At 48.7% G+C, this 141,599-nt stretch overlaps 3 protein-coding genes across 14 annotated transcripts; 2 read left to right on the forward strand and 1 right to left on the reverse strand.

Annotated features, from left to right (window-relative positions):
- On the reverse strand, positions 344-61,042 carry VDR (vitamin D (1,25- dihydroxyvitamin D3) receptor). Of its 3 annotated transcripts, NM_001097414.1 has the most exon segments (10): positions 1,777-2,986; positions 4,494-4,610; positions 4,765-4,916; positions 11,630-11,801; positions 14,620-14,740; positions 15,122-15,306; positions 23,372-23,502; positions 36,677-36,824; positions 39,674-39,757; positions 60,979-61,014. In NM_001097414.1, coding segments are annotated over 8 exon segments (1,284 nt in total). In that variant the 5' UTR covers positions 36,823-36,824; positions 39,674-39,757; positions 60,979-61,014; the 3' UTR covers positions 1,777-2,726.
- On the forward strand, positions 61,136-69,096 carry LOC102167685. Of its 2 annotated transcripts, XR_298483.3 has the most exons (3): positions 61,136-61,791; positions 63,490-63,598; positions 68,176-69,096. XR_298483.3 is itself a non-coding variant. In XM_021092607.1 (2 exons), exon 2 carries the CDS (start codon positions 63,664-63,666, stop codon positions 64,600-64,602), a length of 939 nt encoding a protein of 312 aa, XP_020948266.1. In that variant the 5' UTR covers positions 61,136-61,791; positions 63,490-63,663; the 3' UTR covers positions 64,603-65,462. The 2 variants fall into 2 exon arrangements, 1 of the variants encoding a protein (XP_020948266.1); XM_021092607.1 differs by lacking the exon at positions 68,176-69,096 and having other exon boundaries at positions 63,490-65,462.
- Positions 113,470-119,444, forward strand: TMEM106C (transmembrane protein 106C). 9 transcript variants are annotated; one of them, XM_003355634.4, is made up of 8 exons: positions 113,470-113,573; positions 114,120-114,334; positions 115,584-115,647; positions 116,141-116,300; positions 116,391-116,531; positions 116,983-117,032; positions 117,820-117,873; positions 118,748-119,444. In XM_003355634.4, the coding sequence occupies exons 2-8, from the start codon at positions 114,148-114,150 to the stop codon at positions 118,842-118,844; spliced, it is 753 nt and encodes a 250-aa protein (XP_003355682.2). In that variant the 5' UTR covers positions 113,470-113,573; positions 114,120-114,147; the 3' UTR covers positions 118,845-119,444. The 9 variants fall into 9 exon arrangements, with proteins under 9 accessions (XP_003355682.2, XP_005655773.2, XP_013843899.2 ...); XM_005655716.3 differs by having other exon boundaries at positions 113,473-113,569; XM_013988445.2 differs by having other exon boundaries at positions 113,514-113,573; positions 114,075-114,334.

Below are 141,599 nucleotides of genomic sequence, written 5' to 3' on the forward strand. Positions count from 1 at the left end.
ATCTGTGACCTACACCACAGCTCACGGCAAGGCCCGATCCTTAATCCACTAAGTGAGGTCAGGGGTCAAACCCGCATCCTCACGGATACTAGTCAGGTTCTTAACAGACTGAGCCACAATGGGAGCTCTCATTCTTTCATTTTAAAGCAAAAGAGGTGATAACATCTTTTCCCAATTTAGTCCCAGGAAACCTCACTTTTTCTCTTTTCTTTTCCTCTCAGCTCCTAGATTTTACTTAGGGACTGGACTGGACTGTTGTGTGCCCCAGAGCTGAGGCACTGGTGTTCAGTGTCCCGTGGGGTCCCCTGGGGAAGGCAGGGCCAGACGAGCTTTGGGAAGGCGGAGACGGTACAAAGACAAATGCACTTTATTGATGAGGCAACAGCATCATACAGGGCTGAGGCGGAGACCCCATCCAGCCAGGGCCACAGAGGGGCGGGGGTCCGATTCACATTGACACAGGCTGAGGTGTCCCTTCTCCTCCCCCTGATGGGTCAGTCAGTGGGGTGACAACCAAGGGAAGCAAGGCAGGGGTCTGGGATCTGGACTTGCTCTGTCGAAAGCCCAGGGCTTCCCCCAGGGAAAGGTCCTCCTCTAGGGAAGTGGGACATGGGGTCTGAGCTCAAGCGTGGTATAGCGAAACGAGCACTGAACCCTAAGTCCAAATTGGGGTGCAGCCCTGGGGCTGCTTCTAACTAGTTCCTTGAGCTTGGGTGAGTCACGCCCTCCTCTCAGCATCAGTTTTCTTTAACCAGGGGGTCGAACTGGGTTAGTGATTTTCCAGCTTTTTCTTCTGCTGACTAGCAGCCGGGCCAACAGGTTCGGCAGCTAAAATCAAATCCCACTTCTCCCTGCTTTGTAAACTAACAACAGCAATGATTAAGATATAGAATTTTCACCATGTTAAGTCCCTGGTCCCGTAAATCTCGCTTCACCTGTGGTCCCTACCACCGGCTAGATTAGCACGTGGTACCACAATGGAGCCTGATTCGGAAGACAACCCCCATCTAATCAGCATCAGACTGAGTCTTAGGACGGTGGCCGGCAGTAGGAACGTGGCTGCCAGATGGAGAAAGCACTGGCCAGGCGGGCCCTGGCGGCTGTCCCAGCGGTTGCAGTGGTAAGTCGTTGGCTCCTGGGGTCTGTAGTGAACAGCAGGTGCAGGGCCGGGGGCGGGGGGGGGGTGTCCTGCTGAGACAGAAACCTCCGTAGGAGCTGAAGAACCCTCTGTGATTCCTGGGAGAACCTTGTCTGCCCCCCTCCCACAGGCCTGCGGCTCACACCCCCGTGGAAGCCCAGAGGTCCCGGGGCCAGGAGTGCCCCCTCCTGAGTGCCTCTGGATGTGGGAAGGACCCACCTCTGACGTCACAGTGGTGCGATGGGAGCGGAAGGAACCAGCCCCACTCCCTCGGGCTGGACAGCAGACCAACCCGCTGTCTCTCACCCCCCCCTCCACCCCCACCCCGGGGGCCGGGGCACTGGCTCCTGCTTCTTGGGGGAACGGCGGTGTTGGAAGCAGGCAGTGGTGGGCAGGGAGGGCATGGCTTGGGCGCCGGGCCAGGTGGGAAAGACGAGGCCCTGCTGGTAGGCAGAGCGGCACTGCTTCCCCAGACTGTGGGGTGGGGTGGGGACAGTGGGCTGACCTCTGGGTCACCACCCTTGGCCATCCCAGGGTTAGGCCCCTTGGGTGCCCACGGCTGCTGTGTGAGGGGAGCCTGCAGCCGGTCTGGTCCTCTCTCAGGGAGCAGAGGTAAGGCACTGGCAGGGGAGGATGACAGAGTCCAGCGCTTCTCTGAAGCCTGGGTGCCCGTCAGTCTTGCCATGTGGGTTGTCAGAAGGAGAACTCCCGCCTTGGCTACCCCCTCAGATCCAGGCTGCAGAGCCACGGGCTCCACCACAGGACAGGTGAGGCCTCTGTCTACCACTCTTCCATGAGGCTGGATGTGCCTGCCTCCCCCAAATCCCCCCGCCTGGGCCCTGCTCTCTTCCCTCCTGGGCCTCTTGGCAGGTGGGTTCTGGGCCAGTGTCCCCAGCCGTGGGGAGGCAGCCTGTCTTACCACAGCTCCTTCCGGGGACAACGTTACCATAGGGATGAGAGGAAGGTGGGCACGGAGGGCTTAGGCATGTGCCCTTTGGGCAGCAGAGATGGATTTGTGACCTTCGTCACCCTGGTTTTGGTCATCCTTGGCAGTGAGTGTCCTGGACAGGCAGAGGGCCAAGGCCCCCTGGTGGCTCGCTGCCTGGGGACGGAACAGCGCAGACTGGCAGCAGGATGAGGTGGGGCTGTGGGTCAGTACGTGCCGTGGATGAGGCGGAAGAAGGAAGATCCCACCAGGCTCTGGACACGGGGGCCTGGAGTGGGGTGGAGGTACGGGTGTCTCTGTCCCTGAGGAAGGGGCTATTTCTCCTGCCTGCCTTTTCCCTCGGCATCACCAGCAGCCGCTTCTGGAGCAGCGGGGGCGTCCCCGGGTCCTCAGCCTCTGCCCTCTGCCCCCACTTGAGTTTCTCTGTCAAATAAACAGCAACTCCTCATAACGGAGGTCTCGTGGGAGTGGGAGCAGCCTGTGGCAGGAGAGAGGATGGGCCAGGCGGGGAGGGGAGGTGGCAGAGGAGGGGCTGAACTCCAGAGGGGGTGGGGAGGGCTGCTGGCCAGACGCCCACCCCAGGCCTGGGCGCAGGGCCCCAGAGAGGCAGCCCCGGCCGGGTGCCACCGCAGGCTGCCCTAGTCAGGAGATCTCGTTGCCAAACACCTCAAGCACAAGGGGTGTGAGCTTCATGCTGCACTCGGGCTGGAAGGAGAGGCAGCGGTACTGCTTGGAGTGCTCCTCGTTCAGGCTACGCAGGTCGGCCAGCTTCTGGATCATCTTGGCGTAGAGCAGGTGGCTGCCCGGGGGCGGGTGGCGGCAGCGGATGTAGGTCTGCAGCGTGTTGGACAGGCGGTCCTGGATGGCCTCGATCAGCGTGGGGTCCTGCACCCCGGGACGGTCTGTGGGCAGAGAGGGTGGGGTGGGGGTGGCACAGGAGATCTGAGCTGGGCCCCTCCCTGTTCGATCCACTCCCCTCATGCCTCAGCCCACATAGATGGACACCTAACCTCCGAATCCATCCATCACTCCTGATGGCTGCTGACCTGCGACACCAGAGTCCTCCCCAACATCTCAACCACTCTCTATTGCCTTTTTTTTTTTTTTTTTTAAATTTTTTTTGCTTTTTCAGGCCATGCCTGAAAGTTCCCAGGCTAGGGGTCAAATCAGAGCTGCAGCTGCTGGCCCGCACCACAGCCTCAGCAACACTGGTTCTACACCACAGCTCACGACAACGCTGGATCCTTAACCCACTGACCGAGGCCAAGGCTCACACCTGCATCCTCATGGACACTATGTCAGGTTCTTAACCCGCTGAGCCACAGTGGGAACTCCTAGGAACTGGCTGTACAATGGCGTGTGTTTGATGTCTCCTCCTACACTTGGTGGGAGAGGTCTGCGTCCTGTTTGCTGCTGAGTCTCTATGCCCAGCACAGTGCCTGGTACCTGACAGGAGCCCAGTAAATCACTGCCGAGGGAACAAATGAATGGATGAGTTGGGGAGGGCTCACTGGGCGGGAGGAGGGTGCCCAGGTCCTTCCCTCGGGCCCCAGCCCAGGAAAGCATCCCTGGATGGCAGCCACTAGTTTGTTCCCCAAACACAGTCCAGGGGGAGGCCTCACCAGTGTCTAGAGTCCCCGGGACCACAAGACCCTCCTCCTCAGCCTGTCTCCCTCTTTCCACCCCAAACAGGCAGAAGAGCTCAAGACTGACGGCATCCCGCCTCCAAAATCAGTCAGCTCAACTGTCCATCAGGCCAGATGTCCAGCCAGCAGAACATCTATTGGGCCCCAGGGTTTTGTGCCCTGACCTCAGGGGACCTCAAGGGTCAGGGAGGTCAGTCCAGTTCACACAGGCCTGTCTGTGGCCTGAGACACTCCATCTAGGAGTTCCCTTTGTGGTGCAGTGGAAATGAATCTGACGAGTAACCATGAGGTTGCGGGTTCGATCCCTGGTCTTGCTTAGGGGCTTAAGGATCCTGTGTTGCTGTGGCTGTGGTGTAGGCCGGCAGCTATAGCTCTGATTCGACCCCTAGCCTGGGAACCTCCATATGCTGAAGGTGTGGCCCTGAAAAGACAAAAGACACACACACACACACACATACACACACACACAGAAAAGAAAGAAAGAGAAAGAAAGAAAGAAAAAAAGAAACTCCATCTATCTGGCTCCTCAAAATCCCTCCCATGAACCAGCAATGGTTTCACTAGGGAAAGGCCAAGGCCAAGGGCAGTGAGGGAACCCTCAACATACACACACCACCCTGGCTGTGCAAACCCAGCAAAAGCCAGGTTTCCCTGTCGTTCTCTCCTTTTGCTCACTCCTCCCTCCAAACTTCCCGCTGGTCTTCAGTGGGGCTTCACCTGCACGCTCCCCACATCCCAGGTCCCACGTCCTCACTGCGAGTACCTGGGGAGACGATGCAGATGGCCATGAGCAGCACGTGCTCCTCCTCGTGCAGGTTCAGCTTCTTCAGCCCCACCTGGAACTTGATGAGGGGCTCGATCAGCTCCAGGCTGTGTCCGGCTGCGAGAGAGGATGGCCAGCTGCTGTGGGCACCCACAGGACGCCCCCCGCACCCCACATCCAGCCTGACATTGCTCCCTCGGATGTGCCTGGTGGGGCCCTGGACCCCAGGAGGGGTGGAGCTGGGGCAGGCGGAGGCAGAGCCCAGACGCACCTTTGGCCACGTCGCTGACTTGGTACTTGTAGTCCCGGCTGCCACAGGTCCAGGACATGTCGTCCATGGTGAAGGACTGGTTGGAGCGCAGCATGATGACCTCGATGGCACTTGACTTCAGCAGCACGATCTGGTCCTCAGCGGTGAGGTCCCTGCCAGGGAGGGGAGAGGTGGAGGTCAGGTTCCTTTACTGGGCAGCACCTTCTCTCTCTCTCTCTCCTTTTGGTTCTTTTTAGGGCTGCACCTGTGGCATATGGAAGTTCCCGGGCTAGGGGTCGGATGGGAGCTGCCGCTGCCAGCCCTCACCACTGCCACAGCAATGCCAGATCCTTAACCCACTGAGCGAGGCCAGGAATCGATCCTGCATCCTTATGGATTCTAGTCAGGTTCTTAACCCACTGAACCACAATGGGACGCCGAGACCTTCAAGTCATGTAAATTAGTGCAGTGTTTTGACAGGTATACACCTGCCAGGTGCCCAGCATGGGCCCAGCTCCTCCACTGAGGAGCTTGCAGCCTGGTTGGAAAGAAGAAGACTTGTTTCTTGAGGGAGAACAACTTGCGAACAACTCAAGACTGTGACCAAATGCCAGCTGGATCAGCTCAGCTACTCAGTGACTTTTTGGGGTGTCCCAGGTCTAAGCAGCCACAGCTCTTCTGGGGTTATGAAGAGAGAGCTTGAGGAAGCTCTCAGGGCCACGGCATGACTAAGGTGGTCTGCAAAACATGGTAGAGGAGTTCCCGTCGTGGCGCGGTGGTTAACGAATCCGACTAGGAACCATGAGGTTGTGGGTTCGATCCCTGCCCTTACTCAGTGGGCTAAGGATCTGGCGTTGCCGTGAGCTGTGGTGTAGGTTGCAGATGCGGCTCGGATCCCGCGTTGCTGTGGCTCTGGTGTAGGCCAGCGGCTACAGCTCCGATTCGACCCCTAGTCTGGGAACCTCCATGTGCTGTGGGAGCGGCCCAAAGAAATAGCAAAAAGACAAAAAACCACAAACAAACAAACAAAATAAACATGTTAGAGCCATCCCAGTGGCTCCCATGCTTTCTCTCCCTCTCTCTCCTGTCCTCTGGTCCTTCCCCCGAGTGACGCCCAGCATCTCTGGACCCCGTTCCCACTCCTCTGACTGCTCTGATTCAGAGCTCCCTCATGTCTTTCAGTTGCCTCTTACTAGAATCCTGGGGTCAAGTTTCTAGTGCACCTTTCTTACCGCTGCTACAGGAAAGTGTCACTCCTGTGCTCAGAAATCTGCACAGACTATCAAACGCCCCGGGCTCAAGCCCGTACTCCATAACTTGGTTCCAACCTGTCTTTCCAGACCCCCTTCCCATCGCAGGCTCCACCAACCCTCCCTTCTAAACTGTGGGACACTCCACATTCAGGTGATGCATTCTCACGCCACTGCCATGCCCTTGAACATGGGACGGCTCCCGCGTGGAGCACCTGTCTTCTTCTGCTCCACCTGGTCTTTCTGGTCCTGAATCTAGAAGGTCTCTCTTGGGTCCTCCACTCTCTGATTCTCTTCATCGAATGAGAGCCATTCCTTTATGACCTGCTGCACGTGGCTCGTACATTGCTGGTATTTTGCCCTTTCCCCTTCACCTCTGTCCTTTAGGTGCTTGTCTCTGAGCTACTTGAGGGTCAGCACCACCTCTTAATTACCTTAGTGTTGCCCTCACATTGAACGTTGAACCCTGAGCACTAGGAGAGTGTCAATAACTAGGTGTCGATGAGTCAAGAGGCTGATGACTAGTTCCATTATTCTGAGTCACGAGCTGGGCTTGTCTGAACCATGACAGGGAGAAAGCAGGGCCCACGGATTAAATCGCTTCCGGATTTTCCTCCCTTTCTGACTATATGTTTCCTCCTGGATATCCTGCGATGGGCTGTCAACTTCTGTGGCTGCACTTTGGAATATAAAAAAAGTGGGAAACGGAGTTAACAGATGTGGGCCCTGTATCAGCAAGTGATGGATGAGGAGGCGTGAAAAGGCTTGCCTGATTAGGATGGCCACCAAAGCGCAGTGAAGGAAAATCTCACAGTGCCAGCATTGGGAGGCCCCCCTTCAACGCTGTGTGGTCCAGTTCCTCCCTCAGCACTCCCAGCAGATGGTGCTCACACAGCCTGTGCAGGATCCCCCCAGGGCCAGGGATACAGCCACGCCGTGCTGTGGGTGAAGCGCCTCTTGGGCTTCTATTGAGCTCTAACCCACACGATGACACAGTCATCTTGCTCATAGTTCCATCCTCTCAAGGAACATAGAACTCCGACTTCTCCATCACTTATGGGACATTCCTCTCACCATTTAAAGAAAGACACTATTTCCTCTTGGCATCTTTCCTGGGATAAATAGCCCTGATGACGTCTTGCCATCCTTGCCACCTTTTTCTGGGCGCTCAGTCCACATTTTGTTTTTGTTTTTTTGGCCATGCCCGTGGCATGTGAAATTCCCAGGCCAGGGATCGAACCCATACCATAGCAGTGACCCAAGCTACTGCAGTGACAATGCTGGGTCCTTAACCCACTGCACCACAAGAGAACTCTTCAATCCACACTTGAAAAAGAAAAACTAACATCACCCTTCTTTGGGTTTTAATTCATTATACAGTAAAACATTCGATTATTAAATCTTTGCAGAAAATGAAAACAAATAAAAATTGCTCAAAACCATGATGAACATTCTGGTTTATTTTCTTCCTGTTTTTTATGCAAATCTCTCTCTCTCTCTTTTCCTTTTAGAGCTGCACAGGCAGCATAGGGAAGTTCCCAGGCTAGGGGGCGAATCAGAGCTACAGCTGCCAGCCTACACCGCAGCCACAGCAACGCCAGATCCGAGCCACACCTGCAACCAATACCACAGCTTGCGGCAGCTCTGGATCCTTAACCCCTGAGTGAGGCCAGGGATCGAACCCGCATCCTCTTTTTACTAGTTGGGTTGTTAATCCGCTGAACCCTAACGGGAACTCCGCAAATATCTCTTTCTTAACATGTAGGAGGTCACAGTGACCCTGTGTCTCACTTCCTACGTTAGTTCATGGTGGGTTGCATCACGTTATATCAACACACTCTATAAGTTATTTATCAATCTCCCAGTCACTTACTTTGGGGTATTTGGGCTGCTTTGAAGTTTTGCTATTATAAGTAATTCTGTGAGGAATATCTTTATACGTAACCTTTTGTTCAAGGGCCCCCTCAAAACGGATGGCCAGAAATGAACGAATATCCCATGCGTGTTTGGCCAGAGAGATTTCACTGGCTGCTGTGATCCAGACATACTCCTGCTATGAAAGCCAACCTAGAACAACCTCAAATTACTACCCATGGGCTGGAAATACAGGGAATTTCTACGAGCCAGCTCGAAGCCAGAACTGAGACTGGTGGTGGGTTGGGGGCAGAGGTGGAGCCAAAGGGGAATCCAGTCAGAGAAGTTTCCTGCTGTAATGGACACTGGCTCGGGCTCTGGGCCTCCTCCCTGGACCTCCTCATAGGTTTTCACCCCTGCCGCTGCTTCTGGGCACCTGCCACACGCTCTGGGAATGCGGGCTTGTCTCCCCTCCCCCATCCCAGGCAAGGCTTCCCCCCTCCCTCCATGGCCTGCATTCTGTCTGTGCCTCTAACAGGCGTCTCTCACTGCCCTAATCTTGTCACCACAGCCGCTCACAGGCCTCTCTCTTCCATCAGACGCTGACCCTCCGGAGGCCAGAGGCTGTCCGAGGCAGCTTTCTTCCCTCCCAGTTTATATAAGCAAGCTGATTGCTGGATCGATGAGCAAATAAATAGAGGAAAGGGCAGAGGCGGAGGGAAGCGCTATGACCCCAGGCCTTTGACAGAGGCAGGAGTCTCTGGGGATGGAAATGGCAGTGGGGTTGGAGGCCTTTAGCCCTCTGTGGTATCTCCTGCACCAGTCTGGGCAGTGAACACTGTGGTTCCATGCTCTGAGATCCACGACTGCTCCTGCACCACCTCCTCCCTGCATTTCTCTTGCGGGACTGAGGTGGGGAGGCTTGGGGGGCTGCCAGACTGAGAGGCCGAGGGGGAAGAGGTCGGAGGCAGGAGCAGGGCCAAGGCCACACCACAGGGCCGTTGACACCCAGCACAGCCCATCCAGTCCCACCCCACTTTGGTCCCATGCCCGCCCTGGAGCCTCATCCCACCCCGTACTCCCACCCCGCTCCCACTCTCCCACACAGAAGTCTCATCCTGCCCTCCCCACACCCTCCACCCCCGCCTCTAGGCAGCAAGATCAAAGCCACCAGGGACGCAACCACTGTTCTTTCACTTCTTGGAAACACAGAACCTCTAAGTGCAGAAACCGGCAGAACCAGAGAGCTGTTGGGCTGGCCCCGCCTGGGTCCTCCAAGGAGCCTGGGCTCTGGCCCCAGTCCTGGTACAGCATCAGCTCCACGAGGTCACAGAGCGTCTGCGTCAGTGTCCTCACCCCCCACCCCCGCCACTCCACCCCATCCCCAGAGCTCTTGCTAAGGCCTGCTCCACTTTTACTAGGAATCATTCCACTGTGGGACTTCTCAAGTCAGGCTGAAGCGAGAAAAGCCAATCCAGCTTGTTTAGATCGATTTAATTGATTTTGCCTCAAGAGCTGGCTGGCTCCAGCAGGTGCTCTTAGAGACCTCGTTTTGGCCATGACGGCACGGCTAGACCAGGGAACTCTGGTGAGTGAGGCCTGAAGGGAAGGAAAGAGATTTCAGCTCATCCTTGGGGAGAAGAAGAGAGGGGCAGATAGTGCTGCGGGTGCAAGGGTATGAGAATGGGGGCGAAGAGAAAAACTGGGGTTCCGTTTACTTAGCGGAGGGCGCTGCGCTGGGGTACTTTGGATCCCAGCCACCACTCAGAATCCCCGAACCGCAGCATCTGAGCTGGGCCTCAGGTGCCCTCTGGTCCAGCGCCCCACTAGACAAGGTGGGATGAACCCTGGGTGTAGAGCACTGCTTCTCCTTGAATCAGGATGGGAGCCGCCGGCTGTTGTGTATCCACCAGCACCTTGAAGTGTTTTTTTCTCTAGATGTTGACACAAAACGAGGCTTTGGAACACGAGCCGTCTGCAAACAGTAACGTGAAGAGTGGGGGAGGGACTTGGAACCTGTGCTAAACAGAATGTGTCATCAGCTCCAAGGAAAGGCTCTGGAGGGTAAATCCCAGGCCCAGTGCGATGCTGACCTCACAGATGACACCCGTTCTGCCTGCCAAAGTGGCCTTTGCTCCCTTTGCTGCAACCAAAACGTGCCACGCAGAATGAGCGGAGTCTCAACAATGCTGAACGTTTTTCTCTCCTTTACAATTTTTGCATTCATTCCAGGAAAGAGCACTGGCACATTCCTGGTGTTTGAATGCATGCGAGGCATAAAATAACACAGAGCAAGTTGTCTCAGGACAGAAACAAACTGAGAAGTACTGGGTTTAGCTCTGTGAATTACCATCGTCTAGCTGGCAATGCGGCAATTTAGACAGTGGCCGATGGCTTTCCCACACAGCAGAGAGTCCCCACATGATAAATGGTCCCTCATACTAGTTTTCATTCAGAGTGGGCCAATGTCAATCATTTTCCAGCTCCTAGTATTCTAGCACTGAATCTGAGCATCAGTCTTGAGGAAGCCTTCTGCCTCTTCTGCCACAACTGCGACTATTGCTACTACTGGAAATGATGAGACTATTGCTTGATATTAATTTATTTCTATTTCTCAACCACACTGTGTAAGTATTTTATGACAATGTTCTACATGAACTTTTAGAAAGAATGAAGCTATGAATATACATAAAGATACAACTGTCTACCAATATATCTGCTAAAAGTGGCAACTTTTAAGTATTTTTAAAAATATTTAGGAGTTCTCTTGTGGCACAGAGGGTTAAGGATCCAGCATTGTCACTGCAGCAGCTTGGGTCACTGCTCTGGTATACAGGTTCAATCCCTGGCCTGGGAATTTCCACATGGCATGGGGTGGCCACAAAAAAAAAAAAAAAAAAAAGAATATTTAACACTGCATGACTATTTAATATATTATATATGCCATTATTACCAAAACAGTAAAACATTTGAATGAATGAATGAAACTTGTATGACTGAATCTATAAGAGGGTCTTTTTTTTTTTTTGGCTTTCTAGGGCCACACCCACAGAGTATGGAGGTTCCCAGTTACAGCTGCCAGGCTAAGCCACAGCCACAGCAAAGCCAGAGCTGAGCTGCATCCAGCTCATGGCAACACTGGATCCTTAATCCACTGAGTGAGGCCAGGGATTGAACCTGCAACCTCGTGGTTCCTAGTCGGATTCGTTAACCTCTGCGCCATGACGGGAACTCCGTAAGAGAGGGTCTTGACTCAAGTAGAACTCCTTATACTTATCTACTTTGGCAAAAAGATCTCGGTATGATTAGGAAACAGCCTTGGATGAGGGATAAATTGGATGAAAGATGCCCAGGTTATATACGCCAGAAAGTTCGTCTCCCTCTAAATTACTTTACAAGTCTTCCTGCCCAACCCTGGCTAGGGATCAAATCCAAGCTAGGAATGGAATCCAAGCTGTAAGCTGCAACCTACACCATGGCTGTGGCAACACCAGATCCTTAACCCATTCATTGCACAGGGAGGGGATCGAACCTGTGCCTCAGCAGCAACCCAAGTCACTGCCGAGACAACACCAGATCCTTACCTTGCTATACCACAGTGGGAACTCCTGGACTGCACTGCTTAAATACAGATTCCTGGGCCTAACGAAGAGATTCTGATTTAGGTCTAGAGTAGGACCTGAGACTCTATTTTGGGAAGCAGTAGATTGGTAATTTCTGAGCCTTCTTCTGCCTCCATCTAGGATTCTGACTCTTCCCTGGATGTCCCAGAAGCTCCTTACCTGAACCCTGGGATCATCTTGGCAAAGCCGATGACCTTTTGGATACTGTAACTGACCAGGTCAGCCAGATGGGGCAGCATGGAGAGCTGGGACAGGTCCAGGGTCACAGAAGGGTCATCAGAGTCTTCTTCGCTCAGATCCAGGTGGGAGAAGCTGGCTGGCTCCATCGTGTCTGGGGAAGGATGAAGGACAAGAAAGAACTACTTGAGCCAGGCTCGCTCCTGCTGGGATCTGTGAGGACGTCCTGCACCCTGGCTGCAGAGCTGGCTGGGAATCCCTTCACGGTCGCTTCAGCCCAGTCTTCCCTCTAGGGTTCCTGTGTCTTTCTTCAGCAGAATGTGGTGGGAAAATCAAGGTCAGAGACCCTCTGAGATACAAGACTTCTGCAAGCTATGACTTTACCCAGTGTTCCTAATGACTTCAAATCAAAGATGGATTTGGACCAGCGTTCCCACTGTGGCTCAGTGGTAATGAACCCGACTAATAACCATGAGGACACAGGCTTGATCCCTGGCCTCACTCAGGGGGTTAAGGATCCGGCGTTGCCATGAGCTGTGGTGTAGGCGGCAGCCGCGGCTTAGGTCCAAGTTGCTGTGGCTGTGGTGTAGGCTGGCAGCTACAGTTCTGATTCGACCCCTAGCCTGGGAACTTCTGTATGCTGTGGGTGCGGCCCTAAAATAAAGCCAAAAAAAAAAAAAGAATTTGGACGAATACACTTGTGGAGAACAATGTTCAACCTCAGTAGTAACCAACGAACAGCCAAGTAGAGCATCTACTTTTCATCCTTAAACTAGAAACAAGTGCATTTATTTTTATTATTTTTTTATGGCCGCACCCAAAGCATATGGAAGTTCCCAGACTAGGGATTGAATCTGAGCCTCAGGTGCAGCCATGCTGGACCCTTTAACCCACTGTGCCAGTTCACACCTCTGCAAGCCGCTGCAGTTGGATTCATAACCCACTGTGCCACAGCAGGAACTCCACAAGTTCCTTTCAATGTTGATACCAGTATTTGTAAAGATGCAGGGAATCAGGCAATCCTTGTGCAGTGCTGGTGTACTAAAGGAGGCATAAATTTGTGTAAGTAATCTGGAAAGTTATTGGACCATGAGGGTCCAAAGCCTACAACTATGTACACACTATGACCAGTAATCCTACTTCCATGAATTCAGCACAAGGAAAAGTTCAGAGCAAGTGCAAATATTTAGCCACCAGCATGCTGTTCACTTAATAACAAGCTGGGAAAAAGAAAAATCCACGTATCCAAGGAGAGGAGATTTAGATATGTTATTGTACATTATACTGCAGAATACTAAGCAGTCTTTAAAAATTATACTCTAGGCGTGTAGTGGATGGCATGAAAATATGACATAATACACTATTAAGAGAAAAAAGCAAGTTGGCAGGCTAAGTATGGCATGATTCCATTTCTGAATATACATATGTATTAAAACTTGGGAAAAAGATATATCGTAGTGTCAGTAGTGATTATTTTGGGGTGGTGTGATGAAAGATTATATAATATATGTAATCTACATAATTTAGTTTCTATTTTCTGAATGTCTATAATGAACATGTATTACCTTCATATAATAATTAAAAAAATAAAAAATGTTAATTAGTTTGAATTTTTAAATAAACATATGCTACATTGAACATACCATGGCGGAGGGGGGAGCTCCTCAAATTAACCAATGAGAGGGAGTCAAAACTTCTAAATAAAACCATTAAAAGTTGAAGTACAGACCAATGTATCACATGCAGACTGGCCCTCATTGATTAAAATGAATATACCAGCAAGTAAAAGGAGCAGGAAGGTGGGTTGAGAAAATTAACACTGGGGAGAGGTTTCTACAAGGTGAGGGGCTCAGAGGATGAGTTACCCGTGTGGTGGTAGTGCAGGTGAGTGGACATGACAACCAGCTCCTCTGCCATCTCTGTCCACCTGGTGCATGGACCCTTCCCACCTACTCTGGATCCGGGCACAGACCCATAAATGAACCGAGAAGTACCCTGTCTGAGGGTTCTAGTTCCATAGAAGGGAGGGGGCTTTTCCATTCCTGCCCTCCCACAGGCCCCAAGCAAAGGGCAGTTGGGTTGGGTGAAGGATGAAGGCAAGGGCAGCTGGTAAGGCAGGAAGATAAAGAGGAAGGCAGAAAAGGACCATAAGAAAAAAGCAAAGATGAACTAGAAGGAATAGGTCATCCAGGGCCTTACTGGCCCCCCCGGGGATTGAGGGGAAGATGGGCTGCGGTGGGATCCACATCTCCTTCCATGCCAAGTTTCACTCTGCAAAGACACAGGGTCTGATGACTGTAGTTAACAATACAGTTTATTATATTTGAAGGTTGCTAAGGGAGTACATCTCTAAGTTATCACAGAGGAGAAAAAAAAAACAACTTTGTAGGAGTTCCCTGGTGGCTCAGTGGGTTAAGGATCTGGCGTTGTCGCTACTGTAGTATGGGTTCGATCCCTGGCTCAGGAACTTGCCCTTGGCTCATGCATGGCCGAAAAGGAAATAAAATAAAAATCTTTGTAACTATGTGAGATTAACTAAACTTACTGTGGCAATCATTTTGCAATGTATACTTCTATCAAATCATTATATCGTACACCTTAAACTTACACAATGTTATGTCAGTGACATCTCAAGAAAACTGGGGAAAACAAAACCAAACACCAAACAAAAGAAAAACCCCAAAGGCCCAGGCTCAAAATACCATTTAGAGGAACCAGGTCGCTCCCAGGGAAGGAGCCAGGGGCAGAAGGCTGGCTTAGAGGAAAGCAAATTGACTCTACAGGCAGACCCCCCACCACCACCACAGCTTGGCCTCTTCCTCAGTGTCCTCAGTGTGGACCCTCGTGTGCATTAAAAAGAGGTTGTTCTGAGGACGCCGCACAGCACAGAGTGCTGCCCATCCAGCCGCAGCCAAGGTCAGGGGTCTGGGGAAGCTCCGGGCTCTTGGGGAGGGGGCGGTAGCCCCACTTACCTGGAGAGGAGGTGTATTGATCTGAGCAGGAAGAGGACGAGCTTCCGGAGAAGCTGGGCGCATGCGCGGAGGAAGACCTGGAGGGGAGGGTCCCTTCCTCCTCATCCCCGCGAACCGGAGGCTGGAAGGGAGAGGTAGAGTGTCAGAAGCTCGTATTTGGAGGCCCCCTTCCTGCCTCAGCTCTGACCTCCGACAGGATTGGTTTCACGGAGGGTCTATGGGAGGGGTCCCCAGGCTAGGGGTCGAATTGGAGCTGTAGTCACTGGCCTATGCCACAGCCACAGCAACGTGGGATCTGAGCGGCGTCTGCGACCTACACCGCAGCTCCTGAACCCACGGAGCCTGGCCAGGGATTGAACCCACGTCCTCATGGGTACGAATCAGGTTCATCACCACTGAGCCACAACGGGAACTCCCCTTCCCAGGTTTTGTGCGGGGATCCCCCTGCCCTCTAGCCCACTTGCCAGCCCTGCTCATGCTCCCGGCCAGCGGGTGGACGTACCCGGAACTGGCCGAAGTCAGCATAGGTGGGGTCATAGGTCTTGTGGTGGGCGTCCAGCAGGATGGCGATGATGCGCTGCTGCTCCTCCGACAGCTTAGGCCGCAGACTGTCCTTCAAGGCCTCCTCCTCCTTCCGCTTGAGGATCATCTCCCGCTTGCGCTGCACCTCCTCGTCCGTCAGGATGACTGTGGGGCGGGGAGGGGCGAGTCAGGGGGGCCGGGCCTGCACCGCCTCTGTGGAACCTCCCTCAGGGCGCAAAGGCACGAGGTGTGAGGGGGACGCCAAGGCCACGAGACGGATGGACCATCAGTGTTGCACGTTGAAAGGCAGGCTCGGCAGAGAGGAGGAAACAGGATGTGGGAGGTGGGACGGTGGGGAGCCTGGGATCTCAAGGACAAGGTGTCTGACTCTGGACAAACTGAACTCTGCAGGTTTTTGTTTGCTTTTTTCTAAAGTGAGACATTTGGACCATATGATCTCTCTCTTTTTTGTTTTGGGCCACTCTGTGGCATATGAGGTTCCCAGGCCAAGGATAAGGTCTGAACTGCAGCTGTGACCTACACTGCAACTGCAGCAACATGAGATCTTTTTTTTTTTTGTCTTTTCGGTTTTATTTTAGGGCTGCACCAGCGGCATGTGGAGATTCCCAGGCCAGGGGTCCAATTGGAGCTGTTATCGCCGGCCTATGCCGGAGCCACAGCAACGCCAGATCCGAGCTGTGTCTGCGACCTACACTACAGCTCATGGCAACGCCGAATCCTGAATCCACTGAGCGAGGCCAGGGATCGAACCCGCAACCTCATGGCTCCTAGTCAGATTCCTTTCCACTGTGTCACAACGGGACCTCCAATCCTTTAACCCACTGTGCAGGGCTGAGGATCTAAGTTGCATCCTGCTGCCACCGAGACGCTGCTGATCCCGTTGAGCCACAGTGGGAACGATGGAAGTTTGGACCATATGATCTCTTCCAAGTCCTTTTTTTGTTCCCTCCTTCATAAAGTGGGTGTAGGTGGAGCACCAGACTGTTCTGGGATCTGAATGCAGGCCTAGCACAGAGCAGATCCTCTTCCTCCCCCCTCCTCCTTTTCCCTGACCCTGAGGGAGACAGGGGAGGTGGGAGGAGTCACTGTATACAGTCTTAGCACCAGAAACTCGGAGATGCCGAGAAGATCCCTCTGCACGGCCACCCCCACGTCCAAGTTTCCAGGCCTGGGAGCTACTGTGACCAATGTAGAAAGACTTTGCCTCTTTGGTTTCCTGCAAAACAACCCTTCTTCCAGCCCCTCTGGTCTTGAAATTTCTGCCCAAGGGAGTTTTCGATTCCTCTGGAAGTGCCTAAGGATAGCAGCTCACAGCTCTCATCTGGGAAGTTGTCTCCCCGGCTACTCAGTGTCTGCTGGTGGCGGGGTGCAGGGGATCCCGGCCTCACAGTCCAGGGGCTGCTGCTTGGAGGGTGGGGCTGGGAGCAGGGGTGCCTGGCACAGCAGCCCAGCACCCAGATCTCCTGGCTGGGGCTTGCCGAGCGCTGACGGTACGAGTGGGCACTGGGGCCCTCGGCCTGTAGCTGCTTGCTCTGTGCTGGTGTTGCCAGGGCATCTGCCCACAGAACTGAGACTTTCACAAGAGCAGGGAAAGGAACCAGAATCCCAGAGTGGGCGGGTTCCAGGCTTTGAGAAGGGCCCATTGGCCTAGGCCTCTAGGGTTGCGGGGGGTGGGGGTGGGGGAGAACAAGAGAAGTTGGGGGAGGGGGAGGGAGAGACTGTGGGGGGCAGGACTGGGCACAGCGGAAAAGGGAATTTTGCAGCAAAAGATGGCGTGTTCCCTCCATACCTAGAGGAAGGCTGCGAGGAGGCCACGCCCAGGTTCCGGACTCACTTGCCCAAAGAGCTGCCAGCCCTCCTCCCACAGAGGCTGTCTGCTGAGACCCCAAGAGCAAGTGGGGTGGGAGAGCGGGGAGCAGGGAGCATCCTGTTCCAGACAAGGTGCAAGGCCCCAGCGTGGGGAAGCCAAGATGAGGTGTCCGGTCTTTCCTGCTCATCGGAGGGGCCGGTGGAGGAGGTGATGAGGCTGGAGCTGGGAGGCTGGCTCGGTGGGCCCACAGGTGTGTTTCTCGGCCTGATGGGGCTCCCATAACCCCCTGTGATTCTATGATGTCACGCTCCTGCTCAGAAACTTTCTGGATCCTTCCTGCTTAGCAGGCCCAAACTAAAGGCAAGATCCTCCATGATTTCTCTTCTTTCTAACTTTGCAAGTTCGTTTCCTGGCGCTTCTGGACGCAGCTCTTGCTCTAGTCATGCTGGGATGCTTGCTGACTTGTGACTATAGTCCTCTCACTCTTTTTTTTTTTTAAATCTTTTTGCCTTTTCTAGGGCTGCTCCCACGGCATATGGAGGTTCTCAGGCTAGGGGTCTAACTGGAACTGTAGCCGCCAGCCTACGCCAGAGCCACAGCAATGTAGGATCCGAGCCACGTCTGTGACCTACATCACAGCTCACAGCAACGCCAGATCCTTAACCCACTGAGCAAGGGCAGGGATCGAACCTGCAACCTCATGGCTCCTAGTTGGATTAGTTAACCACTGTGCCACGCCGGGAACTCCGATCCTCTCACTCTTTCCACCGCATTCCCCGTTGTGCTGGATGCCTGTCCATCTGGGAAGACCCTTGCCCTGTAGCCATGCAAGTTCCATCTGTTCTCCAGCACCCAGCATTCAGCCTTCTTGTACCACTCACGGAAGCTTTCTTATTGCCCTGACCTGCAATGAACAGTTTTCCCCACACACACTGGCACCCAACTGTCTCCACTCCGCCACGTTTATGGTTAGCACACTTTCCAATAACTGCCTGTTTAGAGAGAGCCTGAGAAGTTCAAGTTCTCCTTCACCATAACTGCAGGTGACCTAAGGGCAGAGGCCACATCTACCAAGGCCTGTATCTCTCCAACCAAGCCAAGCCCTATGGGGTTTCCTGGCTGCCATGGTGCTTGCTCAATAGTCTGATGGACTGGACACCCTACACCTCCATATGGACTGTACCTACTACTAAGTGTTGTTTGTTGTCCTGAATCACGAGAAATGGTGAGATGTGCACCAATGCCTCACACCCCCTATGATGTCAGAATGGCACATGCCACATGTCACCAAGCACAGCTTCCTTTTTTTTTTTTTTTTTTTTTTTTTTGCCATACCCAAGGCATGCAGAAGTTCCTAGGCCAGGAATTGAACCTGTGCCATTGCAGTGACCTGAGCCACAGTGCTGACAATGCCACTACCCATCAGGCCAGCCTGGAACTCTGAGCACAGCTTACATTCTTAATTTAAATAATTCTGACTGAAGTATTTTCAAAACAGAATACTTTGCAACGGAACACCTGTAACGTCATATAACATTTTCTTGATGATTCACAGGCATCATTCTGAATAATTACTGGACTCTGCAGGAACCAGGTTATGACCTCAGAATTGTATAGGGATGTTTTCCTGCACTGTATGACTCAGCCTGCTGTATTTTGAGTTCTTGTGCTACTTTTCTTTCTTGCTTGCTTGCTTTTTTCTTTTTTCTTTTTTTTTGTCTTTTTGCCTTTTCTAGGGCTGCTCCCGCGGCATATGGAGGTTCCCAGGCTAGGGGTTGAATCGGAGCTGTAGCCACCGGCCTACACCAGAGCCACAGCAACACAGGATCTGAGCCACATCTGTGACCTACACCACAGCTCATAGCAACAGCAGAATCTTAACCCCCTGAGTGAGGCCAGGGATTGAACCCATGTGCTCATGGATACTAGTTCGGTTCATTAACCACTGAGCCACGACGGGAACGCCAATAGAGTTTTATGTAATAAAAATACTGTTAATAAATACACTGTAAATAAAAATAGAATTTTTCAGACTCACGGATATAGAGAACAGACATGTTATTGTCAAGGGGAAGGGGGAGGAAGAGGGATGGACTGGGAGTTTGGGGCTAGTAGATGCAAACTATTACATTTAGAATGGATAAACAATAAGTCCTGCTGTTCAGCACAGGGAACTATATCCAGTCTCCCGGGATAGGCTATGATGGAAAAGAATACAAAAAAGAATGTGTGTGTGTGTGTGTGTGTGTGTGTGTGTGTGTGTGTGTGTGTGTATGTATGTATGTATAATGGAGTCGCCTTGCTATACAGCAGAAATTGGCACAATTTTTTTTTGACCACACCCATAGCATGTGGAAGTTCCCAGGCCAGGGACTGAACCCATGCCACAGCAGAGACCCAAGATGCTATAGCGACAATGCAGGATTTTTAACCCGCTGTACCAAAAGGGAACTTCCCCTTGGAACAACATTGTAGATCAGCTATGCTTTCATAAAACTTTTTTAAAAATAGTTTTTATGTAGTGGGCATTATTCAAAGTGCTTCTTATATATTAATTAACATTATTTAGTCCTTGTAATAACCCCTAAGGCAGGTGCTATTATCCTCATTTTGCTGATGAGGGCACTGAGGCCCAGGGAGGCTGTATACCTTGCTCAAAGTCATACAGCAAACAAGTGATGGAGGTAGAATTTGGGCCTGAGCAGTCTGGTTCTGGAGTCCAAGTTCCTAACCACTGCCTCATACCCCTAACCACTGCCTCATACCGCCTGTGACTATAACTAGCTCCGAAGGCATAGTCGGACCATGGACCTCAGCGGTGGAATCCTGACACATGCATTCCAATTCATTTGTAGAGTGTGAAAAATTAAAGTAGCAAAGCTATCAGTGATTTACTTGAAAAGGATAAAGTTAAGAGACTGAGGTTAACCTTATGACAATGCTCATTTTCCATCACTGCTGTCAAAGAGCGACCACCATCCTGTGTGTGACACTAAAGGGAGGGATGCTGAGATCTGCTGGTTTCAAACGGAGGCTGCCAATCAACAGGTCTCTCTCCAGGTAACACTGTCTGGGGACTAAGTCGCAAGTCTCTCACATATGCGGAAGTCATTGGGATTTATGTAATGTCATTTGTTTAAAGGGGTTGTTAATTTAATAGGAGATTTAAAGAGTCATTTTCTCAATGAATCCTGCTAAAAAGACCATTACGGAGTTCCCATCATGGCGCAGTGGTTAACGAATCCGACTAGGAACCATGAGGTTGCGGGTTTGGTCCCTGCCCTTGCTCAGTGGGCTAAGGATCCGGCGTTGTCGTGAGCTGTGGTGTAGGTCGCAGATGCGGCTTGGATCCTGCGTTGCTGTGGCTCTGGCATAGGCCGGTGGCTGCAGCTCCGATTGGACCCCTAGCCTGGGAACCTCCATATGCCGTGGGAGCGGCCCAAAGAAATAGCAAAAAGACCAAAATAAATAAATAAATAAAATAATTTAAAAAAAAAAAAAAAAAGACCATTACTACTACATAGGAAGACATGTTTTGAAGTTAAAAGCCACGGAAGTAAAAAGCCCATTGATGGGCTTTCCAATGAATAAGGGCCATGAGCTGTGTACAATGACTTAGTGAAAGCCATGGGCCTGCACAGAGCTTCCCAACTCCTTGCTGGCCGCGTAAAGGGCCTTGCTCCGTTGGCTACAGCTCCGATTCAACCCCTAGCCTGGGAACCTCCATATGCCGTGGGAGCAGCCCTAGAAAAGGCAAAGACAAAAAAACAAACAAAAAAACCCAAATAGAATTACTTACATATGTAGGGATTGTTGTCTGACTTTAACAAGAAAGTGCTAGTGCCTGCCCGTGGTACAGTTAAGTGGTCCATAAACCCTGGCTCCCACTCTCATCCCCTCCCCTTCTTGTGCCTCCTCGAGGGAAGCCGCCTCCCTGCCCCGGCAGAAAGGAGCCTGGGTTTGCAGCTCCCTTCCAAGGCAGCCCTGGGCTGGCCTGTGGTTTTACTAATTTGACCCTCAGTTATCTCTAGGAGGCAAGGCCTTGGGGACAACAGCCAGCCCAGGTGATAAAGAAGCAGCTCTCCTAGAGATCTGGGCCGGGGCACTCCAGGCCTAGACATATTGATAGGCCTCCCAAGGCTTGGCTAACCCGAGGCAGGGAACGATAACTCCTCCTGGAGGACCTTCCCTTTGGGGCATGGAAAGAATGAGCCTAGGGTTGGCCCAACATTTCTATTTTCACTGGAGCTCCAGCAGCCCACCCCTAACTCCGCGCAGCTCCTTGTCCTAGCAGAATGAGAGTGGCGGACACAGGACTGCCCCGGGCTTAGAGCAGGACAGGGACACAGGGCTCTGGCGGAGGAACTGAGGCTGGGGTTGGGGTGGCTGAGGCACAAAGCTGATGGGGGGCTGGGGGTAGATTGCTGCTTCCATCCCCCCACGTGGTGTTCCTGGGGCAGACGCGCCCTGAAACACCCCAGGCCTGCTCCTCATGGTGGATGCAGGGCTCTCTGTGGGGACTAGCGAGGGTGGAGAAGGGGATGTGGCGTTTGATCCTAGACTCAACGTGCTTTCCGACTCCAATCATGGTATTTTTGCCTTTCTGGGTCTCAGATGATTTCTCTAAGTATTCTCCCTGTTCCAAGCTGATGGAACATCTTTCTCCTGAGACATAAGAGAGGCACCTCAGGGACTTCCACGAGGCTGGCCCTGTCTGGAACTCCTGTGGCAGAGCCTTACTGAATCCCCGTGGTGCAACTCTGGGCCATTCTCTATTGGCTGGAGCCTTGGAACCATGGCTTCCTGCCACGTGGAGGTTCTGTGTGTGTGTGGGGGGGGCAGGACAGGGGCAGGGACTGCATGTGCCTGGTCCTGTTTATATCCAGCTTAGCACCTCGCACAGAGCAGGGTGCACTCTGCCAACCCACGTGTGAGAAAACCCATGAGACACCCAGGCCTTGAGCCTCCACTGCTCCAGCATAAACAGGAGGCGGGTGGGGCAGAGGACAGGGCTAGGAGGGAGCAGCGTGCCCAGGCTTGCATGCTCACGCGGTGGTGAGGAGGAACGATGGCCTGAAAACTTCTTCTGGGGCTGCCAGTGTTGGCTGGGGAGCTGGGATCAGGAGCGAGGGGCTGTGGCCCCCCAGAAGGGAGCCCATCAAGGACTGAGGAGTCCTTATTAGGACTGCCACTCTGCCTCTGTTTCCCCAAAACACAGAATTGTTTTGCCATCAAGGAAGAAATTTTCCATCCCCTCAGCCGCGTCCTGTGGCTATTTCTCTGTTCCAGACACACCTTCCCTGTATCTGACTTCTCCCAGAGCTCCCCCCAGAAACAGCCCCACAAGCAGGAGGGCCTCTGGGATGACTGCATCTGACACTCCTCCTGAGCCTCCTCCCACTCAGTTTAACAGGGCACAGCCTCTATCTCAAGCCCAGGAAGGGGGCAATGGGCAGATCACAGAGAGGCTGAGCAAGGGGCAGGGTGGGAGCAGAGTGTGCAGAAGGCACCCAAGCCCAGGCCCACCCGGTGCCCTTGTTTCCGGCCCAGGGAGGGCCTGGCCAGTCCTTCCCAGGGTTTGCTGTATTCAATGGCTACTCTGGTACCAAGCAACTGGTACTAGCGCTCAGATGCAAAGTCCAGGGATTGTTTTTAACAGTGGATCAGAACATGTTAATCTGCCCTGTTGGTCCCCTCTTGCAACCCCAGAGCTGTACAGAAAGTCCTAGAAAATTGCCCCTCTTTCTCTACCAGGATCTAGAGGGTCCTCCTAGAGTCTAGTGCTCCCCCAGCAGGATCTTTCCACCTGGCCCTGAGCACCAGCCCTCAGGTCCGCTTACTGGGCCAGAATGGCTGGAAGGCTAGGTCAGGGTGGAATCTCAGAATATTTCTTCCCCCATCACCAGCTCCTCCCCACCCACAGCAGCCCTCTCTCCAAAGTCCAAAGGACCCTGGGGTCCTTGAGCCTCATCTTTTCCCTGAAGGTCCTAGGAAGAGGCTGCAGTAACAGCAGTGATGTTTTAGAGGAAGACTAACCCCGCAGGGGGCGCGCGGGGGCGGGGGGGGGAGGGCGGTTGGTACCTGTCCCTCCTCACAGGCCTCCCACTGGAGGCGCCCTTCCCAGGCCTCCAGGACACACACACACAGATCCTAGAAGGGCTTGCAGGACACCTTGGGGCGTTTGACCTTGGAATTCAAGCTGCCCTGCCTGAGGCTGCTGGTCCAACTCACCCCCGCAACTGGGGCCCCCAGTGCTGGCAGCTACAAAGGGTAAGCAGACCAGACCTTTCTGGCCAAACTTGCATAAACTGCAGCCCTCGCCTTCCCCTGGCCCCGCCCCTCACCTGGCCCCGCCCCTCACCTGGCCCCGCCCCTCCCCGGCCCCGCCCTGAAACTCACACTCCTTCATCATGCCGATGTCCACACAGCGCTTGAGCCGGCAGGCCTGGCAGTGGCGGCGGTTGTCCTTGGTGATGCGGCAGTCTCCATTGAAGGGACAGGTAAACAGCGCCTTGCGCTTCATGCTCCGTCTGCCAAGGAAGCACAGACCCTACGCTGGATCCTCCACCTCCTTCCTAGCCCCTCAGCCCTGCCTGAAGGAGAGCGGCCTCCTGCGCGGGCTGTGACAGGAAAGCTGCCCGCCATTCCCGGGCTCCTTGTCCTGCCCAGGGCCCCTCTCGGCGGCCGCCCCAGCCCAGCCCTCAGACTTGCTGTGTTTGCCAACGTGCTGTGCTCCTTCATTGGCTGCGCTGTTGCCATCATTGCTTTTACTTAACTTTACAGTATTCTACTTATCCCTCTCTCTCTTTCTCTCTCTCTCTCTCTCTTTTTTTTTCTCTCTTTTTACTGCTGCACCTGTGGCATATGGAAGTTCCTGGGCGAGGGAACTGGAGCTGCAGCTGCCAGCCTGCACCGCAGCTACGGCAACATGGGATCCGAGCAGCATCTGAGACCTATGCCGAAGCGTGGGCCACTGCATCCTCATGGACACTATGTCAGGTTTTTAACCCACTAAGAAAGGAACTCCCCTCTCTTTCTTTTTTATTGCACAGGAAATATATGAGTGGATTAGCCTAGCCAATTTTTCAAAATCTGTAGAGTAGCCCTCACTGCCTTTAGTGCCATCATGAGAGGCAAGAATGCTGGTCTCAGCTACAGGTCTTCTAGAGTCCAGATCTGTGCCTGGAGCATCCTTGGACCAGGGACAGACAGGTGCACAGTGCAAGGAGAAGAGATAAAGGGCCCAAACCATGGCTTTAGACATTCAGACAACCTGCCCAGAAAGAGAAGCAGCCAGGTGAACACGGGGAGACCTGAGGTCTGACCTTGACTTTCTGAAAGGCAGAGGAAGTAAGTGTTCTGTAAGAACAGAAAACTACCCCTGGGCTCTTAGCTAGGAAGCTGGCACCGTCCTGGTAACCTATGTAAACTGGTGTGTGTGTGTGTGTGCGTGTGTGTATGTGCGTGCTCACATGCATACATGCATGCAGGTGTGTGCAAGCCTGATGGCTCATCTTCCTAATTCTGGCCTTCTCCCCCTGCTGCTGGCCACAGCACATGGGACTTCTGTGAGGCTGCCTAAAGGACATCTCCCCAGAGGTTTCTCAGCACCCACATCCTGGAGGGTCCTCTTCCTCTCCCAAACCCCGGCAAGGGGAGAGAGGCCCCACTTTTTTGCCCCAGGACAGGTGACAGGATTTAGATGGGAAAAGACAGTGGCAGTATTGCTTTCTCTGTGAGCAGCAGCATCTTTTAGGGAGATGTGGAGACACTCAAACCTTAGACGCCAAGGCCCAGGCTCAGCCCTTTCCCTCTCCTGGAGATGAGCTACTGACAGTGTCTTCTCCAGATGTCATATACACGTTGGATTTTTGACAAAAAATGACTTCCTGTTCGCATTCACTAGAACTCGCATGGGGTTTAGGACAAACCCCAGTCACGTGTCAACATGGCCAGAGGGAATGAAAAACTGGACCCATGGCAGAGGGGAGGAGAGACCAGAAGAGCAGGCAGTTGCCGGCAGTCAGACTCTAGGACCCTTCAGGGACCCAGACATTAGTGTACCCCCTCATTTTGGGGACGGGACCTCTGAGGTGAAGAGACTTACTGTGAGGCTCCCAAGCTGGGACCTGAGGAGTGTGAAGCTCAGCTTTTAGCTTCCTGGGATAAACATACTGCTTCATCCCCAGACACCCGAGCTCAGTGAACCTGAGCCCCCAGGAAACAGCTCTAGGCAGCTGGCCCTTGAGCACAACTCCAGGCAAAAGACATCCCAGGGGTCTGGGAGTGGCCGCTGCTGCTTTTGGACCTCAGCCCAGGTACCTTCCTGTCACAACCCTCATTACCCAAGGGGCCACCCGCACCTCCTCAGGGAGGTAGAGGCGTGCCAGCTATTTGGGTGGCTTAGCCCCCAGTGCAGCCTGTCCAAGGCTGTGTCCTGCCCCTGCAGTGACTCCCCAGGGAGAGACTGTACCCCAGGCTCTTGCTCACGGCAACTGGGAGCCCCTCTCCTTGTACCTTCATCCATTTGCCGCAGCTGCCTGAGGGAACAGAAGAATATGGAATCGACTTGCTTACCCTGAAATGAGATACTGTCACCACCACAGGTCGCAGGGTATGAGACTGGCTCCACCCTTTACTCCTTTCTTGCTTTCCCACTTGGTGGTCCCTGACGCTTCACTGTTACCATAAATGCTCAGGCCCAGAGAGCCCATAATTCTCTAAACCTACTCAAGGGCCGGAAGTTTCTAATTAGAGCAGATTCTCACTTCCTTTTTTTTTTTTTTTAAATGGCCGGTCATGTTGCCCAGGGGCTGAGCTGTGGGGCTGTTCTGTCCTCCTGCCCACTGTCTTGTCTGGCCCAGGGGTCTCCCCTCCCATTCTTCAGGGCCATGGGCACCAAGAGGAACACACATCACGGCTCCTCCAGACACATGAGCCAAAGCCTCTCACCAGCCCTGCACTGGGGGCTGAGAACTTCCCAAGGCCCCAGGAGAGAGGGGGGCCCCAGCATCCTTTAGAGGCCTGACTCTTCTTCCTCAGGCTCTATGGGGCCAGCCTCTGACTCTCACGGGTGGGCACCCCCCAAGTGGAAATTTGCTTGGAGAGAGATTTTTGATACTTCATCTTTCTTTCTTTTTTATTTTATTTTATGTATTTATTTAGTCTTTTTAGGGCTGCACCCACAGCATATGGGAATTCTCAGGCTAGGGAGTAGAATCAGAGCTACAGCTGCTGGTCTACACCACCACCACAGCAACACCAGATCCAAGCCACATCTGCAACCTACATCACAGCTCATAGCAAGTCTGGATCCTTAACCCACTGAGTGAGGCCAGGGATTGAACCCGCGTTCTCATAGACACTAGTCGGGGTCGTTACCTCTTAGCTACAACGGAACTCCCTCGCCTTCTTTCTTTTATCTTTCTCATGTTATGCATATGAAGCCAACCCCAAGCTCCACACACAGGAGGGTTGAGGATGGCCGCTCAGCCCACCTTCGCCTGATGGCGGGGCTAGACTCCAAAGAGGCTGGGGAGGAGACACAAAGGACGCAGAGCTGGGTGAAAAGACACTTCTGGGGACCAGTGTCCTTGTTTAAGAGGATGAAGCCCAAGAGTACTGAGAAAGAGGAGGAAGAAGAGGACCAAGAAGGTGATAAGGAGGGAGAGATGGAGAGAAAGGAGGAGGTGGAGGGAAGAGGAGAAAAGGGAGGGGAAGCGAGAGAGGAGACGGAGATGGAAGGAAAGAGGGAAGAAAGGAGGAGGGAGGAAGGGAGAAAGATGGTAAAAAATCTATCGGCCGGTCACTCAGTGGGTTAAGGGTCTGGTGTTGCTGCACGCCCTGGCGTAGGTCGAAGAGGCGGCTCGAATCCTGCGTTGCTGTGGTTGTGGTGTAGGCTGGCAGGTGCAGCTCTGATTCAGTCCCTAGCCTGGGAACTTCCACATGGTACAGGTGCAGCCCTAAAAAGACAAAAAAAAAAAAAAAAAAAGAAAAAAGAAAAAAAGAAATTCTACCTGCCAGGCACCCGATCCCGCAGCAAGACTCAGACCTGGGGTAAGAATGCGCTTGAGTGTTTCACCCTTTGCCACACCGTGTCCTGCAGCCCACCAACCTTGCAGTGTGTCTGCACACTATTTGAGCAGAGCAGAGAGGAGCCTATAAACGTATGGAGCTCTGAAATTATTACTACGAAAACATTCAGGAACCAGCTCGTCCCTGGCTCCTCTATAGTCAGAAGCGCTGGGATAGTGGCTGGGATAGCAGAGGCTGCACATCACAAAGAACAAGCTCATACTCTGGATTGTGGGGTCAGCCCTTGCGGGCTGGAAAGCTCCCTTACCAACTCCCACACGCAGACCCAGGCCCCTCCTAGAGCCCAGACTCTGGAGCCAGTCTTTCAGGTGTGTCTGGCCCAGCACGCCTCTTGGCCAGCACACAGTTTCCCTGAGTTCGGAGGCCCAGTTCTTCGCCCTTCTCCTGCCTTCCTTTTTTTTTTTTTTTTCTCCTGGCCTACACCACAGCCACAGCAACATGGAAGCCAAGCCATGTCTGCAACCTACACCGCAGCTCATGGCAACACCAGATCCTTAACCCACTGAGTGAAGCCAGGAATTGAACCCACATCCTCATGGATACCAGTCAGGTTCTTAACCTGCTGAGCCACAACAGGAGCTTCCTCCTGCCTTCTAAGGGCATTTCCCACACATGCAGCTGTCATGTGGCCTCTGCCCACAAGGAGTCAGGGCAGCCAGGCTGGCCAGCCCTGGCTCTGTGCTTCGTCCTGAAGATCCACACCCTGCCCTGCCTTCTTCCCAACACTGATTGCCTGGGAGCTGGTTTGGTTTTGAGAAACAAGAGCCTCGGGTTTCCTTGGGAGCCCATTTCCTCAGCAGCACTCTGAGCCTGGACTCTGTCATCCTCTGCATGGTTGGCAATTATACCCCAGCTCAGGAAGGAGGGGGTCAGGGTGGTGCAACCAGGCTAAATATAGATGCAGTTTCTAGAAAGCCAGGGGTCAGGGAGGACATTGACTGATTCTTGTGCCAGAGACCAATTCATCAAAACAGGAGACAAGCAGCTTACAAAAGCATCAGGCGCCTGGGGCCAGGGTCTCAGGCCTGGGACAAGAGGGTCCTTTTTGGGGAGGTGACCCCAGCCAGCATAGACACACCTTGTAAAACCCAAGATTGAGGGCAAGTTCTAGCTTGGGGCTTTCTCCACTGCAGCTCTGATGTCCCAGAAATCCCAGAGCCTGGTTTGGATACAGGAGCCTGATGGAGCTCCTGCTACGAAAGGCTGGCGTGAGATCTATGGGGCACATTTGTGTGTAGTGACATCAAGGGGTCCTCAGCAGGTAGCTTAATAAAGGAAAACCAACTTTAAAGGAAGGTAGGTTGACACTGGTAAAGAGCCCAGGCCTCTGTTTTGGAGGCAGTTTGGCAATACAGGCATACGTTGAGATACAGTGGCTTTGGTTCCAGACTACTGCAATAAAGCCAATATCGTAATGAAGCGAGTCACACAAGCTTTTGGTTTCCCAGTGCACGTGAAAATTATGTTTACACTCTACTGTGATCTAGTAAGTGTGCAATAGCATTACATCTATAAAAACAATACACACCCCTTAATTAAAAAATACTTTATCGAGATTATCGCACTCAGTGAAGGAAGTCAAAGACAAATACCATATGCTATCACTCATATGTGGAATCTAATAAAAATGATAGAAAAGAACTTATTTCTAAAACAGAAGGAGTTCTTCTGGTGGAGCAGCAGGTTAAGAATTTGGTGTTATCACTGCAGAGACTGCCTGTTCCCCGTGGCTCAATGGGTTAAGCATCTGGCATTGTCACTGCTGTGGCGTGGGTTCAATCCCTGGCCCAGGAATTTCCGCATGCCATGGGAGCAGCCAAAATAAAAAAATAAAAACAATACAAAATTAAAAAAATAAAACAGAAACAAACTTACAGATTTTGAAATCAAACTTATAGCTACCAAAGGGGACACTGTGGTGGGGAGGGCTAAACTGAGGGGATGGGATTGACGTATACATACTACTACGCATAGAATAGATAACTGGCAACTCAATATTCTGTAATAACCTGTATGGGAAAAAGAATGGATATATAGCTGATTCGCTTTGCTGCACACCTGAAACTAATGCAACATTGTAGCTCAACTATACGCCAATAATCTTTTTTTCACACTCTCCAACCCAGATTTGTGTGTGTGTGTGTGTGTGTCTTTTTAGGGCCGCACCTAGCACCTACGGCATATGGAGGTTCCTAGGCTAGGAGTGGAATCAGAGCTGTAGTTGCCGGCCTACACCACAGCCACAGCAACTCGGGATCCAAGCCACATCTATTGCAGCTCACGGCAATGTCAGATCCTTAACTCACTGAGGGATGTCAGGGATTGAACCTGTGTCCTCATAGATACTAGTCGGGTTTGTTAACTGCTGAGCCATGATGGGAACTCCAGATATACTTATTTTTTTATTTAAAAAATTTAAAATTATAGTTGATTTACAATGTTATGTCAATTTCTGCTGTATGGCAAAGTGACCCAGGCACACACACACACACACACACACACACACACACACACACACGCACATTCACATTATTTTTCTCTCATTATCTTCCATCATGTTCCATCACAAGTGACTACATATAGTTTTGTTCCCTGTGCTGTATAGCAGGATCTCATTGCTTATCCACTCCAAATGCAATAGTTTGCATCTAAGCATCTACTAACTACCAAACTTAAAAAACATACTTTATCACTAAAAAATGCCAAATATCATCTGACAATGCAGGGTTGCCACAAACCTTCAATTTTTAAAACAAAACAAAACAAAACAAAAACACAGTATCTGCAAAGCACAGTAAAATATGGTATGCCTATATCTACCAATATAGAAAATGCACAGAGCCTTTAACACAGTAAGGTTTCCAGGAATTCGTCCTGTGGGTAGAACAGTCCATGGGCCCAAAGACACATGGACAAGGATGGTTATGACTGCACTGTCTAGGGAAGCAGAGGCCGAAACCTAGAGGCCCATCAAGAGGGGGCTAGCTCATTCCATCACAGGACATCCGGACAGACTGTGAAAAGAGCAGCGGGAAAATGCTGAAATAGAAAACCAGCTGGAAGGAACATTCTTCAGTAGGAAGAAGCAAGACACAGAATGGTGAGAATACTAGAGTCCCATTTGCAGGTGTGTTCAGGTGTGCACCTACACACACAGTTACACATCCACACTCTTTATAAAGAATCTGGAAGTGGACACAATGAGCTGGCAACAGTGACAGCTTCTGCGGAAGAGGATTGGGTTGAGAAGGAGACATTTTTCAATTCTATCCCCTTTGGAACAGTCTGCATCCTTTAAAAAAAAAAAACAACCCATCACAGGCATTACTTACCAAAGAAACAGAAAAGCCAAAAACCCACCAAACACCAGCCTTTATAACTGTTTAAAAATTTTAAATGAAACACAGATGTGGTTAGATTGACCTGTCTGGGTTTAAAGTCTAAGGCACAACCTCGGGCAAGTTGCTTAATCCCTCCATGCCTCAGTTTCCACATCTGTAAAATGGAAACAACCGTTCAGAGGGGATCATCTTAAGGATTAAACAGAGGAAGCAGGACCTGGTACAAATTAAGCATTAAAGGGGAGGGAAGGTGGCGGGCAGAGGCGGTAGAGGGAGTGCTGAAGGATGGCTGGAGGGAGCAGTACGTAACCACCCCACTGAGCATCTGAGACCTGGGAAGCAGACATCACATCTTAAGCTACCCCCTGTAGGGCTCTGTGGGCAGAGAGGCTTGAAATGTATTGTTGCCTCATATGTTGCTGCTCCTGATGTCCAGAGCCACAGCCCTTGTGCGAGTTACAGCGACGGATGTCCAGTTTCTGTGAGCACCAGCAAGGTCCCACGGAGCCCTTGGCTGATGTGCGTGAAGGTCTCTGGAGCCCCTGGACCAGCCCTCCCTTTCTCACACCTGATCCTTAACCCTTGTTCAGGGATCTTTTGTCAGAGACTCTTGCTGACACATCACATTCACGTTCCAGGTTCCAGGATAGAGGACAGGAAAGGATTACCTGTTCTCAGAAATGCAGGCACTACAAAGAGATGGTGACCACAGGTACCACTTACTGAGCGCCTTCTCTGCCAGCACCTTACATATTATCTCCAGTGCTCTCAACCACCTTTCTGGATAAGTACTACCCCTATTTTACAGGTGGTTTTTTGCTCAATGTCAAAACCTCTAAAAAGTGGGAAAGCTGGGATTAGAATCAAGATCTGTTTGATTCCAAAGCCTCAGGGCTTCTTAGGTAATACGGTCCTCATCATGAATCTACTGTTCCCCAACCCAAGCCAGAGCAGCATCAAAAGTATGCCCCCTACCCCTCACAGTCCACGGGCACGAAGCAGGGACTGTCTGAAGGACTCCTGTGGGACAGGAAGTTGCTTGGCAGGACCTCGAGAGGCAGGACCTGAGATGGGCAGGTTGGAAGTGTGGGGACACATACAGCCATCCTCTCCACTGGCCCATCACAGTCATCACAGTGAGAGGATTCCCAGGGCGCCCTGAGAAGGAATTCACACCAGTGAGCCCCAAGGAGAGGGCTGGGCTCCTAGAGAAATAAAGCGCTCATCAGAATAAACCCTTCCGTGTAACTGCCTTTCTTGACACCTCCAGAGGCGCTCCCTCTCCGAATATTCCGGCCTCCTCCACCCAAGCATCCAAACATCACTCTTGGCTGATCCATAAATGACCCCCCTCATGCTCTTCCGCTTGCATCCTTGAGTAGCTGCGGAGGGAGGCCAGCTGCCAAGCTGACCCGGACAAAGTCCTTGCCAGCAACACTGACTTCTTGGTGACTCATTCACTTGTGCCCACAGATGCCCTGAGTGGCCGCTCCTCCCCTCCTGTCTGTTTACTCAATTGCCTTTAAGCACTCGGACGCGCTGGGCATCTGCCCCATTTCTCTGCTTCCCTTCCCGTTGCAGCTCCTACAGGCATCATCTGGGCGAACTGCCCGAAAGCCAGAACATTCCTCGTGTTCCTGGCTCCTCACCCGCCTGCCCTCCACCAGACCCGTCAGTAACACGGTCCCTGAGACCCTTGGGGCTCGAAAACAAGAAAGCATTTCCCCACACTGTCTGTGTCAGCGTCGCGCTTGCTGCACACAGCGTCACGGCGTCCTGGGGAAAGAGGTATCAAGAGAAAGGAAGCAGACAAGATGCAGAAGCACACAGCCATCTGTTTCTCAACCTTTGCCTCCAGATCCACCTCTTAAACTTTACCACAGTTTTCATTCTCGTCGCCACAAGGGTCCCTCTGATTTTTTTCTCTGTTCTTTATACTTGTCCCCTTGTATCAGATCCTAGACAAAGCCATCCATGGCCAGAGATTTATCCACATCCACACATCATCACTTTATATGTATATACACACACACACACACTATATAGAAACCACATACAAAATATGTAGGTCTACTATACAATATGTATATTTTCATATATATATATATATTTCCCCTACAGCCCTTGCTTATGCTATAATTGTTAACATATTGCCAGGACATATAGCCATCTAAAAGCCTGCACATGCCAACCTTTTATTCACATTGGAAATATCATCTTTCTTTGAGGATGTCCATGTGGTCCAGAGGAGCAGGAAGCAGAAACAACATGAAATAGCCTGCAGGAGGAACTAGCCAGCTACAGTTTCTAATCCCTGACCATAGATCAATAGAACTGACCAACCCCCATAATCACACTTGGGTTTGATTATGAGTCTTGGACCTGCTGCAATGACCACAACTAGCTTCTAGAGCAGTTTAGCCTGACTATCTTAGAAGTCCATCAAACACTAAATGGTCAGATGGGATTACTGGTCCCCAGGGCTTAGGAAATAGCCAGTGACTCAACATGAAAGTGATGCTCTTTCCTTGAGCCCTGCTATGGCAGGGTTGAGGGAACTCCTTGAGGACAAGGATGTGGTTGCTCTTTGTGTTCCCAAGGATGCGATGCCCAACGTGGAGAAGTATCCCCCACTGACAGGGACTTCCTTCCTGGGATCAGGAGTTTACAGATATAAGTGACAATGAAATTCTTGAACAACTAGTTGAACTAGACTAAAGGGGAAGAATACCAAATAGAATTTCATCAATCCATCAGCATATAACTTTGTTTCATGCGTGTTTTCTGTTTAAAGACACCTCATTTAATACATTAACAATGAACTCACAGCCAACAGCACTGTAGCCCACATCTGAATCAAGCTTGTCTAACACATGTCTTTTTTCTGCAAGGCACATGGCAGCTTTCATGTGCTCAGGAACACTTGACAGCATTTCAGCACCATGCTTGGGTGTCACCTTAAACAGTGACATCACCATCAAAAAGTACCAAAATGCAAAGGCAGTGGCACTAAATAGACTGAGAAAAGGACATTTGTTTACAGTGTGAGAGCTGAAACAGAAGGCAGGATGTCTTGCTTGGCTTCAGCTGGGAAAGTGCGTGTGGAGAGACTTGAAATTTTCACCACCCTGCATGTGTTCACGAATGACCACAAAGATGCTATAAGTATTGATTTGGGGATTACAAGTCAATTTTAGCAGGTGGTCAAACTTGAAGAAATGGAATCCCAAACAATGAGGATCAGCTGTGTGTGTGTGTGTGTGTGTGTGTGTGTGTGTGTGCACGCACATGCACGTGCATGTGCATGTGTATTTATAAAACAAAATTCAAGCCAAAAAAAACAGAGATACTGGCTCTTCAGAGAGTGCAGCCTGGCTCAGTCATCAAGACAGAGACAGTAAAGATATAAAGTAGACTGAGGCCAGGGAACAGGATAAAAGCAGCTGCTGCTGGTCATGCCAGGCCTTGCAGGCAGGGGTGTGGCCGACAGCCCACAGGAGACTGACTCTAAGGGGTCTTGGAGAGAGGGGCTAAGGGTGGGTTCCAGTAGCATCACGTGCCCACATGCAACAAGCCACACTGCTGGTCCATGGTGATGTGGGTTTGCCAACGTGCCTGCCCTGTCCACGTTGCCATCTCTCACACTCGGCTCTGGGCATGAGGGAACCTGTCTTCCCTCCACTCAGATGCCTCCCATGGGCCTGTCCCAGGGATTCCCTGCCTGGTGGTGTGTCTGAGGGCAGCAAGCCCACGTGCACAGGGCTTGGAGCTACTCTAGTGAGGAACTGACTTCTCAAGTGTCATAATCCAACAAGTGGCTCCTTAAGAGTCCTACCTTCCAGAGCTGAAACTACCCCCGCCCCGGGGTGGAGGGGGGTAGCCTGGAAAGAGAGAGGATTTGGAGGTAGGGTCCATGAATTAACCAAATAGCCCCAAGAGGTGTCAGAGACCTTTGGGTTGCAGATGGATGAGATATGACCTTTGCTTTTTAAGTTAAAAAAAATTAAAAAAAATTTTTTTTTTTCCTTTTTAGGGCAGCACCCATAGCATATGGAAGTTTCTGGGCTAGCAGTTGAATTGGAGTTGCAGCTTCTAGCCTACGCCACAGCCACAGCAACGTGGGGTCACATCTGTGACCTACTCCGCACCTTGCAGCAACACTGGATCCTTTAATCCACTGAGCACGGGGCCAGGGATTCAACCCACATGCTCATGGATACTAGTTCGGTTCTTAACCCACTGAGCCACCACAGGAACTCCATCCAATATGACCTTTGTCTGAGTCTCCATGTTGCCAACTCCCAGCCTAGTGCTTGGATCACAGATTCTCACTAAAATCTGGTGAGGGGGGAGTTCCCTGGCAGCTCAGTGGGTTAAGGAACTGGTATGGTCACTGCTATGACTTGGGTCACTGCTATGGTGCATGTTCGATCCCTGGCCTGGGAACATCCACATGCCTTGGGTGCAGCCAAATAAATAAATGAATAAATAATAAAAGGGAGGGAGAACTTCAAGATGTAAAAAAAAAAAAAATATGGTGAGAGAGTGCGTGAGAGAAAAATAAAGAGAGGGGATGGCTGGAGAGACTTGTGTTTATTAGGGTAGGGTTCCACCAAGGCCATCAGTATTGACCCATCAGGCTCAAATATATATTGATTCATATTGTGTTCAAAGCACTTTTATATGAGTTATGTCTCAGATTAATTCTACACACTAGGGGGGGTCAGGTAAGAATACACATGTGATTAGTTGAAGTAACTGAAACATAGAGAAGTGAAGAGATTTGAGCAAAGACATATGACTAATGAATGGCATGGCCAATACCATAGCCCACACATTTCTGCCCAGTTTTATGATGGGGAGCAGGCCCTGATGCGAGCACCCAGATGCTTTCTCCATTTTCTCTCTGAAGACAGCTCCCCCATGCCCAGGCACTGGCAGGGAAGGGTCCAGGTGGCCCCCAGAGATCCAAGGCCCAGGCTGCAGAAGGCCCATCCCAAGGAAAGCACGGGCTTCAGGCCAGAGGAACGAGACACGTGGCAACAGGACCCGGAGCCAGTGATGCTGCCAGTCTGGTTCCCCGAGCTGGGGAGCGGCCTGCCGGGAAGCCGAGCGGGCAGCCTGTGCCAGGCCAAATGGGCAATTAGCACCCACAGAAACCCTGCGGCCCAGCGGTTGCTCAAGGCAATGAAACTCCAGGCCTGCCAGTTCCCGGGACAGAGGGCAGGTGAGTGGGGAGCCTGTGTGTATGAGGCCCAGACCCGGGGGTGGGGGATAGTCCCTGAGCTGGAGGGGGTAGCACGCAAGACCCGAGGCCTCTCATTCCCTCTGCCCTCAAAGCCAGTGGGCCCTTCAGTTCAGGGAAGCAGGCTGACCTCCGAGGCTCTGTCTGGACTGGAGTCGCTCTTTCCTCTCTTCAATGACTAAAGCCCTGCCCTTAACTTTACTCACCTCCAACCAGACTATTGTACAGAAGCGCTTTCTCAGCTGCCTTCTTCTAGGCTTTTCTCTCTCACCTTCCCTCCAATACCTGCCACGTGCTCATGTCTCGTGGTCCCAGTCGCCTCTTGCAACACATCCCTTTCCCATCCCCCTCCCTGGCTCTGGGTGGGAACAGCCTTTACGTAGGCTTTCCAGGACTTTCTTATACTCCTGGCACTGGTGATGCTGGGCTCATAGGAGAGGAGAACAGGTTGCTTGTACAGAAAACCGGCCCTGGCCAAACAGGGTGCCTGGGCTTTCCTGAACCCTCTGAGCCTGGCTTTCTAACCTGGGACAAGCAAGCCACAGGTGCAGATATGGGCACAGATCAGGTGTGGAGGTTCAACCAAGGGGGGATGTAGTTTCCCTGGTGGCAAGGAATGGTTTGCTTTGGATGGGGGTGGGAGGCAAGCTCTGAGGCCAAGTTCCTGGGCTGCCCTGAGGCCATGCCTGGCTCTTGAATTAGGATGCTGGGATCAGCAGCGGGTAGGAGGTTCACTCTGTTAGCCCAGCCACATGGATCAGTGCAGGGGGCTACTGGTCAAGGGGTAATGGAAAGGTGGGGACATACGTGTGACCCCAGGAAAGCAATTTCTGAGAGGGTCAGAGAACACGCAAGAGCTGGGCTGGGAAGTGGAGGAAGACAGCCTCCCTGAGACCCTGTCATCCCCAGGGGCTGAGAGCTGGCACGTCCCTGGGCCTGGTAAGGAAGGAGACTCAGAAACGCAGGGCTGCTTCCAGGGAAATCCTGTTCCTCTCTCTCCCCTTGCCCTTGGGGAGGACTCACCTGAAGAAGCCTTTGCAGCCTTCGCAGGTCATAGCATTGAAATGGAAGCCGGTGGCTCGGTCTCCGCACACCCCGCAGATCCGGGGCACATTCCGGTCAAAGTCGCCGGGGTCAGGTAAGGAAGTGCTGGCTGCCGTCGCCTCCATCCCTGCAAGGACAGGAGGCAGGGATGGATGGAGGCAGTGCCAGGACCGGCTGGCAGCCTTTGCACCCGCCCGGCCCTTTCCACCGGGAGCTCAGCAAAGCTGAGCGACTCCTCAGGGGCCAGGCCTGAGCAGGATTTCGTTGGCACCTTCCCTTTGTGGTTCTCTGCACCCCAGCTCACCCCTGTGACACTCTGGCCACGAGCTGAAGCAGGGCTCCCAGGCCCAAGTTGGAGCAGATCTGCAGAGGGTGCTGCGTTGAAGCCCACAGCATGGCCTGGAACCAGAGCCCCTGGGTGCACAGGCTGTCCTGCTGCCTGCGGGCTTCTCTGTACCCTGCTGTCGTCATCAGCAGAAGGCGTCTCCCTTCGCCAGTGTGAGGAAGGCTTACGTGAATGAACACATGCTCCCCGCTGGCCTCGGCTCCCCCTCAGCAGCGGACCTGTCATGGATCAGAGACTCTCTTTTCCAGGGCGCCCTCCGAGGGAGACGGGGCAGGGGCTCACCAACAGCCTCACACGCAGAGTAAAACCCTCAGCCCCTCTGCCCTTGAGGGGCAGGGGGAGGATGGATTACAAGCCCAAAGCAAACCCTGTCAAAGCAAACCCTGCAGTCCCAGCTCCTCGCAACCATGCAGCTCTGGACTGACAGGTCTTGTGCCCCCGTCCCCCAGGCCTGGTACCAAGGTCATCCAGGTCTTTTTTTTTCCCCCTCTTTCTCTTTTTCAAGACAAACTCGACACATTGTTCTGAACATCCTTCTGAGTGGTGTGAGTCATCTACAATGAACTAATTCTGTTGCCAGAGGTGGCTTTTTATAAACAGGCAGTGTCATCTAGAGATGGATTTCACACTTGAAGGGGGAAAAGGGCAAGAACAAAATACAATCGCTTTGGGAAATCCGCCTCGGGAAGCAGCTGAGAAGACTTAGGCAAATCGGGACCTTGGCTCCACCTGCTGCCTCGGATCCTTGACGTCCTGTCCGCTCACAGTTGCTTCTGGGGCTCCTCAGGCCTCCCTGATGTGCCTCCTAGTTTTATCGGAGTCCTCACGAGGGGACTCAGGTTTAAGCGGCCCCCTGGGCCCAGGACAAGAGGGTCTCTCTCAAGTCAGAAGAAAACGCAGGGGCGAGGGGACAGGCGCCTTCCCTCCTTCCACCCCAGGGCGTCGTGTCCTCCCACGGAGGTGAGAGAGGTAGCTTCCTTGGCCCTTGGGAGGCTCCCAGCTTCTTTTCAATGACTAGGCCCTCGATCTGAGCTGAGGTTTGGCATATCAAAGCCTAGTAGAGGAGTTCCTGTTGCAGCCCAGCAGGTTAAGAACCCGACTAGTATCTGTGAGGATGCAGGTTCCATCCCTGGCCCCACTCAGGGGGTTAAGGATCCAGGGTTGCTGTAAGCTGTGCTATAGGTCACAGATGTGGCTTAGATCCTGTGTCACTGTGGCTGTGGCACAGGCCAGCAGCTGCAGCTCCAGTTTGACCCGTATGGGAACTTCCATATGCTGCAAATGTGGCCCTAAAAAGGAAAAAAAAAAACAAAAACAAAAAACCAAAAGAAATAGCCTAGTAGAGTCTTATTTCGTTCCATCTTCATCTCACCCCAATGAGGCAAGTGCTAATATTATCATGACAAACAAGGCCCAGAGAAGCCCAAATGTTGAGGGGTCTCTAGCAACTCTGATTACAAAATGCGCAAAACAAATACTTAATTAAAAAAAAAATTCTACCAAGAGCTTCAAGCCAGACGAAGGAAGCGGGACAGATAAGGATAGATACTGACAGTCTGAAGGGGCAGAGGTATTATTATTATTATTAAGACACTATTTTGTGTTGTATTTGCTTTTGTATACATAAAATATTGTATAACTGTAAAACAATTAAAAATAAAAGAGAGAGTGAGTGTCCGTGGGCTTGTCAACATTGTCCCAATGGACCATCTCAAGTCCAGGCTGACTCCAGGTTTCTGGTGTGTCACACACATGCAAAAAGTGGGCGGGGATCCCAGAGGCCCAATACTGTTGTGGGGCAAGAAGAGAAACTGTCTAGGATGCTTGTGGTTTAACCCCAGGTCAGCTGAGATGTTGCAACTCCCAGTCATGGTGAGGTTGCTACAGAGTCTGTGTCATCCAGCGACCAAACATCCGGTGGATTTGGTGGAAAAAAGAGAAATGACATGTGGGGGTGGAGGGAAAGCAGTCAAATCAGTCCGACAAGGACTCAGCATCATCTGGGCACAGCGGAGACGTGATGATGCAAGAGAGTTGGAACAATTCGACACCACGGCACGGCAGCTGTGCCTTCCTGCAAGAGATGATGCCATGAGGGCTCCTGGTCTGGGGGCTGGGGACTCAGGCACTGGGTTAAGCTCGACAGAAGGCTGGACCCGGCAGCCACAGGCCCACAGTGAACAGGACAGTGTTCACTGCTTGGGGTTACCTGCTGCTCCCAAGAAGCCAGGGCCCAGGACCAGAGGCCAGGAGCGGAGAAGAGGCCCAGGCATCTATGGCCTGAGAGCTGGCAGAGCTAGGAGTGATGGGCAGAGCTTGCAGAGAGCAGGAGAGAGGAAGGAGATGGACTGAGCAGGAAACATACACTATGGGGGATGGCCCCCTGGGGCCTGGGTGTCTGCAAGCCCCTCCCTCCGAGTCCCCACCCCAACACGGGCCTGGTTCCAGGTCTCAACTGCAGGCTGCTCGGGACTCTGCTGACACAGGACTGGACCAACAGGCATTTGCCAAGTGCAAGGGATTATCTCTTCCTCCCCCTGCTTCTCGCCTTCCTAGCCACCCCCCCAACCTTGCCCTCGCCCCTGGAAACCAGAAAGCCAGCAGGTTGTGGCTGATGAGGAAACACCCACCTGAAGGAGCGGGGTTGGGCAGGGAGGTCGAGCCCAGGCGTGCCCTTGTGCGAGGGCTCCCAGACACTTCCAACCAAAAGGACTCTGAAAGGAAAAAAGGGAAACATTTTACAGCTCAGCGCCGAGCTCACCGCTGGTGCTCCAGACAGCCTCTTTCCAGGGATTTCAGTCCCCGGGTCAGGGACTGAACTCTTGACAGAAGCAATTTGTTGGGGGCGGACCTGTCATGTCATCACTGGTAGCACTCCGGGGGCAGAAGCCCCGGGGCAGCCAGGAATGGCCCTACTTGGAAGCCAGAGGCAGTCAGAGCAGCAGGGAAGGGTGACCAGAGGCAGCATCCAGCTGGCGAGCCAATGGAAGCGGTCTCCCTTCTGCAGAGGCCATTGGAGGAAGGAAGGGCTTCTTCTAAGGGAGCTGGGCTGCTCCCACGGCCCCCAGCCCCCTCGGAGAAGCAGAGGGTGGCCTGGCAGGCTGCTGAGGGTGGGAAGGAGACAGGAGTCCTGGGCGATCGCAGAGGTGCCTCGGGGGCTGGGAAGGGTGCAGGCTAGGATGGCGGCACAGGCCTGGCTCTTGGGATGGCTTCAAAGGCCGGTGTCTGCGATCTCCTGTCTGTGGAGACTAGGTGTAGGCGGAGCAGGTGCTGCAGGGGTTAAATACAGCAACCCACTGCTTTCAAACAGGATGTTTTCTGCCACATTTAGCTCTTTCCCAGACATGCTCAACACCCCCGGGAAGGCTGAAGGTGGGCTGACCCTGATGCCCAGACTTTGGGTCTTAGTGGCTTGATGGGTCATCAAGGTGGGGCTGGCAGAATGTCTCCCTTCCCACTTCCACCCACCTCCAGCCTTGCGTGTGCATGCGCACGCACACACACACACACACACACACACACACACACACACACACACACACACTTTTCCTTTGCACCAGTAGAAGGTGGCTGGGGAGATTAATAGATATGCAAGTGGCTGCCCCTGAACCCTGGCAAGTGGGGAAGGTTCAGACCCTCAGCTTTTGTTTCTCTGTCTCCTGGTGGCCCATCTAGCCAGGGAAGGGTGGGGGTGGGGACCAAGAGGTGTCCAAGACCTGGGCCTGGTGCTAGAACCGGCAGCCCACTGACCCATCTGCCTGCCCCCAAGGAACATCTGAGGAAAATGCCAGTGGCCCAGACTGAGATAACTGGGACTGGGCTGGCCCACTGCCAAGGACCATGGGCAGGGGAGGGGGACCGGCTGGGGACAGACATGCTGATACTCGCCCCCCAGCCAGACTCTCCTCTGCTCCCTCTGCTTGAACTGTCCAAGGTCCCCAGCCAAGCAGGCTCTCTGGATCCTACCCCATGGCCTTAGCAATTTCGCAGACTCTCAACTGGCTCCTCGAGAAGGCTGAGGAGAGGAACAAGTGGGCCCGGAAATGACCACTGTTTTCCTGCCCTCAACCCCTAAGACAGTCAGAAGTCAGAGCTGAGAGCCAGAAAGACCACCACCCCTGAGCTTAAAGAGGAGTGTAGGTATCTATTACGTGACAACCTGCTAAGCTCCCCACTGGGGCTGTGAGGTGTGAAGCACTCCCATTTTCCCGATGGAAAAACCAAACCTCACAGCACTGAGTGACTTGCCCAGAGTCCCGTTTCCAGGCCAGTGGTGGTAGCCAGGGGCCAAACAAGGACAGGCTGCCTGCGATGCCCGAGGGCTTTCCTTGCCTCCTGCCGACTCTTCCCTCTGGCTTCCATCACCAGCACGGACACTAGCGCTGGGCCCTGCGCCAAGGGCCTCCTGTGCATTCACTTGTTTAATCCCAAGGCAACCTCACAAGCAGGAGCTGTTACTGTCGCTATTTTAGGTGTAGGGAAACTGAGGCACAGAGAAGCCTGGATTGGAACCAAGGTGGCTGATCCCCAAGTCTCCTCTCTGCCGCCTTTCCTAAGAGAGATAGTCGAGTCATTCCCTGACCCTGAGGCCTGGGCGCCCCTCACTTCTGCTGAGTCAGGGCGGAACGGACTGGCCGTGATGGAAGAACGTCTCAGCGCTTTTTCTCCCGAGGCTCCCCAAATCATCCAGGACCCCGCTTCTGCCAGCCAGCCTCTCCGAGCCAGGAAAGCCCCATTCAGCAGATGGGCCTCTCCTCCCCACACAACTTTACGCCACCGCCGCCGCCGGAGAGTCCTTTCAGGGAAGACTACCCTAGATTAGGCGTACGGGTCCGAGTACATGGAAAGTGGGCCAAGGACACAGTGTCAAAAAAGAAGTGGAAAAAAAAAATCGTGAATGCTGCCTTTCTTTGCCACGTCATACACTCCCCCACCTCCAATTCACGTTCTGAGTATAAGCACATCCCACTGCTTTTCCTGGGGCTGTCCCCAGAGCCACCCCCCGCTGCCCCTGCTTTAGAAATACCCAACCCCCTAGACTGGAGCCTCTGAGAAGCACAGGAGGTGGAACTCAGCTCTGCCGAAAGCCCCTGGCTTCGTTCCTCCGGGGTCTGCATCCCACACCAAAACCCCTGCCCGCGCCTGACCCTAGACTGACCCGACCCTGCCTTAGCAAGAAATGAAGAGGCAACGTGTTTCCTTCCAGTCATCAAAAGCCACAACCACTGCCTCTCCCACACGTCTGCCCTTCGGCTCACACAACAGGCACCCCATCTTCCAGTGGCTTCTGCGGAATGCCCAGGGCGGTCTCGTGGGGTGTCCTGAGCAGAGCCCTGACAAGACAGGGATCTGAGTGCCGCTGGGCCCAGTTCAGCTCCACTGCATTCGCTGGGCCCCGTAAAGCTGTGACTCCCGTAGGACCAAGGGTGGACAGAGGTCTGACTTGTGAGGTCTCTTCCAGCTCTGAAAGTGTGCAACTCCAAGGCTGAAATTCCATCATGATGAGCCCTTAAGACTATTCAGGACGTGAGATTCCCTCACTGCACATTCTCCCCGACCCCCACAGTTACGGGGGAGCCCCTCACCCTCAGGGGTTAAGGAGCAGGAAGGGCAGGAGTGATGTGGCCCCTTTGGGTCCTGTGGAGACTGGGCGCCAAGGAGCGGGACCCCTCAGCAGGGTTGGGACTGGGGTCCCAAAAGGGCACACACACAAAAAAACCTTTCTTTTCTTTTCCTTTTTTTTTTTTCTTTTTAGGGCCACGCCCAAGGCATATGGAGGTTCCCAGGCTGGGATTGAGTTAGACAGGCCTACACCACAGCCACAGCAAAGCCAGATGCAAGTCGCATTTGCAACCTGCACCACCGCTCACGGCAACGCCAGATCCTTTAACCCACTGAGCTGGGCCAGGGACGGAACCCGTGTCCTCATGGATTCTAGTCAGGTTCGCTCCCACTGAGCCACAACAGGAACTCCAAAACGGGCTTTCTAACTGTGGACAATGACTCAAAGCTCCCCCTCCTTCTAGAAAGAAATGGAAAGCTAAGTGATTTCCCAGCAGAGGGGGAGAAAATTCCTCATCTTCCTAAAACTGGCGCAGGCGGAGTCAAGCACACGTGGGGCTCTCTCTGGAGCAGATGGTTCTGTGCGCACACCAGCCACGCTTGCCCGCGTGCTTATGCACGTGTGCGCTTTGCTTGCTGGTCTCGTTTCATCATCTTTGCAGCTCTGCCCACAGACGGCTAAACACTGTGTGACCTACCCGCCTTTTGACTTCTTGGCTCTTTCGTCTATAGTCTATATGACTTAGGCACAGCAGCGGTGTGGCCATTTGAGCTGATAGCCTATCTTCCTCCTCCGCCACCCCCAACGTACACTCACATTCCCATCTACAAGGTATACTCACACTGCCTTTTCAGAACAGTCTTGGTATTACCTCTCAGAAGAAACAGCGAGAACAGAGTGAAAAACAAAGGCAAGTGCAAGAAGAGGGCAAAGTTACTGTAGAGTTGAACTTGACCCAATGCTTTCTTCTGCCACCATCTCCCCGGTTCCTACACACACACACACACACACACACACACACACACACACTCTCTCTCTCTCTCTCTCTCTCTCTCTACTTATTTTTTTAGGGCTTCGTCCATGGCATATAGAAGTTCCCAGGCTAGGGGTTGAATCAGAGCTACAGCTGCCAGCCTATGCCACAGCCACAGCAATGCCAGATCCGAGCCACCTCTTTGACCTACACCATAGCTCACGGCAAAATGCCAGATCCTTAATCCACCGAGCAGGGTCAGGGATTGAACCCACGTCCTCATGGATACTAGTCAGGTTTGTTACCACTAAGCCACAAAGGGAATACCCCGACACACACACTTTAAGTACAGGTGAGAATGTTTGGAAATGATTTTCTGAAGACTGCAAGGTCCAAAGTAAACCCCAATGGATATCAGTCATCTCAGACTATCTCAAGATTGGAAGGGAACTTACCGCCCAGTCTAAGCAACTTAAATCCCTTCTGTAATGTTCCAGCCAGTTTTCCAGGCTGTGCTTAAATACCTTTTCTGTTGGAGAACAATTTCCCACAGCAATCCACATGCTGTGGATGGCTTTATGCTTAGAAAGTTCTTCATTATGCACAGATGAAAGAGCCCCTATATTTGTCAACCACAGGTCCTAGGCAAGTTCTTTGCAGCCACCTAAGATGAACCTCCTAGGCTATCCCCACAGGGTCTCTGGAGGAGGGGTCCGTGGGGCCACCACATGGCCACCACCATGCACATTAGAAAAAGAAGCCCATTCCTCATCTGCTGGAAATCTGTCATGGAAAAAAAATAGAAAAAAAAAACTTCAAAGATTTTATTTTTTTGCTTTTTAGGACTGCACCCACAGCATAATGCAGGTTCCCAGGCTAGGGGTCGAATCGGAGCTACAGCTGCTGGCCTACACCACAGCCACAGCAACCAAGGATTCAAGCTGCGCCTGCGACCTACACTGCAGCTCATGGCAACGCTGGATCCTTAACCCACTGAGCGAGGCCAGGAATCGAACCCACAACCTCATGGATACTAGTTGGATTCATTTGTGCTGTGCCACAATGGTAACTCCACAGAGATGCTTGATGTATGATGTGAGCAAGGTTTCAGGGGAGAAGCAGAGGGAGCTAGGCTGGCTACATTTAATGCTGATTTAGATTTTGTAAACTTCTCAGATATGATCGTGATTCCCACAAGGGCAGAGAGAGGGTGGTGAGCGTGGACAGCCTCTGCCTCCTTGGCTTCACCTGGAGAGAACGGTCTCCAGCCCAAGAAAAGGGGCCGGTGGAAGAGAGAATAGCTATGTAAGCCCTGCCAAGCCTGCCTGCTTTCGCCGCCTTGGCTCTGTTGTTTCCAGGGGAGGCTGGCCCCCAGCAATGCAGCTCTAAGAACACGCTGGAGGTGGACCAAACTATTTAACAACTGACTGAAGGATGAGAAATTCAGTGGCTGATGACCCAGCAGTCACAGGAAGAAGGTTACCCCTGAGGGTGTTTTTTGTTTGTTTGTTTTTTGTTTTTTGGCCACAGCGGCATCATGTGAAAGTTCCTACATGACGGGCCAGAGCTTGAACCAGCATCTTGGCAGCAAAAATGCCAAGTCCTTAACACATTGAGCCACCAGGGAACTCCCTGGAGGTGCCAAATTCATCCTTCGGGAATTATACCTCACCCCTGAAGACCTGATAAAGTGTCAAGGTCACTCCATAGAAGTCATGCTACTGACTCCCACTCTACTGGCCATTCATCAGGACTTTTTCTTGGCAGACTGTCCTGTCACTCATGGGAGCACTGGCAGCTTCAGAAGTGGAACCTGTGTGGCTCCAGGCAGCAGGGCCAAAGATACAAAGCTTACTTAGATATATTTCCACTTCTTATCAACAAGATAATTATTCCTGCAAGCTGCTTTTTTCCAGTGGAAACTCAGCCCTCAGCTTTGTCAACAAGATTTCTGGGTTGATTACTTCTCTCCAGGTAACAGGGCAGGCCGTGCCCTGTCACTGCTGGAAAGCGTGGGCAGCGACAGTGGCCGCTGAGGCACTGGGAACCAGCCGGTTTGTAAGCTGCAGCTCAATCTCTGGTTTTATGGCTGAAGAAATTGTGACCGCCAGAGGGGAAGTGAATGGTCGCAGGCCACGCAGGCAGGGAGGGTGCTTCTCCACCTCCACCCTGGCTGGGTCCTCAGACATCCCATCACCAGTATGAGCAGCTTCCTGGGGCACAGAGTGAGGCAGGGGCGAAACAGGCTACAGAGGAGGCCCAGATGCGGACCGAGGGAGACCAGCCAGCATTGGCGCCATCCTTATAAGCAATGCAGAAAAGCAGCAGTAGGTGAAGAGTACCCACTGGTTCCAACCTGACCAAGCCCAGCTCCTGGCTCTGGTTTCTGCAGCCTGAAGAAATGGATGAGGACTCAAAAGATAGTCAGGGAATATTTTAGAGGAAGCCGGATATACCTGGCTTGCCCTTCCCCTTCTCTGGGTGGCTGTCCTGGGATACTGGGGTCGGAGTTCGTCCCTGCGACAGGTGAAAGTTGACTGGACAAGGAGCCTCTTTGTCCAGTGACTTGGAAACCACAGAATAGAAACTGAGGTAGCTCACAGGGAGAGCCCCAAGAATGCAGGGAGAGCAGATCTAAGCCCTCCTTTGGGGTCACCTGAACCCCTGGATTGCCGATGCAGCTGATGGCGAAACGGGGATTTCCTTGATTTACTTAAAAAAAAAAAAAAATGGCTCCAGGATAACAGGAGAGAGCTGTGTCTTTCTCCTAAGCAATTCCCAAGCCCAGTTTCTAGTGCCCCATGGCCTCTGCCCAGTCTAAGCATCTTTTTATTTTATTTTATTTTATTTTATTTTTGTTTGTTTTTAGGGCTGCATCTGCGGCATGTGGAAGTTCCTGGGCTGGGGGTTGAATTGGAGCTGCAGGTGCCGGCCTAAGCCACAGCCATAGCAACACAGGATCCGAGCTGCATCAAGACCTACGCTATAGCTTGTGGCAACACTGGATCCTTAACCCGGTGAGAGAGGCCAGGGATTGAACCTGCATCCTCACAGACACCACGTCGGGTTCTTATCCCACTGAGCCACAAAAGGAACCCCACCAAGCATCTTTCTTACTGCCAGTTCCCCCCAGCCCAAGTTCGTGTAGGCCCAAGTTCACCCTTGCTCAGGCAGACAGTTTGGAGGTCCATCCCCCCTCATCCCAGTCCACTCTGGCCAGCCTTCTGGGATCAATGCCATCTCTGAATCACTCAGACGCTTCCTGCTCTGTGACAAAGGTCAGTAGCCAAGCCCCAGGTCCTGCCAGCCTGAGCGAGATAGTTGGGATCCTTGGCGTGTGATCCCCTGCTCACCTCCACCACTCTCTTGGCCAGCCACACACCTTTGGCTACCTGACTACTGCCCAGCTTCCTCTGAAGCCCGTCCCTATGTCCTCATCGATGAATGAGGACGTGAGAGTGTCTGGGCCACAGGGCTGTTGTGGGCACCAAGATCTCCGCATAGCACTCAGCACGGTACCTGGCGCTTGGTAGCTTTCTGGGTGCACTTGCATTATTAGAGCAGTTACTGTTGCTAGTACAATCATCAGAGCGTCCAAGGCCCAGAGGGGCACCATGGAGGGCAAGAAGTCCCCTCTCAATCCCAAAGCTCCACCCTGAACAAAAAGCCACATTTCTGCTGAACTGGGAGAAACTGACCACCCCACCCACTGATTGTGGCTTCCAAAAATCTGGCTGCTTGGCTGGGGAGAAATGGACTGTTCTAGTCTCTCTGCGACAAGCTGAGCGACACATCTGGACTTTTCCTCCCTGGTCCAGGGGGCCCGTTGCCCGTCCTTTTCCCTCTCACCCGGTGCTTCACTCTCCTACCTCCTCCGCCATTCAGGCCTTATCCTGCATCTGTTCTGCCCCTAGTGGGACCCTAGCTCAGCGGCCGGGGCACTTCCTTGCCCCACTCCCACCCACTCTGCAGGCAGCAGGAGGGAACATGCCGGGAATGGCTGGCAAAGGCCAGGGGGCTGGAGGCAGGAGGTGGCAGTGAGGGCTGCAACTGCCCTGGCAGCAGGGTGGCTCCGCCATGGCCCCAACCCAGACGCTGGACACTGGGCTGGCTCTGGCTCAGTGGGCCTGGACTCCCGGCTGCCCCCAGCTCTGGGCAACTCTGGAAAGGCTAAGAGGCAAAAGGGAAGGAGCGTGGTGGAGGCAGAGAAACTGCTTCCATATGGGCTGGAGGGAGAGAGAGGACACCAGGAAGAAATACACCATTTTAGCAGGAAGTAAATTCCATTTTTTTCCCCTCTACCGAGGACTTCTAATAAACCCATTGAGGCTTGAATCCCAGGAATTTGACTTATTTTTTCTTTTTGTCTTTTTAAGGCGGCACCCACGGCATATGGATGTTTCCAGGCTAGGGGTCGAATCTGAGCTACAGATGCTAGCCTACATCACAGCCACAGCAATGCCAGATCCTTAACCCCCTGAGTGAGGTCAGGGATCAAACCTGCATCCTCATGGATCCTAGGCAGGTTCTTCACCTGCAGAGCCATGATGGGAACTTCAAATCATTTTAAATGATTGCAACGGTATTTTGAAACGGAAGACGTTCAGACGCCATTCGGCTTCCCACTCCGTCCTGAATGGACCTGGAGCACTGGGAAGGAAGGAAAATTGGGCCTCCTTCCCAATGGCTCGTGGAGAAAGGGCCCCCAGGTCAGCGGGCCTCCTCTGCCTCAGTGGGGTGAGGCGGGGGATGCTTTACCCTGGGAAGGAGACCCTCAGTAATTGAGCTGGAAGGGAGAGGAGAGGAGAGAATTCTGCTAAATCCCAGCCCAGCGGAAGGAGAAAACACGTCTTATGAGAGAAAAGCGACGGGGGCAGATGGACATGGTGAACAGCTCAGCCACACATCACCAGTCAATCCTTATTTAACGCCCCAGCCTGTCCAGGTTGGCCAGATATGGTTGCCGGGCACTGGGAGAGCTGAGTTACCACACAGCCGACTGGTCCCCGGACCTGCCCCCCACCCGCCTGACGATGGTCACAAGCAACGTGCCCCACGGGGGACGTCCCCCTCATGGACACATAGGGAAGTCCCCCTGCATGTGTGGGCACATGCCAGCCCATACGCTGAGTCCTGATGGCCAGGCTCATTGCCTGCCCATGACGTGACACGAGCTCAGCCTTCCCGTTAGAGCCGCCACTGAAGTCAGCCCTCTAGTTTCAATGCTTCCAGCCAAACCCCTGGAGGATTCGTCCCCGGGGCCACAAAGTGGTAGGAAATAGTGGCCTTTGTCCTAACCCATGAACCCTCTCCAATCTAACCCCCCTTCCCCAACCCTATCCTTTGGCCATCTTCCTCTTCCTTGCTTTTCTTTGGTACCCGGGGGCAAAGATGGAACAGATGCGGGCACAGAGCAGCATTCATACTGTCTGGGTCCGGGGGGGGGGCGTCTCTTTCCCCCTCGACAGTTAGCTGTCCGCTGTTCCCCCACTTCCCTCAAGCTGCCCACCTGGGCCTCCCCATGTGGTGACACAATTTCCACTCCCTTCACTCAACACTCCCTCAGGCAGAGGCAAATATCTCTGGAGAATGAGATATATATATATATTTTTTGGCCAGACCCAGGACAGGTGGAAGTCCCCGGGCCAGGGATCGAACCCCACACCACAGCAGTGACCCAAGCCGCTGAGGTGACAGTGCCAGATCCTTTACTGGCTGCACCACCAGGTACTCCTGGAGAAGGAATTTAATGCACCAGCTCAGAGCCTGCACTCAGTGAAAGGAGCTGTGAAGGAACCCCCAGTCCAGCTGCCTGCACGGGCTCCACACGGTCAGCTGGAGTAGCTGCTCGTCAGGCGGCCCCGATGGGCAGCGTTCTAGGGAAGAAGGCCGGCGCTTGTGGCCATCACGGCCCCCAGAGGGAGAGGAGGCGCCCCTCCACCCACTGTCTCCTCTTTGCTCCTCCACCCTTCACTTTTCCCAGAACTCCCCCTGACCTGAAAAACAATTCTGCCGCCAGGCTGCTCAGTAGCCCAGGATTGAAGTTTAACAGACACAAAAATAATTCTCTTGAGTGAGCTATTTTCTGCCCAAGTTCAGGAAGAATAGCTCGGGGTGGCAGGTAGAGGGGGAAGACGCGGAGGGGAGGCTGGTCGAGGGCCACCCACGCCCACACTCCACTCCCCTGAGCAGGACTCTCAGGGAGGCGGAGACCTTAGCCAGGGGCTCCAGACTTATTGGCTGCCCCCCTGCCCCCTCTGCCCCCCTTCCCACCCCAGGTGAGGCATGAGAGCAGCAGGGAAGCAGGTTCGGGCTTGGGAGGTGGGCAGGGGCTCCCTGCACACCGGGATTCGCTCTTCCATAGCTACTGCTCTCTTACGGGATGGAAGGAAAAGAATTACACACGCTACTTTACCTGGCCTCCAAAAAGGGCCTTTTACCCATTTGCCTATCTCACGAGATGGCCGTGTCAGCTGAGATGACGTATTTCAAGAGTGTTATAAAAAAACTATCCTCCATAACCATGTTCGTTAGTAGTTTGCTATTCCTCGCCCAGGTGTTTGAGAGGTGGGAGGAGGCCCGCATTCGGGAATCAAGTGCAAGGCTGTGAGAAGATATTCCGAAGCATTAAACGGAGCTGGCGGCACAAGGTGGTCCCAGTTGGGACAGCCCACCAGGCGGAGAGAGTTTCCTATCCCACAGGATAAGCATCATTCACTGCCGCCAGAGCCCCGGCCCAAATCCCACTTCACTTTCGAGTCTAGAGAACTTGGCTTTGACCATGAGTTTCCTTTGGATTTTCTCAACACAGAACGTTCCTTCTAAAAGCTCTCGGAAAATATCTGGGAAGATAGAGGAGGGGAGGAAGGAAGGAGAAGAAAGAAAGAGGGAGAGAGAGAAGGAGGAAAGCGCAGGATTCGTTCATGGAATATCGTCAGACAGAAAGCTCTCGTTAGAATGCTCCAGAAAGAAACACCCCGCATCAGACAGTATCAGCACGCACGGGGAGAGGTACCCAAGGAGAGGGATCATTCGTGCCTTTAGTAAGGACTTCTATATAAACTAGGGCTGTCCTGCTCCCCCTCTCTGTGACAGTCATCTGTTAAAAGAAAGAAACTTCCAGAGGACACATGGAAGGCCTGCAGGCTAAACCTGACCGTGGATGAGTTCTGTCTCTCATCTGCCCCCATCGCTACCAGTGATTACACATTTTTAAACTCATCGTCAGTGTTTAAAAAACATAGAGAGAGGAGTTCCCACTGTGACTCAGTGGAAACAAATCTGATTAGTATCCATGAGGACGTGGTTTTGATCCCTGGCCTCAATTAATGGGTTAAGGATCTGGTGTCGCCGTGAGCCGGGGTGTAGGTCACAGACACGGCATGGATTTGGTGTGTCTGTGGCCGTGGTGCAGGCTGGAAGCGGTAGCTCCAATTTGACCCCTAGCCTGGGAACTTCCACATGCTGCAGGCATGGCCCTAAAAAAGAAAAAAAAAAAAAAAAACCTGGATAGGAGTTCCCAATGTGGTGCCATGAGATCAGCAGCATTCCTGGAGCACTGGGACGCAGGTTTGATCCCAGCCTGACACAGGTGAGGGATCCATAGGGTTGAGGGTCCAGAGCTGCCAAAGCTGTGGCAGCTGCAGCTGGGATCTGATCCTTGGCTCAGGGAGGCAAAAACAAAACAAAGCAAAAACCTGGATAATCTGGCCACACTGCACTGTAGTTCCAATGGCAATCCTGCTGGCCTGAGGCGGTGCTGCCCCTCCAGAGCAGGCTTGTGGCCTCCAGTCCATCTTGCCAGGGTTTGCACTGACTGTTAGCCACCTGGCCCTGGTCCCCGGAACCAGCCCCCTGCAGCAGCCGAGCTCTGCAGTGGGGAGATTGTTAGAGATAAAACTGGAGGCAGCCTGCCTGGCTGCAAACCCTGCCTTTCCTCCCTTCCAGCTGTATGACCAGAAACACTGACCTGAGCTCTCTGAGGTCCTGTTCCCTCACCTGTAAAAGGAGAAGAATAACAATACCTCCCTGATTCGTCAGTGCGGATTCAACGAGATAACGTGTGTAAAGTACTCAGCACAGGCACAGCAGCGGCTCAGAGAGTGTTGGCGTGTGTTATTATGCACAATCGGTTCCATAACGTCGAGGATTCATCTGAGTTGCTGCCTAGCTTTTTAAGGATGTGTTGTCCCCAAAGAGACTGTCCTTCAACAATCCTTTCCAGCTTAGGGGACCAGGTCTATCAACAAACGTATTTCCACCCAATAAACATCTATTGAGTATGTCTGTGATGAGTTAGGTATTGTGTGGGTGGTGACACCTCAGAGATGGGGCTCAGACTTGTTCTCAAGGATTCACAGCACAGGTGTCGGGGGGACAATTGAACAGCCCAACCCTGTCCCCTCCCAGCCTTGCCCAACCACCTGGGAGCAGGGCATTCATGAAGGAATCGGGGTGCATCTGATTCTTCTCCTATGCTCCAAACCCTCCCAGAGCCTTACTCAGAGATGATCAAGAGTGCATTACTTCATTTCACCTCCAATTTCTCAAGTTGCATCCTAGAGTTCTCCCACTGCACCCAGGTTAGCATAATTCCATTTCAACAAAGCCATTCAGCTCTTCGATGGCGTTCACTCAAATGGAATTTTACCCGAGGCAGCCCATCCCCCACTTCCTAACATCATGGCACCCAAGAAGTCGGTGCGCTTGCCAAATAGGCTGGGCAGAAGTAACTTCCCGCGTCTGGCAGAAGTCCGGAAATTCAGAGCCTTTTGGAACAAAGAACTCTGCCCTGAAGGTGTTTTCCAGTATCATCCTAGCCAGCCTGGAACTGTCCCATTCACCCTCCACAGGCACCACCTACTGCTCCTTCCACCCTCCTCCGACAGGAAAGGGGGTGGGGTGGAGACAGGGTGAAGGACGCTGGGGACACTATGCAGAAGGGGCAGCGGGCAGGTGAGGTCTCAGAGGACCTGAATTTAAGCTCTCAAGTTTTGGGAAAGAAACTTTGCCTCTTAACTTCTTTGAATTCAATCTCCTCTTTTGTAAAGTGGGAATAACAATCTTATTTAGGGTTATTGAGAGGCATATGGGAGAAGATGCAAGAAAAACATTTAACACAGGGCCTGGAATGTATGAAGTTATAGTCACCATTTGGTTTCCTATTACACGACCTGATTAGCAGCTATTACATGATATCTTAACCTCGAAAGGGTCAAAGGGTGGAGTTGAGAGAGACACTGAGGCAGAGTTGGGGGTGGCGGTGGCTGAAGGGTAGGTGGGGCCCTGCCACTGAGCCCAGCATGGGCCTGGTGACCAAGATGAGGCCCAGGGCAGAGGCGCATGCTGACAGGCACAGACTAGATGGGTAATTACAGGATTGTGGGCTGGGGTGGCCCATGCAGCTGGCCAGCCAGCCACATTCTTTTGTCCCGTGGGTGGCTGGGTGGGTGGGCAGCTGGCTGTTTATGTGGCTGCCAGGACACTGAGTATATCTAACACCTTTTACACCAGCACCCTCCTTCCCCCCTGGGGCAGAATGTTCAACCCTTGGAAGGGAAGGGACCCTTTGGGCCTTCTGCTCCTTTCCACATGGTACCTCCTCTGTTCTCTTCACCCCATCTTCCAGCGCCCCCCTGATCTCCAATCGGACAAGTCAGAGGGTCAAAGAACAAGGTCAGACTCTGAACAACTGTTTTATGGAGACTATTAACTTCAGTTCACCGCAGCTGGAGCCTTTACAAGATCACGAAGCCCTGGACAGGAGTTCCCCCTGGGGTGCAGTTGGTTAAGAATCCAACTGCAGCAGCTCGGATTGCTGTGGAGGCACAGGTTTGATCCCCAGCCTGATGCAGTGGGTTGAAGGATTCTGTGTTGCAACAGTTGCAGCTCAGATTTGATCCCTGGCCTGGGAACTTCCGTATACTGTCAGTTCAGCCATTAAAGAAAAAGAAGAGGCCCCAGACAGATGTAAATGCCATCCCAATCCCCATCCCTGGGTGTTTTGATTAGCTAGCATGCACATGATTCTGATACTTCCCATGTCCTGCTCCTAAAATCAATGCCCAGGGATATATACGTCCCTCCCAATCCACTTGGCAAAAATGCAATTCAGTAGGTGTTAACTGAGCACCTAATATGTGCTCAGCCCAGACATCAGCCTCTCGGTTGAACTGAACAGAAAGGCAAGTGCTGGGGAGGATGTGGAATCAGAGGATCCCTCACTCACTGTCAGCGGAAGCCCAGGGAGCAAGGGCTTCAACGGAGCCCGGGGACCCTGCTCAGGGCTCTCAGAGTCAGGCTGTGGCATTCACAGGGCCGTCTGTGTCCAACGCACCAGACAGGCACACACATAAGCTAGAAACCAAATCCTTAGGTTGAGGACAGTACAATTATTATAGCCTAAAGGACTTAAGCTCATCTCGTCTTATATGAAGTGTTTGAAAGAATGGGGGACAATGGGAACTTTTATCCGCTGCTTAAAGGAGTGTTTTTGGTACAATCACTATGTGTAATTTATGTGACCCAACAAGTCCATTCTGGGTATTCCTAGAGGAATCCCTGTACATGCGCCAGAGGACAAGACAACATTTTCCTAGCAGTATTAGCTTATCAAACAGCCCCAAACTGGAAACAGCCCCCAAGTGCATCAACAAGAGGAAAGATGTACGAACTGTAGCTTATTCGTACGGAATACGATGCTGCAGGGGCAACTACTCACCTACAGCCGTGCGCATCAATGTGGGCGGGTCTCAGAAATAGGAAAAACGTGCATCCTAGACATCACGCATGTATGTAAACACCACAAGACATGTAAAACTCAACAATATATTGTTTTGTAAAACATACAGAGATGACAACCTACAAAGAAAAGCAAGGAGATACTAACTAAAATTCATAATAGTAGACACAGTGTGGTGGAGAGCAAGGAAGGGGATGCAAAAGGGAAAAGGTAAGGGGGCTTTTTTTTTTTTTTCTTTTTCTTTTTTTTGGCTGCACCAGCGGCATGCAGAAGTTGACAGGCCGGGGATCAAGCTCGAACCATTGCAGCTACCCGAGCCACAGTAATAGAGCCTTAACCCACTGCTCCACCAGGGAACTCTCTTAAGGGTCTGTAAATGTTTCACTTTGAACTTAGGAGGTGGGTATAGGATATGCTATACTATCCTTTAATCTATACATAGGCCTATTGTATGCTCTTTGTATGATATGTTTCACAGTTTAAAGAAATCAACAAAAAGAATTGAAGTCTCTGAGTCCCAGAAAAGTGAAACAACTTTTCCAAGCTCATCAGCTAACACAGGACGGCAAGAGAAATCAACTTACTGAATCTGAGTTTAGCCACTTCTGGATTCTAAAAGGACCTCTCACCATGAGTTTCTGGTCTAGCAAATTTGAAAACAATTGCAAGAGTCTTTTCTTTTCACTCTTAAATTCCCAGTATCCTAAAGAGTGCCTGGCACACAGTAGGTCCTTAACACCTATCTGCTGAATGCTCTTCTGGGGCTTCCTTGCTGTCAGGTGCTTGGCTTGTATCATCTCTAACCCTCACACAAATCCGCCAGGGAGCTATTCTTATCCCAGTTTACAGATAAGGAAACTTGGATTCCAAGAGATTAAGAAACATGCCCAAGGTTGTGACCGTGGGACATAGCCAGAATCTGAATCTAAGCATGTCTAACTCAAACCTAGTGTTTCTCCCATTCCGCAAGGCTGCTAGCACAGCTTCTAACAGCACTGCCTAAAATTTCAATCACTCACCAAGAAATTCACCTGGGACCCCCAGCCAAGGGGCGGCTGAGGGTTTTCTCCTCCTTCAACCTATCTCCAGCCTCTGGCACCTAGAGTGGCTTGGACAGCCAGACCCAGCACCAGCACGCCGTGCAGCGCTGTGGTCATGGCTTTACAGCATGGGGCAGATCATGGCATCTCTTTAAAGCCTGGATTCCCATATACATGCTGGAGAGAACACTCAGCACTTACTCCAAGGAGAAGCTGGGAAGATTAAAGGAGACATGGGAAGTCATCAGCACAGTGCCTGGCAGAGGCTGGCAGAGGCTGGCAGGTGAGACCAGAGGCCACTTCTCCTTCCAGGTGAGTAGATTCGGCAGTGTCCCTCAAAGGATAGCCAGGAGGGGAAGAGGTAAACAAGGTGAGAAGAGCCCCCAGGTGGCCAACAGAACAATGGCCTCCCCCCCCCTCGGTGCACTTAGAAGGTTATCAATAAAGTGGCTTGTTTAAAAGTGAAAGATAGTTTCTTATTTGCCTTCCAGACCATCCAAGTCTTATTTGATCCCGGCCATCTTTCTGCACAGAGCTAGCTCTCTCCGGTCCTTGTCTGCTATGTTTACCCGAGTAAGGTCCCCACGGTGCTGGAGAGGCAACGAGGCTTAAGGGTGCTATCAGAGGGAGCCCCTTTCTGAGAGGCCACTGTCCCCAGAGTATGCTTTGGCCAAACCTTGCTCCCTCGTCAGCTTGTTCAAACTGGTTAATTAATCTAAGCCTGCCACTCAGGAACATTTCTGCAGGCTTACTCTGTGCAAGGCAGGCCCTGAATGCCTGTGACTGCAGAGGAGGGCAGAGGTGGCAGGCTGCCAGGAGGTTAATTCAGGTCCAGTGAGGGTCCTGATTCCCACTCACCAGCCGTGTCACCTTGGCTCATTGCTCAACCCCCGAGAGAGCCTGTTTCCCCTGGAAAAGGAGGACAGTGTGGGTTCCCATCCCACAGGCTGTGACAGGTCTGGGAGGCCAGGCACACGAGGTCCAGGGCCCACCATCTGTACCACTGAGCTCAGCGCTGTTCCTGAGTAGCTTTTCCTGGAGCTGAATCTCTGGTGCCAGCAGGTGGCACACATTGGACATGTCACCAGCAGAGCCTGGGGCCTCCTGGGTGCCCCGCAGTGCCTGGAATGTCACACCTTGCACAACACCTCAAAGCTTCAACCTGTCATCAGAAGGCCAGTGAGAGGCAGCAGCTTCCCAGGAACAGGCTGCTGGGTCCTGCCCGAACTCCACTTTCCCGCTGGCGCAGCTGCCCACGCCCTGCTCAGGACCAGGACTCTCCCCTGGGCAGAATGGGGACTTTGTGTGGCATCTGGTTCTGGGAACACTACTGGGTCTATTCCTTGGCACGGGACCTGCTTGGCAAGTTTGCCAAAGCATGACACACACTCAAGCTCCCCGAGCGTCTGCTGCTTCTGCCGCAGGCTCCTGCCATTTACCTACCAGCCTGTCACCTCTGCCCCTCCTGCCACCCCAAGGGGTCTTCTCCCCCCCACACACAAAAGTTACTTCAAAGGGCGGGACTTCCCAAGAGGGCTTCACCTGCCCTCATTCTCCATTTGCTGAAGCCGAGAATGACTTCCTTCCTGCCAGCGTAGATAGGAGTCATTACACAGTCATCAGGGAGACTCCACCCCCACACCCCGCACCCCAGCCGCTCTGATGCTAAACCCCCAGGGACTCTCCAGGGAACCCCCCCTGACCATCTGGACCACAAGGAGCGAGGATTCATATGGGAAGACAGTTTCTCTTCCACATGTCACTACGGCAGGATGCAGTTGCCGCCACCAACGCCTATAGCCTGAGTTGAGCAAGAAACAGTCTGTCCCCACCCTGGACCATTTCCCCAACAGCCACGAGTCAGACTCCAGTGTCCAGGGGAACCGGCTCCATCTCCGGCTATGCACCTTCTCTCAGCGGCTCTGACCGCCCTCCACGTTACCTGTCATTTCCCCGGAACCTGATTACAGGTGACCGTGCCCTTTACCCACATGAGCAAGGTTTGACTACCCTTCCCTTCTTGGCTGTTTACTCGCCTTAATGCTGAACTTTCTTGTTGGAGAGCGTGGCTCTCCAGGTCTGGGAAGCTGGATGGACAGAATGAAGAGGCTGCTTGCCGATTTGGGGGAAGACGGAAGAGGAAGCATGAGGCTGAATCTTGGCTCCAGTAGAAATCCCAGTGCCCCCAGGGCCACCTGAAGGGGAATTGGCAGGCCTTCCTGTCCCCATCTGAGGTACAGGTGGGGCAGAAAAACCAAAGGTGAGGCCAGTCACAAGTCCAGGGTGAAGGGAAGTCACGGGGAAGGGGAGGGAGTGAATGGTAGGCTGGTCCCAAGAGAGGGCGGTGCTGCCCTCAGGGAGAGACTGGGATTGGAAATAACACCACAGAGCAGGCTGGGGTGTTGCGACCACCCTCAGGATCAAGCTGCCCCCATCTCCCCCCATCATCAAACACCTCCCCATCTTTTCTTCATTAAACCTTCCTCCACCCATCCTCCCCTCATCACCGTGACCTCCACTGAGCTCGAGAATGTCTCGATGTTCCAGTTTGCCCTGAATAGTTTTGGTTGAGGTCTAGTGTTCCGAGATACCTTTTTTTGGTTTTTTTTTTTTTTGGTCTTTTTAGAGCTGCACCCATGACATATGGAAGTTCCCAGGTTAGGGGTTGAATCAGAGCTGCAGCTGCCAACCACAGCCACAGCCACAGCCATGCCAGATCTGAGCCATGTCTGTGACCACAGCTCATGGCAATGCTGGATCCTTAACCCATTGCATGAGGCCAGGGATCAAACCTGCGTCCTTGTGGATAGTAGTCAGGTTCATTACCACGGAGCCACGATGGGAACTCCCCGACATAACTATTAATCACACCCCTTTCACTCTTGAAAGCCTCTTAGTGTGGGCAATAAATCATATAGTCACTCTCTCTAGCACATCCAAGAGGGCACTGACACAAGAGAGGGTCCGTGGAGCATCAGAGAAAAGCGTAACTAGAAGCAAGACCTGAGTGGTTCAGAGCAACAGCTGGGCTGGCTTTCACCCAGCTGGATCCCCTGAGAATGGACAGTAGTGGAGGGAGCCGCTAGCTACGGCCCGGCCCTGGCTCAGACCATCTAGAGGGAGGAGGCCCTGTCTGGCTGGTGGGTCCCTGCTCCCTGTCATCCCTCGGAGGGTCTACTACCAGGCTAGAGCAGGCTTTTCAGCAAATCTTGTCATTTCCTCACTTCTCTTGACTTGCATCCAAGACAGACTTGGGCAGGGTTAAGCTGGAACCCTATAACTCATCCTGCCCAGCGACACACTGCATCGCCTGCCAGCTTGGACTTCCAGGGGCTCCTGACTCTGGCTCTTCGGTCACAGAACCCACCTGCTGGACATAAGCACTGGCAGGTTTCTAGCAAACTCTGGTTTTCCGGCAGGATGGCTGCTGCCTCCCCAGGGTGTAAGGTAAAGAAATGAGCAACGGCAAGTCCTCCTCCGGTCTTGGATAACCACTTGGTCTGGCCCACCAGACCCCAGGCTTTCCTCCAAATGTGGAAGACATCGGCTTTGGACCCTGGCTATTTGTTCTGGGAGTGGAAGGTTGGGGTGCAAGAGGTCCTCTTGGTGCTTCCTCTGGGACTCAGTCCCCAAAGGAGATCAATTCTGAGGTTGAATAAGGAAGGAAGACTGAGAAACCGTAAACACAAGGAACCAGGGCCCGTCAAACAGCATCAGGCCTTTCACAGTATTTATACAAGTCAAGTCTGATGGTCTTGACTGAAGAGCTGCGAGGGCTCAGGAAAGCTTCCTATTCTTTCCCTCCTGCCTCGTCCCACTCTCCTCTTTTCTTATCCTTTTTCACTTTCCTTCCCTTCTTATCCATTACCCTGGAAGGGGTCCAAGTCGTGGCTGATGAGGGGCCAAGCCAGAGCACAGATTGTGAATTCCCCAGCTTTTTTGTAGTTTGAGTCAGCCCCATAGCCGGTGGTGGATTCATCTCAAATGGGTCCACAGAGGCCACTGAGTAGGGGGGACGGGAGCTCTGAGGCCCCTACTTCTACTCAAGGATCTGAAGTACCCAAAACAAAAGCCAGAGAGAAATCCGCAGTCTTAAAAACCTCCGGGTCTGGCTGCATGCAACCCTGACACCATTCCAGAAGGATCCTCCAGCACAAGGACAGGGAAGAGATGAGAAAAGTTCCCCGACACTCTTGGTTTATAGAATGGAGGCTCTAGTGTCCAGATAAACCATTTCCACCTCAGCAAACCACCCCCACTTCCTGGCCTGACTTAAAACTTTTGCCAACACCATGGCTTCCCTCATCCCAGAATCTTTCCTGATTTCTTGTGCACACCCAGCTCCCTAACAGAGATGGGCGGCTCACAAGATCGCTAGGCAGAAAGGGAATGAGGGGCTAGAAACGTCTGCCATGCTGGGATGCACCTCCTGATCCTAGGAGAATAAGAGATGTGGATTTACCACAAAGCCACAATCCCTTCCCAGTCAACCCGTTCTGGAGTCATATTGCAGCCATCCCATAATCATCCCTGTGTTGGGTGTCCCCTTCAGAAATGGTAACCATCGGCCATGAGGAAGCCAGACTTCCAGCAGAGAGCTGGGGCAGAGCTGAACTCTGCCCAGGAGAGCTTTTGCAATGCTCAGAAAATGCCTGCCCAACTGCTTGCCTGGGCTCTGGCCCCTCTGGCTGCAACTGAGCCCAGACAGGAGGCTGACTCACTCACCGCACAGAGAAGGAGGAAGAGGAGGAGGAGAAGGAGGAGAAGGAGGAGGAGGAGATGCGGGAAGGGCCTGGGCTCAGAGACCCAGGGCTCTCCCAGCCCAGGCAGCCTGTGTCTCAGCCTCAGCGGTCCATGGGGGGAGAGCGCAGTGTCCACTGCTTCTCAGATACCATATGATGTTCGCTCCTAGACACTTCCCTGAAATCCTCCTCGCCTACCACACACAGATGTGGGGGCCGTCACTCCCCAAACAGAACTACTCCCTGAGCCCCCTCCTCAATTAGATGCTTGTATCTGATTTCCTCTGAACATCAATGGACAAGCTCCTCCGAAAAAAACAAGTCCAGTGCACTAGGGTCAACCAGGTCTAAAATAATTGGTTAAGAAAAAAAAAAAAAGTCAAGAAAAGAAGAGAAAAACCAACTCTCCTTAAAAGATCTGGCTCCACCATCGCAGAGGACCATACCTGGGTTCTACAAGATAACAAAGCTAACCACACTCCACCCCCAGAAGACCTCAGTACTGTTTGAGAGGCAATCTCTCCCTTTCTTATTCCTCCAGTCCATGCCAAGGCGCCCGACAGAAGAAGGAAACAAATGCTTCTTGTTGCCCAAGTGCTGAGCACTGTGCTGGAGGAGCATTTCTGCGATCGGCCGGCTGAGCACTGAGGGGGTCGCTGCTCCCCTCGCCAACCTGGCACGAACTTAGGCTCTTTCTCAGACCTCAGTGTCCCCTCGGTGCTCCAGCCTCAGGGCAAAATCTCGGTCGCCAAGTTTGCCCAGACTCCAGCGCTTGCACCTGGGCACTCAGGCCAGTACCCCCGACACCTCCACCTCCGGCCTATCCTGATCCTGGGGGACCCCCCGCCCCCCTTCCCGCCGCTCCCACGTCCGCACCTGGTCCGGCGGATGGGCACGCTGCTCCGCGCTCCCGGCGCCTAGGGCTCGGCGGCTGCCTTTTGACAAGCAGAGACAGCCCGGCACCTGGCCCCGCCCTCGCAAGGCCCCGCCCCAGGCCCCGCCCCACCTCTGGGCCCCGCCCACAGGTCCGGTTCTCGCTTTCCGAGAGCTCCAAACAGGCTGCAACCATCTTGACTTGGACTCAACCACTGCACTGTCGCCTGAGGCTGCCCAGTGTAGTCCTCCACGACGGCCGTCCATAGAGCAAGGAAGCTCTGCCCTTCGTGCGTGAGAGCTTTCGATGGTTATGTGTGTGCAGAGCCACGATTCTGCCTGCGACGATCCGTGAGGCCTCCCCTCTCCCTCCGCCGCCATGTTTCCTCGGACGCCTCTTCAGGCGCGTCGCCCCCACCTGGGCTGACCCCGCCAGGACTTCTCCGCGGTTTGCGGGGCTCTGGGGGGCGCGCGCAGCCAGCATCCGCGGCGCTCTCCGTGCTCTTGGGGACTCCCGGGCGCCGCCCACCGTCGTGTGACTCCGGCTAAGCGTCAGGGAGCTGAGCCCGATCCCACACGCTAGGATAAAATAGCGAACGAAAACGGGGCCGAAGTGGAGTACAGCGATGTATCATCATCCCTTCTCTGTCCCCTCGGGCGCGACTGAGTCTGACCACGTTCTCGGCCCCTTCGAAAACCTCGTCCAAAAAAGCTTAGTCTCAGCGTCCCTGGTCCCTAGTCCCCAGCTTCAGCCACCCACCCCATCTGACACTGGTGTGAAGAGAAGGGAGTGCATCCTGAGACCTGGACTTGTAGGTGGGTGCCAAAAATTCTCCATAGAAAATCTTGGCTAAAATCTCCGTTTCCTTGGCTTATGAGCTAGGCACCGCTCTAGATGCTAGAGGTCGCGGAAAAAAGACAGCTTCCTCCTTAGAGCTCACTGTCCAGTGGGAGAGTGCAGAAATAAATAGTAATTACAGTGAAATGTCCCATAACAGAGATGCCCACCAAGTCATCCAGCAGTTGATGACCCCTTTTAGGCAGGGAAGATGTTGCCATTCACCTTCTCCAAAGGATGAAACCATGGCTCAGAGGGACAGGCTGAGCGGGTGGGAAACTGAGGTACAGAGAGGTTAAGTTTTTTGCGCATCACACAGCTATTGGATGAAGGGCAGTACTAGAGCTCAGCAAGCATGCTGCTGCAATAGCCTTGTACCCATTTCTGAAAGTTATGTGAAACTGTAGGATAGCCAGCCTCTCTCAAACTTTCAATAACTGGATCAAGAGAAATTGACTGGGACGTAACAGAAAAAACAAAAACAAACAAAACCCCTTGCAAACAGGGAAGTTTGTTAACCACTGGAATAGTTCATTAAGGGAGTATCATGGACAGTTTCTGGAAAGATAAAACAAAAAAATAGAGGAGTGTTTGATTGAACTTGGGATGGACAGTTTATTCCGAGAAACAGATGAAAGGTGGTGTCCCTTTGGAGGCCCTGCCAGTCTGATGGATGGATTCTTGGCTGGTAAAGAGAGATCAGAGAATCATGGGAAAGCTAGCAGTGATTCTCACTGGGCAGGAAAATAGAAGAGGACATCTCTAACAACCAATACCTTGGGACAGTTTCAGAAAGTTCCATATGCCTCTGGAAGAGGCTGATCGCTTGAAAGTCATTTTTGTAGTGCTTAATTGGCCAAATAGGTAAACCTGGCATCTTGAGCATAAACCTTATCAAAAAAATGGTGGGAGATGAGTGCTAAGTATTCCATAGTAATTGACTTTTAGAGTCTTTTGATAACTCTTCATTTGATCTTTAGTATAACCTCTTGAGTCAGGCAGGCTAGAAAGTATTCTCCCCATTGTACAACCAATGTGCTGTGTTATCAGAGCCCTTACAGCTGGGGAGTGACAGAGCCACTTGAACCCATGTCTTCTTGCTGCACTTTCTACACTATTCTATACTCCCTCTTAAAAAAAAATACACCCATAGGCTTTTTACCTGTTGGACCATAACCTAGATAACCCAGCCTTGGAGAACTTAGAGGTTCTAGGCTTGGCAGATTTGCAGGATTATAGATGTGACCAGTCTCCAACCCCGTACTCATCAGCTCCATCACTATATCCCTAATCAACTTCTTTTTGTCTTCCTCCAGTGCCTGAACTACTCCCTTTCCAGACCCTAACCTTGTCCAGGTTGCTCTCCAGGTAAAAGTGTGCCCTTTGAGCTGTCTTTGGAGCACTCCCATCTCACTGTTTGCTTTTCCCTTTTTTAGGGCCCTTTTTTCTCCTTAAATATTTTATGGTTATGGGTTTAGTGAAAATGGAGGAACGACTCTCACATAGCAAACTGCAGGACATCGGAGAGACACAGCCTCATGGATTCATAGAGCTAGAAGCCACCAGGCCATCTCAGTTGTCTTGTTTCAGAGATTCTAAAAAAATAAGACCAGAACGGTGGCCTTATTTATCTTTTCTCAGCCTTGTTAAAGCTTCTCGCTCTGTTTATGTTCCAGATGGTGAAAATGGAATGAATAAATGGAAGAAGCTGTAAGCAATGAAGGCAACCCAAACAAAAGAGTCTTCTCAGGACAGTGTTTATCAACGTTTTAACTACAACCCACAGTAAGAAATAAGTTTTTATTATGACTTAGTACACTTAGGCGGATATACATTTTATAAAATAAGAGATGCCCTCTAAGGTTTTCGATATTTTTTCCCTTCCCTTTTTTTTTTTTTTTTTTTGTCTTTCTGTCTTCCTTTTGGGGATCCACCAAATTGACCCAAAGTTTATTCAAATCCCTTTTATCATGAGATCCCTTATTGAGAACCTACGACAAGAGATTCACAGAAAGGCCTTTGAGAGCCTAGCCTGGCTTACACAGAGCACCCTCAGAACCTCCTGGGGGTTCCAAGGCTTTGGAGGATTCTACCTCCCAGGCCCCAGTGTCAGGGTTAAGTCACTGAGGCATTGTGGATCCACACAGTATTTACCCCTGTGGCCTAACTCAGCTGTTATCCTACCACGCTCCTGTATTTTCCAGCTTGTTGGTGGGTGGGTGGGGGGATGTTCTTTTAGCCTCAGGAAGCTTTATGGCATCTCAGAAATCCTGACTGCCCCAGAACAGGACAGTTGTGAGGGACTTATTGCAAACGCCACAAGAAGTGAGTGTCCACAGACTCAGCTTGCCCCAGAAAGAGTAAGGCACCATTGTTTATTCAATCCAAGTCCATTTGGCTCCAGGGCTCCATTCCCAGTAGCCCAGCTCAGTCTCCATCCTCGGGGCTTTTGGCACTTGCCTTTCCCACCTGCTCCCACATCCTTGAGCCCTAGGCTGCCAGCCTGCTGGCCCGCACACCATGTCTGCTGGCATGGTAAAGCAGAGCCTAGGGGCCGGACGAAGGAAGGTGTAGACTCCCACCTGCGTCTCCAAGCAGAGGCAGCTCAGAGCCCTCCCAGGCTCCCAGGTATTTGCTGGGCTCCCATCCAAACCCCAGCAGACAATGATGAGTCTTCAAGCCCCAACCCCAACCATAGAGACCAACAGAATAAACTAGGGGCTCAGGGTCCTTTCCCATCTACAAGGACCCTTAGCTTTTTAGTTTTGCAGCAACTACAATCACTCTAGGAGGAGGCGAAGTGACCCTGTCCCCTAGCCCTTGGGGATTTCCTATTTTGCTCCTCTAGGGAGGAGGATCTTGTGGGAGAGCCTGGTGAGGGAGGCAAATGGAGAGGCTCTGTGTTGTGGGAGTAGGTATCCCGGGAGCAGGTGAGAGTACCATTAATGTCACATTGCTGAGAGTGCCGTTAGTGTCACATCGCTCCTGGAGAGGTCAGTCGGGAAAGGCTATTTTCACAAGAAGCTCTCTTGCCCCAGAGGAGAGTCACCACAGAAGGCAATTATGCAATGATCTCCTTTTCTTCATACCAGTGAACAGAAGCCTCGCAAGCCTCATCCTAGGCCTGCCTGCTTCCTTCTCCAGAAGAGCAGGAAGGACATTCCGTAAGCAGCCCAGGAATGCATTAAACAACTCTTCCCTGGGGCCTCAACTCCAGAAATATGTGGCTGTTGACAGCTCTTCCCCTTGCCTTTGGCCTCTGGCCTGAGCATGTGGAACAAACACCGCCGAGTGTGGATGCCCCTCTCTTTGCATTTGCCTAATTGTCCTATGTCTTTAAAGATGTCACCATCATTTAGATTGGTGTTTCTGGTGTCTATCTCCACTTCCAAGAGGGTTTACCCCAGACTAAATTACAGCGGTGTTGTGTTGCTTTGTATTATCCACATGTTTTACAGCCAAGACCTGGTCTCTAAACATTTTGATTGATTGTAAAATCTTATTGGCAAAAAAAATTAGTCATCCCCATACATGTATATGACTCTAAGGTCTAGCATTAGCTCACATTTCAAGTCAAACTACACAGTTAAGGTGTGAATCACCGCCAACATTAATAAATGTGAATTCACATTTCAAATGATGTTCTTAAGACTTTTGAAACTGTTTACTGACTCCCCTAGCACTCCTTTGCACTCAGATACCTCACTTGGAGTTCCCGTTGTGGCTCAGCCATAATGAACCCAACTAGTATCCATGAGAACTCAGGTTCGATCCCTGAACTCACTCATTGGGTTAAAGATCCAGTGTTGCCATGAGCTGTGGTGTAGGTCACAGAAGGGGCCTGGATCTGGTGTTGCTGTGGCTGTAGCTCCACTTCAAACCCTAGCCTGGGAACTTCCATATGCCACAGGTGTAGCCCTAAAAAGACAAAAGACAAAAGACAAAAAAAGATACCTCTCTCAACATACCTGACCCAGGACCCTCCGATAAGAGGACCAAGTGAGGGTGCCTTGTTAATCTGTATGTTAAGCATATTAAAATTCAATTTTTTTTTTTTTTGTCTTTTTGCTATTTCTTTGGGCCGCTCCCGTGGCATATGGAGGTTCCCAGGCTAGGGGTTGAATCGGAGCTGTAGCCACTGGCCTACGCCAGCGCCACAGCAACGCGGGATCCAAGCCGCGTCTGCAACCTACACCACAGCTCACGGCAACGCCAGATCGTCAACCCACTGAGCAAGGGCGGGGACCGAACCTGCAACCTCATGGTTCCTAGTCGGATTCGTTAACCACTGTGCCACGACGGGAACTCCCTAAAATTCAATTTTTAAAAAATGGCTGTACCCAGGGTATATGGAAGTTCCTGGGCCAGATATCTGAGAATCTGAGCCACAGCTGTGACCTATGCTGCAGCTGTAGCAAGGCCAGATCCTTTAACTCACTAAGCTAGGCCAGAGATGGAACTTGCACCTCTGCAGTGACCCAAGCCATTGTGGTTGATTCTTTTTCTTTAAACAATTTTTTTAAATTAATTAATTTATGTATTTCTTGGCTACACCCATGTCATGTGGAAGTTCCCTGACCAGAGATCAAACCTAATGCTGGATCCTTAACCCACTGTGTCTCAAGAGAACTCCAGCAGTGGAATTTTTAACCCCCTGTGCCACAGTGGGAACTCCTAAGGCTCAATTAAAAAAAAAAGAGAGCAAATGAAAAAGGAAGACTTTGATACTGTCCCCCTGTATCTAATGGATCATGTAACATATCCTGCCATGGAGACCTCTGCTCTAGAGAACAGAGAAGCAGGATTTAGATCCAGAGCCTTCAGCAAGTTTAGGTGACCCATTCAAGTTCATAAGTGGTAGATTGCAAAGCAGACATCAGAGAGAACAAGTCTACTACCTTAAAATCCAGGCCTGGCTCTTTCTGCCGCCCTGTACCTCTTCTTCCTCTGCTTTGTGGAGAAATGGAAGCACATCATGTGTGTGTGAGAATCTCTTGAAGGCTGGGAAGCTAAATTCTTTGGTCTAGTTGGCTTATTTAAGCATAGCCTAAGGCAAGATCCAGGTGGAATTCACTGTGGTCTGTGTCTGGGACCACAGCTGCCAATAGTCTGATGCCACAGGTCCCCAAGCAGTTGGAACCAGATAGGCAAACAGGACAGGCTCTTCTGACAGTGGCTACCAGCAGGAAAGTGTGTGTTGGGTATTTCTGGGTAATTAGAAGTAGAGAGTAGCCCTTAAATTCTTAGCTTGACCACCACCACGGACCTTCTTGTAACCCACATTCTCAAGGAGAGGTGTTGTTCAGTTGGGGTTTCTGGAACATGAGAAGGAAGGAGTATCCAACTTGTCTGACGTCTGAGTGCCAGCTGCCAAGCCCAGAAAAAAAATGTGGTGAAGAGGCCCAAACCATCAAGGGTTTCCATCGCTTTACCCTTGAACCCTCCTCCTCTCCACCCTTCTTCTCTGCACAGACAAGTCAGTTACTCCTTTCTAGAACTTTCTTTCCTGCCTTCCTCTGCTCCCCAGTTTATCTCACCTACCTTATACACCATTGTACCCTATTCATCACCAGGCTCCTCATCTGTCAAGTGGTAGGGAGTTTGAGGACCGTCAAGACTGATGGTCAGTGAGTCTATCACTTGGACCTGCCCGGAAAGGAGAATAATATCCCAGTTGCCAGCACTTGTCCATATTCTCCCAAAACATGGGTCCAGATGGGTCAAGAGGGAACACTTAGGCAAGCAGTCCAGGTGCCCAGTCATGAACACACCAGCTATTGGCTCTTCATAGGGCTGGGATGGAGATACTGAGCAGGATGTTGGGTCCAGAACGGTGAATTACAGCAACTGAGCCTTTATTCTGTGTCCTTGAAGTAGTCTTGGTATCCCAGTTCCCTGTCCTCTCTTCCTCCTCCCAAGAACCTTATGCTTAATCTTGACATGAATTAGAAGTGAATCCCAAAGGCAAATGTCAGAATCTTCACTATTGCTTCCTAGAGATGATTAAAGTAATTGAACCATTTCCACCATGTTGGGAGCTGGAGCTCTGGGGAAACACATATATCTACATCACTTTCACTCCCCTAGCATCTCCCCCATTCCATGAGGCTTAAACTTTGGACTGATACCGCACACCCTGTCAGTTGTGACATGCAATCTAGTCTGATAGAGAAGCTGATTTGGTGTCTACAGCTGGTGTACTTCCTTGTTAGAGCCCTGAATGTAAAGAGACACAATTCCTGCTTTGTGATTAATAATAGTCTCCCCTCTAATCACTTGTTATCTTAGGGTATTAGACTATACGTTGACATTTGATCTGTAATAATTAAGGATTTATTGCCATGTTTCTTTCTCCCAAACAGCATACATTCTGTATGTAAGTGGGGGACATTTGAGGACAAGTGGTGTTGGAACCGGAACAATTGACAAAGAATTTTATGTGTCAAGGTTGTATTACCTTCCTCTCAACCTCCTCTAAAAACGATGTTTCATTTCTAACAGTACAGTGGATTCAATACCTCAAATGACCCTCTCGATTGAAACAATTTTAATTAAACAACATTTAATCTTAAATGTATCACCAAGCTGGCACAAAAGAAAGAAATCTACAGAATTCACAATGAAGTGAAAGTAGGAACACAGGTTGGAAAGCAAGGACCAAAGCTGATCTTCACTCTGGGGGTGTCTTTAGAAATTTGGGAACCTTTTTTTTTTGGTCTTTTTGTCTTTTTAGGGCTGCACCCATGGCATATGGAGGTTCCCAGGCTAGGGGTCCAATTGGAGCTGTAGTTGCCAGCCTGCACCACAGCCACAGCAATGCCAGATCTGAGCCACGTGTGCAAACTACACCAGAGCCCACGGCAATGCCGGATCCTTAACCCACTGAGTGAGGCCAGGGATCGAACCCGCAACCTCATGGTTCCTAGTCGGATTCGTTTCCATTGCACCACGAAGGGAACTCCAGATTTGGGAACCTTGAGCTTCCACTTTGATGGTTTCACAGGGCATGGGACAGGAGGTACAGCCAAGGAATTATCCTGCATAAAATTGGGCGCTCAAAGGGTATACCCCAGAACTACCTGTGTAAGGAAAAGGAGAAATAAACCTCCACATGGAAGGGAGCAGCAAGAAATCTGGCCTGTGTCTTTCTGGATGGTTGGAAAAATGATAAATATCTCCTCAGTATTCACAACAACAAATAAAAGCAAAAATAAACCAATGGGACCTAATCAAACTGACAAGCTTTTGCACAGCAAAAGAAACCATAAAAAACAAAAAGACAACTTATGGAATGGGAGAAAATAGTTTCAAATGATGCAAGGGACAAGGGCGTAATCTCTAGAATATACAAACAACTTATACAACTCAAGAGGAAAAAAAGCCAACAACCCAATTGAAAAATGGGCAAAAGACCTGAATAGACATTTCTCCAAAGAAGATATACAGATGGCCAACAAGCACATGAAAAAATGTTCAACATCACTGAATATTAGAGAAATACAAATCAAAACTACTACAAGGTACCACCTCACCCCGGTCAGAATGATCACCATTAGTAAGTCCACAAATAGCAAATGCTGGAGGGGATGTGGAGAAAAGGGAACCCTCCTGCACTGTTGGTGGGAATGTAAATTGGTACAACTATGGAGAACAGTGTGGAGTACCTTAGAAAACTATACATAGAACTACCATATGACCCAGCAATCCCACTCTTGGGCATATATCCAGGCAAAACTTTCCTCGAAAACGACACACGCACCCGCATGTTCATGGCAGCTCTGCTCACAATAGCCAAGACATGGAAACAACCTAAATGTTTATTGATAGATGATTGGATTAAGAAGATGTGGTATATATACACAATGGAATACTACTCGGCCACAAAAAAGAACAAAATAATGCCATTTGCAGCAACATGGATGGAACTAGAGACTCTCATACTAAGAGAAGTAAGTCAGAAAGAGAAAGGCAAATACCATATGATATTGTTTATGTCTGGAATATACTATATGGCATGAATGAACCTTTCCACAGAAAAGAAAATCATGGACATGGAGAACAAACTTGTGGTTGCCAAGGGGAAGGGGAGGGAGTGGGATGGATTTGGAATTTGGGGTTAATAGATGCAAACTATTGCCTTTGGAATGGATAAGCAATGAAATCTTGCTGTATAGAAGTGGGAACTATGTCTAGTCACTTTTGATGGAGCATGATAATGTGAGAAATAAGAATGTATACATGTATGTGTAACTGGGTCACCATGCTGTATAGTAGAAAATTGACAGAACACTGTAAACCAGCTATAATGGAAAAAAATAAAAATCATCATGAATAAAAAAAAAAAAAAGAATTCACAACAAGCCAGTGCTCAGCTGAGTTTGCAACCCAAGTGCATATGCTGTGTAATTCAAACAAACTCGAATAGAAAAGTTAAAGTGATCCTTAATTGGTAACTGGCTGAATCAATTGCAATCCTCTTTGTAGGAGCTCAACCATATCCTAATACTCAAAAACTTGCTGCAGGTGAAATCCCAGGAACAATTGGTCATGGTCAAAGTCACAAAACACACATGGAGTAAAGCACCCTGAGTGAGAATCAGCAGAAACAGACCTGCAAGGCTTTAAACCTGCAAGTTTTAAAATTGTGTGCCCAAGGGATGGAAGAGGAAAGCGTTTATCCAATAATTTCCATCCTGCATTGGGCATGGGTTGCCACATGGGGTATTAACTTCTTGAAAGCCCAGATTTACAAACCCTCAAATCCTTGGCATTTCTCCAGGTTCCCCTAAGAGAGGTTGTGGAGAAGCCCGAGAACATAAAGTGAGATATTGGTGGGGTGGCTTAGACAAGATGCTGTCAGTTTACACCTGTGCCAAGCTGGTGGTCACTGCCACAGCTGTAATAAAAGAGGTGCCAGATGGATGTAAGGTGGGCACAAGATGTGATGTGTATAGGAACTTCTAGCAAGCATTCAGGAAAGGAAGTCCTCAACTCATTTTATGAGACTAGTACTTGGACTTTGATTCTAAAACCAAATAAGACCAGTATAAGAAAGGGAAATTACTAGCTAATCTCACCCATTAACACAAACAGAAAAGTCCTGGACAAAACATTAGCAAACCAAATCTAGCGATGTGTGAAATACTAACAGATTAAAGAGGGAAAAGAGCCACATGGCTATCTAAACAGATGCCCCTCCAAAAATGTTCAATAAGATGTAACATTCATTCTTGACTTAAAAAAAAATGCAAACATGATATGGATGGGAACTTCTTTAACCTGATAAAACACATATAAAACAGTGTACTTAACAATGATGCTTTGAACTATTTCAATTAAGGTCTAGAACAAGATGAGTTCCCACCATGGCTCAGTGGTAACAAATCCAACTAGTATTCATGAGGATGTGGGTTCCATCCCTAGCCTTGCTCGGTGGGTTAAGGATCTGGCATTGCTGTGAGCTGTGGTGTAGGTCACAGATGAGGCTCAGATCCTGTGTGGCTGTGGCTGTGGCATAGGCTGGCAGCTGTAGCTCTGATTCAACTCCCTAGCCTGGGAACTTCCATATGCCCACAGTCATAAAAGAAAAAAAAAAAGGTCTAGAACAAGATGAGAATGCCCATTATTACTGATTGTATTCAAAAACTATACTGGAAGTCCTAGAGAGTTGATACAAGTCAAGAAATAGACATAAAAAAAAAGAAGAAATAGACATGAAAGTTATGAGGATTAGAAAGGAAGAAATTTAACTGTCATTATTTGTAGGTAATGTGATTATCTGTTTGGAAAACTCAAGATTATTTACAAATAAATTTTGAATCAATAAGAATTCAGGACAATTGCTGGATATAAAATTCATGTGTAAAAGCAATTGCATTTCTATACACCATCAGCTATCTGATGGAAAAAATTTATAAGTGAAAAGCAGGAACTTACAATAATAGCAAAAATACAAAGTTCCTAGGAATAAAATCTAACAAAAGGTATTCAAGTTCTTCAAGGAGAAAAACATAAAATTCTATGGAAATATATTAGAGGAGATCAAATAAGTGGAGAGATACACCATGTTCTTGGCTAAGGCGAATCAATGTAATAAAGATGTCAATTATTTACAAATTGAATTATGAATTCAATATGCAATTCCAATAAAAACCCCAATAGAGTTTTTCTTGGAACTGGGTAAGCTCGTTCTAAAGTTTATTTGGAAAATCAAGTGCCAAAAGCAGACAAAATACTCCTGATAAATAAGAACAAGGTGAGATAATCATTCTACCCAACATCATCATAATATAAGACTCTAATAATTAATATCATAGGATATCAGGGCAGAGAAAGACAAATAGATCAGTGGCTCAGAACTGAAATACACATGTTTGGAGACCTATTTGTAAGAGAGTGGGCATTGCACATTAGTGGGGGAAAGGATGGACTATTGAAATGGCTGAAACAAATGGTTATCCATTTAGAAAAATATTAAATTGGACCTCTACCTCAAATAGTACACTCAAACCCACTGTAAGTTGATTCAAGCCTTGAGTGGGAAAATGCAACCTACAAAACTCTTAGTAGATGATAGAGAAGACTACTAATAGGGCCTTGACATTAAATGGTTTTCTTTTATATATACTTCGGGTCATAATCCAATACTCCTCATTTATTCTGTTGTTCAAATTATTCCGGCTTTGGCCATGGGGAGCTCTGAAGGCTTCTGTGTCCCTTGGACATGCCTCATCATTGTGTGTTCGGGGAGGGGGTGCGGTTTGAGCACTTCCTTACTTTCTGGCACTGTGTGATGCTCCAGGCTGATCTTGTATGCTTCCTAGAAGCAGCCATTTCTCTAAAGATCTCTGATTCTTTTTATTGGAAAATGGCATTAGAAATTAAGATCTTGGGACTGGGTCTGTTCATAGCTATTGGGCTACTGTAGGCTCTCTCAGCAGACAGAATTAGGAAATATATGTATGTTAACTATATATGTGTATACATACATCTATGATTATTTCCATATATATATTAAGCCAAACATGGGTTCATACTGATGCCTCCAACTCACATCCAGAAACTTATGGTTCATTCCTGCCTTGGCCCTCTGCTTATCTGTAACCTTCTTTCTAATAGTGAGAAACTAAGCTTCCACCATTCATGTTCCATAAATAAATATCCATGATAAATAAATATTAATTAGTGACTGAATATGTAAACAGAGGAAAATAGACAACTTTCCATAAGAAGAATTCTAAATTATTTATGGGTACTTCCCTCAAGGAAATAGAGCATAACTCTTTACTTTTTAAGTATGGTATGTACATTATGACTTCCTTCTAAAGAATACAGCATAGGAAGAGGTGGGGAATGTAACTTTACAGTGGAGACACCTAACAAACACTTCCTCAGCCAGATCAAGGCCAGGAGATCAAGGTTAACATCGTCAGTGATCAATAACATTAATAGCATATACTTTTCATATGACATGATGAAAACGGCCCTTTACCTCTGTGGTTTTCTTCCTAAAAACCCGTAATTCTGTCTAAGCGTGAAAAGAAATCAGACAAACCCAAACTGAGGGATGGTCTACAAAATACTTGACCAGTCTTCCTCAAAATTGTCAGTATCCTCAAAAACAAGGGAAGGTCGAGAAACTATCAGTGTCTAGAGGAGAAATGATGAATAAATGTGATGTATTATCCTGGATGGGATCCTGGAACAGAAACACTAAGGAAATCTGAATAAAATATGGACTTTAGATAACAACGACATGTCAATATTTGGTTCATCAGTTGCAACAAAGGCACTGTAGTGATTAAGTAAGATGTTAATGCGAGAGGAAACTGGGTGTAGGTGTATGAGACCCGCCTGTAAGACTCTTACGACTTTCTATACATCTAAAACTGTTGTAAAATTAAAAGTTCATTGAATGTTTATTTTAATTTATTTTTTTGTCTTTTAGGGCCACACCCATGGCATATGGAGGTTCCCAGGCTGGGGTCAAATTGGAGCTACAGCTGCCGGCCCACGCCACAGCCACAGAAATGCAGGATCCCAGCCATGTCTGCAACCTACACCACTGCTCACGGCAACGACAGATCCTTCATCCACTGAGCAAGGCCGTGATCGAAACTGCGTCCTCAGGGATACTAGCCAATTTGTTTCCACTGAGCCATGACGGGAACTCCTCCTTAAATGTTTAAAAGAAGAATTCCTCAAGCAAAAAGAAAAGGGGTAAACTAAAAGAAAAAGACTAACAAATCCAACTGTATTTGAATAGTGAGCTTCAATTTACAAAGAGACACCCCCAAACGAGTAGAAAACCAAGCCAAAGAATGGAACAAGATATTTGCCCCACAGATAACCAGCAAAGGTTCAATATGAAGGATGTATAAAGAACAACTTTGAGTCAATAAGAAAAATACAAATCATCACAGAAAAAGGCGAGCAGAGGTCATGAATAGGCATTCACCCTAGAGGAAACACGGATAGTCCACAAACATATGGGCTGGGTGGGGGGGGGTCCAACTTCATTAGTAATCAGGGAAATGCAAATTAAAACCACGATAAAATACCGCTTCTCACCTCCCAGAATAAAAAGTAGGTCAACTCCAATTTTATCAAAGGTGTGAGGCAAGCAGAACTCTCATTCACTGCTGAAGCCAGGGTAATTGGAACCCCCAGAAAGAACACAGACAGCTTGGGACTCCCTAGTGAGGCTTGATGTGGCTCAAACCTTACCACCCAACAAATGCACTCCTGGATAGGATCTCAAGAGAAACACCTGTTCGTGTGCACCAGGAGACAGACAGAAAACGTTCACTTAAAAATAATTTACAATAGCCAAAAAAAAAAAAAAATAGCCTGGAGAAAGACAGAGATCCATCAATGGCATAATGAATAGGTAAATTGCAGTATGTTAAAAAAAATGAAATACCATATTGCAGTGAAAAATGAAGGAACTACAACATATGTCTACATGGGTGAACCCCAAAAATATATTAAGTAAAAGAGGCAGTATATATATATATATATATATATATATATATATTCTGTATATACACAGAATAGTTTCATTTATTTAATGTTCTAAACATGCAAAATAACATGATCTAATAGCTAGGGATACATACATAGGTCACGAAACTATAAAGACAAGGAAATGATTAATACAAAGTTTAGGATAATGGTAAACTGGGGGGTGGGAAGGAGCGTATGTGGGCTTCTGATATACTGATATTCTCTTTCATAATCTAGGAATATGGGTAATCATTGTAATATTAGCTTAGTATTTAACTGTGTGTAGTAATATGTTCTTCTGTGTATTGTATGTGTGTCCATTCATCGATAATATTTAACTAGCTCGGTGTGCTGATGAGCAAGCTATGTGGATATAGTTCTTTTTAAAAAGTTTTCTTTGGAGTTCCCATTGTGGTGCAGTGGAAATGAATCTGACTGGGAACGATGAGGTTTCCGGTTTGATCCCTTGCCTCACTCAGTGGGTTAAGGATCCAGCATTGCTGTAAGCTGTGGTGTAGGTCAAAGATGCAGCTTGGATCCTGCGTTGCTGTGGCTGTGGCGTAGTCTTGTCAGCTGTGGCTCTGATTCATCCCTAGCCTGGGAACCTACATATGCCGCAGGTGCTCCCCCCCCAAAAAAAAACCAAAAAGGCAAATTTTTTTTCTTTTTTTGTGTTCCTGTGTGTGTGTGTGTGTGTGTGTGTGTGTGTCTGTGTCTGTGTCTGTGTACACATATTTCTGACAGTAAGAGTGAACTGGGAGCATTTAGTAGGTAGAGTCCCTTCCCCACTTCTCCTCTGTAAGGCTGGCTCCCTTATCCAGTCCACACAATTTCTCATCTTAAACATGTATTTAAAAGTCTTTTAATTTTCCATCAGGTCATTCCAGGTACAATCACCGTGAACTTCTTCCTGAGTGCCCTCTGACCCTCCCTGTTATCCCTGTGCACGAGCTTCCTCCAGATGCTGCACGAGCAGATCCTTAACCCCCTGTGTCACCAGGGAATTCTGGGACCAGATTTGATGATGCCTGGACCTCTCCCCACTTCTGGCTCTACTTCCCAGTCCTGTTATCCAGGGCTGAAGCTCCCCATGTTTCCTGTGAACCTCTCTTTTGTGGTCATTTTGCCTACTCACGGCATCCCAGTCTTCCTCCTTTTGTGCTGCTGTTTGTATCCTTTCCATTTCAAGACAAGAAAAATATTCTTTTAGGGGTCTGTATCCAGACATAAGATAAAGAGATTCCTTTTCCTCACCTTACCTTCAAATCCAACTTGTTAATGATCCATGTTTTGCCTCCATGTTTTTTTTTTTCTTTTTCTTTTTTTTTTCTTTTTAGGGCCTCATGTGCAGCATATGGAAGTTCCCAGGATAGGGGTCAAATTGCAGTTATAGCTGCTGGCCTACACCACAGCCACAGCAATGCCAGATCTGAGCCTGTGAACTACACCACAGCTCACAGCAACGCTGGATCCTCAATCCACTGATTGAGGCCAGGGATCGAACCCATGACCTCATGGTTCCTAGTCAGATTCGTTTCTGCTGCGCCATGACGGGAACTCCGCCACAAGCATTTTGGCTGCAAACGTTTTCACAGCATAACTAATTGGCCTCAAGGCAATTTTGCTATAAAAGTTAAAATAACTGACAGTTTGGTTTTGACTTCTTGGCATTGACCTAATACTCTCATTTTTATATTATCTAAATCTTAGCCCTCATAATGGTCTATATGTTGACGGGTATGTGGCAGTCTTTAAGTAGTAGATGATAACAACTGTGGACATATATTGACTTGATGGAACGTGATAAAACTTACTGGGAAATAAGAGAGTGTAAAGCCAGTTTGCACGCTCTACTAGAAAATGATAGCATATCATTTTGCAAATCCTTCAATGATTTGAAGGTGCAGAGTTGAACCCACATTTACCATTGAACTTTGGAGCTTCTATCAACGGACATGTAACAATATGCCAAGAACAACCAACTGTGTAGAGGCTCTCACAAGGCAATTCAAAGCTAAGTTACAAATATGCATCCTAAGACTCGGAAACTGCTACCCCTCTTAATGAAGAAGAAATTTTATGGAAAAAGGAAAAGCGCAATGATGTACAAGGAAACGAAACAACAAGCAAAAAAAAAAAAAGGCATAAAATGCTATAAATGCACGACTTGGAAGCCACATGCCTAGGTAAAACCCACAAAATAAGATCAGTTATTTGTGCAGTATTGCCATGAATATGCATGTAAAGACATTCAAATGTCTTGTACTTTGTGATAGTCTTTTTAATTTTGTTATCATTTTCATGTTTTGTGAAGTCTTTCTTAATGTCCTTCTTTTTATTTTTTTGTTATTTTTATCTTTCATGGCAAAATTTCCGTATGGTTAACTAATAATGCACTGAAAATGTTTGTGGCAAAAATGCTTGTGGTAAGGATGCTTCCTGTGAAAATACTGGCTACAGTATCTTCCTGCTTCACTGAGACATCACGAACATTAAATGAAAGCACTCAACAGACTGTCTGAGGTGTATTGAGCCCACTCAATAAATGTCAGATATTATTCCTTTGTTTTTTTGTCTTAAAAAAGAATTTTCTTTATTAAGTGGCCCATATAGGTCAACTTTGAGAGTCATTTAAAGATGCCAAGATGCCATTACATGTTCTTTTAATAGCAATGAAACCATCAAGCCACAGGTCCTTCTTTTTTTCTCCTTCTTCTTTTTAGGGCATATGGAAGTTCCCAGGCTAGGGGTTGAATCAGAGCTGCAGCTGCCAGCTGACCCCACAACCATAGCAACTCAAGATCCTAGACGTGTCTGTGACCTACACCACAGCTCAAAGCAACACTGGATCCTTAACCCACTGACCAAGGCAGGGATTGAACCGGAATCATATTAGTTGGGTTTGCAACCCACTGAGCCACAAAGGGAACTCTGTTTTTTGTCTTAATAGTGCGGATTTGCTTTGGAACCTGAGTTCCTCCTCATGGTAAAATTATTTCTTGTTAACTTCCTAAGACTCTGAAATGGTCCTTTCTCCAACTTACTTACCTCCTACTTCACTTCCCCTGCCTGGGCAGTAAAATGAGATTCCATGAAGTTAACCTAAAGTTTCCCTGGGCCAATGGGAAGCCATCCACATCCTTCAGGATCTTGAGCGGCCAGAACACTCTATACTATTTCTCAGTAACTCCTTGAAGTGCCACAGTCTTCTGCTAATCAGGAGTTTCTTCCTGATTTCTGACTTCTGTTCCTTTTACTGGGGTCATGCCTATTTGCTCATTCATTCCTCACTGAAGATAGGGAATAACTGGTCTTTATCTTTAACTTGATGATAATAGCTGAAAATACTCTGTCCTCTTTCTTATCTACACAGATGAATTTTTTAATATTCTTCAAAAATATTTTTTCCATTATGGCTTATCATAAGACATAAAGGTAGGACCTTGTTGTTTATCCCATCCACGTACAATAGCTTAGCATCTGCTAACTCCAGCCTCCCAGGCCACCCCTCCCCAACCCCCTCCCCCTTGGCAACCACAAGTCTATTCACCTTGTCCATGGGTCTGTTTCTGTTTCATAGAAAGGCTTATTACTGTCATATTTTAGATTCCCCATATAAATGATATCATACGGTATTTGTCTTTCTCTTTCTGACTTATTCCACTTAGTATGAGAATCTCTAGTTGCATCCATGTTGCTGTGGATGGCATTCTTTCTTTTTTATGGCCGAGTAGTATTCCACTGTATATATGGACTACACCTTCTTTATCCATTCATCTCATATAGAAGAATTTTCATTGGTTTGTCCCTGCCTTCTGTCTTTCTGTCATTCACACTCATTTCAAAACTTTTTAGGCTGTAATGAAAAAGCCAACACTCGAGAAGCATTGGCATTAAAATATTTAAAACTTACACAAGCAATAATTTACATCAATAACCTTTTATAAACTTTTAAAATAACCTTTGACAACCAGGGCATGTTTTGTTTTATCATTGGAAACAAAAATCAAAATGAGAGAGAAAAGAAAATACACTCCAATCTACTAGCCAAGGTCTGCAATTTACTTTAGAACTTTATTCTGTCAGAATAAATCCCTGTTAGAATGCATAGTCCTCCAAGAAGATATGAACATTCTGAGAGGGATAATATCTTAGACCTGAGTGTTGCAAACTGATCCACAGCATACTAGTTCTATGGGAGGTTAATAGGTATATTTTATACCAGGAAAAAAAGTTCTATGAAAAAATAAGGTTGGGAAATGCTGGGTAAATAGCTTGCTGTGGATGACAGTCACGAATAATCTGTCCCCTTTCTGCCTCTCAGGTCTCACCTGGCACCACTCCTCTTCTCTCTGGTCCAGCTCTACCTGCCTTCCATCTTTCAGACCCAGACATGCAAAAGCTCACTCCAGCCTCAGCACCTTTGCATTTGCTGGTTCCATGTTAGGGATGCTCTTCCCAGATCTTCACGTAGGTGGCCTGTTCTGATGATTCATTTCAGGTCTTGATTCAAGTATCAGATCCCCAGGAGTTCCCACTGTGGTGCAACAGGATTAGTGGCATCTCTGGAGCGCTGGGACACAGGTTTGAACCCCAGCCCAGCATTGTGGGATAAGGATCCAGCATTGTTTAAGCTACAGCATAGGCCCCAACTGCTGCTTGGATCTGATTCCTTGCCAGGGAGCTCCATCTGCCACAGGAAGCCAAAAAAAAAAAAAAAAAGAAAAAAAGAAAGAAAAAGTCACATCCTCAGAGAGGGTCTTCCCTGTCCATGCCATTTAAGACTCTTTATAATGATCTTTAACATTATCTGAAATTACACGTTTTACTTGTGTATTACCTGCTACCGATTAAAGTGAAAAACCACATCTGTCCTATTTGTTGCCATAGCCCTGGTGACTAGAAAAACATGTGGCACACCATAGAAACGCAACAAATATTTGAATGAATGAATGAATGAACCAACATTAAATAGATTTCTTCAACACAAGACTTCTCAGGGCCTTTCATGCATGAATCTGTATTGGAACTCTTCAACCAGGAGACACAGTATTCAGGCTTTCCAAACCAAAATGTTTCCTGGAGCTTTTCATGGGAAATCTTTTTCTTGCTTATTCTTTGGGAGATACTGTTTTAGGTTTTATAAATAACTTTATACCTATAGGAATTTTAGATTTCCTCTGAGTGCTAGTTTAGAGGATTGGAGAGTCACGATGGTTCAGTGAAGCTATAAATAGAGAAAGATGTATAGAGAATTCGAGTGGGAATGCAAAAGATCCCCCAGAATTGTAGATGGAGACCTTGGCCCAAGGTTGACCCCTAACATCTAGATCTTTAGATCTCTCTGAGGATATGTCTTTGAATTAAGATCTTGCTTAGCCCAGCTGTACCTAACATTGGCCTTAAGTGTTTTTTGCTGCAGCTTTATTTACAAACAGAAAATTGCCACCCTCAATAAAAACAAAGTTACACCTACACACCCCATACACAACTTCAATAAATGCTCCAAATTACATCCTAAAGGTAAATTAGAATGTAACTAGCAAGGATGTTATTTTGTAACTAACAAGTGTTCCTGTGCCTCCAACATTATGGCTGTGTCTTTCTTTGATTTTTTCCCCCCAATGTTTCAGTCATTGCCTACTTGTTGCATCCATGAAGGGCTAAAAAGTCAGGACAGGCTGGGGAAGTACCAGGGAGAGGATTTTGTTCACTTTTTGTCTTCTGAAGAGAAAATATTGGAATGTCCTTTAAAATGTCTTTCTGAACTTCCTGACTGCTTTCATCTGGAGAGCAGACAGATGAACTGGGAAATGAGGGCACGGTGGTGGGAAGAGAGGAAGCTGTTATCTGGAGGATTAAAATAACACCTCATCTTCATCTTGGATGAACTGTAAACAGGTTCAATACTTTAATTTGCCTGAAAAGTGGTTTTGCTAACTGCTTCTAAATTGGCTTAATAGTTCAGAGAAGAGAAAACGATCTTTATGGAAATCAGGCCCAATTAAATTGTGTTCTAGCTGCAGAAGAATTACTATTGAGCTGAAAATGCAGGTACCATAATTTTTTTTCCTCTGGAAGGAGTTCTAATAAACCGTTGACAGTGGCAAACTTTGGAGAGAGGTTCCTCTCCAAACTTAGATTTGGATCTTAGGGTGGGTGAGGATTTTTAATTTTTGTTTAGTATTTCTGTTCAGCTTATATATAATTACATGAATCAGTTTTTTAAAATATCACTGCATCAAAGGAATGTATTTCCTTAATTGGGTTGCCTCTCTCATGATGGTACCTGGGGCTGGGGTAGGAGGAAGGGGAAACTGGAAACAGGTGAGAAGAATCAGAAAAGGCCCAATGAGAACTCCTGCAAGTGGAGCTGGGGCCCTGACTTTGTCTTTTGTGGCCTGTCTTCTTGGTCCCAGCCCTTTGAGCAAGGGAATAACCACTGGGCTTTCACAATTTAAGATGAATTTCTTGAATTGGTTCTCTTGATGAATAGACTATGTGCTTTACTTGTAAACAAAGGTAGGAAACTTTAGGTATTGCCCCTTGGGGTAGTAAATGAGTACTGGGTCTGAAACTTTTCCAAATCATGTTTGAGGAAGAAAAGAGGAAAAGGATGAATAGGAACAAGAGGAGGGGAAACCTTTTTAAAAAATGAAGTAGTTCTAGTATCCTCAATATCTTGATGGAGATGTAATCCCTTCAGACTAGGTGACCTCTTAGGTGCTTGTCATTATGTCTTTGTAGCCTCTCCCTCCCTTCATTCCTTCCTTTCTTCCCTCCTTCCTTCCTGTCTTTCAATAAATGTTTATTGAGCAACTACTAAGTGGGAGGCATTAGTGCAACAAGATCAAGACGTGGTTCCTATTCTCAAATTGCTAATCAATACAATGAGATAAGAAGCTGAATGGAGGGCCAGCCACGTGCTAGGAGAGCAGTTAATTCTGAGTGAACTGACTGGGAAGGCGTTACAGTGGTGGTAGTATTTGAACCAAGGACAGAAGGTGTGGTGAGCAGGATTTTAAGATGGATAGTTTTAACTCCTGTGATTATGTGGCAAAAGGGAAATTGTCCACCTGGGCCTAATCTAACCACCCGAGCCTTTTCAAAGCAAAGGATTTCATCTAGCTCATGTCAGAAGAGTAATGCAGAGAGTTCAGAAGCATGAGGAGAGCTCAACATGCCATTGCTGCTTTACAGATGCACGGGCCACATGGTAAGGAATGAGGACGGATTTAAGGCTCTAAAAGAGACCCCTGGCTGACAGCCAGAACCACAGTCCTGCAGCCATGAGGTAATGAATTTTGCCAAAAGTCTGAATGAGCCTGGAAGCAGATTTTTCCCCAGAGCCTCCAGATCAGAGCTCGTCCTAGCCAACACCTTGATTTTGGCCTTGTGAGACCCTAAGCAGAGACCTTAGTGTAGCTGACTGAACTTCTGACCTATAAAACAGTGAAATCATAAATGGATATTGTTTTAAGCCATTACCTATGTGATACTCGTTACACAGCAATATAAAATCTAGAAGAGAAATGCTTTCTATTCTGAAGGGAAAGCATGAGTGCTTGGAGCCTGGGGGAAAGCAAGCAGCTCAGAAACTTGGGGTGCATGAGGCACAGGGAGCGGCATGGAAGTCTGAAATGCTGGGTTTGAGCCAGACCAGGAAAGTCACTGAATGCCACGCATGTTGAGGAATTTGGGCTTTATCTTAAGCGCCACCTTCTACCTTTCTTCCCTCCTAGCAGCTCCGTCATCTCCTGCCCAGCATGGAAATAAATCTCTTATTTGATTAATGTCTGGGATGGCTTTTTCTCTTTCCTTTTCTTCCTGTTAATATCCACCTGCATCATTCCTGCTCTTCATTTTGGCACTGTTCCCCTTCAGGTAGGAGAATGCCCAGGAGTCCTGCCTGGTGATGGTGGGAAGAAGACATAGCTGTAGGACCATAGACTTGACAACATCCACCAATGTCCTCCACCAGGCCCTTATGAAGGGACTGGCAGACAGCGAGAGAGAGCAGAACCAACTTCTCCAAATGGAAGGAAAAGAATGGATCAGAGCCAAGGTGGCTCACTTAGAGAGAAACAGAAGACAATGGAAATTGAAGACGCATTGTAAATTAACTACACTTTAATAATAATAAAAAAGTAATGGAAAAAGTTTGGACAGTGGGGCTCTGAGACTGACCCAAGGATCCTATTAGCCAGAGAAAGTGCTGTCCGTTTAGGGAATGGAAGAGGTGATCTGTGTCAATCAGGGCCCCGGCAGGAAATAAAATTTGTCCCAGAGGGTTCAAATGAAGAGACTTTGAAGAAAGGTCATTTCAAGGTTAAGGGAACAACAATGGAGCATATGAGTGACAGGAAATCATTACCACCTCAACCACAATGGTCCAAGCGATAAGGGAAAAGATAGTAAACCCAGGACCAATGAGAGCTGGAGCCATGGAGAATGGGCCACCTGGAAGAAACTCTTGTCATGGAGGCAGAAACTATTGCCAAAGAATTATTTTGAAGCAAGGACAAACAGGGAGAAATACCCAGTCTCACTCTCTTCCTTCTGATCCCCTGAAAGTGCCCCCCTCAAGCTGGACCTGATCAGACATAGCCAGCAAGAGAGCCTGGAAAGATGTGGTCCAGAGGTGTCATCCTCCTGGGGCACAGAACAAGGACAATGGATCTGGGGGAGAGGTGGGAGTGAAAAGAGAACAGTGAACATGTAAAGGAAGCAAGAGACGCACTGGTTTTGCCATCGTGTTGACTTTGCCATGACCTGGGTCATGAGTGGGCTCCACCATGGCCACTCTCAACCCTGGGACCTCACTATGGCTATGCTCTTGCCGGGGCGGGGGGAGGAGGGCAAAGTAGGGAATATCTGAAAGGTGGGGGGGAGATCCCATAACAGCAAAGCTCACATGCTGGCCCTCCAGGTCAGGGACCCTCTATGAGTACAATCACCTCCCCTAACAGGAGAGGGTTGGGAGGAATAAGCACAAGGCATCACATGCCACTGTGGGAGCTACCAGCCCAAGGACATTGGGGGCTTCCCAGAGATTGCAGCCTGAACCATTTAGGGTCTACATCCTGAGAGTGGTGGGAAACCATGCTTAGAGTTGTGGGCTGGACTGACCATTTCTGCCTGGCCTGTAAGGCTGTGTTTTGGAGGGAGAGGGGCAGCAAAGAGATGGCACAGGGGAAGGATGTGGTTAAGTCCTTCTTTAAGAGCACATCTTGTTATCTTTTGGGTCAAGAAAATTATAGGGGATTGATAAATTTACTAGAACAGCAAGAATCACACTGGTTTTTTTCAGCTTTAAATAAGGACATTCTTTTCCCAAAATATCCTCCTTGGGCTTAGAATGATCCTAGGAAAGTTTCTGACCAGCCAGAGACATAAAAATTAATTCTGGGGAAGAGCCACACAGTCAGTACTATTAGAACAGACGGAGCCCTCAGATGACCCAGATCCCACTGCGTGCACACCGGCCTGTCTTGTCCATTTCAGACACCCCCCACCACCACCACCACTCTCAACTTTTGGCTCAGAGAGACTATACGATCTCTCACCTCCAACCTAACCCCACCGCTGATCCAGCCTCCAGAAAGCTCTAGGGAAATTTCTCCAGCCCTGTGGAACTTTAAGGACAAGGTCAGCGATTTTGAGCAAAGATAAGGCAGACAGAAGCTGGCTGGAAGGGCCAGGGAAGGTGTTGGGCTCAAGAGGGGATTCACCCTTTGGCTGCGTACAGCCCCCCCTCCCTGCAGATGATTCTGTGTGGCCTGGTCCACTGGCTCTGGGTCTGGACACCAGGCCTTCTCCCTCAACCTCAAGTGGCTCTCCAGGGCAGTTCTTCCCAGGAACACAGTCTGTTTATTCTGCCCCATGGCCCCAATTCCCTTTTGAGCCCAGAGAAAGCCCCCACAGCTGAGGGCAGGCCCCAAACTTGCACAATCAGGCCCTCTTTCCTGGGTCCCCAGACACAGAGAGACCAGGTCAAGCTGGGGGTGGGAGGCCCCAGGCAGCGTGGCCAGTGGGGAGGGTGGAAGCTGAACCCAAGACCACGCTGCCCCGCGGTATCCACCGCCTGCCTGAGACCACAGGCGAGACGCGCTTGGAGGCGTCGCAGCCTTGCAGTCCAGGCCCTCCATGGCTCCCCACGGACTCCTAGAGCTCCTGGGCTTGGCATGAAGCCCTGAGTCAGACTTTGGACCCATTAAATGCAAGCTAGAGAGATGGAGGGGGGGACCGGGGCTGGGCAGTGTTGGCAGCCACTATCAGATCCTCCCTGGTTTGCTGCCCAAAGACAAACTAAGGGCCAGATGTGACTTAGAGTTTATTAGCTTAGAGTGAAGCAAGAGAAACCCACTGTAAGCAAGTGACCCAAAAGTGGGGATCTCTGGGTACCATCAGTACCTCCGTCCTCACCCTGATCCCTGACTCCAGGACCCAAGGCTCCTAGGGCAGAGCAGGGGTGCAGGGGTGCTCTCCCTGTCAACAAGCCAGCTTTCAATTTCCTAAACTCACTTCGTTAGGTTCCAGTCCCCCCCACACACCCCACAACACACACCCCAGCCCAATTACACACCTCACCTGCCATGGTGGTAATCAGTAATCTGGCCAATTACTCTAACTGCCTTGTGCTGGGGAGGAAAGGACGCACCCACACACCTGCTGCCTGCCGAGATACTTTCCTCCAAAGCTGTTTTTCTCCTCTGAGTGTGGCTGAGACCAGGGTGCCCTCTGGGACCTTGTTGTCCCCTCTGCTCCCAAAGATTCCCTTCCTAACCCCCACCAGGAGGGAACAGAGCCCAAGGCAGGTCACGGGGGGCAGAGAGCACTTCCAAGGAGCTACAGACAAAGCTTGAGTCTGTCTCAGCTGAGCAAGTAGGTGACAGGGCTCTGTGATGTCTGCACAGATTCCACTGAAAGATCTGGGTTTGTACTGGGCTGCCTGAGACACATACCCTATGCCATGTGCTGCTGTCCCAGGCCCACAGTTTCTTTTCTTTTTTCTCTCTTTTTACAGCCACACCTTTAACATCTGGAAATTCTCAGGCTAAGGGTCAAATCAGAGCTGCAGCTGCCGACTTACACCACAGCCACAGCAACTCGGGATCTGAAGCACATCTGTGACCTACACCACAGCACATGGCAACACTGAATCCTTAAACCACTGAGCCAAGACCAGGGATCAAACTTGCCTTCTCATGGATACTAGTTGGGTTCGTTACTGCTGAGCCACAACAGGAATTTCCCCAGCCCGCTGCTCTTGATGCACTGCTCCCCAACTGAGACTGCCATCCTTATCTAGCTCTGCCCAACCTGGTCAGTCTCGAACAGCTGATGCTAGGTGGCTTGATTATACCTGGGTGTGCCTGGGGACAATACAGAGTAAAGGAGGAAATTCCCAAGTGAGAACATGTCTGCATTGCTAGGGTAGATGAGAGGGCCAAAGATCTCCCTGCCATCAGCACATGCGGGAGCTTTGATCTCTTAGTTTAATCGGAAGAACGTGTTGTGCAGCTGTGTTCACCTACTGGTTGCTCCCTATTATCCCATTCCTGAGTACAGAAAACTTAGAGACTTGCCCATAGGGCGTTGTTTTGGAATTTGTTACAATGTGTCATTTGGGGTTATTGACCTGTGTGAACATACGGTTTTTATTGGAGTTGTTTGGTTCCCCCACACAGGTTATGGTGAGAGCCCCCTCTTACTACCAAGAAAACCCGCCCCTTGGATTGTTTCCCCGCCAGCAGGAAGGCTTTCATGCAACGAAAGCCACTCCCTGGCCCCACCCCTAGTAGGGTCTCTGATGAGCTGGTCTTCAGATCCTGCTGGTTCAGTGAAGATGGGCTGGTGGCCGTGAACCTGGAGATATTTACAAAATCCCCTTGGGAACTCCCACACCCAGGCTCTGCCTCCCTTGTCTCTCTGGTTTCCAGTGTGTCACCTGGCCCCTGATCAGACCCTAAGGGAGCCCCCCCTTGCTGGGAAAAGGTAGTGTGGGTTGTGAAAGGTAAGGTGTTCTTTTGCTCAGAAGTCTTTTGGAGCCTCCCTTGATTTGCCCACATCACACCCCAGATTACCGACGTGCCGAAAGCCCTTCAGGTCCCTTGCCTCCTACCTTGCAGGGCTTTCCCAGACCACAGACACTCACGCAGCCTCCACAGTCTCCAGCCTCTGAGCCACCAGAGTGGGACTTTCAGAGATGATACCACCTGCCCACACTAGCTCAGCTTGAGGTCTAACCTCAGGTTGGGTGGGGGAGAGCCTGGATACTCCAAGCCCAGCCCTGTTGTGGGTAGGAAACAAGGACCCACAACCGAGTAAATATGAGTGCTTCTTACACCTCCCTCACTGACACCGTTTGGTCACTGGACCAGTGTCCCTACCTTTCCCCTCCCCGCTCAAAAATATCTGCTTGGCTGACTTCAAAGAAAAGCAGACACATTCCTGATAATGACACTCAGAGCAAAATTCTCCCTGGCCAGTCTGCACTGGAGACAGCATAGAAATCTGCAGGTGTGTGTGTGTGCATGCAAAGAGGCAGGTGTTTGAAGGGAACTATGAAATGCGAGAAACCACAGTGACACAGAAAGGGGAAGGCAGAGGAAGGTCCAGGTGGACAAAGCCTAGGAGAGTACAGGGTTCGGCTCAGACTCGTAGATGCCAGTAGAGCTTGCCATGTGGAACGGAGTCAGCCTGTTAGTACATCCCTCCTAGGTGCTGAAGGAAATGGACAACCATGAACGACACCCTCCTGTGGATTGTAGGAGCCAAGCAGTGGGGCACAGAGGTACACAGGACAGATCCAGGGCTTATAGATGCAGATGGCAGAAATGATGACTGCACCTGAAATGGATGATAAAAGTAAACTGAATGCAGGATAATGTAATTCCCAGGGCCAGGGCTCAGGAAAAAGAGGGAATAATTCGCACGCATTTTCTTAGGAAGAGCCATGTCATCTCAGTTTCTCCCGTTTAAAACCCAGGGATACTAAAAAGTAAATATGTATATAATAGATATAATGCATCTGCTAAAGGACAGAGACTCAAACTGGATTTTTAAAAGTCAATCTGTATTTTGTTTATAATTCATAGTAACACAAAAATGTTGACAGTGAAATGATAGAAAAAGAAAGTTGGTTTAGCAATATTAGCATCAGCAATAATATTTTAATTAATAATTATTATCAAATAGACATAAAATACAAGCATTGTATGATGATGATAAAGAGAATCATTACTTAAGCTACTATATCAGGAAGATACAGTAATAACTGAATGTGCATACATTTAGCAACAGTCTTGAAATACATGATGTGAAAATTGACAGAATTATAAGTGGAAATTAACAAATTCACAATTAGAATGGAAGGTTTCTGGGGGAGATTTCCATTTATCATTTTTAGAAACTCAAAGCCTAAGGAGTAAAAAATTGAGTAAGAATATAAATCATAAATCATTACAAGACAACTTATTAAGGAAGGCCATACCTAAAAGCTTGCACCCCCAAATGGAGAATACACATTTTTTCCAAGAATACATGACAAAATAGTCAGAAAGGTAGACAATAAGCCAATTCTCAAAAAAAAAAGACCAAAAAAATTTATATGTTCTGTAACCACAATGAAATAAAATAAAAAATTCAATTTCAAAAAGGTAAATAGGAGTTCCCTGGTGGCTCAGTGGGTTATGGATCCAGCTGTGGTTCCATCCCTGGCCTGGAACTTCCATATGCTGCAGGTACAGCTGTAAAAAGAAAAAAATAAAATAGTGAAAACCATATGTGTCGAAATTTGTGGATGAAGTGAAACCACTCTATTGGAAAATGTAGTTTAAAATATATTAATAATAAAATAAGATTGAACATTAATGAATTACACATTCAATTTTAGAAATCAAGAGAACATTCCAAGAAAGGAGAAACATAAAAATAAAAGCAAAAATTAAAGAAGAATCTGGAAACAAACAATAATGGACACACTCCATGGAGTTCCTGATGTGGCGCAGAGGAAACAATCCGACTAGGAACCATGAGATATAGGTTCGATTCCTGGCCTCGCTCAGTGGGTCAAGGATCTGGCATTGCAGTGAGCTGTGGTGTAGGTTGCAAATGTGGCTCAGATCTGGTGTTGCTGTGGCTCTGGCGTAGGCCGGCGGCTACAGCTCCGATCTGACCTCTAGCCTGGGAACCTCCATATGCGGGGGGTGTGGCCCTAGAAAAGATAAAAAGACAAAAAAAATAAAATAAATTAAAAAAAATAATGGACATACTCCAAAGCTGGTTTCTGAGCAGATTACTGAACTTGACAACTTAAAAGAAAATAAAATAGTAAGATTCATTTAGTAGAGAATAAAAAAAAAAGGGTGGCAGAAACAGTGTGAGTGGCAAATAGAGGTAGGCAGGTACAAGAAAAGCCTGAAAGAAAACCATGTCCTCCCGGGAGCAGTGCTCCCTTGTCCTTCTCCGCTGGCTCTGCAGTGCCCATGGCGTATTTATCTTTGTATCTTCTAAGGCTGGCCGCTTGGGACGAAGGAGACATTCAATGGGTTTGTTGTATAAAATCAAATCCTCTCCTTGAGGATTTAGTCCTTGGCCTCAGTATTGGAGCAGAGTTCATGGACAGGGTGCTCAACAATGATCCGATGTCACTATTGGTTCTCACTGTTAAACAAAGCACTCAAGTTTAGAGAGACTATATTTAAAAAAAAAATAACAGTCAGAGTAAATCAAAGCTATCCTTAGCATAACATTCTTCTCTCTTCGTTGGATGAGATTGGCCTGAAGAAGAGAGAAAAGGGTAGAGTTATACCTGGGGTGGGGTGGGGCATGGTCTTCATCAGCTAGGGCACTTGGAGGAGACTGTCCCACACGTGACCAACAACAGCCAAGGCTGTCGCGGGGGAAACAGGTTGGGAACCCCTGGCTCCTCACGATGTCTTGGCCCAAGCTTCTAGATGGCTGTGGCTGAGAAACCTGGACCTGCCAGATTTTCACATCAGTCTGTGAAATCTAAGGAGTAGGTCTCAGATTTCACAAGCACCCATGCGGGCCAGGAGCAAGATCAGGAACACCGAAAGGCTGGAATGTTTCTGGCTGAAAATGGAGATTTGGACACCCAGATGCAGGACACCTAACTCTAGGATTTCAGAGGGAGTAGGGAGCCCTCCAAACCCCCTTCCCCAAATGCCCTTTCCAAGCATGGGGGCCTGAACCCTTCCCTTGTGGTTCGAAGTGCCTCTAAGGAGAGGTCACCCTAAGTCGTATCAGCCATTGCTAAGCCTGAACTGAAGAAGTGGATGCCCCGGCTGAGGATATGCTGAGTGGCGCGCACTGAAGGACAGAGGGCATTGGCTGCCTGAGGGAAAAACAGGGACTTAAAACTGCCTCGTGCCGAGTTCTGCCCTGGCCAGCCCTGAGCAGTCAGTACGGAGGGAGAGTTCTCAAGGCACAAGGTGGGGAGGGAGGAATGTGTTCCGGATGCCCAGCCCAGCTGGAAGCCACGTGGCCTCTCTGGCTCGCAGGCCAGGAGAACCAGCAGACCAGCAATCAAGGGGCGGAGGGAGACACACAGAGCATCTCTCTCCGAAAATAACAGCTTCCGGGGAAACGGCTTCACGGAGCGCACAGTGGAAGTGAGGCGAGGATGCAGGGATGTTGGTGGCTATCGCTCCATCAGTCCACCCCTGTCAGCAGCGCTCTGGAGCCTTTGAAGGCGAAGCCCGGCAACCCCAGAACAATAATAACAAACATTTGTAAGGCATTTTATAATGTAGGGCGTTCAAACTCCTTATCTCCTGTGAGCCTCACAACATCCGCTGGGAGTATGTATTTAAGACTGTTTTGATTTTGCAAAAGAGGAAACTGAGGCTCATCAAAGGTAAGAAACTAGGGACAGATGGGCCTTCTTACTCCAGACCCAGTAGGCTTAATGCCTTTGCTTCTCAGAGTATGGGCCATGGACCAATTAGAGCTTGTTAGAAATAGGAAATTTCATGGCGCTCCCTGTTGGCCTAGTGGCTAAGGATCCCGCATTGTCACTGCTGTGGCTTGGGTCACTGCTTTGGTGTGGGTTTGATCCCTGGTCCAGGAACTTCCATATGGCCAAAAAAGAAAAAATAAATTTTAAACCCAGACCTAGTGAGTCAGGATCAGCATTTAAACAAGATCCCTCGGTGATTCACATTTAATCCATTACACCTGCCCTCTTCCTATTTATTTACAATTTTTCCTCTTAGGAGCTTCTCATTTGGGGTTTTGGTCTAACAGCAGGCTTTCTTTCCAATATGTTCAAATTAGGCTAATAGTAAATGTCCTTGCATTTTCCAACACATATTAACAGAGAATGAAAACAGTAACAAGAACAGAAGCAATAATGGCTTTTTCCTTGTTTAGCATGTCCCACTTTTTCAGTGTTTTATACTCATGGTTCAGTCACATGAGAGGCAGCTGTAGAAAACCAGCCTGCTATGAAAGATTGGTTCTGGATAATCTGGGACAATCATTGAGTTGGTTACAAATATAAATTTGATGTAATAACATGTGGAAAGATACACCTAATAATAGTGTGTAGAGAGAGATCTGTGTATCTATGAGATGCAGGCCACACTAAAACTGTGTCTGTCCAGTGTAAGTGCAGGACTTTGGCAATTTTCTGGTTAATTTGCTAAGTCTAGAAGGCCAAACCAGATCAGTCAGGCCAGGGGTAGATTTTTGAACCCAAGTATTCTGGTTTGGCTGCCTTCATTTATGAAGTTAACCTGATACTTGCCAAATCACTGCCTCATTCACGCTCATCAAGGGAAAAGAAATGCTCATGGGTGAACACACTTTTTTTTTCTTTTTTGTTTTTAGGGCTGCACCTGTGGCTTATGGAAGGTCCCAGGCTCGGGGTCTAATCGGAGCTGTAGCTGCCAGCCTACATCACAGCCACAGCAATGTCTGATCCGAGCCACGTCTGCGACCTATGCTACAGCTCATGGCAACACCGGATCCTTAACCCACTGAGCAAGGCCAGGGATGGACCCGGCATCCTCATGGATACTAATCAGGTTTGTTACCACTGAACCACAATGGGAACTCCCTGAACGTACTTTTTTTTTTGGAAGTATAGTAGATTTACAATGTTGTGTTAATTTCTGGTGTACATACAAATATACACACACACATCTATATATTCTTTTTCAGATCCTTTTTTATAATATAGTTTCCCATGCTATACAGTAGGTCCTTGTTGTTTATCTGTTTTATAGATAGTGGTTTGTATCTGCTAGTCCCAAACTTCTAATTTATCCCCCCCTTCCCTTTGGTAATAGGGTGTTTGTTTTCTATGTCTATGCATCTGTTTCTGTTCTGTAAATAAGTTCATTTGTATCATGTTTAAAGGTATAAGTGATATCATATCATATGATATTTGTCTGACTTACTTTGCTTAATATGATGATCTTGGGTCCACCCATGTTGCTGCAAATGGTGTCGTTTTATTCTTCCTTATGACTGAGTCAATGAGTCACTTCCACGTCTTGGCTCTTGTAAGTGGTGCCACTCTGAACGCTGGGGTGCATGTATCACTTTCAAATTAGTTTTCTCCTGATATATGCCCAGGAATGGGATTGCCAGATCTTATGGTAACTCAGTTTTTAGTTTTTAAAGGAACCTCCAAACTGTTTTCTGTGGTCACTGCACCAATATATATTCCCACCAACAGTTAACACACGTTTTAATACATACATTTACATGCAACTCAGCTTGCAGCATTTGTTCTTTGAGATGAGATAGCCACTCAAACATTCACCCCACAGGTGGTGGGAATCCAAGGTCCCTCCCAATATAGGGGTGTTGGGGATGGAAATGGGATTGGCCTCATGTCTCCATCCACTGGCCATCTCAGTCACTTCTGGCTCTATGTTCATGCTTCTGTGGGATTATCTCTCTTTTCGGTCTTGCCTCCTGTGGAGATAAAGCAAAGAAGGCACCCAGTCCTGCATCTGGGGACAGTGGGTGCTGGGGATGGTTTTTCTTGCGGGCCAGATCATGCAGTTCAGTGCTCAGACACTGAGGGCAGGGACAAGTCTACTCATCTCTGTGCCCTGGCCCAGTACCCAGCACACGCTAGGATATCCAATAAGTGTGTGTTGAAAGGAACAAAATTTAAGAGTGAGTTGGAAAGTCATGGAAAAGGAAGGATAGATAGGTTCTGCCTGTGACCTTGGAAGGACAACGACCTCACTCCAATGTTCATAGAAGCATGATTTAGAGTAGCCAAGACATGGAAGCAACCTAAATGTCCATCGACAGATGAATGGATAAAGAAGATGTGGTACATATATATGAAATACTACACAGCCATAAAAAAGAATGAAATAATGCCATTTGCAGCAACATAGATGAACCTAGAGATTATCATATTAAGTCAAAGACAAATATATGATATCACTTATATGTGGAATCTTTTAAAAAGATGCAAATGAACTTATTTACAAAACAGAAACAGATTCACAGACATGGAAACAGATTCACAAACTTACGGTTACCAAAGGAAATAGTGTGTGGTGAGGGGAGGGATAAATTAGGAGTTTGGGTTAACATATTCACACCATATATAAAATAGATAATCAACAGGGACCTACTGTATAGGCGGGAATTCCATTCAATATCTTGTAATAACCTGTAAAGGAAAAGAATCTGAAAAGAATGTGTATGTGTGTGTGCATGCATGCACACATAACAGAATCACTTTGCTATACTCTTGAAACTAACACAACATTATAAATGAACTTTACTTCAATTTAAAAAATAATAATAAGAAGAAGGGCAAGGACCTGAATCCCCACCCCCAGCCCAGGACAAGCTCCCCATGCCCCAACAAGGTCTCAGTCTCTCTGAGCCTCCTCTGCACCACAGCCTGAGGGCCAGGGCACTGCACAAGCTGCACTGCTGACTGGCTCTGCTTGTCCCTGTCAGGTCTCAGGCAGCTCAGCCATCCTCACCTGCTCTGCATACTGTCTCTGTATGCAGCCCTGACCCCATGCCCACTCCACTCTCCTCACTCACCTGGTTGCCAGATAAAACACAAGATGCCCAATTAAAATTTTATTTCAGACATACTTCTACTGAGAAGCGATTTGTTGTTTATCTGAAATTTGAATTTAACTGGGTGTCCAGTATTTCCATTGGCTAAATCAGGCAACCCTGCCCAGGGAGTACCTTTCCACCAACCATGCCCTCCCTTCCTTCACACCTTCCTTCCAGCCCCACCAGCACCTAACTGACCTCAGCAGCTGAAACCATTCATTCATTCATTTATCATTCACTCATTCAACAATGTTTTATTGCACATCTACCAAGCCCCAAGCTCTCTGCTAAGAATTTGGGGTACGGTGGTGAAAATGTCATAGTCCCTGCCTTCATGGAGCTTATGTTTGGAGCAAATGACAAAAGTAAAGCACATAAGCAGGGAGCTCCAGTTGTGGCTCAGTGGTTAATGAACCCAACTAGGATCCATGAGGATGCAGGTTCGATCCCTGGCCTTGTTCAGTGGGTTAATGATCTGACGTTGTTGTGAGCTGTGATGTAGGTTGCAGACACAGCTCAGATCCAGTGTTGCTGTGGCTGTAGCATAGGCTGGCAGCTACAGCTCCAATTGGACCCCTAGCCTGGGAATCTCTATATGCTAGGGGTGCAGTCCTAGAAAGACAAAAGACAAACAAACAAACAAACAAAACAAGCAAATAAGCAGGAGTTTCCCTTGTGGCTCAGTGGGTTAAGATCCTGACATAGAGAGTTCCTGTGGCTCAGCGGAAATGAATATGACTATCATCCATGAGGACGCAATTTTGATCCCTGGCCCCGCTCAGTGGGTTAAGTATCCGGCATTGCTTGGCTGTGGGATAGGCTGGTGACTGCAGCTCCAGTTCAACCCCTAGCCTGGGAACCTCCATATGCCTCGGGTATGGCCCTAAAAAAGACAAAAAAAAAAAAAAAAAAAATCCCATCACAGTGTCTGTGAGGATGCCAGTTTTATCCCTGGTCTTGCTTAGTAGGTTTAGGACCCAGTGTTGCTGTGAGCTGTGGTATAGGTCAAGGATGTGGCTCGGATCCTGAGTTGCTGTGGCTGTGGCATAGGCAATTTGATCCCTAGCCTGGGAACTTCCACATGCTGCAGGTGCGCCATAAAAAATAAATTAATTAAATTTAGAAAGTAAGTAAGCAAGTAAATACAGTAAATGCTATTATGAAAATAAACTAAATAGGAGTTGAAATAGGAATTAAAGGAGGAGGGCTGGTGTGGACAGGACAGCAAGGAAAGCCTCTCTGAGGAGATGACACTCGGGCCAAACTGAAGGATGAGAAGGGGGCTGGCTGTGGCTGTAGGGTTCTAGGTCCTGAGGCAGGAAAAGAGCTTTGACCATCAGGGACTGAAATACCCAGGCCTGGCCAGTGGGGAGGGCAGAAGATGAAGCTGGGGAAATGGGAAAAGGCCAGAATCACTGAGGGCCACGGTAATATTCTGAGTGCGCTCGCGCACACACACACCACATTGAAAGTCTTAGGGGAAAGGCTGCTATGATCTGAATGGCGATCTTGGGTTTTGTGTGTTCATTTGTTTTGTTTTTGGCTGCCCCCTCTGCATGCAGCAGTTCCCAGCCCAGGGATCGAATCCGCCCCATAGCAGTGACGATGCCAGATCCATAACCACCAGACCACCAGGAAACGCCTGAATGATGATTTGTAATGCTTCCTGGAGACTGAGATAGAGGAGGCTCAAGTTGGAAGCAAGGGGATGCGTTGTGAAGCCACCACAGAGTCCAGGTGAGGAGAGGAGGGTAATTTAGAAAAACCTGAGTGTGTGTATGTGGGGGGTAGCCCTTGAGAGAAATGGAGGAATTAGAGTGCACTTTGGAGGCAGGGTTTGCTGGACTTGCTGATAAAATGGATGTGGAAGTTGAGGAGGAATCAAGGACAACAGTCTTTAGCAACTTGGGAGGTGGAGGTGATAAAGGCTGGACTGGCTGGGCGGGTAATAGGGTGAGAAGTTGAGGGGGGAGGTAATAGGGTGAGACTTGAGTTCAGGACAGGTTAAGTGCGAAACATCTGGGAGACCTCAAGGAGAACCGCCAAGTGGGACCTGCTTCTGGAAGCTGGAGCTCAAAGAGGAGGAATGGACCAGTCACCCTGTGGGTGGTGTCTACAGCCATGGAGACCTGGAGAGACGTACACAAGACCAGGTCCAGGGGCACTGGCATGAGGGTCCCTTTGAAGCCACCATCGGGGAGGAGGAAACCAGGAGAGCGCGTGTGGGGCAGCCCAGAGAGGGGAGGGCTTTGGGGGGTGTCAGATGAGTTAAAGCTGCTGAGAAAAGGGATGCGGGAGGTGAGAGTTTGGCAAATTTAGCATGAATGTTGGGGTGGGGGCAGAAGCCAGACTGGGGTGGGGTGAAGAGGGGATGGCTGGGGAGGAAGTAGAAGCAGCGAGTGTGTCCCCACGCCCCCCTCGTCAGGAGTGTGGCTGTGAAAGGGGCAGAGCCTGGGCTGTGGGGAGGGGCGTGGGTCTGATAGAGGGATTTTTTTAAAGGCCTGTTTCTGTGCAGATGGGAACATTCTGGGGGGAAGCCAGAGAGTGAAGGTATGAAGGAAACGGGGGTTAGTCCTCCCTCAGATGCCCCTGACTCTTCCAGTGGAGATGAGGAGTCCCCTGCCCTTGGACATGCACCCAGACCCTCGGCACCTCCCCGGGGCTGGATGGAGAGAAATGCAGGGCCTGGGTAAAGGAAGCCAGGAGGGGAGGGCCTGCCCTTGCTCTGGAAATAGAAAACCCATGCTGGTAACTGAGTAACTCCTGGAGATGGGGCAAAGGCCCTGGCAGAGTCTGAAGGAGCAAAAATAATCTGTGCCGCTTGGGCAGTGAGGCAGATCGGATGTGGGGGGCGGAGAGGCCTGGCCTGCGGCCCCTCAGCCCTCGGCACCCCTCCCTGGCCAGCAGAGGCGAGCACTGCTTTGGTCTTGCTCCGGCCTGGCTCAGGGGGAGTGATGGTTCCTGGCAGATGGAGCATCCTCAAGTGAAGGCCACACACTAGCAGCCAGGCTGACGCGCTTGGTCCCCTCTGCCCCACAGCACCATCTGCTTTGGACCCCAGATGAGGACCCCACCCAGAAGGCAGACAAGCAGGGCAGAGCCCCACCGAGCCCCGCCAGGCAGACACAGCCTGAGCAGCCCCAACTGCCACTGCTCTGTGACCACACCAGGCTGTGGCTACGTCTCAGCTGCCCCCCGCCCAACTTGAGGAGGCCAGCCTTGACTGCCCAGCCCCCCTCAGCCCTCCCTCGTCCGAGGTCCAAAAGCTGATGCACATATCTACCCCCCTGCCGCACACACACACCCCTGCACACAGAATACAGGTTCCTCCAAGGGGATGCTGATCTAACCGCATCTATGAACTGACTGCGTGGCGGGTCGGTTTGGGGTGCAGAATCTGCTGAATGAGCATCTGATCCTTCCTTTTTGCTTCAATCCTGCTTTCTTCCCTCACCTTGGTGCAAAGGCGCCCCATCTCTCTCTGCTTCACCTCCTGCTCCCCAGGCTCACCTCTAAGATCATCGTGGGTAGCAAGAGGCACCTCTTCCCATCCAGCAGATGGTGCCAGGAGATGGCGTTAGCCTGCGGGGTTGAGGCTCTGCCCTGGGTCCAGCCCCCAGGCCTGCCCCTCCTCCCTGAGGAAAGCAAGGCTTGGAGTGAAGTAAGGTGCCAGGCTCCAGAGAAGGGGGTGGGGGGTGAGTCCCTCTCTGCCGAGGAGGAAAGGAAGGTGAGAATCACTGACCTGAGAAGTTTCCATGAACTCTGGCCATGCGGGAGAAGGGGGAGAGGCCCGGAGGAGCAGGGCAAGGCGCAGGGGAGGGAAGCAACCTCCTGAGTGGTTTCCTTACCGTAAAGTTCTAGTTGACTCCCGTGGTATAAACAGACACGCTGGACCTGCCCAGGAATGAGAAGGGCTGGGCACCACGTGCCTCCAGGACATTAGAGGAACTGGAGGTCTTAGCAGCGAGGGACCCATGGCCCTGAACCACAGGGAGATCGGTCCTGGGTGAGGGGAGGCAGTTTACCCAGGAAGGACACAGGGGCTGTACCCATCCCTGTGCCCTCTGCCTCCTGGCATCCAGGTACCCTCTGTTTACAGTCAGAGTGTGAGTGAGGGTGAGAGTGAGAAGGGGTTGTGGTCAGTCCTTGGAAGCACCAGGGTCCGTACCCCCAGCTTCTGACTCCGCCACCTCCTCCTCCCTTCTCAACACCTCCCCCCTCAAACTGATGGGAACAAAGAGGCCGCAAGTTTCCAGTTGTAAAAGTCAGGGAGGAGCAATCAAGAACAAAGATCAAGGCTTCAGATTTTCCATGACACTTGTGCAGGGGTGGGGCCACCATGCCCGCCTGGCACCCGTCCCATCAGCCATACCCTCTGGGAAGCAGGAAGCTGCCATCTGGGCTGGGGGCAGTGCCAGCCTCAGCATCAGCATGGTGCCCTCTCCTGGGGCCACGTTAGCAGGAGGTGAGCTCCCTGCCGTGCCATGTCCTGGCAGAGCCTCCTGGACTCTGGGTGCCCCCAGCCTAATTCCTCTCAGCTCTCTGAGATCGGACCATCTCAGAGGCCACCCAGCAGTTCCCCCAACCTACAGCATGGTGCAGAGGTCAAGTATCAAGAGAGGGAGGGGAACATGTGACAGAAGGCAGGAGGAGGGGCTGTGTGGACTTTGGGTAGGTATGGTTGAGGGGGCTCTACTTGCAGGAGGTCAAAGCTGGACTGGGTGGCCTTCCACGGTGGGGCCAGTCTCCGAGTCCTCTGCCTCTCATTACACCTGTCTCCTTCACCTTCTGGGGGACTGGAGGGTCTGTGACATGGAGGGGTCCTCCCCAGTTAAACTCATGATGGCACACCCTATTTAATGGCATACTCTTCAACTTTTTTGGAAAAAGTGAAACAGATCCAGGCATCCTGACAGGGAAGATGACCAAAGTAAAGCAAGTGGAAGAGAGAGTAGAAAAACCATAAGTAGATCCTGAGACAAGGTTGTTAAAAACACTTAAGCCTCAAATCACTGCATTTGGACATGCATATCTAAATAACTAGATACTTGAATCTGCTTAGAAACAAATATAGAAGGATAAATGTCCCAACGTCCAAATTCATTTGGATTAGAACTAGAGAAAAGGAGAAACTTCCATGGTTGAATTTTTTGTGTTAGGCATGTGTTAGGCTGAGGGTGGGGGAGATGTTTCAGAGCAATCCAAGTGTGTAGATAGAACTGGGCACACACACGGACATGCCAAGTGTGTGTGCATACGTGCGCACCCCCTGCCACCAAGCACATCTGGCCCACCAAGGAGGGCACACCTGGTAAACCTGGCAAACACTCGGGCACACACCTGGCTCAGGCACATCCCCACCGTCCCAGGCACCCTCGCCCTGTGCAGGCAGGGCCCGAAGCCCTCTTTAGGCACCAATCCCACCCCAGATCAGCTCCTGGCTCCACCTGTTTCCCCAGCCTCCAAATGCCATCACTTCCTGCCAGGTACTCACACAGCAGGGCCCCAGGGAAGTCAGGAGAGTCAGCAAATCCAGGAGAACACGCAGCCTCGCTATGAAGACCCTGGGGCACTGGGGCACCTGTCCCCAAAACCGGGCTTGTCCCGGGGTTTCCTGTGGATTCTGCTTTGAGCAAGAAACCGCCCAGGCATCAGCCGGTCCAAATAGGACCCTGGTTCTGCCGCCAACTTATGAGTGACCTTGGATTTGTTATTAAAACCTTCCAAGGAGTTCCCATCATGGCGCCACAGAAATGATTCCGACTAGGAACCACGAGGTTGCGGGTTCGATCCCTGGCCTCGCTCAGTCAGTTAAGGATCTGGTGTGGCTGTGGCTGTGGCATAGGCTGACAGCTGTAGCTCTGATTTGACCCCTAGCCTGGGAATCTCCATATGCCACAGGTGAGGCCCTGAAAAAGCAAGCAAGCAAACAAACAAACAAACAAAAACCCTTCCGAGCCTCAGTTTCCTCATCTGTAAAATGAGAATGATAAGGTTTATTGTGAAACTCAAAGATGGTAATTAACATCTAAGAGACTAAATGCTTCGGAAGACAAACAAGGAAAGGACGATCAGAGGTGAGGATTCTGGTTCCCTCCAGGGCAGAGGCTTAGGGCTGGGGTTGGGAGGGACACTGGCAGGATTCTATTTCTTGACCTGGGTTATGGAAACATGGGTGTTTTATAACTGTTTATTAAACTCTACATACATATATTTAATATGTGTTTCATAATTAGAAAAAATGCTTTGGGAAATTTCCTGTTCAGCGTAAGTGTAAAATAATATTAGCAAATATAAATTCCCTTTCTCATGCTGTCTGAGAAGCCAGTGGGACGCTAAGTTTTGCTGCGGTCAGGGTTAGCTGGGCGGCAAGGATCAGCTAGTAAGTAGAGTTTTCCGCTATAAATCTAGACCTGGGTGTTCCCATGGTGGCTCAGTGGGTTACAAACCCAACTAGTCTCCATGAGGATACAGGTCTTGATCAGTGGGTTAAGGATCTGGCGTGGCTGTGGCTGTGGCTGTGGCGAAGGCTGGCAGCTGTAGTTCTGATTCCACCCCTAGCCTGGGAACTTCCATATGCTGCAGGTGTGGCCCTAAAAAGAGAAAAAAATCTAGACCTGTGCTGTTTTCCTTGCTAGGGGAGGCCTCAGAGGGCAGAGGTATCCAAGGGGTGCAGATCACCCTTCCACACACCGTCAGCAAGGATCCTTGGGGGCCAGGCCCTGCTCTGGACTGCAGGGGGAGGGGGAACACAAATTGGCTTCCATAAACCAGACCGACTGTCTCCTCAAGGAGCTGTGAGCTTCATGAGGAGATAAGGCACAGACACCCCAGTGAAGAAAGCTCTCCATCCACTCAAAACTAGCCTGCCCTTCCGCCACAGTGAGCTGAGAATGGTAAGCACCTTACCCCGCAGGGGGCACAATCCCCTCCCCAGCAAAGCTCCCTGACCCCCAGACAGCCTCCTTTCCACACTCAGCTGCCACCCCTCATTCCTCAAAGCATGGTCCTTTGGGCCAGCACTTTCCTGCTCCACTAGTGCCCTGCCTGGGCCCAGAAGGTCTGCCCCCTGCTTCCCAGCCTTTCCTGCCCCTGGTGCTGGCTCCCCTAGACTGTGGGGCACTCTCTGCCACCCACAGCGTCCCTGGGCCGCACAACCCTCTTTCTTGGCTCTGATTGCAGGGGAGGGGAGCCCTCGGGAGAACTGGGCCCGCTGCAGGGCAGGGCCCCTCTGCCCTCCCAGGCCAGAGCCCCCATGCTGGGCCCCGGCACCCCAACAGCCCTCAGGGTTGAGCCCACCCTGCCATCAGAGGCCACAGGAATGTCCATGGGACCTGGCCAGGCAGGCTTCCTGGTGACTGTCCACTCCCTGCCCGCATATGACCTGCTCCCTGTTTCTTTCTGACTTAGCTTCTGTTTGACGCTGTGATGGAGTTTGTCTCTCTCTGCCCCCGATTTTCTGTGGGCCTCTGTCTCCACAGTCCTCCCCAGCCAGCTCAGGGGCAGCAGGAAGCTTCCATCTGCATGTGGGGCAGCCCATGGGCCTGGGCTCCTGGCTGGGGGCCTGAGCTGCTTGCCGGCTCCTCTTGGGGAGGTCTCCCCACCTCCCCCCATCTGGCGAGGTGACTGAGGTGAAGATTTAGGAAAAGAGCCTGAGGGCTTTCGTGGCAGAGCAGAGCTGAAAGGAAAGAGGAAGCTGATGAAACTGGGGTGCAGGAGGATGGAAACTCTCTTGTTAGGGGAATGAAGAGCAACGGGGTGTGGCGTGGGGGTGGGGGGCTGTCTGAGGTCTTGGGTAACAAGAACTAAGAAGGAAGTTGAGTTCTGGAGAAAAACAGCCTCCTGAGTGACGTGAGGGTGGGTTTCTGGGATAGGTCCTGATAGAAAGTTCTTTTCAGAGTCTAACTTTGACCCTGCCTGCTGCAGAACTAGCTCTTTCCGATCTGTTTATTTCTTGCATCTTCAAAATCCAGGCAGGGCACAGAGTGAAAGCAAGAACAAGAGGATGCTCATGAGGGGCAGAGCGTCTTTGTCCTCAGCTTGTGAAGCCATCGGGGGTCCCCCTCCCCACCCCCACCCACCTGACAGCCCCCAGACCTTGGCACCACATGCAGACCAGGCTGTAGGCCGAGGTCGCTCTGAGGCATTTAGACAATCTTCCTTTCACAAGCTTATTTATTATTCTTTGGCCCCCTCTCCACCCCTTCCCCACCAGCTGCTTAAAATATTTTTCAAGCAGAAAAAAAATCCAACCACAGCTGGAAACCAACCCTAAAGTTAGTCCAGAACGTGGGAGCTGCCAGGGAAAATTGCCGGAGCTCGGGCGGGGCTGTGGGAGGGGGGCCCTCAGCCAGGGAGACAGCTCCACTCTGCAGGGGCCCGGGCGGGACAGCCGGCCAGGGAGACGACCCTTGGAACCCATCACCCTTCCATACACCGTCAGCAAGGACCCTTGGGGGCCAGGCCCTGCTCTGGGACTGCAGGGGGAGGGGGAACACAAATTGGCTTCCATAAACCAGACCGACTGTCTCCTCAAGGAGCTGTGAGCTTCATGAGGAGATAAGGCACAGACACCCCAGTGACGAGAGCAGACACAGCGTTTCCTATATGCGAGGTCCTGACTGAAACGCTGGATGTGTGTTACTTGATTAAAGCCCCATCAGCCCTGTAAGGAAGGTAGGGTTGTTTGCCCATCTTCTAGAGGGGGAAACTGAGGCACAGCGGATTCGGGAGCCTCTCGCCCCACCATGCAACCGGTACAGGTCAGCGTCAGAATCTAGGCCTGGGGGGTGGGGGGGCAGAATCCATGCCTCCAGCGCTGTACTCGGCCGCCTCTGTGTGATCGTGCGAGAGGCAAGGCAAAGCCCCATGAGAGACTATAAACAGGAACATTCCAAGGGATGGTCCTGGTCAGAGGGTCAGAATCAAGGAGGGCTTCGTGGAGGAAGTAACACAGGCACTAACTTCTGGGAGGAGGGCGGGGTTTGAGCCTGTGCTCGGTGGCAGGGACAGAAGGCAGAGCACAGAGGAAGCTGAAGCAGGAGCAGGGACCAAAAAGAGGATCCGAGAGGCCCAGCTCCCAGCTCCTGGCCCCCACCTCGCACAAGGCCGTCCTCACCCCACCCACTGCCCAGATGGGAGGAACGTGCCATTGAGCCCTGGCCCGGCCTGTCTGGACAGTGGTCCAGGGTCATGCTCCATCTCTCCAGCATCCTGGGCTGCCTGCTCCCTGCCCACTCAGCCCTCTCCCTCTGCCTGCTTGTAACTGGTCCCCTTGTGCACCTGTTCACAGAGGCGGGGAAGAGGCCAAAGCTGCCACACTCTCAAAGCTCTTGATCATACAAATGCTGGGTGTCATCTAATGAGACTAACGTCACCAGGCTGTCTTGGTTGGGATGAATGGCCCAGGAGGGTGGCCGCACAGCCCTGAGACCCCAAGAGGTGGGGCGGTGAGTCAGTGGACTGGACCCTTCTTCTTTCTGTCCTGCCTCCTCTTGTCTCTGTGACCTCTTCCACTCTCTTGGCCTGAGCCTCAGTCCTCTCTCTGGGTCTGCTGGGTATGCTCCCTTTTCAGGTCCAACCTCCCTGTGAGCACAGTACCCAGCCCTCTTCTCCACACCTAAGGACATGACATGGCAAGACCAGTGGGGTGGGTGCTCAAGTCTAATCTAAAGATGGTGGCAGTGACTGGTCTCCTGGGGGCTTGCAATGCAAGCTTCTAAGGGCTTGTTTTAGGTTTTTTGTTGTTGTTGCTTGTCTTTGTCTTTTTTTTTTTTTTTTTTTTTTTTTTTTAGGGCCGCATCCAAGGCATATGGAAGTTTCCAGGCTAGGGGTCTGATTGGAGCTACAGCGGTTGGCCTACACCGCAGCCACAGCCATGCCAGATCTGAGCCACGTCTGTGACCTACACCACAGCTCACGGCAATGCGGGATCCTCAACCCACTGAGCGAGGCCAGGGATCAAACCCAAGTCCTCCTCCTCATCACAATAATAGCTAATAAAAGCTGCCTTTACTGAATGCTTATTGCCTGGCAGACACTATTCTAAGAGGCTCTCATGATGAGCTCATTTCATCATTTTAATGATGTTACATGGAAGGAAGCTGAGGCGCACAGAGTAAACGGTGGTGCCCCACGTCCCACTCGGGTGCAGGGCTTCCAGGGGGAGAGGGGGTCGTGCCTGGAGGGCAGGGACTAGGTGGTGCTCATCGATGTCTCCCAGCCCAGCGCCCTGGGAGGTTGGCCTTGACTGGCGTGGGGTGGGAGGACAAAGCTGTGTGTGCTAAGCAGTTGCTTACTGTTCAGGAATTTGTGTAAACTACCTCCCCCAGGCCTGTTCCAAGCTCTGGACCTATTTTGCTCCATCATAGCCTCCAGCAGCAAGCACCTACCTGTCCCAAGGTTAGTCTTGCCTGCGTACATCCAGATCCAAGGTCAGGGAGCTGGTTCCTTCTGGTCCCACCAGGCAGGGCAGGCCAGGCTAATGCCAGGCCTGCTGCTGTGGTAACCCAGCTTTGGGTGGGCTCCTTCCTCCGGTCCTGACTGCCTCCATGAATGGAGGAAAACCACCCCAAACCTCTGTGGGTATAAAGGCTGAAGCTCAGGAAGAGCCTACCCATCTCTTCCCAGCTCTCCGGGCTCCTGTGCCCTCTGGTGGAAAGAATGGAGCAGTGCCCGGGCCTGCACTGCCTTCCGAATCTAACCTTCCCTCTTCCCTCCTCCCCTCCATCCTTTCTCTTCTTCTGGCCTCCATTCATTTGCCCTTGATGGCACATCCACTGGATGCAGGGCACCTGCCATGAGATGGGGACACAGACTGTGTCTGGTGACTGTGACCCTGTCCCTGCCCCAAGGGGCTCACCATTCATCCACTCAATTCACTCACTCACTCAACAAATGTCTGTTGAATGAGGAGCTCCTACCCTCTGCCAGGCTCGCCTCTAGGCTCCAGAGACACCATCCCTGTCCTCACAGAGTTTACAATCTAACAGGACAGTCAGCCTGGTCAACAGACAATTATAATAGAGCGAGAAAGCACAGGGTCTAGAGAGGAGTCCGACAGAGGACACAGATAGGTTCGAGGATGGCAGCGCCAACACCAAGCACCATGTGTGTAGGGGCAGCAGATGGGTGTGCAGATAGGACTTCAGGGTGACATCTGGGCTACACTTGGATGGTTGCGTAGGATCTCTCTGGGCATAGGAAATGGGGTGTGGAGTGGGGTGGGGCAGAGAGGAAAGAATATCCTACACAAAGAGGACAGAACGAGCAAGCACATAAAGTCCCGGCATGTTTAGGGAGCTACAAATAGTCTTCTGTGGTCGGAGTGTGCGGTTAGTGGGAGGAGGGCAGCAGGACAGTGGAAAGGGCTTTGCAAGCTGTGGAAGGGGTTTGGGTCTTTTCCTGCAGCCTGTGAGGAGCCACGGAAGGTTTTGAGAAATAGGATGAGGGAGTTCCTGTCATGGCTCAGCAATAACAAGCTCAACTGGTGGCCACAAGGATGAGGGTTCTATCCCTGGCCCTGCTCAGTGAGTTAAGGTTCCAACGTGGCTGTAAGTTGCAGAGCAGATTTCCGACTTGGCTCGGATCTGGCACTGCTGTGCTTGTGGTGTAGGCCAGCAGCTGTAGCTCTGATTTGACCCCTAGTCTGGGAACTTCCGTATGCTGTGGGTGCAGCCCTAAAAGAATAAATAAATAAAAATAAAAAAAAATAAAAAATAAGAAACAGGAGGAGACCACCGCGTTTATCTTTTAGACAAGGACCATTAGACCGAGGGAGTGTGGAGGAAAGGGCCAGAAGGGCAAGAAGCTGGGCCTGGTGAGGCACTTGTACCCCAGCTGTGTGACAGGGGGCAAGCTGCTTTACTTCTCTGAGCTGCAGACTCCTCATCCATCAAAGGGCATGATGACTTCCATTCGTTGAGGGGACCAGATGAGATAAGCATGCCTGAAGTGCCTACTCCCGGGCCTGACACATAATAGGTACCCAGTCAATGCTTTTATTGTTTTTTTTTTTTTTTTCCTCTTCTCTTTTTTGGCCACCCTGCAGCACATGGCAGGGCAGGGATCAGATCCAAGCTGCAGTTTTGACCTTAGCCACAGCTGCAGCAATGCTGGATCCTTAACCCACCGTGCCAGGCCGGAGATCAAAGCTATGTCTCAGCGCTCCCAAGATGCCTCTGATGCTGTGTTTGTGTGTTTGTTTGTTTTTAAGTCAGCCTACTATGCAGTCTACTGTGGTCGCCTAGGCAACAGATGTAGAGGACCTGAATCCAACCACTGACTATGGATGGCTGGGGAGGGAATACACCAAGAGCTATTTCAGACAGATGGGTGTGGTTATGATTTTGTTTCACTAAACACCTTGGTGTTCATCCTTCTGTCCTCAGGTTCTCCCTGGGGAGTCCTCATTCCTATCACCCGCTGCGTCCTCCCAGTCTTCTTTGCTCAGAGTGTTGGCTTGCTCAGAACTAGTCCCTCCTCTGGGCAGAGGCTCTGGGCGTGATGCCCAGTGCAGCAACAGACACAGAGGGGAGCCGAATGGTAGTTTAGGATGAAAATCAGATGTGGATCCATTCAGCCACCATGTTTGTCCTTAAAGATGGTGCAGGGGGTGAGAAAGTGTGTGGGGATGTCAACCAGGGTCTCATCAAATGCTCACGGCACAGTTAAAATCCAGCAAGCCCACCCCTGGCCTCCCCCACAGGCAGCCTCCCTCCCATATCTGCCCCGTGGGTGCCAGCTCCTAACAGAGTTGCCATTCAGGAGGTGGCCCAGAGCTTCTGGGGAGGGATGCTCAGGGGTAGCAATTCCTGGAGGGGGAGAGAGGGCCATGCGGTTTACCCACGATGATGTGACTTGGAGGGCGTTCATCTGAGGTCAACAGAGGGGCCTTGGGAATTATAATGATTGATGCCCCCACATAGACCCATCACATAGACCCTGGGGACAGTTGTTAACAGTGTTCAGGGTCCAGGTACCCATCTCCTCCATCCGCAGGGCCCCCCACGACAGAGTCCGGTTCAGGTGTTCTTTTTAAGAGAGCAGCTTGTGTTTTGGTTCTCTCTGTATTTCTGGCCCCTGTTCCAAGAAGATAAGAGCCCTTTGGGTCTCTTTGATTTCTGGGGGGTAGAAAGTTTCTTAAAAGACTGCTTTAAGACTACCTCTTAAACTGTCTTCTTTCAGTGGCTCAGCTTGTTGGAGAGCCATTGAGGAGAGAAAGGAAAATGTGGGGAGGGAGAGGAGAGATGGAACCTTTGGGAACCTCCCATGGGCAAGTCTGTGGAGGTGGGGTGAGGCTTTGAGACCTCCACCCTGGCTGCATCTGCCCTGTGCACTGGACATGCAGACCCCAGGCACCAGCTCTGCCAGCCAGAGCAGAGACACCCAAACCTCAAGAAAGCAGTAACACCCCCCCAAATCAAAAGTCTGTGGGGTGTTGGACGAGGAGGACAGAGATGACACAGGGCTGAGTGTGTGAGGCCATTCCTGCCCCTGCTTCCTGGGCACTAAGAAGCAAGTCTGTAGGACTCTTAAGACATCTTGGGGAAGGGAGGGCAGATGAAATTCTCTGCCAGCCAGTCAGGAAGGGGCTCTGAGTTGATTTAGGTTGGTTTCCATTAAAAAAAATTTTTTTTTTCTAGCTGTGCCTGCAAGTATGCAGAAATTCCCAGGCCAGGAATTCCCATCGTGGCTCAGTGGTTAATGAATCCGACTAAGAACCATGAGGTTGAGGGTTCGGTCCCTGCCCTTGCTCAGTGGGTTGGGGATCTGGCGTTGCCGTGAGCTGTGGTGTAGGTTGCAGACGCGGCTCGGATCCCGCGTTGCTGTGGCTCTGGTGTAGGCTGGTGGCTGCAGCTCCAATTCGGCCCCTAGCTTTGGAATCTCCACATGCCGCGGGAGCGGCCCAGGAAATAGCAAAAAGACAAAAAAAAAAAAAAAAAAAAAAAAAAAAAAAAAAAAGATAGAAAGAAAAAGAAATTCCAAGGCCAGGGATGGAACGTGTACCACAGCAGCAACCTAAGCGACTGCAGGGACCATGCTGGATCCTTAACCTGCTGAATCACAGGGGAATACCTCCATTTAAAAAAAAAAGAAAAAGGACACATTTTGTCCCCTTGGGTTTGTGGAGGAAGGTTCATGTCTCCCACTGCAGCCAATACTCAGGACCATTTATTGGCTCTTCCAGGGTGCACCCCTGAGCCAGGTGTGCCTGAGTCCCACAGCCCCTCAGGGAAGGAGCTGAGGAGACCCTGGGCTTGAGGACCACGTGGTTGATGGTGGCTCCAATAAAGGGCTAAGATCTTCGCTGGCTTGTGGTGGATCATCAGTTCCTTGAACACACAAGCCCCTACATTCCCACAGTGTCTCCCCATCACAGGTGACCTCTCTGGGCAGGGTTCCTGCCCCTAACTGCTGTGGGCCCAGCACCCATGCAGCCCCTCCCCGACTCTAGACCCCATGGCCCACTTCTCTTCCTGGAACAGGTCTGTAACCATGCTTTTCCTTTTTTCTTTTGTGGCCGCACCTGCAGCATATGGAGGTTCCCAGGCTAGGGGTCGAAATCGGAGCTACAGCTGCCGGCCTAGGCCAGAGCCACAGCAACCTGGGATCCGAGCTGAATCTGCAACCTGCACCACAGCTCATGGCAATGCTGGATCCTTAACTCACTGAGTGAGGCCAGGGATTGAACCCACATCCTCACAGACACTACGTTGTGTTCTTAACCCACTGAGCCACAACGGGAACTCCCCTGTGACCATTCCTCATGGGAAATAGCACAGTAAAGTACAAAGAGACAGAACACGGGAGCAGAAGTCCCACAACCCAGTTCTGACCTTACTGCTCTAGCTGGGGCCATCAGCCCCTCTGACTGTGACATCTCAGCTCCGTGATTTCGGTGTAAAATGGAAATAACACTGCTCCACATCAAAGGAAGCCCCAGGTAAGTGACGAAATGCTCCACTGTTAGAAGAATTCTTAAATGTCAGGGACTCTCTTCTCCCCCTTCTCCCTTTAGCCCTTTAGAGGAAGGACCTGGAACTTCAGACGGGGGCCAGTTTCCCTCTTTATCTAGATGACATACGCACCAGAGCTTGGCACACTGAGCCCTCTGATCCGAGTTAGGATGAACACAGAATCCATTAAATAAACAAGGTTGTGTGCCCCCTTAAGTCTGCCCATGGCCACAGTGGCTGCAGCAGTGGGGCTAAGACCTGGCTCTGCCCCTCATTCTAGCAAGTCCCAGACCTCTTTGGAAAGTGAGCAGAATGAGGACACATCATATTTGGTTCTGGAGTTCCCATCATAGTGCAGCGGAAATGAATCCAACGAGGAACCATGAGGTTGTAGGTTTGATCCCTGGCCTCGCTCAGTGGGTTAAGGATCCAGCATTGCTGTGAGCTGTGGTATATGTTGCAGATAAGTCTTGGATCTGGTGTTGCCATGAGCTGTGGTGTAGGTCACAGATGTGGCTCGGATCCTGCGTTGCTGTGGCTGTGGTGTAGGCCTGCAGCTGTAACTCCGATTCGACCCATAGCCTGGGAACCTGCATATGCCGTGGGTATGGCCCTAAAAAAACAAGTAAAAAAAAATTGGTTCTGGTTTGGATTTTTTCACTTATTGGATATCATTCAACCTCCAGCAAGTTTTCTCTACTGTGGAATAAATAAAGGGGACAGAGTGAAAACGTGAAGAGCACTATTCCCTGAAAGCCGTTGGTTTTCCTGTCAGGGCAGAGGGAGGTTAACACAGACCTACACCCCCACCCCCACCCCATTCTGAGCCGGTGTGTGAGGGGTTGGGTGCAGAGCCCAGCAGAGCTCATCCCTGACAGCCTCCTGCCCTTCAGGGCCTTTCAGGAGGGCAGTCACTCAACGCCCTATTCTCCCCAGCCTGTGGGGCCAGGGGTATATAACGCCCAAGGAGAAATTGGAGCGGCTGGGAGGGCAGGGAGCCTCACTTGGCTGCACTCTGTCCCGGCCCACCCGGAGAGCCCCAGTGAGCTCATGTCTGCAGTACCCTCGCTGCTCATAACCGGGAAGGTGAGGCAACCCTGGAAGCCAAGCACAGGTGAGAAGTGATGGGTGTCTCCTCTGGAATGTGCTGCCCAATTAAAACCGCCTCCTGGATGGCTGAGGCAGATGCAGGACTTCTGCCCCAGGCGGTGCTGGCCAGCCTCCAGGCTGAGTCCTTCTGCAAGAATTTTGAGGGCCTACTATGCACCAGGGTTCAAGCTGGGAGCTGGGGAGACGAGGAGGAATAAGAACAGAAGCCAAGGAGTTCCTGCTGTGGTGCAACAGAATCGGGGGCGTTTTGGGAGCCCTGAGACGCAGGTTCAATCCCCAGCCCACCACAGTGGGTTAAGGATCTGGTGTTGCCACAGTTGCAGCTTAGGTTGCAACTTTGCTCAGATCTGATTCCTGGCCTGGGAACTCCATATGCTGCAGGGAGGCCCAAAAAAAAAAAAAAGAATAGGAGCCACATCTGCACCAGAGTCTATCTGTTGCAGAATGGGCTCTTGACTAACATTCAGAAATGAGTTATCCCAGGAGACACATCTGCTGTCAAATCAAAAGACTTTACAGGGAAGGGGTGCCCAGGCCGAGAGTAGCAGGGTAAGGGAATCCAGGAGAACTGCTCAGCCATGTGGCTCGCAGTATCTGGTTTTATGGGAATGGGGGTAGTTTCTGGGTTGTCTCTGGCCAATCATTTTGCTCGGCCCAGACTTGGTCTGGCTCAGGGTCCTCATCAGTGGCACGTGCACCTCGAAACAAAGATGGAGTCCAGTGCCAAGGCCCCTGGGAGGCTGGTTGTTTCCTCCTTCCTATTGGCCCCTTTCAAATTGTCCCGGTTCGTCTTCACGGCAGCACGAAGTTCCTTGTCAGGGCCTCCTGTTCTGAGACAAGTCATGCGAGTGGCTATTATCATGCCTGGCCAAGGTGGCCATTTCAGTCAATGGTCCCCTAGCACCGCCCCCCCCCCCCCCCCACACACACCCTAAGAGTCTTCATACTCAAGATACTTCTTGGGAATTGGGGGCAGAGGTCTCTTTCTTCCATAATTACTTCCTGCTGGGAGTGGGCTGTTTCAGTCAACGGTCCTTCTTAACATATCTGTCCCAGAAAGCCTCACGAGTTCTGCTGGTTAATTCCCCAGGCCCCCTTGACAGTCTCCAGCAAACTGAGCCCTGCTTTTCCTCACCATAGGCAAGCCCTCAGCCTGTTTCCCTTCCCTTGCGAAGCATCCACAGCCTTCAATCTTCCCCTGATCTTTTCTTCCTCTTAGGCTGGTATGAATCAGGCCTCCTCAGCTCTCCCGCCTCTGGGACAGCCTGGACCGCCCTCAGCAGTGCCCATCCATAGTGTGGATATTAGGCTTACTACCTCTTGCCCTTGGCAGGGTTCCAGCAGAGGCCAAAAAGTGAGGTGATACCTGTATAACTAAAGGATGGGCTTATTCCCCAGATTCCCCAGGTGGAGTCTCTGTCAATAGTGGGTCTTCAGACAAGAAAGCCAGACCTGGAAGACAGGCCTCAGACAGGCCTCTCTCTAAAGGCAAATGCCCTAAGGGCAGCTGTTAGAAGAGACTAGAAACCCAAGTGTGGCCTACATGGTGTATGTGTAAAGCAGTCACACTGCCTGTGTTAAAATCCAAGCTACCCCCTTAACAAGCTCTGTTTCTGTATCTTCCAGGATTGCACCCCACTTTGAGAAACACACACACACATGCACACGCACACACACATACAGAATTTGTACGGCGGGGGGGGGGGTTATTTTTCTCATGCAGTGAGATGTCAGAGTCTGAGTGTGGCTCTAAATGATATCAGGCACCCAGGTTCTTTTTACTTTCTCTACCCAGCCTTCTTTAGCCTGCACTTCTTGCCTCATGGACACAAGATAGCTGCCCCATCTTCAACATCAAGTTCAAATTCCAAACAGGAGAAGGTCAAAGCAGCACTTGAGTATCCATCCATTTTAAGGCGCTTCCCTGATGATAAACACATCTCGTCATCTCAAACTGTCATATGAGAAGTAAGGGGAGCGGTGTATTTTTCACTGAGCATATTTCTGCCTCCAACAAAATCAGGCTTGTATGAATAAGGACTATAAACTTGTATAGAGCTTGAAAAGAGAGAGGTGAAGAATGACTTCAGGAAGGAGAGGGTGCAGGCTGGAGGTGGAAAAAGAAAAACAATAGCTCCTTGTTGTTTCTGACAAATATTCTTTGCTTGACCAAAACTTAGCCAGGTTCCTCAACCTTCTTCTAGGCTCATCTGTGCACTCATCATAAAATCCAGTTTTAGCATGAACCCTGCTAAGTCATCTTAGCAAGAACATCTGACTCTCAACATCTGATCACCTTCCATATCTGATCAGATTCCCCATCCTCCACTACCCCCCAGGTGATGTCTGGTCACCATGGCCTGTCTTCAGCAGGAATCCTGTTAGGTCAGTTTTAGCCCGAATTCCCCCTACCTCTGATGTTTCCTCTTAGGAATTTTCCATCCACTGACTCTCACTCTGCTCCTTGGCTCTCAATTCCCATGTGCCCTGCTATATTCAGACTTGAGCCCAAACTTTCTTCCTCACTGCAAGACCCCACTGGTGCAGGGGTACCTACACCTATCGCCATGACTCCCCACCTTACCGTCTTCAACAAGGGGTGGTCAGCATTTTTTTTTTTTTTGTCTTTTTGCCATTTCTTGGGTTGCTTCAGTGGCATATGGAGGGGTTGAATTGGAGCCGTAGCCTCCAGCCTACGCCAGAGCCACAGCAACATGGGATAGGAGCTGCGTCTGCAACCTATACCACATCTCACGGCAATGCCGGATCCTTAACCCACTGAGCAGGGCCAGGGATTGAACCTGCAACCTCATGGTTCCTAGTCGGATTCGTTAACCACTGAGCCACGACGGGAACTCCGGTCAGCATTTTTTTTTTTTTTTTTTTTTAACATTTATTACTCTAAAGGCTCAGTGGACTGATTGTGACCAGCAGTTAGCAGGTGGCTAGACAGCAGCAAGGGCATCAATCTTCCTCAAAGAAAGAGAGATGGAGGTGGCAGAGAACTCACAGGTCGCCAGCCTCATTTTCAGATACAGTGCAGACCGCTCCCCCATCCATTCACCCTGTTCAGAAACTCTCCTGTCCCCAGTTATCATCTTTATAACTTCACCTGCTTAATGTCTGTCCTTGTTCCCTTCTGCTGCAGGCAAAGCTCAACCAGGCAGTCTCTGCAAGCAACCTGCCCATTTAAAAGTGCCCTCTAACCCTTTATGTGCATGTCTTATGTGCGCGTGTGCGTCTAAGGCTGGGAAAGAGGATGCCCTAAAGTTGGATGAGGGCAGGTTCTGTGTCTGATGCATCTTTGTCCTCTCAGGGCTCAAAGAATAGTTGAGAATGGCTTTGGCTTCCGGAGCTTCCTGCCTCCCCTTCCTGTGGAACCTTAACTTGAGCCTTTCCGAGTGTTTCTGGTGGACCACTGGCCACCCCTTCCGGCCCACCTCCCCCAATGCCGGAAAGGGCCTGCTCTTCTCTACTCTCTACCGCCCTCTACCGCGGCGTCAGCGGGGCCACGAAGAGCGCATGCGCGCGTCCACGCCGGCGTCCCTCGGCGGCTTGCCATTCGGAGCATGCGCACCGACTGCGGGCGGCTCGGAAGACCTAAGAGGCAGGTAAACTCGCTGAAGCGGGCAGGTTGCGGGCGGTGTGGTCTGAGGAGGAAGTGCCGGGAGTTCGCGGCCTGCAGGTCTGGGATCTTTGGCGTTCGGTCACGCCTCGGCGACTCTGTCCGCTTTCTGCTGAGGGGCGTGACCTGAGCCCGCCTCCAGGGGCTGGGACTGGAGGGGGCTGGGAGTGGCGGGGGATCGCTGAGGCCTGTTAGTGATTAGGTGCCTGTTGTTTGCCAGAAAGGTTTTCTCGAGAGCGCGGAGTTTGCAAACAGCGGACGGGAAGGGGTGAGGCTGGACCACGTGGAAGCTGGGGTGCCGAGAACTGGAGTCTCGGGGCGGTGGGGAGCTGGGCAGGTTGGCGCAGACGGCCCATCTCTTCCGGCTGAGGTCGGAGGGGAATTAGTACTACGAAATGAGAGGCTTGGTAGAAATTGTGCAGGTGTTTGGGATCACACTCAGAAGGGCAATTTAGCCATTTCGTGTTCTCACTTTTTTCATAGAAAGGCGCACGGCCACTGACATGCATTCACTTGTCTCTTCGCATCCTAGGACATGACACAAGTGACACATCCCGGCCATGGGGTCCCAGCATTCTGCCTTTGCTCACCCCCCTTCCTGCAAGAGAAGAAAAGCAGATGACAGAGAGAACTTCCTGGCCGAACGGGAGCAGGAAGAAGCCATTGCTCAGTTCCCATATGTGGAGTTCACTGGGCGAGATAGCATCACCTGTCTCACTTGCCAGGGGACAGGCTACATTCCAACAGGTGAGAGTCTTTGGTGATCATGGGAAGGATGATTCCCCAGCGAGAATCCTAAGGTACCCATGGGGCTTCTCTTGTCTCTCAGGTAGAGCTTTTCTCCTAGGCATCAATACCACAGTCAAAAATGGTGCCCTGAGCAGGAAGGGGCCAGCTCAGCTGACCTGATAAACTCGGGCAGGTCCTCATAGTTGAAAGCCTTGCTTTTCTTTACTTCCACTCTTCCATTTGTTGTTTCTTTGGCCTGAAACATTTGGTTTATTCTACTTTGTGACTTTGTTGACAGGCATGTTTCTTTATCGCTCTCACTCTTAAGGCCTGGCATGGTTTGGGTGGGGTGGGGGGTGGGGGAGCAGACACCATCTTGGAAGCTTGTCAAGGAAGCAGATGTTGAATCATTAACAACCTTAGATCGTTCAATCAAGTGAGAAGTGGAAAAACATGCATAGGAATGGAGCCTGGATGGGGTGCAGAATTATCCATCACTCAGTTGGCGCTCAAAAAGTCTTAACGGATTAGATGGAGGGTCACAGAGCTTTAGAGCTGATAAGAACCTTAGAAACCATCTGACATTAAGCCTTTGTGTTGTAGATGAGGACACAGTGGTCTGGAGAGGTATTGACTTCCCCAAGGCCGTTCAGCAGCTGAAGGCCATGGAGCCCCTGAAGGCCATGCAGCAGTGGAAGGCTTTGCCGCAGCTGAAGGCTATGCAGTGGCTGGCTGAAGGCCATGTAGTAAACCTGGAACAAGATCCTAGATTTCTGGGAGTTCCGTCGTGGCGCAGTGGTTAAAGGATCCGACTAGGAACCATGAGGTTGCGGGTTCGATCCCTGCCCTTGCTCAGTGGGTTACTCTGGCATTGCCGTGAGATGTGGTGTAGGTTGCAGACGCGGCTCGGATCCCGCGTTGCTGTGGCTCTGGCGTAGGCTGGTGGCTGCAGCTCCGATTCGACCCCTAGCCTGGGAACCTCCCATATGCCTCGGGAGCGGTGTATGAAATGGCAAAAAAAAAAAAAAATAGATCCTAGATTTCTCAACTTCCATGTTATTGCCCTGGCAGCACTGATGGATGTTTTGTAATTTGTAGCACTTTGCAGATTTACTTGTTTCTTGTTCATTAGACCCAAATGTGAAACTAATATCTTAGAAACACCTAATTCCACACAAGTGTATGTTGTGGTAGGTTGCTGTATATGTGAAAGTCCTGCAGCATGTGGGATTTATTTTACTGAAGTTGTTGTTTGGTTGTTTTCTAGAGCAAGTAAATGAGTTGGTGGCTTTGATCCCACACAGTGATCAGAGATTGCGTCCTCAGAGAACGTAAGTCACCTGCCTCTCTCCTGTTAACGCCTGCCACTGTCCCCAGTCCCTTTTTAGGCGTGTGAATGCCAGTTAACTTTTTGAAACCTTTATCAGTTCTTGTAAATTCCCCACTTCCTTTAATACTGTTTGCTCAAGCAAGATGTCTCTGCCCCCGCCCCCCAATCACACTCTGGGGAAGGAAACTTGAAGTTAGAAGCATTTTCAGGGCCAAATGAAGGGACTGAATTGGAAGGAATTGGAGAAGAGGGTGCCCTGGGCGGGGAAGAGAGGTTTCTGTCCACACAGCTCCTCTCGTCAGCTTCTCTTCCCAGATTGGACACAGCATGTGGATCGGTTTGAAAGGCTTCTTGACTTGCCTGGGTTGTGGTTCCTGGCTCTTTGCACTTTCTTGTCCCTCCCCTCTCATTTCCGGTTTCATGTTTAATTTTGACTGATTGGACTTTGATATGTTGGTCATGTGCTTTTTTTTTTTTTTTTTTTTTTTTTGCAGTAAGCAATATGTCCTCTTGTCTGTCCTGCTCTGTCTCCTGGCATCTGGTTTGGTGGTTTTCTTCCTGTTTCCACATTCGGTCCTCGTGGATGATGATGGCATCAAAGTGGTGAAAGTCACATTTAATAAGCAGGACTCCCTTGTAATCCTCGCCATCACGGTAAGGTTAGGGCTCCCGTTCCTGGGTCGTGCACCTTCGAGCCTTGGACTGAGGACATTTACACGTGTTTCCTCACTTGCCTTGATGCAGGCCACCCTGAAAATCAGAAACTCCAACTTCTACCCAGTGGCGGTGACCAGCCTGTCCAGCCAGGTTCAGTACATGAACACCGTGGTCGGGTCGTACTTGACCTCCAACGTCTCCCTCATTCCACCGCGGAGCGAGCACCTGGTACGCCGTCCTTGTAGGGGCCTGGCCCCTTGGGCCCGAGAGAAGAGTAGGGGCGGTGGAATGCCATACCTTGTTACTTCTGTCTTCCTCTCCTCATCTCCACTTGGAGGAACTGGTTGATGAGGAAGTCCTGACGGGCTCTGTAATTAAGAAAAATTAAGGCAAGAGACAGCTAGCACTTAAGTGTTATGGGAACAAAAGAATTTGTAAGAGAAAGCAGTTTGCCCACAATCAAGAAGAGGCATTGTGATAGTCTGGGATCCATTGGCCTCTCAAAAGGGCAGAGGTTGGGAGATTTGTTAGAGGCTCATAGTGTGTACCAGGGACAGTCTTGAGACAGTATTTTGTATAATGATGGAAGAATGCTCCCAGGTCCTTGGGTTGCTAATAATAGTACTCTTCTCTATCAAGCCTGCCCAGCCATAGACTGACTCTGGTGTCTTCTTTTCAGGTGAATTTTACTGCCAAGGCTGAGATGGGAGGACCATTTTCCTATGTGTAGTAAGGACAGCATTCTGTATATGTGTGCTTTTTACTGAATGAAAGGGGTTCAGAGTTGAGCCCAGTTGATTGGGGCTGGTGCAGACTTAAGTTCCAGCTTTTGGCCTGTGGGTTCCCTATCTTTGGCCATCTTGAGGTGAATTTGGAGGGATGTAGTCTAATGTTATTTTTGTTTTATCTTTTTAGGGCTGCACCTGAGGCATATGGAGGTTCCCAGGCCAGGGGTCCAATCGGAGCTGTAGCCACAGGCCTGTACCACAGCCACAGCAACGCAGGATCCAAGCCACATCTGTGACCTACACCACAGCTCATGGCAATGCCGGATCCCTAACCCACTGAGCGAGGCCAGGGATCGAACCTGCATCCTTAGGGGTGCTAGTCAGATTCCTTTCCGCTGAACCTCGATGGGAACTCCAGGATGTGGTCTTTGATATGCGACTGAGGTGCTGGAATTTCTAAAAGAGAACATTAGGCCACTAGAAACCTTTCTGAGCTCTAGCATTTTGTGATGGGTATGAGAAACAAAAATATCCTGGCGCGGGAGGATGGAAGGACACCTGGTGGCAGCGGCGGGGGTTGGGGGCTCAGAACAGTTCCAGGTTCTTAGCTCCAGGAGTTCCAGCTCTTAGACTGGGAGGTTGGGTGTGGGGCAGAGGAGGCTCTCTGGACAAGGCTGACTGCTCCTCAGTTTGACAGTGTAACTCAGCAGTCCTTTGGATTCTCTCTCTCTTTTTTTTTTTTTTTTTTTAAAACCAAACTGACTATTTTCCTGTTTGCTGTTTGGCAGTTTCTTCTGCACGTTGCCCGACATCCTGGTGCACAACATAGTGGTCTTCATGCGGTACGTTGCTGTCCCCCCCGTGCTCGGGGCCTTTGCGTGTGAGCCTGGACCACCAGGCCGCCTGAGCTGACCACCTCTGTCAGGAGAACCTGTGGGGCCCACAAACCGAAACGGGGACACCCAATGCCTTGCAGGACAGATAGGGCAGACACTCGGTGTCCTCTAGATGCAGTTCTAGATCCCTGTCACCACAGAGTCACAGCGAACGGTTAGACATAGAGTTTTCTCCGTGAAATGGGGTCAAGTTGTGTGATCCCTTTAGAATCCTGATGAAACTAGTGAAAGAAGAGAAGAGCTTTCTCAAGACGTAAACCTTGGGCATTTGGCCACACTTGTTCTCTAGCCACACAAATGACCACATGTCACGGATCCGTAGGGTTATTTCTGGAACCACAACTGACAATTTGCAGGTGACGAGTCAGCTGCAGACATTTGAAATATGGGGGTTTAGAGAAGCACTTCTCAGCCTTGGCACTGTTGACGTTTTGGGCCAGACAGTTCCTGCCTGCAAGGGGCTGTCCTGTGCATTGTAGGATCTTTAACAGCATCCCTGGCCTCTACCCGCCAAAGCTGATAACACCACCTCCTCCCCCACTCAGTTGTAACAACCTCAGATGTCTCCAGATGCTGCCAAAAATCTCCTGTCAGGTAAAATTGTCCCCGATAGAGAACCACTTATTTAGAAGGTCAGCTCAGGGCACAGTGTCTCTGGGGATGTGGAAAGATCCTCTGACCGCCTGATTGTGTAATCATGAAGATATGCATCTGGGACCTGTGGATATTGTTGTCTGAGCTTGCAGGAAATTATTTCGGCAGTTTTTTCTTACTTCATCTCGGAAATAGAATTCATTTTTCTTGGTTTTCTTTTCCCTAGGACTTCAGTGAAGATTTCCTACATTGGCCACATGACCCAGAGCTCCTTGGAGACACATCACTATGTGGATTGTGGAGCCAATTCCACGGCTGTTTAGAAACTGGCCTGGGTTTTTCCATGGCAGTACCTGTCAGAAGAGACAGCAGCGCCTGGGCCTGAGCTCTATACCTACCCCAGGGGGTGGAACTGGGGGAGAAATTGGTTCTCTCAATCCCCAGAAAACACCCTCCTGCCACTTGGGAGGAAAACTCCTTTCTGTAGCACAGTATACGCTTCTCAGAACCAGCAGGATCACTGCCTAGTGCCTAGCATGTGCCCAGCAAATAGTAGGCACTCGGAGGTTTGAAGAGGTTAATTGAGATCTTTTCAGCTGTTCTCGGGGCATTATAAATTCAGATCATACCGTGATTCTCGGTTATCAGTGACATGGAAATAGGACTGTCAGGGCCTCATCACAGAAGAGGCAGCAGGAAAGGAACATTTGAATACATAAAAGAAAAAAGCACAGACCATTCAATATGTGCAAATGATCTGCTCCCAGATGCCTAGGAACTTTATTAAAACTTATTTTTTTTTCCTGTAGGAAGTTATAATTGTTTATACGAGGAGTCTATGTGGGACGTGATTTACCCTTCATGCATAGGCTGGAACATAGATTAGTGAATTTGCTAGAAAAATAAACCCTGCTTTTGATTCATCTTTGTCTCCTCCGATTGCCTGGATGTCTTGGTGGGCACCTCTGGGGTTTGCCTGCAGAGTGGATCAGCACAGGATGGGCAGGGAAGAAAAGCAGCCCTGATTGACTGTCACCATGAGCTCATATTACAGAAAGCAGCCTTCTGCCAAGGCAGGCTAACTTTTGTCCCTCTGTCTGTGGTGGTGACAGGCCACCCTGTTGCTGTTCTAGAACAGAGCATGTAATGCCCCCTGGAGGTTGGAAGAGGTGGGGCAGAGATGCTTGAGCAAGAAGCTGCTTCCCTGAGGAGGAACAACTTGCTGGTTTGAAGTTGAAAGTTTCTTAAACTGTCTCCATTCTCTTGGTCACTAGAATGCAGGCTCCAGCCACATGGTGCCAGGGCATGTGGGTGGGAAGGTTGAGTAATCAGGTTTCAGAACTCAAGGTGGGATTCAGCTCCTTCACCAGCAGCAGTTCCTCAGAAACCCTAACGGCAGCAGGTGGTGGCATGGGTCTGTTTTAGTTTTTGTCTCCATTCCCATAGCTTGACTTTCAATATTGATGGTTTTGTGCACTCTGAATCTTCACACTAAAGCTAAATTTAGTGACTCTCTGGCTGATACTGGTGACTTAGTAACACAAATGCCTAGGGTTGAAAGCTGAATGTCTGTGTTTACCTGGATCTTTTAACGGTCTGTGTGTACATAGTGGTGATGACTGTTCTGTGTGTAAATGATGGCACACTGCTTGTATGGAAGCAAATTGCACATTTTTGAGATCATGCCCTAAGCACATGAAGATGGTCTCATTGCTACATTTTTTTCTTTGGTTTCCTCATTTTCCTAATAACTTCTAGCATATTTTCCTATGTAGTTTTGAAAAGCTACTCCTATTGGTACTTCACTTTTTTTTTTTAATTTTTATTATAATTGATTTGCAGTGTTCTGTCAATTTCTGCTATATGGTAAAGTGACCCAGTTATATGTTCATTCTTTTTCTCACATTATCCTCCATCATGTTCCATCACAAGTGATTAGATATAGTTCCCTCTGCTATGCAGTAGGATCTCATTGCTTATCCACTCCAAGTGCTATAGTTTGCGTCTAACCCCAAACTCCCAGTCCATCCCACTCCCTCCCCCTCGCCCTGGGCATCCACAAGTCTGTTCTCCATGTGCATGAGTTCGTTTCTTTTCTGTAGATAGGTTCATTTGTGCCGTATATTAGATTCCAGATATAAGTGATAGATGGTAGTTGTCTTTCTCTTTCTGACTGACTTCACTTAGTATGAGAGTCTCTAGTTCCATCCATGTTGTTGTAAATGGTATTATTTTGTTCTTTTTTATGGCTAAGTAGTATCCCATTGTGTATACATACCACATCTTCTTAATCCATTCATCTGTGGTTGGACATTTAGGTTTCCGTGTTTTTGCTATTGTGAATAGTGCTGCAGTGAACATAGTGGTGCATGTATCTTTTTCAGTGAAAGTTTTGCCCAAATATATGCCTAAGAGAGGGATTGCTAGATCATATGTTCTATACTTGGTTTTCTGAGGTACCACCATACTTTCCATAAAAGTTGTACCAGTTTTCATTCCTACCAACAGTGAAGGAGGGTTCCCTTTTCTCCACACCCTCTTCAGCAATTGTAGTTTGTAGACTTACTAATGATGGCCATTCTGACTGGTGTGAGGTGGTATCTCATTGTAGTTTCGATATGCATTTCTTTAATAATTAGTGGTGTTGGGCATTTTTTCATGTGCCTGTTGGCCATCTCTATGTCTTCTTCAGAGTAATGTCTTTTCAGGTCTTCTGCCAGTTTTTCAATTGGGTTGTTTGTTTTTTTGGTGTTGAGTTGTATGATTTGTCTGTATATTTGAGGGATCAAGCCCTTGTCGGTTGCATCATTTGAAACTATTTTCTCCCATTCTGTAGGTTGTCTCTCTTTTTTTTTAAATGGTTTCCATTGCTGTGCAAAAGCTTGTAAGTTTGATTAGGTCCCATTGGTTTCTTTTTGGTTGTTATTTCTATTGCTTTGGGAGGCTGATGTAACAGAGCTTTGTATGGTAGATGTCAGAGAATGTTTTGCCTTCGTTTTCTTCTTGAGTCTTATGTTTAAGTCTTTAAGTCATTTTGAATTTATTTTGTGCATGGTGTGAGGTGCGTTCTGGTTTCATTGATTTGCATGCAGCTGTCCAGTTTTTGTAGCACCACTTACTGAAGAGTGTCTTTTCGTCATTTTATATTCTTGCGTCCTTTGTCGAAGATTAATTGGCCATAGATGTCTGGGTTTATTTCTGGGTTCTCTACTCTGTTCCATTGGTCTGTGTGTCTGTTTTGGTACCAGTACCACACCGTCTTGATTACTATAGCTTTGTAATGTTGTCTGAAGTCTGGAGGAGTTATGCCTCATGCTTAGTTTTTGCTCCTCAGGATTGCTTTGGCATTTCTGAGTCTTTTATGGTTCCATATAAATTTTTAGATTGTTTGTTCTAGTTCTGTGAAAAATGTCATGAGTATTTTGATAAGGATTGCATTGAATCTATAGATTGCTTTGGGTAGTATGATCATATTAATTATATTAATTATTGCCATCCAGGAGCATGGAGTACCTTTCCATTTCTTTGAGTGTTTTTTAATTTCCTTGATTAAAGTTTTCTAGTCCTCAGCATATAAGTCTTTCACCTTCTTGGTCAGGTTTATTACTAGGTATTTAATTTTTGGGGGTGTGATTTTAAAAGATGTTTCTATATTCCTTTTCTAATATTTCATTGTTAGTATACAGAAATACAACCTATTTCTTTTTTTGTTGTTCTTCACTATTGCTGCTTACATTTTATAATTTTAATTTTTTTATTACTCAAATGAATTTATCACATCTGTAGTTGTATAATGATCATAACAATCCAATTTCACAGGATGTCCATCCCACAGCTCAGGCACATCCCCCCAGCCCCCAAACTGTCTCCTCTGGAGACCATAAGTTTTTCAATGCCTGTGAGTCAGCATCTGTTCTGCAAAGAAGTTCAATCTGTCCTTTTTTCAGATTCCACGTGTCAGTGAAAGCATTTGATGTTGGTGTCTCATTGTACGGCTGACTTCCCTTAGCATGATAGTTTCTAGGTCCATCCGTGTTGCTGAAAATGCCGGTATTTCATTCCTTCTAATGACTGAGTAATATTCCATTGTGTACATCATGTACCACATCTTCTTGACCCACTCCTCTGTCGATGGACATTTAGGTTGTTTCCATGTCTTGGCTATTGCAGATAGTGCCGCACTGAACATTGGAGTACATGTGTCTTTGCGAGTCGTGGTTTTCTCTGGATAGATGCCCAGAAGTGGGGTTGCTGGGTCCAATGGTAGTTCTATTTTTAGTTTTCTGAGGCATCTCCATACTGCTTTCCACAGTGGTTGCACCAATTTACAATCCCACCGATAGTGTAAGAGGGTTCCTTTTTCTCCACACGCTCTCCAGCAATTATTGTTTGTAGACTTCTGGACGATGGCCATTCTGGCTGGTGTAAGGTGGTACCTCAGAGTGCTTTTGATTTGCATCTCTCTAATACTGAGTGACGCTGAACATCTTTTCATGTGTTTCTTGGCCATCTGTATGTCTTCTCTGGAGAATTGTCTGTTTAGGTCTTCTGCCCATTTCTTGATAGGCTTGTTTGCTTTTTTGGTATGGAGCTGCAGAAGGTGTTTATAAATTTTGGAGATTAATCCCTTGTCAGTCGATTCACTTGCAAAGGTTTTCTCCCATTCTGTGGGTGGTCTTTTTGTGTTGTTTAGGGTTTCCTTTGCTGTGCAGAACTTTGAAGTTTGATTAGGTCCCATTTGTTTATTTTTGTTTTTATTGTCATACTCTGATAGGTGGATCTGAGAAGGTGTTGCTGTCATTTATGTCAGAGAGTGTTGGGCCTATGTTTTCCTCTAGGAGTTTGATGGTGTCTGGTCTTGTATCTGGGTCTTTCATCCATTTGGAATTTATTTTTGTGTATGGTGTTAGGGAGTGTTGTACTTTCATTCTTTTCCACGTGGCTGTCCAGTTGTCCCAGCAGCACTTATTGAACCAGCCGTCCTTTCTCCATTGTATATTCTTGCCTCCTTTGTATAGATGAGTTGGCTGTAGGTGCGTGGGTTTAATTCTGGGCTTTCTATCCTGTTCCACTGATCTAGTTTCTGGCTTTGTGCAGTACCATACGGTTTTGACGACTGTTGCTTTGTAGTGTGGTCTGAAGCCTGGGAGCCTGATTCGTCCAGCTCCATTTTTCCTTTTCAGGATGTCTTTGGCTATTCTGGGTCTTTTGTGCTTCCAGACAAACTTTAAAACATTTTGTTGACGTTTTGTGAAAACTGTCCTTGGTAATTTGATGGGGATTGCATTGAATCCGTATATTGCCTTAGGTAGTATAGTCATTTTGATAATATTGACTCTTCCAGTCCAGGAGAATGGTATGCCTTTCCATCTATTTGTGTCATCTTTGATTCTTTCATCAGTGGCTTGTAGTCTTCAGAGTACAGGTTTTTGGTCTCTTTAGTAGGTTTATTCCTAAGTATTCTTTTGGATGTGATGGTAAACAGGTTGCTTTCCCATTTCTCTTTCTGATCTTTCATTGTTAGTATATAGTAATTCACTCAATTTCTGTGCATTGATTTTGTATCCTGCGACTTTGCCAATTCGTGGATGAGCTCTAACAGATTTCTGGTAGAGTCTAGGATTCTCTAGGTGCAGTATCATGTCATCTGCAAATAGTGATAGTTTGACTTCTTCCTTTCCATTTGGATTCCTTTTATTTCTTTTCTTCTCTGATTGCCATGGCTGGGACTCCCAAAACTATGTTGAATGGTAGTGGTGAGAGCAGACATCCTTGTCTTGTTCCTGACCTCAGTGGGAATTGTTTCAGCCTTTCACCATGGAGAATGATGTGAGCTCTGGGTTTGTCATATATGGCCTTTATTATGTTGAGGTAGGTTCCCTCTATGCCCACTTTATGAAGGGTGTTTTTTCAGAAATGGGTGTTGGATTTTGTCAAAGGCGTTCTCTGCATCGATTGAGGGATCATATGGCTTTTTTCTTCAGTTTGTTAATGTGGTGTATCACACTGATGGATTTGTGGATATTGAAGAATCCTTGCATCCTGGGGTAAATCCCACTCGTGCAGCATATTTTTCTGATTTTGGTATCAGGCTGATGGTGGCCTCATAGAATGAGTTTGGAAGTTTCATTTCTCTGCCGTTTTTTTAGAATAGATTCGGAAGGATAGGTGTTAACTCTTCTCTAAGTGTTTGATGGAATTTGCCTGTGAAATCATCTGATCCTGGACTTTTATTTGTTGGAAGTTTTTAAATCAGAGATTCAATTTTAGTCCTTGTGATTAGTCTGTTCCTATTTTCTATTGCTGGTTTAGTCTTGGGAAATTATATCTTTCTAAGAATTTTTAAAATTCTTTTAGGTTGTCCATTTATTGCTATATAGTTGCTCGTAGTAGTCTCTTGTGGTCCTTTGTATTTCTGCGGTGTTGATTGTACCTTCTCCTTTTTGGTTTCTCATCATACTGATTTTGGCCGCCTCCTTTTTTTTTTTCTTGATGAGCCTAGCTAAAGTTTGTCAGTTTTCTCTCTCTTTCTGAAGATTAAGCATTGATCTTTCTATTGTTTTCTTAGTCTCTATTTCATTCATTTCTGCTCTGACCTTTGAGTTCTTTCCTTCTACAACTTTTGGGTTTTGTTGGGTTCTTCTTCTTTCTCTAATTGCTTTAGGTGTTGTGCCTTTCCCTTCTGGCCTGCAGAGTTTCTGCTGAAAAATAAACTGATAACTTTATGAAGATTCCCTTGTGTATTTTTTGTGCTTTCCCCTTGTTGCTTTTAATATTTATTGTTATCAGAAGTTCCCATGTGGCTCAGTAGGAATGAGCCAGACTAGTATCCATGAGGGTGCAGGGTCAATCCCTGGCCTCGCTCAGTGGGTTAAAGGATCCGGTGTTGCTGTGAGCTGTGGTGCAAGGTCACAGATGCAGCTCAGATCTGGCATTGCTCAGACTGTGGCATAGACTGGCAGCTGTAGCTCCAGCTCACCCCTTTGCCACGGAACTTCCACGTGCGGCCTAAAAAAAAAATAATGATAATAAGCCTCATCTTTAATTTTTGTCATTTTGATTACTGTTTGTCTCAGCACGTTCCTCCTTGGGTTATCCTGTATGGGCCTCTCTGCTTCCTAGACTTGAGGAACCCATGTTGGGGAAATTTTCAGCTATTATCACTTCAGATATTTTTCAGGCCCTTTCTTGCTTCTTCTGGGACCCTTATAATGTATCCCATTTTATGTTGTCTCTTAAAGTGTCCTCATTTCTTTTCATTCTTTTTTCTTTATCCTGTTCCATGGCAATGATTTCCACCACTCTTTTTTCCAGCTCATGTATCTGTTCTTCTGTCTCATGTATTATGCCACTGATTCCTTCTAGTGTATTTTTCATTTCAGCTATTCTTCAATTCTGTTTGGTTGTTCTTTATATTTTTTAACTCTTTGTTAAAGACTGCTTGTAACTTCTTACTTTGTGCATCCATTCTTTTCCCAAGTTCTTGGATCACCTTTACAGTCATCACTCTGAATTCTTTCTCAGGTGTGACGATTCCCTGTCTCCATGTCACTTAGTTCCCCTGGGGTTTTATTGTTTTTTTTTTTCCATTTTTTTTCATTACTCAAATGAATTTATCACATCTGTAGTTGTATAATGATCATAACAATCTGATTTCACAGGATGTCCATCCCACAGCTCAGGCACATCCCCCACCCCCAAACTGTCTCCTCTGGAGACCATAAGTTTTTCAATGCCTGTGAGTCAGCATCTGTTCTGCAAAGAAGTTCAATCTGTCCTTTTTTCAGATTCCACGTGTCAGTGAAAGCATTTGATGTTGGTGTCTCATTGTACGGCTGCCTTCGCTTAGCACGATAGTTTCTAGGTCCATCCGTGTTGCTGAAAATGCCGGTATTTCATTCCTTCTAATGACTGGGTAATATTCCATTGTGTACATCATGTACCTCATCTTCTTGATCCACTCCTCTGTCGAGGACATTTAGGTTGTTTCCATGTCTTGGCTATTGCAGATAGTGCCGCATGAACATTGGAGTACATGTGTCTTTGCGAGTCGTGGTTTTCTCTGGAAAGATGCCCGAAGTGGGATTGCTGGGTCAAATGGTAGTTCTATTTTTAGTTTCTGAGGCATCTCCATACTGCTTTCCACGTGGTTGCACCAATTTACAATCCCACCAATAGTGTAAGAGGGTTCCTTTTCTCCACACCCTCTCCAGCAATTATTGTTGTGACTTCTGGACGATGGCCATTCTGGCTGGTGTAAGGTGGTACCTCAGAGTGCTTTTGATTTGCATCGCTCTAATACTGAGTGACGCTGAACATCTTTTCATGTGTTTCTTGGCCATCTGTATGTCTTCTCTGGAGAATTGTCTGTTTAGGTCTTCTGCCCATTTCTTGATAGGCTTGTTTGTTTTTTTGGTATGGAGCTGCAGAAGGTGTTTATAAATTTTGGAGATTAATCCCTTGTCAGTCGATTCACTTGCAAAGGTTTTCTCCCATTCTGTGGGTAGTCTTTTTGTGTTGTTTAGGGTTTCCTTTGCTGTGCAGAAACTTTGAAGTTTGATTAGGTCCCATTTGTTTATTTTTGTTTTTATTGTCAATACTCTGATAGGTGGATCTGAGAAGATGTTGCTGTCATTTATGTCAGAGAGTGTTGGGCCTATGTTTTCCTCTAGGAGTTTGATGGTGTCTGGTCTTGTATCTAGGTCTTTCATCCATTTGGAATTTATTTTTGTGTATGGTGTTAGGGAGTGTTGTAATTTCATTCTTTTCCACGTGGCTGTCCAGTTTTCCCAGCACCACTTATTGAACCAGCCGTCCTTTCTCCACTGTATATTCTTGCCTCCTTTGTATAGATGAGTTGGCTGTAGGTGCGTGGGTTTAATTCTGGGCTTTCTATCCTGTTCCACTGATCTAGGTTTCTGGCTTTGTGCAGTACCATACGGTTTTGACGACTGTTGCTTTGTAGTGTGGTCTGAAGCCTGGGAGCCTGATTCGTCCAGCTCCATTTTTCCTTTTCAGGATGTCTTTGGCTATTCTGGGTCTTTTGTGCTTCCAGACAAACTTTAAAACATTTTGTTGACGTTTTGTGAAAACTGTCCTTGGTAATTTGATGGGGATTGCATTGAATCCGTATATTGCCTTAGGTAGTATAGTCATTTTGATAATATTGACTCTTCCAGTCCAGGAGAATGGTATGCCTTTCCATCTATTTGTGTCATCTTTGATTTCTTTCATCAGTGGCTTGTAGTCTTCAGAGTACAGGTTTTTGGTCTCTTTAGTAGGTTTATTCCTAAGTATTCTTTCTGATGTGATGGTAAACAGGATTGCTTTCCCAGTTTCTCTTTCTGATCTTTCATTGTCAGTATATAGTAATTCACTCAATTTCTGTGCATTGATTTTGTATCCTGCGACTTTGCCAAGTTCGTGGATGAGCTCTAACAGATTTCTGGTAGAGTCTAGGATTCTCTAGGTGCAGTATCATGTCATCTGCAAATAGTGATAGTTTGACTTCTTCCTTTCCCATTTGGATTCCTTTTATTTCTTTGTCTTCTCTGATTGCCATGGCTGGGACTCCCAAAACTATGTTGAATGGTAGTGGTGAGAGCAGACATCCTTGTCTTGTTCCTGACCTCAGTGGGAATTGTTTCAGCCTTTCACCATGGAGAATGATGTGAGCTCTGGGTTTGTCATATATGGCCTTTATTATGTTGAGGTAGGTTCCCTCTATGCCCACTTTATGAAGGGTGTTTTTTCAGAAATGGGTGTTGGATTTTGTCAAAGGCGTTCTCTGCATCGATTGAGGGGATCATATGGCTTTTATTCTTCAGTTTGTTAATGTGGTGTATCACACTGATGGATTTGTGGATATTGAAGAATCCTTGCATGCCTGGGGTAAATCCCACTCGTGCAGCATATTTTTCTGATTTTGGTATCAGGCTGATGGTGGCCTCATAGAATGAGTTTGGAAGTTTTCATTTCTCTGCCGTTTTTTTAGAATAGATTCGGAAGGATAGGTGTTAACTCTTCTCTAAGTGTTTGATGGAATTTGCCTGTGAAATCATCTGATCCTGGACTTTTATTTGTTGGAAGTTTTTAAATCAGAGATTCAATTTTAGTCCTTGTGATTAGTCTGTTCCTATTTTCTATTGCTGGTTTAGTCTTGGGAAATTATATCTTTCTAAGAATTTTTAAAATTCTTTTAGGTTGTCCATTTTATTGCTATATAGTTGCTCGTAGTAGTCTCTTGTGGTCCTTTGTATTTCTGCGGTGTTGATTGTACCTTCTCCTTTTTGGTTTCTCATCATACTGATTTTGGCCGCCTCCTTTTTTTTTTTCTTGATGAGCCTAGCTAAAGTTTGTCAGTTTTCTCTCTCTTTCTGAAGATTAAGCATTGATCTTTGCTATTGTTTTCTTAGTCTCTATTTCATTCATTTCTGCTCTGACCTTTGAGTTCTTTCCTTCTACGAACTTTTGGGTTTTGTTGGGTTCTTCTTCTTTCTCTAATTGCTTTAGGTGTTGTGCCTTTCCCTTCTGGCCTGCAGAGTTTCTGCTGAAAAATAAACTGATAACTTTATGAAGATTCCCTTGTGTATTTTTTGTGGCTTTCCCCTTGTTGCTTTTAATATTTCATTGTTATCAGAAGTTCCCACTGTGGCTCAGTAGGAATGAGCCAGACTAGTATCCATGAGGGTGCAGGGTCAATCCCTGGCCTCGCTCAGTGGGTTAAAGGATCCGGTGTTGCTGTGAGCTGTGGTGCAAGGTCACAGATGCAGCTCAGATCTGGCATTGCTCAGACTGTGGCATAGACTGGCAGCTGTAGCTCCAGCTCACCCCTTTGCCACGGAACTTCCACGTGCGGCCTAAAGAAAAAATGTAATGATAATAAGCCTCATCTTTAATTTTTGTCATTTTGATTACTGTTTGTCTCAGCACGTTCCTCCTTGGGTTCATCCTGTATGGGCCTCTCTGCTTCCTAGACTTGAGGAACCCATGTTGGGGAAATTTTCAGCTATTATCACTTCAGATATTTTTCAGGCCCTTTCTTGCTTCTTCTGGGACCCTTATAATGTATCCCATTTTATGTTGTCTCTTAAAGTGTCCTCATTTCTTTTCATTCTTTTTTCTTTATCCTGTTCCATGGCAATGATTTCCACCACTCTTTTTTCCAGCTCATGTATCTGTTCTTCTGTCTCATGTATTATGCCACTGATTCCTTCTAGTGTATTTTTCATTTCAGCTATTCTTCAATTCTGTTTGGTTGTTCTTTATATTTTTTAACTCTTTGTTAAAGACTGCTTGTAACTTCTTACTTTGTGCATCCATTCTTTTCCCAAGTTCTTGGATCACCTTTACAGTCATCACTCTGAATTCTTTCTCAGGTGTGACGATTCCCTGTCTCCATGTCACTTAGTTCCCCTGGGGTTTTATTGTTTTTTTTTTTTCCATTTTTTTCATTACTCAAATGAATTTATCACATCTGTAGTTGTATAATGATCATAACAATCTGATTTCACAGGATGTCCATCCCACAGCTCAGGCACATCCCCCCACCCCCAAACTGTCTCCTCTGGAGACCATAAGTTTTTCAATGCCTGTGAGTCAGCATCTGTTCTGCAAAGAAGTTCAATCTGTCCTTTTTTCAGATTCCACGTGTCAGTGAAAGCATTTGATGTTGGTGTCTCATTGTACGGCTGCCTTCGCTTAGCACGATAGTTTCTAGGTCCATCCGTGTTGCTGAAAATGCCGGTATTTCATTCCTTCTAATGACTGGGTAATATTCCATTGTGTACATCATGTACCTCATCTTCTTGATCCACTCCTCTGTCGAGGGACATTTAGGTTGTTTCCATGTCTTGGCTATTGCAGATAGTGCCGCACTGAACATTGGAGTACATGTGTCTTTGCGAGTCGTGGTTTTCTCTGGAAAGATGCCCAGAAGTGGGATTGCTGGGTCAAATGGTAGTTCTATTTTTAGTGTTCTGAGGCATCTCCATACTGCTTTCCACGGTGGTTGCACCAATTTACAATCCCACCAATAGTGTAAGAGGGTTCCTTTTCCTCCACACCCTCTCCAGCAATTATTGTGTGTGGACTTCTGGACGATGGCCATTCTGGCTGGTGTAAGGTGGTACCTCAGAGTGCTTTTGATTTGCATCGCTCTAATACTGAGTGACGCTGAACATCTTTTCATGTGTTTCTTGGCCATCTGTATGTCTTCTCTGGAGAATTGTCTGTTTAGGTCTTCTGCCCATTTCTTGATAGGCTTGTTTGTTTTTTTGGTATGGAGCTGCAGAAGGTGTTTATAAATTTTGGAGATTAATCCCTTGTCAGTCGATTCACTTGCAAAGGTTTTCTCCCATTCTGTGGGTAGTCTTTTTGTGTTGTTTAGGGTTTCCTTTGCTGTGCAGAAACTTTGAAGTTTGATTAGGTCCCATTTGTTTATTTTTGTTTTTATTGTCAATACTCTGATAGGTGGATCTGAGAAGATGTTGCTGTCATTTATGTCAGAGAGTGTTGGGCCTATGTTTTCCTCTAGGAGTTTGATGGTGTCTGGTCTTGTATCTAGGTCTGTCATCCATTTGGAATTTATTTTTGTGTATGGTGTTAGGGAGTGTTGTAATTTCATTCTTTTCCACGTGGCTGTCCAGTTTTCCCAGCACCACTTATTGAACCAGCCGTCCTTTCTCCACTGTATATTCTTGCCTCCTTTGTATAGATGAGTTGGCTGTAGGTGCGTGGGTTTAATTCTGGGCTTTCTATCCTGTTCCACTGATCTAGGTTTCTGGCTTTGTGCAGTACCATACGGTTTTGACGACTGTTGCTTTGTAGTGTGGTCTGAAGCCTGGGAGCCTGATTCGTCCAGCTCCATTTTTCCTTTTCAGGATGTCTTTGGCTATTCTGGGTCTTTTGTGCTTCCAGACAAACTTTAAAACATTTTGTTGACGTTTTGTGAAAACTGTCCTTGGTAATTTGATGGGGATTGCATTGAATCCGTATATTGCCTTAGGTAGTATAGTCATTTTGATAATATTGACTCTTCCAGTCCAGGAGAATGGTATGCCTTTCCATCTATTTGTGTCATCTTTGATTTCTTTCATCAGTGGCTTGTAGTCTTCAGAGTACAGGTTTTTGGTCTCTTTAGTAGGTTTATTCCTAAGTATTCTTTCTGATGTGATGGTAAACAGGATTGCTTTCCCAGTTTCTCTTTCTGATCTTTCATTGTCAGTATATAGTAATTCACTCAATTTCTGTGCATTGATTTTGTATCCTGCGACTTTGCCAAGTTCGTGGATGAGCTCTAACAGATTTCTGGTAGAGTCTAGGATTCTCTAGGTGCAGTATCATGTCATCTGCAAATAGTGATAGTTTGACTTCTTCCTTTCCCATTTGGATTCCTTTTATTTCTTTGTCTTCTCTGATTGCCATGGCTGGGACTCCCAAAACTATGTTGAATGGTAGTGGTGAGAGCAGACATCCTTGTCTTGTTCCTGACCTCAGTGGGAATTGTTTCAGCCTTTCACCATGGAGAATGATGTGAGCTCTGGGTTTGTCATATATGGCCTTTATTATGTTGAGGTAGGTTCCCTCTATGCCCACCTTATGAAGGGTGTTTTTTCAGAAATGGGTGTTGGATTTTGTCAAAGGCGTTCTCTGCATCGATTGAGGGGATCATATGGCTTTTATTCTTCAGTTTGTTAATGTGGTGTATCACACTGATGGATTTGTGGATATTGAAGAATCCTTGCATGCCTGGGGTAAATCCCACTCGTGCAGCATATTTTTCTGATTTTGGTATCAGGCTGATGGTGGCCTCATAGAATGAGTTTGGAAGTTTTCATTTCTCTGCCGTTTTTTTAGAATAGATTCGGAAGGATAGGTGTTAACTCTTCTCTAAGTGTTTGATGGAATTTGCCTGTGAAATCATCTGATCCTGGACTTTTATTTGTTGGAAGTTTTTAAATCAGAGATTCAATTTTAGTCCTTGTGATTAGTCTGTTCCTATTTTCTATTGCTGGTTTAGTCTTGGGAAATTATATCTTTCTAAGAATTTTTAAAATTCTTTTAGGTTGTCCATTTTATTGCTATATAGTTGCTCGTAGTAGTCTCTTGTGGTCCTTTGTATTTCTGGTGTTGATTGTACCTTCTCCTTTTTGGTTTCTCATCATACTGATTTTGGCCGCCTCCTTTTTTTTTTTCTTGATGAGCCTAGCTAAAGTTTGTCAGTTTTCTCTCTCTTTCTGAAGATTAAGCATTGACCTTTGCTATTGTTTTCTTAGTCTCTATTTCATTCATTTCTGCTCTGACCTTTGAGTTCTTTCCTTCTACGAACTTTTGGGTTTTGTTGGGTTCTTCTTCTTTCTCTAATTGCTTTAGGTGTTGTGCCTTTCCCTTCTGGCCTGCAGAGTTTCTGCTGAAAAATAAACTGATAACTTTATGAAGATTCCCTTGTGTATTTTTTGTGGCTTTCCCCTTGTTGCTTTTAATATTTCATTGTTATCAGAAGTTCCCACTGTGGCTCAGTAGGAATGAGCCAGACTAGTATCCATGAGGGTGCAGGGTCAATCCCTGGCCTCGCTCAGTGGGTTAAAGGATCCGGTGTTGCTGTGAGCTGTGGTGCAAGGTCACAGATGCAGCTCAGATCTGGCATTGCTCAGACTGTGGCATAGACTGGCAGCTGTAGCTCCAGCTCACCCCTTTGCCACGGAACTTCCACGTGCGGCCTAAAGAAAAAATGTAATGATAATAAGCCTCATCTTTAATTTTTGTCATTTTGATTACTGTTTGTCTCAGCACGTTCCTCCTTGGGTTCATCCTGTATGGGCCTCTCTGCTTCCTAGACTTGAGGAACCCATGTTGGGGAAATTTTCAGCTATTATCACTTCAGATATTTTTCAGGCCCTTTCTTGCTTCTTCTGGGACCCTTATAATGTATCCCATTTTATGTTGTCTCTTAAAGTGTCCTCATTTCTTTTCATTCTTTTTTCTTTATCCTGTTCCATGGCAATGATTTCCACCACTCTTTTTTCCAGCTCATGTATCTGTTCTTCTGTCTCATGTATTATGCCACTGATTCCTTCTAGTGTATTTTTCATTTCAGCTATTCTTCAATTCTGTTTGGTTGTTCTTTATATTTTTTAACTCTTTGTTAAAGACTGCTTGTAACTTCTTACTTTGTGCGTCCATTCTTTTCCCAAGTTCTTGGATCACCTTTACAGTCATCACTCTGAATTCTTTCTCAGGTGTGACGATTCCCTGTCTCCATGTCACTTAGTTCCCCTGGGGTTTTATTGTTTTTTTTTTTTCCATTTTTTTCATTACTCAAATGAATTTATCACATCTGTAGTTGTATAATGATCATAACAATCTGATTTCACAGGATGTCCATCCCACAGCTCAGGCACATCCCCCACCCCCCAAACTGTCTCCTCTGGAGACCATAAGTTTTTCAATGCCTGTGAGTCAGCATCTGTTCTGCAAAGAAGTTCAATCTGTCCTTTTTTCAGATTCCACGTGTCAGTGAAAGCATTTGATGTTGGTGTCTCATTGTACGGCTGCCTTCGCTTAGCACGATAGTTTCTAGGTCCATCCGTGTTGCTGAAAATGCCGGTATTTCATTCCTTCTAATGACTGGGTAATATTCCATTGTGTACATCATGTACCTCATCTTCTTGATCCACTCCTCTGTCGAGGGACATTTAGGTTGTTTCCATGTCTTGGCTATTGCAGATAGTGCCGCACTGAACATTGGAGTACATGTGTCTTTGCGAGTCGTGGTTTTCTCTGGAAAGATGCCCAGAAGTGGGATTGCTGGGTCAAATGGTAGTTCTATTTTTAGTGTTCTGAGGCATCTCCATACTGCTTTCCACGGTGGTTGCACCAATTTACAATCCCACCAATAGTGTAAGAGGGTTCCTTTTCCTCCACACCCTCTCCAGCAATTATTGTGTGTGGACTTCTGGACGATGGCCATTCTGGCTGGTGTAAGGTGGTACCTCAGAGTGCTTTTGATTTGCATCGCTCTAATACTGAGTGACGCTGAACATCTTTTCATGCGTTTCTTGGCCATCTGTATGTCTTCTCTGGAGAATTGTCTGTTTAGGTCTTCTGCCCATTTCTTGATAGGCTTGTTTGTTTTTTTGGTGTGGAGCTGCAGAAGGTGTTTATAAATTTTGGAGATTAATCCCTTGTCAGTCGATTCACTTGCAAAGGTTTTCTCCCATTCTGTGGGTAGTCTTTTTGTGTTGTTTAGGGTTTCCTTTGCTGTGCAGAAACTTTGAAGTTTGATTAGGTCCCATTTGTTTATTTTTGTTTTTATTGTCAATACTCTGATAGGTGGATCTGAGAAGATGTTGCTGTCATTTATGTCAGAGAGTGTTGGGCCTATGTTTTCCTCTAGGAGTTTGATGGTGTCTGGTCTTGTATCTAGGTCTGTCATCCATTTGGAATTTATTTTTGTGTATGGTGTTAGGGAGTGTTGTAATTTCATTCTTTTCCACGTGGCTGTCCAGTTTTCCCAGCACCACTTATTGAACCAGCCGTCCTTTCTCCACTGTATATTCTTGCCTCCTTTGTATAGATGAGTTGGCTGTAGGTGCGTGGCTTTAATTCTGGGCTTTCTATCCTGTTCCACTGATCTAGGTTTCTGGCTTTGTGCAGTACCATACGGTTTTGACGACTGTTGCTTTGTAGTGTGGTCTGAAGCCTGGGAGCCTGATTCGTCCAGCTCCATTTTTCCTTTTCAGGATGTCTTTGGCTATTCTGGGTCTTTTGTGCTTCCAGACAAACTTTAAAACATTTTGTTGACGTTTTGTGAAAACTGTCCTTGGTAATTTGATGGGGATTGCATTGAATCCGTATATTGCCTTAGGTAGTATAGTCATTTTGATAATATTGACTCTTCCAGTCCAGGAGAATGGTATGCCTTTCCATCTATTTGTGTCATCTTTGATTTCTTTCATCAGTGGCTTGTAGTCTTCAGAGTACAGGTTTTTGGTCTCTTTAGTAGGTTTATTCCTAAGTATTCTTTCTGATGTGATGGTAAACAGGATTGCTTTCCCAGTTTCTCTTTCTGATCTTTCATTGTCAGTATATAGTAATTCACTCAATTTCTGTGCATTGATTTTGTATCCTGCGACTTTGCCAAGTTCGTGGATGAGCTCTAACAGATTTCTGGTAGAGTCTAGGATTCTCTAGGTGCAGTATCATGTCATCTGCAAATAGTGATAGTTTGACTTCTTCCTTTCCCATTTGGATTCCTTTTATTTCTTTGTCTTCTCTGATTGCCATGGCTGGGACTCCCAAAACTATGTTGAATGGTAGTGGTGAGAGCAGACATCCTTGTCTTGTTCCTGACCTCAGTGGGAATTGTTTCAGCCTTTCACCATGGAGAATGATGTGAGCTCTGGGTTTGTCATATATGGCCTTTATTATGTTGAGGTAGGTTCCCTCTATGCCCACCTTATGAAGGGTGTTTTTTCAGAAATGGGTGTTGGATTTTGTCAAAGGCGTTCTCTGCATCGATTGAGGGGATCATATGGCTTTTATTCTTCAGTTTGTTAATGTGGTGTATCACACTGATGGATTTGTGGATATGAAGAATCCTTGCATCCATGGGATGAATCCCAGTTCATCATTTTGTGCAATCCTTTTAAGGTATTGTTGGATGCAGTATGCTAGTGTTTTTTTTAAGATTTTTGCATTGATATTTTTTAGTGAAATTGACCTATATTTTCCTTTTTTTGTGGAGTCTTTTTCTGGTTTTGGTACCCGAGTGATGGTGGCCTCAAGGAATCAGTTTGGAAATAGCCCTTCCTCTGCAATTTTTTGAAATAGTTTCAGAAGGATAGGTGTTAGCTCCTCTCTAAATGTTTGATAGAATTCCCCTGTGAAGCCATCTGGTCCTGCACTTTTGTTTGTTGAAATTTTTAAATTTTTATTTTTATTTATTTATTTATTTATTTTTTGTCTTTTGCTATTTCTTGGCCACTCCGTGCATATGGAAGTTCCAGCTGGGTTTGAATCGAGCTGTAGTTACCGCGTACGCCAGAGCCACATCAACGCGGATCCGAGCTGCGTCTGCAAACTACACCACAGCTCATGGCAACGCCGGATCGTTAACCCACTGAGCAAGGCCAGGGATTGAACCTGCAACCTCATGGTTCCTAGTTGGTTTCTTCAACCACTGCACCACAACGGGAAGTCCTGGAATTTTTTTTAATCACAATTTCAATTTCAATTCTTGTGATTGGTCCACTCATCTTTTCTATTTCATCTTGGTTTAGTCTTGGAAGATTTTACTTTTCTAAGAATTTATCCATTTCTTCTAGTTTTCCAATTTATTGGTGTATAGTTGAATATAGTAGTCTCTTATGATCCTTTGTATTTCTGTGATGTTTGTTGTTACTTCTCCTTTTTCATTTCTAATTTTATTGATTTGAGTCCTCTCTTTTTTTCTTTGTGAGTCTGGGTAAGGGTTTATCAATTTTGTTGATCTTTTCAAAGAACCAGCTTTTCATTTCACTGATCTTTTCTATGGTTTTCTTTGTTTCTGTTTCATTGATTTCTGCTGTGATCTTTATGATTTCTTCTCTCTACTAACTTTAGGTCTTGTCTGTTCTCGCTTGAGCTGCTTTAGATGTAAAGTTAGCTTGTTTATTTGGGCTTTTTCTTATTTCCTGAGGTGGGCTTGTATTGCTCTAAACTTTCCTCTTAGAACAGCTTTTGCTGCATCCCATAAGTTTTGGAGTGTCGTGTCTTTGTTGTCATTTGCTTCTAGGTATTTTTTAATTTCCTCTTTGATTTCTTCAGTGACCCATTGGTTGTTTAGTAGCATGTTGTTGAGTCTCCACATGTTCATGTTTTTTTGCAGATTTTTTCTTGTTGTTGATTTCCAGTCATATAGAGTTGTGGTCGGAAAAGATGCTTGATGTGATTTCAATTTTTTTTTTTTTTTTTTTTTTTGTCTTTTTGCTATTTCTTTGGGCCCCTCCCGCGGCATATGGAGGTTCCCAGGCTAGGGGTCAGATCGGAGCTGTAGCCTCTGGCGTACGCCAGAGCCACATCAACATGGGATCGGAGCCATGACTGCAATCTACACCACAGCTCACAGCAACGCTGGATCATCAACCCACTGAGCAAGGGCAGGAACTGAACCCGCAACCTCATGGTTCCTAGTCGGATTCATTAACCACTGCGCCACGACGGGAACTCCTGATTTCAATTTTCTTAAAGTTACCGAGGTTGTATTTGTAGCCCAGGATATGATCAATGTTAGAGAATCTTCCATGTGCACTTGAGAAGAATGTGTATTCTGTTGCTTTTGGATGGAATGTCCTATAAATATCTATTAAGTCCATCTGGTTTAATGCATCCTTCAGGGCCTGTGTTTCCTTATTGATTTTCTGTCTGGTTGATCTGTCCATTGCTGTAAGTGGGGTGTTAAATTCCCCCCCATTATTGTGTTATTGTTGATTTGTCCTTTAAGGTTGTTAGCAGTTGCCGTATATATTGTGGTGAACCTAGGTTGGGTGTGTAGATATTTAAAATTATTGTATCTTCTTCTTGGATTGATCCTTTGATCATTATGTAATGACCTTCTTTGTCCCGTAAAATATTCTTCATTTTAAAGTCTATTTTGTCTGATATGAGTATTGCTACTCCAGCTTTCTTTTGATGCCTGTTTGCATGAAATATTTTCTTCCATCCTTTCATTTTCAATTTGTATGTGTCCCTAGAAGTGAAGTGGGTCTGTTGAAGACAGCATATATCTGGGTCTTGTTTTTGTATCCATCAGCCAGTCTATGTCTTTTGGTTGGGGCGTTTAGTCCATTAACATTTAAGGCAATTATTGATATGTATGTCCTTATTGCCATTTTATTAATTGCTTTGGATTTGTTTTTGTTGGTTTTTTTTCTTCTTCTCTTGTTCTCTTCTGGTTTGATGACTATCTTTAGTGTTGTATTTGAGCTGATTTTTCTTTGTGTATCAATTGTAGATGTTTGGTTTGCAGTTATTCTGAAGTTTTGATATAGGAGTCTATATGTATATGAGATTGTTTTAAGCTGTTGTTCTCTTAATTGTAGGTTCATCTGCAGTGTCCTGCATTTGTACCCACCTCTTCCCATGATTTCTGATTTTGGTGGTAGAATTGTGCATGGAATATTTTGTATCTTTACTGTATATATACCTTTACTGGTGAGCCTTCTCATTTGTGGAATTTTGGTTTCCTGTTGCTGTCTTGTCTTTTCTGCCTAGAGAAGTTCCTTTAGTATTTGTGGTAAGGCTGGTTTAGTGTTGCTGAATTCTCTTAGCTTTAGCTTATCTGCGAAGGTTTTGATTTCTCCTTCAAATCTGCATGAGAGCCTTGCTGGGTAGAGTAATCTTGGTTGGAGGTTTTTCCCTTTTATCACGTTAAGTATGTCATGCCACTCCCTTCCCTTCTGGCCTGCAGAGTTTCTGTTGAAAAATCTGCCGTTAACCTTATCGGGGTTCCCTTGTATGTTGTTTGTTTCTTTTCCCTAGCTGCTTTCAAGATTTTCTCTTTGTCTTTAATTTTGGTCAGTTTGATTAGTATGTGTCTCGGGGTGTTCCTCCTTAGGTTTATTTTATATGGTACTCGTTGTGCTTCCTGGATTTGAGTGATTCCTTTCCCATGGTTGGCAAGTTTTGGCTATTATCTCTTGGAATGTTTTTTCTGTCCCCTTCTCTCTCTCTTCTCCTTTTGGCACCCCTATAATACGGATATTGGTGCATTTAATGTTGTCCCAGAGTTCTCTGAGACTCTTCATTTGTTTTCACTCTTTTCTGTTCTGCATCCGTAATTTCCACTAATCTGTCCTCCACCTCGCTTATTCGTTCTTCTGCCTCCTGTATTCTGCTGTTAGCTGTTTCTAGTGAATTTTTTTATTTCAGTTATTGTATGTTGCATCTCTTCTTGTTTAAGTTTGATATCTTGTATCTCTTTGGTCAGTGTTTCCTGTAAGTTATCCATCTTTGTCTCCAGTTTATTTCCAATGTCTTGCATCAACAATCTAAAGCCTCTTTCCTGGAGGCTGAGAATCTCCTCATGGCTTAGCTGTTTTTCTGGGGTTTTTCTTTTCTCCCTCATCTGAGTTATAGTCCTCTGTCTTTTCATTTTTATAGGTTTTTGGTGTGGTGACCTTTTTACAGATAGTAGAGTTGTAGCCTCTCTTACTTCTTTTTTTTTTTTTTTTTTTTTTTTTCTTTGTACGCATTAGTCAGGTGTCCTCAGCCTCCCCCCCCCCCCCCCCCGCCCCCCCCCCCCCCCCCCCCCCCCCCGCCCTCTCTTCTTCGTCCCTGCCCCCCTCCGCCCCCTTCTGGTGTGGCTGAATTGGTATGGGGGCTTGGTGTAGGCTTCCTGATGGGAGGGGTTGATGCCTGCCCCCTGGTAGGAGGAGCCGATTCTAATCCCTCTGGTGGGTGGGCTTAGTCTCTGGATGGGATTAGAGGATCTGTGTGCCTGAGGGGTCCTTAGGTAGCCTGTTTACTGAGGGGTGGGCTGTGATCCCACCTGGATTGTTGTTTCCCTGGGGCTTCTCAGTGCTGACTGATGGGTGGGGCTAGGTTTTCCCAAAATGGCCACCTCCAGAGAAAGGCAGCTGCTGAATATTCCCGAGAGCTTTGCCTTCAATGTCCTTCCCTCACAGCAAGCCACATTCACCCCTGTTTTCCCAGGATGTCCTCCAAGAACTGCAGTCAGGTTTGGCCCAGATTCCCATGGAGACTTTGCTTTGCCCTGGGACTCGTGCACGTGAAAGTCTGTGTGCACCTTTCAAGAAAGGGATTTCTGTTTCCCCCAGTCCTGTGGAGCTCCTGCACACAAGCCCCACTGGCCTTCAATGCCAGATGCTCTGGGGCTTTCTTCCTGTGCCAGATCCCCACACGTGAGAGTTTGATGTGGGGCTCAGAACTCTCACTCCTGTAGGTGAGTCTCTGTGAACCATTTAGTTTCCAGTCTGTGGAGCTTCCCACCCGGGAGGTATGGGGTTGTTTATATCTTGAAATCGCCCCTCCTACCTGGTGATGTGGCCTCCTCTTTTTCTTCTGGAGTAGGGTATCATTTTTAAGGTTTCCGGTCCATTCAAGTGAAGATTGCTCAGCCTTTAGTTATGAATTTTGTTGTTTTTAGGAGAGAGTTGAGCTCCAGTCCTTCTATTCTGCCATCTTAATCCCGTCTCCCCTCTGGGGTTTTATCTTGTTCCTGCATCTAAAACATATCCTCTGCCATGTCATTTTGTCTAGATCTCTATTTGAATTTTTTTGGTATGCAAATAGCCAGTTATGTTTCTTAACCTTGGATTTATGTTTCTAACCTCTAGGAGTCCTGTTGTGGCCCAGTGGGTTAAGAACCTGATTAGTGTCCATGAGGATATGAGTTTGATCCCTGGCCTTGCTTAGTGCGTTAAGGAATCCAGCCATTGCCATGAGCTGTGGTGTAAGTTGCAGGCATGGCTCATATCTGGCATTGCTGTGGCCATGGTGTGGCCTGGGAGCTGCAGCTTTGATTCAACCCCTATCCTGGGAACTTCTATATGCCACAGGTGCGGCCCTTAAAGAGAAGTGACCCTCTATGGTGGATGTCATCTGTGTCCCAAAAGTATACTCCCCTCTCATCACAGAAGGGCCGGGAACCAACTGGAATCAGGGTACATTCTGATCTTTGTTCTCACAGGCTGCTGGACTGTAGTAGTATTTATTTTTATTTATTTTTATTTTTTTGTCTTTTTAGGGCCACACCTGCGGCATATGGAAGTTCCCAGGCTAGGGGTCCAATTGGAGCTTCAGCTGCCGGACTACGTCATAACTCATGGCAATGCCAGATCCTTAACCCACTGAGCAAGGCCAGGGATTGAACCCGAAACCTCTTCATTCCTAGTTGAATTCGTTTCCGCTGTGCCATGACAGGAACTCCTGGATTATAGTATTCTTGCTTCTGGTGTCTGCCCCCTGGTGGATGAGTCCCATCTAGAGGCCTATGCAGGCTTCCTGGTAGGAGGAACTGGTGCTTGTCCACTGGTGGGTGGAGCTGAGTCTTAACCCTCTGGTGGGGAGGGCCATGT

Source organism: Sus scrofa, chromosome 5 (genome assembly GCF_000003025.6).
Source record: "Sus scrofa isolate TJ Tabasco breed Duroc chromosome 5, Sscrofa11.1, whole genome shotgun sequence".
Classification (NCBI taxonomy): domain Eukaryota; kingdom Metazoa; phylum Chordata; class Mammalia; order Artiodactyla; family Suidae; genus Sus; species Sus scrofa.

Coding starts and splice junctions, on each gene's coding strand:
- VDR (XM_021091108.1), bottom strand. CDS start 36,822: ATGGAGGCGACGGCAGCCAGCACTTCCTTACCTGACCCCGGCGACTTT. Junction 15,307..23,371: donor CATCGGCATGATGAAGGAGT/GTGAGTTTCAGG, acceptor CCCGCCCCACAG/TCATCCTGACGGACGAGGAG. Junction 4,917..11,629: donor AAGATGATCCCAGGGTTCAG/GTAAGGAGCTTC, acceptor CCTCCCTGGCAG/GGACCTCACCGCTGAGGACC.
- LOC102167685 (XM_021092607.1), top strand. CDS start 63,664: ATGCCCTCTAAGGTTTTCGATATTTTTTCCCTTCCCTTTTTTTTTTTT.
- TMEM106C (XM_021092610.1), top strand. CDS start 114,148: ATGGGGTCCCAGCATTCTGCCTTTGCTCACCCCCCTTCCTGCAAGAGA. Junction 114,335..115,583: donor GACAGGCTACATTCCAACAG/GTGAGAGTCTTT, acceptor GTTGTTTTCTAG/AGCAAGTAAATGAGTTGGTG. Junction 117,874..118,747: donor AACATAGTGGTCTTCATGCG/GTACGTTGCTGT, acceptor TCTTTTCCCTAG/GACTTCAGTGAAGATTTCCT.